Source organism: Bos indicus, chromosome 12 (assembly GCF_029378745.1).
Source record: "Bos indicus isolate NIAB-ARS_2022 breed Sahiwal x Tharparkar chromosome 12, NIAB-ARS_B.indTharparkar_mat_pri_1.0, whole genome shotgun sequence".
Taxonomy (NCBI): Eukaryota; Metazoa; Chordata; class Mammalia; order Artiodactyla; family Bovidae; genus Bos; species Bos indicus.
The window spans coordinates 82,452,585-82,596,763 of record NC_091771.1 but is presented as its reverse complement, the minus strand read 5'-3'; positions in this window follow the sequence as shown (position 1 = coordinate 82,596,763).

The window sequence follows — 144,179 nt, the reverse complement described above, 5'->3', positions numbered from 1 at the left end:
CTGTGGTATCACCCAAACACAAATGAAAATCCTCCTTCTTCAAGTAGGGATCTCTGCAAAGTCAGGTGCTAATCCAGACTGACCCTTCCAGGGTGTTCTTTAATTGTTGATGACAGCAAGTGAAATGGGACTGGACGCAGAGCAAATTGCTTCATTAGCAACATAGCCTAGCATACCTGTGGACTCACAACCTGCATTTCCAAATACATGGGCCATAAAATGTGATCATTTAACTCCCACAGTTTAGACACACATTGTCTACTCAAACTGGATTTTTTTAAGTTTTAGTAACTTGTTACAAATGAAAAATGATTCCATTTTCCTAATTTCTCTTATATTCTAAAATAGTACACAGTGCTGGTATAAACAACAAAATGGTTAACAAAAATAATGCAAAACTGCAAATAACTGAAGATAGTGTTTATTTAACAGTGTATCCCCAAAGGGGGCAGGCATTAAGTGACAAATTTGTACTCTTTCATTTCTGTGAGTGATTTATGAAAGGTACTAATTCAACCAGGACCAAATGGATGTAATCATTTTAAACCACGATTTGGTTGGCTTTAGCAGTATTTCCTAACTGCAGAAATGAGTGACAAATTAATACCATAACCAAAATGTTTTTCCATATATATGTCCTTAATCCCCAATAACTAAAAGCTCGGATGCAAACTCTGGAAGCAAGGTGAGAGAAAAGATAGTGCCCAAGTGAAAGAAACTGCACAGAACAGCCTCTCAAAAACGAAGAAGTGCGACATTTTTTAAAATGAGAGTTTTCTTCCAAAGAAAGATCCTATTCAACAAAAGACAAAAGTATTAATAACACTGCCCTTTTCATAAGTTAAGAAGTTATAAATTATACTAATGGATGACAACATAATCAAATTCATTTCAAATATTCCTCCAGACTTAGGAGAGAGAGAGAGACAAAGCAGAAAGTATCTTTTGTCATATACTACAATAATAAATCATCTTACTTTAATCACAGAGTAGCAGTAGGAAAATTCTTTTTAAAGCACTGAGTGGTCAACATATTAGGTCTGGTGATGCAAAGACACAGCTCAGCCATTTTAGCCCAAAAGCAGTCACAGAAATATATAAAGAAGGAGTGTTTCTACACAATTTTATGTTCAAAATCAGGCAACCATATTTGGTTGTAGGCCATATTTACTAGAACTGTCTATTCCAGAATAACTTTAAGAGATTATTATTTTTAACTAATTTATTTTTTAATTGAAGGATAATTACTGTAAAGAATTTTGTTGTTTTCTGTCAAACCTCAATATGAATCAGGCATAGGTGTCCATATGTCCCCTCCCTCTTCAACCTCCCTCCCCAATCCACCCCTTTAGGTTGACACAGAGCCCTTGTTTGAGTTCCCTGAGACATACAGCAAATTCTCATTGGCTTTCCATTTTACATAAGGTAATGTAAGTTTCCATGTTACTCTCTTGATACATCTCACCCTCTCCTCCCCTCTCTCCTTGTCCACAAGTCTGTTTTCTTTTAAGAGGCTCCACTACCCAACTAAGTTCTTAAACCAAATAAAATGAAGTTAGGATTGATGAGAAAGATAAAGGATATTCTAGGACATTCTATCCTAATAGCTCAGTTCAGTTCAGTCATTCAGTCATGTCCAACTCTTTGTGATATCATGGACTGAAGCACACCAGGCTTCCCTGTCCATCACTAACTCCCAGAGCTTACTTAAATGCATGTCCATCGTGTTGGTGATGCCATCCAACCATCTCATCTTCTGTCATCCCCTTCTCCTGCCTTCAATCTTGTCCAGCATCAGGGTCTTTTCCAATGAGTCAGTTCTTCGCATCAGGTGGCCAAAGGATTGGAGTTTCAGCTTCAGCATCAATCCTTCCAATGAATATTCAGGACTTATTTCCTTTAGGAGGGACTGGTTAGATCTCCTTGCAGTCCAAGGGACTCTCAAGTCACAACACCACAGTTCAAAAGCATCAATTCTTCTGCATCCAGCTTTCTATATAGTCCAACTCTCACATCCATACATGACTACTGGAAAAACCAAAGCTTTAACTAGACAGACCTTTGTTGGCAAAGTAATGTCTCTGCTTTTTAATATGCTATCTAGGGTGGTCATAGCTTTTCTTCCAAAGAGCAAGGGTCTTTTCATTTTATGGCTCCAGACACCATCTGCAGTAATTTTGGAGCCCAAGAAAATAAAGTTGGTCACTGTTTCCACTGTTTCCCCATCTACTTTCCATGAAGTGATGGGGCCAGATGTCATGATCTTCGTTTTCTGAATGTTGAGCTTTAAGCCAAAATTTTCACTCTCCTCTTTCACTTTCATCAAGAGGCTCCTTAGTTCTTCTTCCCTTTCTGCCATAAGGGTCATGTCATCTGCTATCTGAGTCTATTGATGTTTCTCCTGGCAATCTTGATTCCAGTCTGTGCTTCATCCAGGCTGGCATTCCACATGATGTACTCTGCATATAAATTAAATAAGCAGGGTGACAATATACAGCCTTGATGTATTCCTTTCCAGATATAGAACTAAGTCTGTTGTTTCATGTCTGGTTCTAACTGTTGCTTCTTGACCTGCATACAGATTTCTTAGGAGGCAAGTAAAATGGTCTGCTATTCCCATCTCTTGAAGAGTTTTCCACAGTCTGTGGTGATCCACACAATCAAAGGCTTTGGCATAGTGAATAAATCAGAATTAGATGTTTTTCTGGAACTCTCTTGTTTTGTCGATGATCCAACAGATGTTGGCAATTTGATCTTTGGTTCCTCTGCCTTTTCTAAATTCAGCTTGAACATCTGGAAGTTCATGGTTCATATACCATTGAAGCCTGGCTTGGATAATTTTGAGCATTACTTTGCTAGTGTGTGAGATGAATGCAATTGTATGATAGTTTGAACATTATTTGGCATTGCCTTTCTTTGGGATTGGAATGAAAACTAACCTTTTCCAGTCCTGTGGCCACTGCTGAGTTTTCCAAATTTGCTGGCATATTGAGTGCAGCACTTTCAGAGCATCATCTTTTAGGATTTGAAATAGCTCAACTCAAATTCCGTCACCTTCACTAGCTTTGTTCCTAGTGACGCTTCCTAAGGCCCTCTTGACTTCACATTCCAGGATGTTTGGCTCTAGGTGAGTGATCACACCATCATGGTTATCTGGGTCATGAACATTTCTTTGTATAGTTCTGTGTATTCTTTCCACCTCTTCTTAATAGCTTTTGCATCTGTTATGTCCATACCATTTCTGTCCTTTATTGTGCCCAGCTTTGCATGAAATATTCCCTTGGTAATCTAATTTTCTTGAAGAGATCTCTAGTCTTTCCCATTCTATTGTTTTCCTCTACTTCTTTGCATTAATCACTGAGGAAGTTTTTCTTGCCTCTCCTTGCTATTCTTTGGAACTCTGCATTCAAATGGATATATGTTTCCTTTTCTCCTTTGCCTTTAGCTTCTCTTCTTTTCTTAGCTATTCATAAGCCCTCCTCAGACAACCATTTTGCCTTTTTGCATTTCTTTTCCTTAGGGATGGTCTTGATCACTGCTTCCTATTCAACATCACGAACTTCTGTCCATAGTTCTTCAGGCATTCTGTCTATCAGACCTAATTCCTTTCATCTATTTGTCACTTCCAATGTGTAATCATAAGCGATTTGATTTAGGTCATACCTGAATGGTCTAGTAGTTTTCCCTACTGTATTCTACTTAAGTCTGAATTTTGCTATAAGGCGTTCTATTCTATCAAACGAGTTGAATTCCTATGTTCAAAGCAATTGATTTAGGCAGTTTAAAAGCACCGACAGTGATACAATTAAAAAGTGTTACTGGTATAATATTTCATGTTTGCAAATTATCAGTCCATCCTGAATGAAGGTACAGAGAAAGAGTGATGAACAACACTCCAAGTTACACGTTCAAGTTCACTGAAAAACGCAGATGCTTTTCTCCCTTTAAAGTAATTGGATGAATCCACACAAAATAAGCTGATTTTACAAACACTGTCTTCCTAAATAGAAATAAATATATTTTCTTTGTAGATCATTTCAAATCCAAATATTCTGTCATTACAAGCTTTCATCAGTTTGGTTGTCAAGTCTTTCATTCATTCAATTCAGTTCAGTCACTCAGTTATGTCCGACTCTTTGTGACCCCATGAATCACAGCATGCCAGGCCTCCCTGTCCATCACCAACTCCCGGAGTTCACTCAAACTCATGTCCATCAAGCCAGTGATACCATCCAGCCATCTCATCCTCTGTCGTCCCCTTCTCTTCCTGCCCCCAATCCCTCCCAGCATCAGAGTCTTTTCCAATGAGTCAACTCTTTGCATGAGGTGGCCAAAGTACTGGAGTTTCAGCTTTAGCATCATTCCTTCCCAAGAAATCCCAGGGCTGATCTCCTTTAGAATGGACTGGTTGGATCTCCTTGCAGTCCAAGGGACTCTCAAGAGTCTTCTCCAACACCACAGTTCAAAAGCATCAATTCTTCAGCACTCAGCTTTCCTCACAGTCCAACTCTCACATCCATACATGACCACTGGAAAAACCATAGCCTTGACTAGATGGACCTTTGTTGGCAAAGTAATGTCTCTGCTTTTGAATATGCTATCTAGGTTGGTCAGAACTTTTCTTCCAAGGAGTAAACGTCTTTTAATTTCATGGCTGCAGTCACCATCTTCAGTGATTTTGGAGCCCAGAAAAATAAAGTCTGACACTGTTTCCACTGTTTCCCCATCTATTGCCCATGAAGTGATGGGACCGGATGCCATGATCTTCGTTTTCTGAATGTTGAGCTTTAAGCCAACTTTTTCACTCTCCTCTTTCACCTTCATCAAGAGGCTTTTGAGTTCCTCTTGACTTTCTGCCATAAGGGTGGTGTCATCTGCATATCTGAGGTTATTGATACTTCTCCCTGCAATCTTGATTCCAGCTTGTGCTTTTTCCAGCCCAGCGTTTCTCATGATGTACTCTGCATATAAGTTAAATAAGCAGGGTGACAATATACAGCCTTGACGTACTCCTTTTCCTATTTGGAACCAGTCCGTTATTCATTAACTAATAAAAATAACACAAAACAAATCACTAACAATATGAGCTAAATACTGCACAGTATCTCACTTATCTTTCTCATAACAGTAGGAATATTTTAGAAATAAAGAACATTTAGATTTAGGAATTCAGATAACTGTCAAATATGTGACATATCCAATCAGGAATGGCATCAAGATTTAAAATATGGTCCTTTTGCAATTTTAAACTTTTCTCACTACAACATATTAAAAGCGTTGTATTTTGAATCTGGTGCATTCCATACAGAATTTTAATCTCCAATAATCTTGCAAAGTTAGTGTTGGTATATATCTTGTCTAACTGGAAAACTATATGCAAATAAACTCACCATGATCAGAGAGCTACCAGACCCTGAGCTGGAACTTTTTCTTCTGTCTCCAGACCCACACTCTCCCTGCTAAGCCAAGCTGTTGGTATGTAAACCGAGATGTGACCATATATTTCAACCAGACTAATTTAATGGTTAGATTTGCAAAAGCAAAGGCTAATTGAGATTAATAAAGAATAATACGGGATGAGATTTTGAGTCTATGAGGATAGAATTAAAAAGAAAAGAGATGTTTCAAGTAGAAAACAAAATAAGCAAAACCAAGAGGTTTACCAATATTGGCCATTGTACTGAAGAATTGATGTTTTGAACTGTGGTGTTGGAGAAGATTCTTGAGAGTCCCAATATTCATCAGTCCATTGGAAGGATTGATGCTGAAGCTGAAGCTCCAATACTTTGGCCACCTGATGCAAAGAGCTACTCATTAGAAAAGACCCTGATGCTAATAAAGATTGAAGGCAGGAGGAGAAGGGGACAACAGAGGATGAGAGGGTTGGATGGCATCACCGACTCAATGGATATTAGTTTGAGCAAGCTCCAGAGTTGGTGAAGGACAGGGAGCCCTGGCATGCTTCAGTCCATGGAGTCTCAAAGAGTCGGACATGACTGAGTGACTGAACATCAACAACCATTGTATTAACTTGAGTGAATGACTTAACAGTGAGGAGTCTATCAATTCATCTGCAAAAGAAAAGTAATGAGACAGATACAAAATGTATTGATTTGAACATTAGATGATAATCCACATAATGTGAATTGCAATAAAAAACATGCATACATCTTAGCGTAAATATATACAAGTAAATAATGACATATTCTATATATTTACTTTAATCTTTTTTAATAATTTTTGTTAAGTTTTGTCTTATATCTAATGTCCAGGAGTTGGTGATGGACAGGGAAGCCTGGCATGCTGCAGTCCATGGGGTCACAGAGTCAGACACGACTGAGCGACTGAACTGAACTGAACTGAGACCGTGCTACTTCAGTAAGCAACACAGCTTGAATCGATTCCCCCTCTCACTACTGAGTCGGTTCTCTGTTTCCACATCTACTCTGAAGCACCACTTAGCTGATCTCCATTTCTAAAATGAAACTTTACTTGTGTCCACTTACTAATGCCAGGGAAGTTTGAAAGCGTCAAATCAATCTAGTTAACTTGTCCTTTCAGAAAAGTCTGTTTAGACATACATGGTAGGGCTTCTCAGTGGCCTCCAGACATCCTAAAATGATCCTTTCCATTTTAACAAGAAGCATTAAGTTCCAATTTTGTCTAATCATTACCATGGCTGACTCAGAACTTTCCCATAGGAAGCCAAATGTAAACAGTGCTTTGTATAAATTACTTTCTTTTCCCTCTCTCAGCTGAACATCAGAGTGATGTTGAAAATAAATTTCCTTTGTATTTATTTGTTTTAATTTCCAAATGAGCTTAAACAACAAAAAGAATGATTGAGTCAATACACATAGTTAAAGCCAATCATGTTGTTTTTGTAAACACCACCAAATTTGGAATGCAAACATAAAAGAAACTACCAAGAGTTGAATACAATGTCATAACACATCTTTTGTCTGTCATTTTCACATGTCCATGCTGAAATGGATGCAGTTATAAAATCTGTCCAGGCAAGAATACTGGCATGGGTTGCCACTTCCTTCATATCCTTCTCCAGGGGATCTTCCTGACCCAGGGATCAACCCTACGTTTCCTGTGTCTCCTGCACTGACAGGTGGATTCTTTACCACTGAGCCACCTGAGAAGCAGCTGTTACAGTACTCACAGGTAGAACTAACCCTAACTAATACAGATTTTGGTACCTGGAAATTAGGGACCAAAAATAAGGAAATAAGAGGCTACATGTAATAGGACCTAAACTTGAAGCCTTTGCTTAGTGGAACTGGTCGGGTGGGACGTCTCATTAATTGAGTTATTGTCTCTTGATGACTTATTATACCCAGACTGAACACTGATAAACCTATCTCCAGTTGTTTCTTAGGCAAATCACATGTCAGTATTCTAACATTAGGGAAAACACTAAGAGATATTACGAAAACTCAGATAATTAATTTTTGCTGGCTGTTCCTTGTCACTTCTGGCAAAGCCTTGAGAAGAGAAGAAGGTTGCCTCTCCTGGCCTGTCTGCACGCCACTATGGGGGAGTGTAAGTGAAGCGTCTCTGTCTGTCCAGGTTGCCCTGTAAACAAAACAAGAATCTAGTACACGCATGCTCAGTCGCTTCAGTCATGTCCAACTCTTTGTGACCTCACAAACCATAGCCCACCAGGCTCCTCTGTTCGTGGGATTCTCCAAGTAAGAACACTGGAGTGGGTCGCCATGCTCTCTTCCAGGTGATCTTCCTGACCCAGGGATGTAACCCGGGTCTCTAACGTCTCTTTCACTGGCAGGAGGATTCTTTACCACTAGCGCCACCTGGAAAGCCCTACAAATCTAGCAAATCACAGTTTTGCAGACTGAAAATGTAGCATGCTTCCCTTCTCCAACTAGAGTAGCTACCATCCATGGCTCTTAAATAGCAACCTGGGTAGGAGATTAAGACCCAGAGCTTTAATTTCAAGTACCTTCCATTAAACGTTCTATGCCCTCTACCATTTTTCTAGACTCCACATATTTTCAGGGCAGGTACAGAAATGCAGACACAGAGAATGGATACGTGGACATTGGGGAAGTGGAACGAATTGGGAGATTAGGATTGACATGTATACACTGCCACGTGTAAAGTAGATAGCTAGTGAAAAGCTGCTATAACACTGGGAGCTAAGCTCTAAGCTCAGAGCTCTGTGATGACCTAGACGGGTGGGATGTAGGGTGGGGGGTGGGGGGGAGGTCCAAGAGGGAGGGGATATGTGCACACTTATAGCTGACTCAATTCATTGTACAGCAGAAATCAACACAACATTGTAAAGCAACTATACTTCAATAAAAAACAAAATTCTACGCCAAACAATGGGGATCAAACCAATAGCAAACTCAGATTAAAAATGTTGGCTTTCCATTCAAGCCCCTTGTTTAAGAAATCCTCAAAAGAGTGTTAAGCAGAGAAGCAGCATATTTGTGTGTGTGTGTAATATGTACACACATATGTAGGTGTATATATCTTATTTGCAGATATACAGGAATGTATCACTATAGATATGTAGGTATAGACTATTTACTTATCACAAGAAAGTATACGACCACAGGTCTGGCTGAACTAGCTCCAAGTCTCCTGGATAAGTATTCAGGAAGGCAAGATCACCATTAGGCTGGAAGCCGCAAGCTTGGGGTAAAACGTGAAGTCCACAGCACAGGCAAAGGCACAGTGACAGGTGTGGCTGCTGCTTCACACCACGGAGGTGAATCAGCAGGTCAGCAGCAGTGCGGTGGGCCCACAGGTCAGAAGTGACCGTGCAGGTCCCAGAAGGCAGAGAACCCTATGGTTTTCCTGACATTTTGTCAGGGAAGTGGGAGGAGGGGAAAGAAAGCAGTCAGTAAGATCCGTGACTTGAAAGCTACGAGCTCTGAGTACCTGCCCAGGAAAGGGCCAGGCGCAAACAGCCGAGAAGTCTATTAAATGTGTGAAACAATTATATTTTCAAGGAACCGGCGAGCCTGACAAGAACCGCAGTTTGTTCACATCTGAAACGCCCTGGGGTCTCCAAACACATCCTCAGAAAGCTGGCTAGCTCCCATGAGCAGGTTCCCCGGTTGGCAGTAGGTGTGGCTGGGCGTGGAGAATAACGGAGATGAGAGTTCTCCCAGAGGCAGAGCCAGCTGCTCACAGAGGACAGATGTGGGGGAGATCTGCCCACAGGTCAGAAACAGAAGCAGGCAGAAGGTCAACAGTAGCTGACTCCACTGCCCACAATGAAGGAGTCACTAAGGTCACAGTGGCTGACCTCACTGCCCACAATGAAAGAGTCATTAACCCATCCCTCGTGGATCTGATAACTGCTAAGGAGTAGTGACTCCTTTTCCAAGTGAGAGTTTCTCATTGCAGTTATCCTGTTTTTGCATATTAAAAAGCAGAGACATTACTTTGTCAACAAAGGTCCATCTAATCAAGGCTATGGTTTTTTCAGTGGTCATGTATGGATGTGAGAGTTGGACTGTAAAGAAAGCTAAGCACCAAAGAATTGATGCTTTTGAACTGTGGTGTTGGAGAAGACTCTTGAAAGTTCCTTGGACTGCAAGGAGATCAAACTAGTCCATCCTAAAGGAAATCTGTCGTGAATATTCATTGGAAGGACTGATGCTGAAGCTGAAACTCCAATATTCTGGCCACCTGATGCAAAGAACTGACTCATTAGAAAAGACCCTGATGCTGGGAAAGATTGAAGGTGGGAGGAGAAGGGGATGACAGAGAATGAGGAGAGTTGGTGATGGACAGGGAAGTCTGGTGTGCTGCAGTCCATGGGCTCACAAAGAGTCGGACATGACTGACTGAACTGAACTGATCCTGCTTCTATGGATGATGTGCTTGTGTGCTCAGTCACGTCCAACTCTTTGCAACCCTGTGGACTATAGTCCACCTGGTTCCTCTGTCCATGGGCTTTCCCAGGCAAGAATATTGAAGGGGGTTGCCATTTCCTCCTCCAGAGGATCTTCTCAGCCCAGGGATTGAGTCCATGTCTCCTGAGTCTCCTGCAATGCAGGCAGATTCTTTACTGATGAGCCACTAAGTGTATTTAGAAGTGGTGATAGCAGATGCCTTGTCTTTGCATTTCATATAAATGAGGTTTCCGAATAAGACAAGTTTCCATATACCATCCACCAAGAAATACGCCTTATCCAGGTATTCTAGAATCTGAGTTGGATGTGATAATTGGACAGGGGAGGTGAGTGGCCAACTGGACAGTCAAGTAGCTGAGACAGCTTCCCATCTTCCAAGAGATAACATTTTACCTGGATCATGTCTTCCCGAAGTAAAGGTTACTTCTCTGTCTAATTTGCAACTCATTGTGGGCATACAACTAAGCCCTGCCCAGGAGGATGGAAGCAAAAGCATTGCGTGTCAGCTCCTAAAAGACTTCCTCTGAAGATAAGGGCCATGTGGATATGTTCCAGTGTCTCCTAGTTTGTAGTCTATGGGAACCTGAATAGAATTTGTATCCTATTCTTGTGTGAAAACTGCATAAATCTTCATTATGTTAAATTGGTTCATAGTGCTTTTCAGGTCAACTATATCTTTCTATTTCTTTGTATATCCATTCTATTAATTTTTGAGAGTTTGATATTGAAATGCCAACTAAAAATCTTAATTTATCTACTTAAAAACTAATTGGATTATATAGTGGAACAATATGTAACCTTGTTCTGTATTTTCCAGGTCTTCCATAAGTGTGCTATCATACTTTCCTAATTTAAAAAATAAAAATAGAGGAAAAAAAGATAAGTGGCAAGCACCTTCTACATTTACCTTCAGTATCTATGCCTCCATTTCACTACTGGAAACGCATTCTGAGAGTGGCTGCCTCTGTCCACGAGTCAGGGGGCAGCAAAGTGTGGTAAGGTGGTGATCTGAAATGAGCCTGGATCCCTGAGACTTCACTGGACAACACTTTTTAATAGCACTGACCTTCCTGATCCAGACATTTATACTTGTCCAAATAACATAATTCCAAACCCTACTGAGGAACAATTTTACTACAACGTCTCTAACAATGCAATACTTGCCTTTTATCCGTGTATCACTCCTCACCAACCCGCACCCTGCTTCATTTCTTAAAGTGCTGCCCACGGTTTTACTGAACGGTGCTTCAAACCATCTTTCTCTTGTCCATCCTGTGGGTAGTTGCCGGGGACCAGCCCCGGCTGATCCAGGGTATTCGAAGGAGAGACGGCGTAGGCGAAGATCAGGAAACAACTGCTTAATTAAACGTTAATTAAGGATATAAAGAGTAATAGAATGACGATAGCTCAGTAAAATTCAGTGAAGAAAAGAGGCTGAAATAAGGATAGCTCAGTGAGGAAATTCAGTGGAGAAAAGAGGCTGAATAATTCAGCCAGAAGGTAAGAGAAAGAACGACATGGGGAGACCAAGTTTCGGTGAACAAGGCCCCGCACTTTATTTTCCAAAGTAGTTTTTATACCTTAAGTTATGCATAGAGGATAATGGGGGAAGGGGTAGAGTCAGGCAGCAAGCCAGGCTTTCTTCCTGCAAACTTATCAAATGCAAAAGCTTAGGTGATTTGCATCATCTTCTGGCCCGGAGGCCTGTTAACATTTTAAGACCTTTTCTTCAGAAAACTTATTTTTCTCTAAAGGTGATTGGTCAGGAGCCACCCTCCGAAAGCATTAGATAAAGTTGCATTCCTACAGAGCGAAGGTGTGGTGGGCTATAACAAGAAAAAGAATTAACTCAAGGGTCCCAGGTTACAAACATTAAAGCTACTACTTACACCAATTATATTAATCAATACACTGCCAGGGACATAGCAGGTAAGGGATATGGAAACTTAGCAGCAAACATTGGCCCAACAAGTGAAAATCCCTTCACCAATACAATTTCTAATCAATCTTTTAACTACTCAAAAGAATCTGTGTTTACACAGTTTAGAACATCTCCTGCCTCTCACAGTTGGGAGGCTCTGAACAATCACATGTGGCCGGAAAAACCTATTCAGGCAGGCTAGAGGATTTCCAAAGGAGTTTGTAGGTTAAACACTGTCACACCCAGGAATTATTAACCGGAGCTGTAAGCTAACTCTTTTTTCAGAGAGAGGTAGTGGGGGACAGCCCCCCGTAAAGTCAGAGGTGTAGGTGAAAGCACAAAGCAGAAAGTAGGCAGACTCTGGTTTTGGGGGTAGATTGCTTGAGAATTTCCAGGGAGACTCCTGAGGCTTGATCCCGCCTTTGCGTATGCCAAGCCTCCTTCCTCATGACCTTTGCCAGGGACGGAGCTCGCTCCCCGCAGGTAGTCACTTATAGCCCCTTCTAGGGGATTCTAAAATGAACATTTCTACCCATTCATTACAGAACTGTGTGGAGGCAAACACTGATTCAGCTCTCTCACTTGGGCTACAGAGTCTCACATCTCATTTTTGTGGACATTGTCTTGCCATTATGTTTAAGCATGGCTCATGAGTTACATTAATTAAATTGTTCATGAAACAAAATGTAGCCCAGGCATTTTGTAAAGGCTCCTGGTTGAAAGAGTGTTAAAACCAAACAGGGCTCTACAGACTTTGTTATATCTTGAGCTGGATGGCATGCTATCATTATATGGAAGTCTTACAGGCTTCCATAACCTATCTAGCTATCTTCATTCAGTTTTCCATCTTGATTACTATTGAAGAGAGCTTTGTGGGATCACCGACTACAAGATGGCAACTTCATCCACAAAGATGATCTTTACAATAATAAAACAATTGTAGAAAACAATATTGGCAACTGCACATCAGATATATCCAATTTTAAAGTGGCTTTAATACCAACATTTCCAAAATTCTGTCCTCATGGTAAAGGTTCGGCCACATATGTACAAGTTATATGTTTAAAAAAAAAAGGAATTCTGTAACAGTAAGTTTGAACAAGAGTGTTAAATAAAAGTTAACAGGTTTTAAATGTGCTAGATGCCCTCACGGTAGTGGTAGTGGTTGAGTTGCTAAGTCATGTCTGATTCTTTCGACTCCATGGACTATGGCCTGCCAGGCTCCTCTGTCCATGGAATTTTCCAGGCAAAAATACTGGAATGTGTAGCCATTTCCTTCAACAAGGGATCTTCCCTACCCAAGGATCGAACCCGAATTTCCTGCATTTCAGGCAGGTTCTTTAGCACTGAGCCACCAGGAAGTCTCCATGGTCAAGGCCATCTCTGAGCAGTGGAGGCTCAAGCTATTGGGCATAGGTGAGATGGCATTTCACAAACTCATTGGACTAAGAATCCTGCTGCCCTCAATAGCCCAGGTGCTGTGACACATAATTGGATACATGCTATGTTGCACTGTCAGGACCATTTGACCTCGGGCAATCAGGAATCAAACGTAGCTCCCTGGGACTTTGGAACCCACAGTGGTCATGGCACAGACAGCAGCAACTTACTAGTGTTTTTCTGTTCACCCAAGTCATGGAGTCAGGTTGAATAAATAGGTCTTGTATGTAAATTTATTGGAAAATGCTTAAATCATAAAAAAGTCTGGAGGCTAGTATTAAACTCCAAATCTGACCATCCAGAAACTGCTAATGTTCAGAATAGCGTCCACAGCTTTTTGGAGCCAATGACTGAGCTCAGCAAGATCAGCCCGGGGTTGTCATAAATCATGGACTGTTTGGCCAAGATGCCCAATGAGGCATACAATCTCAATAAAACTGAAAAGTCTGAGTTCAAAAATCTCACGCACCAGGGAAGGTGACAGAGGAAGACCTTCACTGGGAGAATAGATCTCATATGCGGTGTTCTGTGGACAAGACCGACCAGATCTTTCACAGAAGACCGATGTAACAGATGACCTCTAGAAGGAATTGTTGCAGCTGTTTATTCTCATGTAAGGCAGGTTTGCCAATTTGACATTTTAATGAAAATCAAAGTCATTCCAAAGTTTGTACAATAGAATAAAACCACCAGTATGAAAAATGATCTAACCTCACAGTAAATTGGACCCTGAAACACCTAATCACCTTATCGCCATCCAGTTAAAAGCCATTATTGATGTCAGGAGCAGTTTCTCATTAATGGAGACCCAGAGAAATCAGAACCCACACTTGTACAACTGTGTGTGTGTGAAGTGGGAGAATGGGGTCAACTATTTTGGTTGAAAATCAGATTTGATATTTTTCTATATTTATAATACATAACCTCTAGAGTTGTGGTGATTTCAAGATCAGCAAACCACAATTTTTCTGCCCACAATTTTCAGCTGTTCATTTCTCCTCAGCATAAAAAATTGCCTGCTTTCCATACCACTTTTCAGCAACAAGAAACTGTAGTTAAAAAAAAAAAAAAATATATATATATATATATGTATCATGGTTAAGACTGTGTCTGATTGCCATTAGCAAAAAAAGAGATAGTAGTTCTACACTGGCAAATTTTGTTACTTCCTGTCTTACTCACAGAAGAGAGGATTGTAGAGCTTCTCAGCTGTGAAGTAGATTATATATATTAAAGTAGTTTTTTTTTTTCCTCCAGGCTGAATAAACAGGTCTAATATACTTAATTTTATATAGAAAGTCTTAAAAAGTCTCTGGAAAGGATCTAAGGTGTATTTTTCTTTCTTCCTTATCCAGTTCTTCCTGGCTACAAACTTATATTACCATTCTAATCTTTTTCTCTCTCCCTCACATAGTCACAAATCCAGACTCTCAAGAAAGAAAGAAAAAAACAAGAGACAGACCCTAGAACAAATTACTTACAGACAAAATACAGAACAACTCCCCTTAACTCCACATAGCTCCATGGCTAAAACTAAGTCGGTTAAAATTACTAATATAGTGAAAACCAAAGAATCTTCACAAAACTTTTGATAAAGAAGCTTCACATTTCTCAACTATCTGGGACCGACATCCTACATCTCATTTCTAGATCATCACATCTCAAAGTTTTGTCACTAAGGCAAGATTTATCTGTCTTGGGTGGGGGCATGGCAGTGGTGGGCAAGAGGTTACCAAAAATGCCAATCTCTGATCCCAGACCTGCTGAGTCAGAAGCTCAAGGTACGTCTTTTTTGGACTGGTCCACCTACTGCTTGTAACCTGCTTCTTTAACAAAGTGGTGCTCAAATGTTGGAGGTTTGGAATTACCTGATGTACGTGTGCAAACCACCAGTGTCCTGCCCCACCATGGAAACAGGTCATTAATCAACTGGGTTCTGAGCATTAATAATATGAACAAACTTTCCAAATGACCCTGACACTCCCCCTGAGTTTCAGGATTGTGGCTTCGCATCTATGCCGTATAAGCTGAATGGCCGTAAGCAGGCAGGGAATAAAGATTCAATTACGAAAGCAGGTACCGAGGTTTTCCTCCAAGTGAATAGGCAAGACTTGAGATAGATCTCATTTCAGTCTGTATCAATACAAAAGTAATTTTGTAAAAAATACACATTTTATTAATAATAAATACCTTCTAAAAGATATGTATAGCAACACATATATATTACAACAAAATTAAAAGAAAGGGTTATTTTAACACTAAGGTGGTTTGTTGACTACTAAATGATCTACTTGGCTCTCTTTCCCAGAGTTTAGAGACAGACCCAGAACACACAGCATGGCTTGTATGCAGTGCATAAGGTCTCTCAGCTCACTTCAGTTCAGTGGCTCAGTTGTGTCCAACTCTTTACGACCCCATGAACCACAGCACGCCAGGCTTTCCTGTTCTTTGCCAGCTCCCAGAGCTTGCTCAAACTCATGTCCATCAAGTCGGTGATGCCATCCAACCATCCATCCTCTGTCGTCCCCTTCTCCTCCTGCCTTCAATCTTTCCCAGAATCAGGGTCTTTTCCAATGAGTCAGTTCTTCTCATCAGGTGGCCAAAGTATTGGAGTTTCAGCTTCAGCATCAGTCCTTCCAATGAATATTCAGGACTAATTTCCTTTCGGATGGACTGGTTGGATCTCTATACAGTCTAAAGGACTCTCAAGAGTCTTCTCAAACACGACAGTTCAAAAGCATCAATTCTTTGGCACTCAGATTTCTTTAAGGTCTGCTGCTGCTGCTGCTGCTAAGTCGCTTCAGTCGTGTCCGACTCTGTGTGATCCAACAGACGGCAGCCCACCAGGCTCCCCCATCCCTGCTTTCTCTAAACAGAGAAAGCCCTTAACTGTTACTGTTAACAGGTATGTAACAGCGTAACAGCAGGAGTGCTGGAGTGCTTGCTATCTGTCTGTCTGTCTGTCTGTCTTTCTATGTCCTCCCTCCCCACCCCCACCCAGCAAGCAGCTCATTGACCATCTCTAGTAAACAGGATTTCTCTCCCCTGACTATACTCTGCAATAGAAAGATGTAAAAACTCCAAGCGTCTCCCTCTTCTTTTCAGACAACGCACCAGGGACTTGCTAAACACTCCGCCAACAAGCTCCAAGTGCTTAAATCTCTTAAACTGTCCCCTCCTCTTTCTGCTTAAAGTCATAAAATCGTTCCCTCCATTTGGCCCTGGGTTTTGAGCCCTCCCTCTGGCCCCTGCATCCTACTGTCCACAGACTGGCCAAGCCCAAGTAACTGAGTGGCTTCCCAGCCCAGTAACCACCTGTCACACGCTGTATCTGTCCCCTTTCCTCACCAGGTATTCCGCCACAAGGGACTGGCTTCCTTCTGGCTGGCGTCTTACCAGTTAAATTGATGAAACAAAAGAGGCCATTGGACTAATGAGGTTCCAGTGATCTAGGAGCCTCCAAACAAACCAAAATCTAAGTTCCTAAATGCCTCAGGTAACAAAATCGAAACACAGTGCTGTGTGCTATACTAAGTCATTCAGTTGTGTCTGACTCTGCAACCCTACGGACTGTAGCCCGCCAGGCTCCTCTGTCCATTGGGATTCTCCAGGCAAGAACACTGGAGTGGGTTGCCATGCCCTCCTCCAGGGGATCTTCCCAACCCAGAGATCAAACCTGGGTCTCCTGCATCGCAGGTGGACTCCTTACCATCTGAGCCACCGGGGGAGCCCTAGAATACTGGAGTGGGTAGCCTATACCTTCCTCAGGGGATCTTCCAGACCCAGGAATTGAACCAGGGTCTTCTGCATTGCAGGCAGATTCTTCACCAGCTGGGCTACCCGGGAATATGTCAATGCTACTCTTCCAATCTGTTCCACCTTCTCCACCCCCTTCCCCCTACGGTGTCCACATGTCCACTCTCGGCTTTCAGGTAATTAATAATGTCCTTACTTCCTCCTGCCCGATGCTATACCCTGTCTGCCATTCTCTCCACTGGCAAGGTGCTCCTAACCACTTCCCCCATGACACTGACTGGTTCCGGTCAATTTTGCTCAAATACACTCTTACAATTTTTTATAAGCCTCATTTTCTCTTTTAACAATAGTTATAGAGGATTCATAGCCTAATGGTTAAGATTTGGGCTTTCGCTTCTGGGGCCTGGGTTTGACCCTTACTCGGGGAACTAAGATCCTGCAAGCTTGCATGGTGTGACCAAAGCAAGACTTGGGCTTCCCAGGGGGCACTAGTGGTCAAGAAACCTGCCTGCCCATGCAGGAGATGTAAGAGACATGGGTTCAGTCCCTAGGCCAGGAAGATCCGTTGGAGGGGGGCATGGCAATTCACTCCGTATTCTTGCCTGGAGAATCCCACGGACAGAGGAGCCCATAGTCCATGGGGTCACACAGAGTCAGACACGACTGAAATGACTTAGCATGCATGCATACAGGACTCACTAGATATTAAGCACTTGATAATATTCACATTAATAGTACAAAAAATACATGAGTGCACATCTGTGATATAAAATTAGTTTGATTTCCATGCCTTAAGGTCTCCACACTATCCAGGTAGAAAAATTCAATGGTTGTGCAGAACAATATAAGTACCACCATATTTTGTCGATTTTGCTCTCTTTGCTGAAGGATGGAACACACAGCATCACCTCCATTCCAGTCTTCACTCACCTGGCATATTTCAATGCCTTTAGTTTTCCCCATCTCGCCAACCCAAATGACGTGGTCTGCTAAGGAGTATGTGGGGACTTCCCCGGAGGTCCAGTGGCTAAGACTGTGCTCCCAATGCAGGGGACCTGGGTTCTATCCCTGGCTGGGGAGCGAGATTTCATATGTCACAACTAAAAGTCCACACGATGCAACTAAAGATTCTGCATGCCACAACTAAGACCCAGCACAACCTAAATCAACATATATATATATATATACATTTTTTTTTTAAAGGATGGTAATGCTCTCCTTCCAGAAGCCTACATAATTCACTGATGGAGGTGGCAGAATGGACATCATAATTTACTATTCACTGTGAGTTATTCTATGAGCACCTAAATTCAGTATGCTGATAGAGGTCAAAGTAATCAAAAAAGGTGAAAGCCCAAAGAACTTAAACCTTCGCACAACCCGAAAGGATGTCTAATGGCCAAGATCTCATTAAAAGATAAGGTCTGCGTGTAAAGGCAGACAAAGGCAGGAGAGGTGGGCCGCCTGTGACTGACGGCGCACCTGCAGCCTTTGCCCACCTGAGACCTGCACCAAGGGGTCAGAAGCCAAGGGCACCAGGCACTTCAGTTCAGTTTAGAACAAAGAGCTTTATCCTCCTTCCTTCCCTGGGCTCCAGGTGCCCGAGTTCTTCTATACAGGCCACTTCATCTCATTATCTAAAGAAGTTTAAAAATCCACTTATGTCTTCAAAAAGAAGACTTCAGTCCTTGACACTCAGTGTGAATGCTTTTAAAGCAATTAAGGTCCCTGTAGACAAGTACTGTTAAACTCAAGATTTAGGAACAACAAGTGCAATAAACAAGAAACACACACACACAATGCCCAACAGGGTCGGACTGTATTTCTACATTCCATGCCTTACTTCTAATTTACTCTGCCTCTTATTCCAATAAAGAACAAAAGGATGTTAGAAAATATACTTGATTTGCCAATGTGATTTTCCAAATCATGACTTTACTTTGTTGCTGCCATTGTCAAATTTACACCCCAAACCTCCTTCTTCAGTGCCCCATGTCTGCACTTGTTGGGTCTCATGAGAGTGTGGCTCTAGTCCCAGGGCTGCTGAACGACCAACTCTAAGCCACTGGGGTAGAGACTTCAATTCCTTAGGATTTAGTGGGATGAACGGAGTTGTAGTAAGGGCTTTTATATTATTTTGGGAGCATGTATTTAAGCATCTTCTATGTCAGAAGCTCTGCAAAATATGTGGAAAATATGACAAGTGTAATCAGTCCCTGCCCAGAAGAAGCTTAATTTAATAAGGGAATCAGAGAGAGCTGACCATTACAGTCCATCATGATCACTGCTGCAGCATCATCTTGCCTGACCCTCTATTATGTTAAATCCAATTCCACTCACTTCAATTTGATTTGATTTGATGCATCACACATACTCATATGGCCACACCAGATACCTTGTCATCTCCACAACTTCCCCATATTTATAATAAAATTCTAACTCCAACACTCTAACCTTCCCATTTTATTACTTATTCATTTGAACATGTAATTATTTGCCTTGCGGTTGTTGCTCAGTCACTAAGTCATGTCTGACTCTTTGCGACCTCACGGACGGCAGCACGCCAGGCTCCCTTGTCCTTCACTGTCTCCTGGAGTTTGCTCAGGCTCATGTCCATTGAGTCCGAATGCTGTCTAACCATCTCATCCTCTGCTGCCCCTTTTGCCTTCAATCTTTCCCAGCATCAAGGTCTTTTCAAATGAGTTGGCTCTTCTTCTCAAGTGGCCAAAGTATTGGAGCTTCACCTTCAGCATCAGTCCTCCCAAGGATTATTAAGGGTTGACTGCCTAAAGGATTGACTGGGTTGGTTTTTGTCTATCAAGATCATATTGATCCACTGGCCCCTTTAAATTTCCCTATACTAAAGTACAGTATTACTGGATGTATAAAATACTCAATAAAAGTAAGAACAGAAATCAATGAAATAGGAAACATTTAAATAGAAAAATGTTAAAAATGCAAATTATGGTTTGCTAAAACAATAATAAAGTTTATAAAATCATAATAAGATTTAAGGAAAAATAAATACAAGGAATACAAATGAAAAAGTCAGTATAGACATTAATACATAAAATATTCAATATATAAAAAAGAATAAATGAAATTTATGTCAATACATTTGCTAATTTAGACAAAATAAAATTTATTCACAAACAAAATTTATAAAAACTAAGACAAAAATAGAATTCTAATCCTACATTCATTTAAATTAATACCTTTCATTAAAAACTTTTTCTTCATTTTCTTCTCATTTTCTTCAACTACAAAATGAGGGAAATAATTACCCCTGAGTTTTCAGGTTGCTAGAGAGCTGGAATAAGGGAAATAGGTAAAAACCTTTGGTAACTGTACAAGGATATATAAACTAAAGATACTGTCAAGCCAATGTTATCATGATGACCAAGTTTCATAGGATGAGTATGATTCAAGAAAGTCCTATAATTGGTGTTTGGATATTTGGTAGCTTTGATACAAGCAGTTGGAGTGGTGGAATCGAAGACAGAGATGACAAGGAAAATGAAACAGGTTCTCTAAAATAATAGCTCCAAGAAAGTTAGCTCCTGACTGCTAAAAAACAGCACCATTACATACAGGGGTTTGGCAAACAGCAGAAGGGTGTGAGTTGGGGACCACAACACTGGTCCAAGCTGTAGGGTGAGCTCTAACTCCAGAGGTTGTACCAGGCTATACGAATAGAGGTCCACAAGGTGGCGCAGCGGTCGAGAATCCACGTGCCAACGCTGGAGAAGCAGGAGGCACGGGGTCTCCTGGGTGAGGAAGACCCTCTGGAGGAGGACACGGCAATCTGCTCCAGTACTTTTGCCTGGGAAATCCCATGGACAGAGGAGCCTGGCAGGCTACAGTCCATAGGGTCACAAAGCATGAGACATAACTGAGTGCGCGTGTGGGCACATGCACACACACACACACACACACAGAGTCAATCAGCAGTTCCTAGACAGATAACATAGCAAGGAATTATTTTCACACTCTGAGATCCTCAGTATTTCTAACTACTCTCCCTTCCTTACTCAACATACAGAGAACCTTAAAAAAAAAAGAAAAAGCTATTTAGCTTTTTAACAGAAAAGTTGCATAGTGGAGAAAAGTGAGTGGAGGTCAGGGCCACGGGCGTTGTCCCTCTGCTTGAGAACACACCAGACAGGTGTGATGTTTGTGTACAGGGTCTCAGAAGCAGCTGGCACCAAAGAGCAAATAAGGTCAAGTTGATGTCCATGCAATCAGAGCAGAGGGGGATTAAAGAGGAAGCAATGACAATGAAAACGCTGTAACACTGTATTATCTCTGGTGAGTTATCGCACAGACCAAACGGACCAAATTCACCCTGTTTCTGCCTTTGTAAATAGTTTTACTAGACTCCAACTGATTCATTTATGCATGGTTATAGACACACAGGATTCCCTGGTGGCTCAGATGGTAAAGAATTTGCCTGTAAGACAAGGGAACTGGGTTCAGTCCCTGGGTCGGGAAGATCCCCTGGATAAGGAAATGACTACCCACTCCAGTATTCTGGCCTGGAGAATCCCCATGGACAGAGGAGCCTGGCGGGCTACAGTCTACGGCATCACGAAGAGTTGGACATGACAATGACTAACAGCCACTTGGCACCACATGGCAGAGCTGGGGACCAAAACGACATAGGATGCAAAGCAAATCTATCTACTATCTTCCTTTTACAGAAAAGCTTCCTAAACTCTGTGTTAAGAGAAATGGAAGAAAAGAGATATTACAGGGAATAGAAACTCTCAACCAAAGCCCAGAGCAAGAAGTGGGATTTGATGTCTGAGAAAAGCCTGATTGCAGGAAGTGGTGATACTTGGACCAAATAAACAGAACAATTACAACATATATGCATCATGTTATTTAAAATGAATTGAGAACAGATGAATAAAATCCAGCCTTTGATGTCCTAGTTCCTGGATTTTCTCACAGATGTCATCATCTCTAAAATAAACATTTGAACTAGATGATCTCTACAGCCCATTCCGGCCTCAAGGTTCATGACTGTAAGCATTTCCAGTGTCTCCAAGAGTAAGTGCCTTGCTCTTCTTCAGGAAAAAGGCCTTATTTCATTCATTTTCTTTTAAACCAAAAGGGAAGACGCACTGATGTGGATTAGTGCATTTTTCCTCCTTAACACTTGTTGATGAAAACAGTTGATTCTTGTGGAAAAAACCTTTTGAAAGATCTCAGATCATAAGGAAAACCAAACTGGGAACTCCATTCACATTTTATATGAATAGGGAGATGATGGGTATCAAGTGGGCACATGTCTTACAAGGAGAAAATAAACATTTTTTCTGCTGTGAATTCAAGAATCTAAACTCATACCACCCTCACCTTATTCCTAAATCTCCCCATTTCCTATGCCGCCTGTCTCAGTCAATGGCAACGTTATCCACTTAGTGAGCCCAGTGGGGAGAAGTAGCTGCTAATGACCTGCTTTTTAGTCTCTGCAGAGATTTCTAGAGCATATGACGGGGTTCCAGCCACATGACGGGTTCCCAGCCCTCTTTTGTTGTTATTGTTTAGTTGCTAAGCCGTGTCCAACTCTTTTGCGACCCCATTGACTGTAGCCCGCCAGGCTCCTCTGTCCATGGAATTTCCCAAGCAAGAATATAGGAGTGGGTTGCCATTTCTTTCTCCAGGGGATCTTCGCGACCCAGGGACGGGACCCACGTCTCCTGAACTGCAGGCAGATTCTTTGCCATTGAGCCTCCATGGAAGCCTTCCATCCTTCTCTAAAGCTTCCAATATCCTCGTCTCTCTCCCTCTCCACTGCTACTCCACCAACTAGGTTTAATCCTCCATCTTCTCCCCCTGGAATCACAGCTCCCTTCCTGGTTACACCCCCCTGTACACATGTGGTATTTTGTTTGTGTGCACCACTGAGTCATCTGGAGAGCACTCAGATAATAATAAGTAATGACAGTGACTGTCTGAAACGTCTTGCTGGCACATCTCCACGCCCCACTGATCTGCAGGCCTGCCTTTATCCAGCTGAATCCAAGCCTCACCCTGCTAACTAAACTTATCTCTCGATGCCACGGGCACCTGTTTATAGTTACAGAGATGACACAGGTCCAAGGAATAGCAAAGGCACTCATCCTAAGAGATTATAAAGAAAACAATGGCACTCTATTTCCAGTTATAAACAGCCATACAAAGTTCCTGGCTTATATTTTATACGATGTGTTAGTGTAACACATAAATATAGCAATGCAGCTTACACAAATTGAGGATGAGTCTGCTTGCTCTCCTCTACATGTACTAAATACTATTTTGCCTATTTAGAATTTATTTTTTATATTGGTATCATGCACTTTGGATAAACTATACACAGGCTTGCCTAGTTGCTCAAATTAGACACACGTGAATGTAACTCAATGCATTAAAATCTATGGGGAGAGTTGATTAACCATACAGAAAAAAATAAAATTAGATCTTCATCCTACACTATACATCAAGAAACAAATTTCAGTGAATGATAGCAGTAAGTATAAAAATAAAATTAAAGATATATAAAAATAATGCATATCTACTTATCTGATGGAAAATATCAAAGTGGCATTCTGAGCAAAGGCTTTCACATAGAGAAAGTTGATAGAGTTAACAACATAAAAAATAAATATTTGCTTAAAAGTAAAAATAACATCAAATAGGGCATATCATTTTAAAAAATATTACATATATTATGTTTAAAATAAAAAAAAAGATTTGACAAACCATCCAGAAAAGGAGGATTCAGCTAAGAGAAAAACTAGCAAGGAAAAAATAGACAATTCACAATGAACTACATAAACATATTGTTGCTCATTTCTGTCTCAGGACTGTTTCATAAAGACTCAGACTTAAACTGAAGTTAATTTTTTTCTCAGAAAATATTTTTTAAACCCTAATTTTAAGTCGGCCTGAAAAAGAAAAAATATATATTTGTCAGTGTAGCTAATTTGACCACATGTACCAGTTACATTAAAATATTAACTTAATAGTCATAATTCATCTTGAGAAAATTCAGAGATGCATAAAAAGGATTATATACAAAGACATTCATCATCAAAACATAGAATAATATGACATGTTTTTGAAAGAGAAGAAAATTTGCTCACTATATATATGTAAAGAACAAGCTGAAAAAATATATATATATAAAACTATAAAAATGTAGGGGGCTTAATAAGCAGCACAGTGGTAAAGAATCTGCCTGCCAATGCAGAAGATGCAAAAGACACGAGTTTGATCTCTGGGTCGGGAATATCCCCTGGAGGCATGGCAACCAACTCCAGTATTCTTGCCTGGAGAGTTTCATGGACAGAGGAGCCTGGCGGCTACAGTCCATGGGGTCACACAGTCAGATACGACTGAGCGACTAAGCACACACACAGAGCACATAAACACGTAGGAAAAAGACGAAGAAAACGCAGGCCAGAATTTCATGTGAGACTTCTGCTCACAACCAAAATGGGGTAACAGAACAGATTTATCCTCCCACTTGAAACAACTAAATATTACAACAAAACATATGAAAAAAAAAAAAAAAAATCCCTCAAAACACTGGGTGCTGAGCAAGGCAGTGACTTTTAAGAAATGGGAAGTTGGGAGTGAACAAGATGAGCAGCGAGAAGCACTGGTAAGTGCTATTCCCACTTCCCGCTCGGAGAAAGTTTCCGGGTCACAGTACAGGGAAGAGAGGTGCAGTCAGAGCCAGGAACTGAGGGGTCAGAACTGGAGGTCCAACCACAGTCAGGTGGGATGTAGTTCTCAGCATCTCAGAGACGCGGAGAGATGCCCAGGGACGGAACTCCAGAGACCTGCAGGGGGCGCTCTCAAGAACTCTGCTGACTGCTATGAATCAGTGCGTGCCTGTGAGAAATCTACCAGAGATCTGGGGGGGAAATACCTGAAGGATTAAAGAGAACTGCTTCTGGAGTTCCCAGAGGGCAAGAAACCGTGTCTGTACCAAACAGACACAGTAATAAGCATAAGTCAGAGGGCATCAATTCTGTTCAGTTCAGTTCAGTTGCTCAGTCGTGTCCTACTCTTTGCGACCCCATGAATCGCAGCACACCAGGCCTCTCTGTCCATCACCAACTCCCGGAGTTCACTCAAACTCACATCCATCGAGTCGGTGATGCCATCCAGCCATCTCATTCTCTGTCGTCCCCTTCTCCTCCTGCCCCCAATCCCTCCCAGCATCAGAGTCTTTTCCAAGGAGTCAACTCTTTGCATGAGGTAGCCAAAGTACTGGAGTTTCAGTGCAAGTGCTAAAAAGGGGTCTTGGCTCAGGAAGACCTGTTCCCTCTAGCAAAGCCTCGAAAAAAGATCTCCAAGTGACTTAACCCTTGCCTGGTAGCAAGCTTTAAAGTCCTGGAGATATAAAGATACATACAGGACCACAGTACATCCACTGTGTCCATCAGCCAGCCAAAAATTACAAGGCAAATAAAAACATAGGAAAGTATTACCCATAATGAGGATAAAACTCCATCCATTGAAACAGATCCAGAAACAACAGAGATAATAGAATTAGTAGACAAGAATATGAAAACAGTTTCTACTACTGTATCCCATATGTTCAAGTAGATAGAGGAAAGAACAAAGATTTAAGAGTCAAGGAGATATAAAAATATCCAAATTGAATTTCCGAGCTAAGAATTATAATGTCAGGGAGGAAAAACACAGATGAGATTGATACCAGATTAAACATGGTGGAAGAAAAGATTAGTGAACCGATGAGTGATAATTCTCATTAGCTTTCCATTGCTTTTGTAACAAATTATTGCAACCTCAGTGGCTTGCTAAACACATTTGCTATCTTCAGTACTGTAGGCCTGAGGTCCAACACAGGGTTAATATCAAGGTGTTGGAAGGACTGCTTTCCTTTTAGAGGTTTTTGAGAAAAATCTGTTTCTTTGCCTTTTCCAGCTGCTAGAAACTGCCCTCATTTCTTGATTCAAGTCCCTTCCTCTATCCTCAAATCCAGAGGTGATTCATTGAGTTTATCTTGTGTTTCATGTCTGTGATCTGTTCGTCTGCCTCCTTCTTCCACTTTTAAGAGCTCATGTGATTAACACAAGCCTCCGAGATAAACCAGGATAATCACCGTATTTTAAACTCATCTCAATAGAAATATTAGTTCTATCAAGACTAAAGAACATTAGGAATGAAGAAATATCTCAGATAAATGACCTCAGCTTCCCGCTTCAGAAATAAGAAGAGAATTAAGTTAAACCCAAAGTAAGCAAAAGAAATGGAGAAGGAAATGGCAACCCACTCCAGTACTCTTCCTGGAAAATCCCATGGACAGAGGATCCTGGAGGACTGCAGTCCATACAATTGCAAAGAGTCAGACAAGACTGAGCAACCGGGCACACATGCACGCAAGCAAAAGAAAAAGAAAAAAAAGATGACAGTAGAAATCAGTTTTTTAAAAGGAAATACATGTATACATTCTATTTACAGATTTTCTCTACTCGGAATTTTGATAGAAAGAAATGGACTCCCCCGGTGCGGAATTTTGATGGAAATAGCACATTGATATTTTCAGAATTTAATAAATCCATTAAAAAATCTTTGGGCTAGTAGATGTACAACAAAGATCACTTTTAATAAAGAGTAAAGCATATTCAATACTGAGATGCAACTATAGTCGAAGTCTTCAAGAAATTAAAGCCAATTCTTAGGAGGGGAGGATATTCTTTATCAAGGCCATGTTTCAGCAGGCACACAAAGTAACAACTCCATGCATCCATTCACTAATTCCACAAACATGTTTTAAGCATCTACTTACTGTAACCTAGGCAGCATTCTGGGGCCTGGGGATACATCAGTGAAGAGCCCATAAAATTGTGCTTCTGGGTCGCAGCCTATGGACACCGTGACTAGGGACGCTGCCCACAGCGTCTGGACCACATCCCTCTTCCATCTCCACGTGAGATGCTCATTTGGTCCTTTTGACGGAGTTTTTCAGAGATGTTTCACCCGCACATGGGGCTGCTCCCTGACCACGCACCTCTCTCTTTCCACACCTTTTCCCCTTTCCAGGGCTTGGAGGCACGTTGAATGCGTGAGTACCTGCAGGTGCGTGCATGCTGAGGGGAGCGCCGGCTAGGCCCCTGCCAGATGCAACGCGTCTTCCCATTTAATATATTCGGACTTGGTTGGGATCTAGCCAACAATGCAAACCTATGCACAAGCAGTGACCTTCTTTGTACCTCACAAACCCTATAGTTTCTCCCTTCAGCTGACTCCCTTTTGGAGCCCAGAAAAACAGTAGCTTCCATTATCTTCTCCATTTCAATTCTGGTCTGAGATTTAATCTTTTGTAGCAGGGATTCTGGGCTGTATTTTTTATTTATTTATTTTATTTTATTTTTATTTTTATTTTGGGGGCTGTATTTTTTAAAAAGGACAATGTGGATATGTCTTGTCTTTGACCCTAACTCAGGTGTTTCCTGGCTCCATGGCAGTAAGTTGAAATGGAGAGTTTAGAAAACACCTAGAGAATGGTGTAGCCTAAAACCACAGGTTGGCATAATTAGCGTCAATGGCATAGCCCTCAAATCAGTATTGACTATAACTTTTTCTTTAGGTCTTTACTAAATTGTGCTTTCTTTTAGGGGCTGTGTCACCTTCATATTATATTGTTATCATCTTACAAAATCTTACATGGAAGAAGCAGCCAATAAATATTTGTTAATAATAAGGCTATCAATTTCATCTAAAAACTTTTAATTTTATTCAGATTTTGCTAAGCACACCCCAAAATAACATACTCTCACTTTCTCGCTTCAGAAATTGTTGAGACCGTGACAACCCATCATGGATCTTATTTTCAGAGATCGAGCTAGAAAAAACTACCCTTCTTTTTTCCTCTCTGTGTCCTAAATATATTTATGATATACCTACTGTGAGTTCTGGAGACGGCAACGGCACCCCACTCCAGTACTCTTGCCCGGAAAATCCCATGGACAGAGGAGCCTGGTAGGCTGCAGTCCATGGGGTAGCTAAGAGTCAGGCACAACTGAGCGATTTTACTTCACTTCACTGTGAGTTCACTCTGGGCACTTCAGAGCTCTTCTAAAAATTTACTAAGTAAAATTATATCATTTTGGTAGTGAACTTTAGAAATCACTACTTCAAATGTGAATCCTTTTAAACAAGTTTTTTGTTGTTTTGGGGGTTTTTTCCATTATGTAAAGATAAAAATAGCTCAAAGTAGGTACTATCTTGATAGTAACTGAAATTTCCTGTCTTCTACAGCAGGGAGGACTCTTTTCCTCTTTTTCTGTTAACCATCTTGTTTATTTATGGCATCCTACACACTAATACCTGTTTATGTTGTGTATTCAGTTTTTGCACCGGCTTCCCTGAAACATAAACTGGAGAGACACTCATGGTTCCCTAGGCTGTTTTTTGTTTATGCGTCGTTGTTTATATCATTTTGTTTCTACTGTTTTGTGTACGCTTGTAAACAACCAAACATCATTTTTCCTCAGAACTGCCTTATTAGAGTAAGTTCACGGTTAAGGTCGCTCACAGCACCTGTGTCCTTCAAAAGCTCCCCAGCAAAACTTTCTCAAGAACACGGAATGATGGGACATCCCTGAAGCTTTGTGAGTTGCCTTTAACGAGAATTATTTTGACCAAAGGCCCCTAGAGTCCTCCTGACATGTCACACAGTGCTTTCTGAAGGAGCTTGTGCTTGAAAACATACAGGAATTATTTACATGTAGCCCCAGGGCTGATTAACAGGAGCCTCCACACCGTCAAATAGATATGGACAGTAACCTAACAAGTTGACAGTGCCACTTGCCATTCATAAGCTTTTCCCACTATCACTGTGTGGATTCTTTGCCCATTGGTACCTCCTAGGAAGGTGGCAATGGGACAAGCTGGAAACAAGATCGCACGTCAACCTCCCACTGCTGGCAGAGGGAAGCTGCTGTGATGAACGGCTCCATGTAGTCAGTGAATTTCCGACTTGGTACATAACGCATACATGCCCTTCTCCTGTCACCCACTAAGGGTTCTTCCTTCTTTCAAGTGCTAAGTTGCTTCAGTCGTGTCCAACTCTTTGCAACCCTATGGACTGTAGCCCACCTGGCTCTTCTGTCCAGAAGATTCTCCAGGCAAGAACTGGAATGGGTTGCCATGCCCTCCTCCAGGGGATATTTCCGACCCAGGGGTCAAATCTGGGTCTCTTCTCCTGCATTGGCAGGCGGGTTTTTACCACTAGTGCCTCCTGGGAAGCCCTCCCTCTTTCAAAGAACAGATGGGAATTATGATTTGATCTTAGTAATTTGCATCATGATATCCACACCTTCACTTTGTATCTCCATGGTATTGTGGCATTAATTTCAATATGAATAGGAGGCTTTGATGCTTTGATTTGGGAAAGTTTAATAAAGAGAAGTGCCATTTCTAGGATTAAAATTTTTCTTGACAATTAAAAAATAAGATGTTAAAATTATCTTCAATTAAATTTGAAGCATAAAACAGGATAGAAATGTTAAGTGTAAATAAAATTTAAATTTTGATTCATATAGAATCATAGTCAGAAATACGTGAAATAACATGGAATAGATTTATTCAGGGTCCAGGGATCAGAAACTTGTTATGGTCATTATTCATTATCATTACTTTCAGCCTTTATGATCAGATCATATTTGAAATTTTAAGATTTAGTAAGATGTTTAACCCATCCAGAGTGTAAGTACTTTGTGGCATGGAGCTGTAAGCATAAAATAGTATATGTGCTATTAGTTTGAGAACCTACACATTTTGAAAAGAAATGGAAATAAGTTTTTAAACATTTAGATTTAGGAAATGAGAGATATTTATGACTTGCTAGTTTTCAAAAACTTTTAATTTTATTTGTTAATGTCAAGAGCAAATAAAAGCCCTATTGTTCACTGTTGTTTTTTTTTTTAAGAAAATAAACTATGATAATGCAAATGCCTTAAAATAGTTTCAAAGACAAACATTTCTCCATAATTCTAATGTGGAGACCTAAGTATTTACGTGGACATATATCACTGTCCTATAAACAGACTATTCTAAATCATAACAGTGTTAAACAGTAATTCTAAAATATCCTGTGAATAAGAAAATACCCACATTAGAAGAAAGATCATAAATATCTGACATAATAAAATACTGTTTTTCCCCCTTACAGGATTAAAAAACATCCCTATGTATCTATTTTGCATGAAGGCTGTGAGGCTATAAATTGTAAAGCACAAAAACCAGTAGAAAGCCTAACTATACTGTACAGAAATCAAACTAGTGTGCACTGAAGATGGATTGTGAATTCTACGTATGTGATAAAACGATCGCTCAGTTGTGTCCGACTCTTAGTGACCCCACGGACTGAAGCCTACCAGGCTCCTCCCTCCATGGGATTTTCTAGGCAAGAGTACTGGAGTGGGGTGCCATTGCCTTCTCTGATAAAACGATATACTCTGTGAATGATTGTGGCATGCGTGCATATGACACCCACAAACACGTATTTAATGATGTCTTAAAGCCCAGTAGAAATACTAAAGCAAACAGAGGTGGTCGGAGCTCAGAGTAACCCAGAGGAGCCAAGAGAGCAATTTGTGAAGATATCACTGTTCCCAAGACCTCCAACTTTGAAGAGAGGAATTAATAGCTCTAAAGGATGTGTGACAGCGAAATTTCTCAAACATTTGGCACATTATTTGTCCCAAACCACAACATGATGTGTAAGCACTTCAGGAAAACCTCAGGAGTAAAAGAAAATGGTTCTTACTTGCTAAAAAAAGGATCTCACAATTTGTCACCTTGGAAAGATTCCATGTCGGTTTTTGTGAAATTTGTTTTAAAATGTGAGGTGCAGAAATTTCTTTCACACTCCTCAATGCCTTACTCTTCGCCTCGTATTCACAGGATAACTCACAGGAGGATATATGCCGTATATTAAACTGCCAGTGTGTATGGCGAAAGGGTTTAAAGCATTTTCTTGTTATAGTTCTATTTATTTTATTTTTGTTGAAAATCAGAGCCTCTTTTAAACTATAATAGAAGGACGAGAGCTCTGCTGATGGTTATGACACACTTTTGCTTTTCACCACACAAAAGCCTCCTTTTACATGGTTGTCCCAGCTACATAATCACTCCTACACCTCAAATTTAATCATTATACAGCACACACTTTCTTGTATGTTAAGTTGTTTTTTGGGGGGGGTCACACCAGGCTCTGCTATGCTATTTACTTTAATCTCACATAAAAATCCATTATTTATCTTTTACCTTTGTCTTGTTCAGTCACTCGGTCGTGTCTAACTTTTTGTGACCCCATGGACTGCAGCACGCCAGGCTTCCCTGTCCTTCACCATCTCCCAGGGCTTGCTCAAACTCACATCCATCGAGTCGGTGATGCCATCCAACCGCCTCATCCTCTGTCGTCCCCTTCTCCTCCTGCCCTCAACCTTTCCCAGCATCAGGGTCTTTTCCATTGAGTTGGCTCTTCACATCAAGTGGCCAAAGGATTGGATCTTCAGCTTCAGTATCAGTCGTTCTTTTACCATGTCGTGACAAATTTATTCGTGTAAGACAATTCTGGATTTTCCCGATCTAGGGATCAAACCCACATCTCTTGTGTCTCCTGCAGTGGCAGGTGGATTCTTTACCACTGCACCACTTTATAATTATGTATAACAGAATGTTTAAAACATTAAGCAAGAAGGAAACAGGGTGATAAAAGCTAATCCAAGGGCCAAATCTTAGCATGAATGTATTTCACCCTCTCAGTCTAGCATGGTTCACGGGATGGGGAAGGAAGTTGAAAATAAAGCTATAAATATGTACAGGTAAAGATCATGGTACTTTTGAATGCTAGGCTGAAATTTTCTGATTCTCTTAGTTAATATGTTTTTGTTGTTCTGTTGCTAAGTTGTGTCTGACTCTCTGTGACCCTATGGACTGTGGTACACCAGGCTTTCCTGTCCTTCACTGTCTCCCAGGAGTTGGAGCTTGTTCAAATTCATGTCTATTGAGTCAGTGATGCTATCTAACTATCTCATCTTCTGTCACCCCCTTCTTCTGCCTCCTTCTATCCCAGCATCTGGGTCTTTTCCAGTGAGTCAGCTTTTCACATCAGGTGGCCAAAGTATTGGAGATTCAGCTTCAGCATCAGTCCTTCCAATGAATATTCAGGGTTGATTTCCTTTAGGATTGATTGGCTTGATGTCCTTGCAGTCCAAGGGACTCTTAAGAGTCTTCTCCAGGACCACACTTTGAAAGCATCAATTTGTCAGTGCTCAGCCTTCTTTATGGTCCAGCTCTCATATCTGTACATGACTACTGAAAAAACCATAGCTTTGTCTATACGGACTGTTGTCAGCAAAGTGATGTCTCTGCTTTTTAATACACTGCCAAGGTTTGTCATAGCTTTCCTTCCAAGGAGCGATATGTGGGTAAGTATTTTATACACTATTAAAAGTAGTTAAACCTTAGAAAATTTAATTCTCTTCACTAGGGGTTCCACAAGTTAGAGAAATCTATGTGATCTAAGTTTAGCAGTCAAAGGGCACAAAAATTCATCTGTATTACCTATTTTACTCTTGTATAAGAGCATCTCAACTGTGACTGCCAAAACTATAACATTCTTTCTGTTATCACATCACACAATTTAATTATTCATCTGTTTTCTATTCCCATTTAGCAGCAATAGACATGGATTAAAAGAATAAAGAACAGAAAGGATAAAATGAAAATCTGTGGTCTTTGGGAATAATTTTTCTACATATATTTTGAGAGAATGAAACTTAATTCTTCATAAGGTTGTTAAACTAATCCTGAAGACAATTTCAAAAGAATAGAAGTGGTAGACATAAAACCAGTAACCAAATCCACTTCTAAATTCTTCTTATGTTGTACTTCTCACTAAATTAGGGGCTTAACAGCAGATGCTTGCTGTCTTAGCCTCCTTTTTGCCTAAGTACACATGAGACTGATTCCAACCCAGAAAATGTAGAAGAAAATTTTCTAGGGGTGCTTCTGAGAAAACAAACAGAAAAGAATAGACAAATAAATATAAGAACCACGCACAAGAAAACAAACAAACAAAAGATAGACATAGATAAATGTAAGAATAAGAACCATACACGCATTACTTATGATGTGGTACTTGGAGTGGTAGCAGCCCATGAGGTAAATGTCACCTCAATACAGGACCGCTGGTTCTCAGAGTGTTTGGACACTGCATCAATACCAGCAAAAGCCTGAAGACCTGCTTACATGGGAAAATGAATCTCAGTTCTTTGAACCACAATAGTTAGGTGCCGTTTGCTGTTTTGTTTTTGCTGTTGGGGTTGTTGCTATTTTCGTTACTTGGACCTAAACTGATTCCTGATCAATTTAAAATTATCACTGAATAAAAGCAGGGTGTAGCATGAAGGATAACTGTAAAGCATAAACATGCTTTTGGACCTATGTGTTATACAGGCCCATGAGTATCTTATTTTTTAATTTCTGTATTAACCATCCTTATCACCAAATAAATAAAATATACAATTACCCAATGAAGGTTTTGGTCCACAATAATAACACAAAATTCAAAAGCTACTAATGACATGAAGAGCCATTGGTTTTGAAGGCTTATGATCCAATTTATTGAGATGAGTTTGAGATTATCACACATTTGAGACAAGACTACATCTGTCTAGTTTTGTTGCAAAATAAAAATATACAAGTGTATTAACATATTTTTTCTGATTAGAGATATTTCATATATTTTAAGAAGAAGAACCACTAGTATTAATGACATCTCCTAGCTACATAAAGAATTTTGGTCCGAAGGGAACAGAATGTCTAATGAAATATATCTTTTATAACTACAAGAGGACTTTTCAATAAGAAGAATATGGCAAAATGTCTCTAGATTTTTTTCAAAAGTACATTTAACAAATGCTATTTTAAAATTTTTAAAGGTCAAAAATCATTAAAAAGTAAGACATTTTAGCATACACTCTTCTATTTGCTAATGTTTTATTTTAGCAATTAATTACCATACTCGGGCTGGTATATGCCATCCTCTTTCATTTTAAATGAATTTAAATTAATGTTTATAAGCTACATCTTCTCTATCTTTGTAATGAAATTAAAAATATTGAATGCCTCTAAATGTACCTTTAGGCATTAAAGAGAATGGAGAAAGCTCTTTGGAATTTAGTAATTCATTACCATAACTAGGATAAACTTCCTGAAAAATGGAGAGAAGTGTAGCTTAATGTGGATGCAACTTTTCACATGTAATAGAAAAAAAAAAAAAATCATTTGTGACTTGCACCAAAAAGCATGATAGTCACTGAAATCCCAAAAGCTTAAGAAGTTTTGGTTAAAACCCAAAAGCTAAAGAAGTTTGTTCTGCAAGATGACATTTCTCATTGGTGTTTTCAGGGAAAGAAACCATCATTCAGTAGTACTATACTGATTAAACAAACTTTAAGAAGCAAGATGCTTTAAAAGGAATCCGTCGTTGCCACACAATTTTTATAAGCAATTCAAGCACTTAAAACTGTTTTCCAAAGTGAGGAATGTAATGAGTAGAATTTTGTGTGTCTGTACTTTGAGTCTATTCCCTTTTAACCTTTCTCTGAAAAGACATGCCAGACATTATTTTCAGACAATTGTTCTGTTCAGAGAAACATCAAGAACAAATAAGCATTTACACTTGAAGTGTGAAGAACGTTTTAATGGTGTTAAGAAATAATTTTTGCTTTGCTGGCTGCAGGTCAAACCAAAAAAAAACTAAAGAAAAACTGTCCAAAAATTTCATGAAAAGATATTTAGATTTATCACTGATCTTTGTCTGCTGTTTCTCAGACCTTTTCTTTCACCAACTGATAATAAAATGTCATGTATCCATCATAGCCAGGCCACCAAAGAGAAAGCATCTCTTCACCAAGGTGTAAGGCTCTTATCTTTTCAAAAATGACAGACTTCCAAATAAAAGATTAAAGATCTAAGATATTAATCCCTCTAAGTTGAAAAAAAAAGTTTATAAAATGTGGATGTTTTGTCACAATGACAAATGATGGTAACATAACCAAGAGATTAAAAGCTTATTCAGCAATGTTAAGTTATAAATAATCTATATTCTTTGTATATTATCCTGTAGGAAACTTTCAGGAGATGTGGGTTTGATCCCTGGGTTGGGAAGATCCCCTGGAGAAAGGAAATGGCAACCCACGTCTGTATTCTTACCTGGGCAATCCAATGGACAGAGGGACTTGGAGGGCTACAGTCCATAGGTCGCACAAAGAGTTGAACATGACTGAGCAACAACAACTATGAACCTCAGTTTTCTTATTTGTAAAACCCATTTTCTTGTCATCTGTGCCCTACCAGCCATCCTCCCAGATGTTCAAGACACATCTGAAAGCCACCCTTCGTTCTGCATAGACCTTCAAACCCTACCGTGCCCTGTACCTCTGAAATGTCTCTTGTCTCCTTACACCCAAGCCAGCTCTATCCTCACTCTCATGAGTCAGGTCTGCATAACTCCATGAGCTTCTCAGTTTAATGTCCTCCCAACCAATCTCATCGCCTGTGTTCACTCTTCTAATTCATCCCGCAGATTACCATTTGAATCATTTTCCCCTACCCCACCCCTAACTGTGACCTGTTTATGCCTCAACTTTCTCATTGCCAAAAATCTAAAACAAGTGAGAAGGTCCTTTGTTATCAGACTTCACGCTGCAGTCTCTTCCACTGCCAATCCCCCCATTGCACACCCAGTGCCTACCCCACACAACGTAAACTCTAGTCAAGTGACACTACTCCTCAGCTCTGTCTATAAACATCTAGGCGTCTTTGCTCAGGCTTGAAACACACCCTGAGTGGGGTATATTCCTAAGGTGCTTGATGACTGCATAAAGTTATTTGTTACATCATTGTGCAGTTCCACAGGACATCAATACTTAAATGCATACATACGTTTAAGCATTTTACATGACAGTTGCCTCATTAGGTTATATGCTTCATAAGAGCAAGGGTGTGTCTTTCCACATTAATATTAAGGTATCCACCTTAATATCTAGCACAGGACATAGATTTGAGTTTCATTTGAGACAACTCTCCTATTGCCCCAAGAAAAGGATTCCCATCTATCTTGAAACAACATTTTGCATGTCTGTCTCTGTCTTTACAAAATATGTTTTATCTCTGTTCAGTTTTCTCTTCCAGTATTTCTAGCAAGATGTCTCCTTTTCCTCTTTCTCCTCATCCATCTTGATAATAAAGTCCACTGGCAAAGTTCATTTAAATTATTTCATGTTCAAAGCGATGATAACAATGATGGTGATGACATTAATATTATGTTAATTATTCAGTTCAGTTCAGTTGCTCAGTCATATCTGACTCTTTGCAACCCCATGAACCACAGCACACCAGGCCTCCCTGTCCATCACCAACTCCCAGAGTCCACCCAAACCCATGTCCATTGAGTCGGTGATGCCATCCAACCATTTCATCCTCTGTCGTCCCCTTCTCCTCCTGCCCTCAATCTTTCCCAGCATCAGGGTCTTTTCCAATGAGTCAGCTCTTCATAACAGGTGGCCAAAGTATTGGAGTTTCAGCTTCAACATCAGTCCTTCCAAGGATTGATCTCCTTTAGGGTGGACCAGTTGGATCTCCTTGCAATCCAAGGGACCCTCAAGAGTCTTCTCCAACACCACAGTTCAAAAGCCTCAATTCTTCAGTGCTCAGCTTTCTTTATAGTCCACCTCTCACATCTATACATGACCACTGGAAAAAAACGTAGCCTTGACTAGATGGACCTTTGTTGACAAAGTAATGTCTCTGCTTTTTAATATGCTGTCTATATTGGTTATTCATTGTTAGCTGAATTTAAGTACTAGATGGGTTTCCCAGGTGTCAGTGGTGGTAAAGAACCCACCTGCCAAGGCAGGAGACCTAAAAAATGCAGGTTCAATCCTGGGTCAGAAAGATCCCACAGAGGAGGGCATGGCAACCCACTTTGGTCTTCTTGCCTGGAGAATCTCATGGACAGAGGAGTCTGACGGGCTACAGTCCATAAGGTCACACAGAGTCAGACATGATTGAAGTGACTTAAGACACACACACACACACACACACACACACACACACAAGTAGTAGATATATAAACAAACCCCGGGGCTGCAGGGGGAGTTTTCTTTTCCATATTGAAATCTGCTGGAGCTCTCTACCCCACCTCCCATCACTGCCCTGCCCCCAGAGCCCTTTCCAGCTATTCTGAGCCAGGAACTGATCCTCCTGCCTGAGAGAAGAAGGTTCAGAAACAATCTCTGTCCTCTTCCTGCTTTGCTCCTCTGTGCCTCCCTTTTGTTTGTGAGGGTAATTTTCTTTCTGTGCATGCTGTGTGCCAAGTCCCCTCAGTCCTGTCTGACTCCTTGCGACCCTATGGACTATAGCCGTCCAGGCTCCTCTGTCCATGGGATTCTCCAGGCAAGAATACTGGAGTGGGTAGCCATTAGCGTCTCCAGGGGAACTTCCTGACCCAGGGATCGAACCTGGGTCTCCCGCATTGTAGGCAGACACTTTACCGTTTGAGCCACAAGGGAAGCCCATGCTCCTTTATACTTCATTACAAAAGGGGTTAAGGCACCCTGAAGATACCAAGAGTCAGCACTCCACATGGGAAATACAACAACCCCAGACTGCATGAAATCCCTTCCTTGGCCTGACCCCACTCCCTCCCCTAGCATGAGTTTCTAGCCCAACTCTGGTGACTATTACTCCCAGGCATTTCTTTAAGCTTTTACAACTTGTGTTTGTACTTGTAATTATATATAAACATTATCAAATAACAGGTCTTCTGCCAACCCTTCCTTGCTGAGTATTGAGCCACCAGGGAATCCTTGTTGTTACTAAGATTCACTCATAGCCATGTGTGGAGCTCAAGTTAGTTTTCTGTCATTGTCATAGGCAATTTTAATGGATTAATATGTCATACTTTAGTCTCATTTTGATGAACCAATTTGCAGTTTTCTTTATTATTATTGTTTGTACAATGATTCTGCTTAGAAGACTCTTATATGTATCTCTTTGAGTACATCTATAGAGTTTGTCTAGGCTACAATATGTACATATAAATGGTATTTTCAGTTCAGTTCAGTTCAGTTCAGTTGCTCAGTCGTGTCCGACTCTTTGCGACCCCATGAATCGCAGCACGCCAGGCCTCCCTGTCCATCACCAACTCCCGGAGTTCACTCAGACTCACGTCCATCGAGTCAGTGGTGCCATCCAGCCATCTCATCCTCTGTCATCCCCTTCTCCTCCTGCCCCTAATCCCTCCCAGCATCAGAGTCTTTTCCAATGAGTCAACTCTTCGCATGAGGTGACCACAGTACTGGAGTTTCAGCTTTAGCATCATTCCTTCCAAAGAAATCCCAGGGCTGATCTCCTTCAGAATGGACTGGTTGGATCTCCTTGCTGTCCAAGGGACTCTCAAGAGTCTTCTCCAACACCACAGTTCAAAACCATCAATTCAGAGGTGCATATTCTTACAAGTTTTTTCCACCATACAAAATTTTTTTGCCAGGATTTTTGTTTGAATTGTATTGGTTACTTACTACCTTTAGGAAGATTGTCATCTTTATAATATTGTCTTTAACAATATGTTCCAATAAAATGCCATATTATTCTTCATGCTAACTGTATACTTTGCTTTGATCAAGTGGGTCCCAAGTACCAGATTTTTGTTTTTAAAATTAACATCTTTATATACAACTATATTTTATAAAATTTTATTTATGAGCTATAGTGATAAACATGTTTTATATCAATCATATATTTAGTAAAGCTGGTCAACTTATTGCTTATATTAACTTTATTGTTCATGGCTTCCCTGGTGGCTCAGACAGTAAATAATTTGCCTGTAATGCAGGAGACCTGAGTTTGATCCCTGAGTCGGAAAGCTCCCTGGAGAAGGGGATGGCTTCCCACTCCAGGACTCTTGCCTGGAGAATCCCATGGACAAAGGAACCTGGTGGGCTACAGTCCATAGGGCCACAAAGAGTCAGACACAACTGAGAAACTAGCACTTGATTAGTCAATTAGGTTTTGTAAGTCAAATTATGTCATCTGCAAGGAGAGACATTGTTTTCTCTTTCTTGCCAGGTTTTCTATGTTTTACTGTATTTTTCTTTTGTTCCAGTTAAGATATACAGGACCATACTGAAGATAAATGATGGTGTCAGTCATCCATGCTTTGATCCCAGTTTTAAATGATGGTGTCAGTCATCCATGTTTTGATCCCAGTTTTAATCAGAATATTTTTCTACTTTTAACTCTGTTTTAACTTTAAATATCATCTAGCTAGAATTTCTGGGTAGGCACTGGCTAGCAGTTTAAGAACTATTTCCTTAATTTCTAGTTAATTTAGACTTGTTTTGATTTTTTGAAACCACAAATATATGACAGATTTTTATAGAATCTGTTGACTTGATGTTTTTCTTCCTTTAATTTAAAAATGTGGTAGAATACATTAATGACTTCCTGATGTTAACCCATTCTTGAATCTGTGGTACAAATAAGTTATTCATGAAAGATTATGTGTTTCATATACTGCCAGATTTTAATTGTTAAAATTTATTTCCACTTTTTAATTTTTATCAGTGAATAAGAGTGTCTTGTAATTATTTTTTAAAAGACCTCATCTGATTTGGTTCATGAAATACATTTGGAATAGTTTCCCTCCTTTTACTAATTTATCAAAGTCTTAGCTAATAGATCACCAGAGAAATCTTAAGTCTAATTTACTTTTAAAATAAAGCTAATTTTAAAACAACAGTTTAAATAGTTGAATAAAGAAGCTTCCACTATATATTTCTTATAGTATATGCTTATAATGTATAATATTTTGCTATTGACAAGCATGTATTTTATGTATATTTTCAATAAAATTTTATTAACAAGTAGAAAAAGCATATTTCATAAGCATATTTCATATTTCATAATATGTATTGAAAATATATCTAATAATTTACTGTGAAAGTAATTAATCTTTCATTTTGAAGGTGACAATTTTTAAAATTTCAGTACAATAAATATAACATAAAATTTACCATTTTACAATATACAGTTCCAGGGCGTTCAGCATGCATTGTTGTGCAACCATCACAGCATCCACTTCTGAAAGCTTTTCATCTTCTCAGTCTGAGACTCTGTACCCATGGAACACTAATCATAGGTTATATTTTAAAAATATCTGTCTGTGTGCTCAGTTTCTCAGCCGTGTCCAATTCTTTGCAACCCCATGGACTGTAGCCCACCAGGCTCCTCTGTCCATAGGATTTCCCAGACAAGAATACTGGACTGGGTTGCCATTTCCTTCTCCAGAAGATCTTCCCACCCCAGGAATCGAACCCACATCTCTTGCCTCTCCTATATTGGCGGGCACATTCTTTACCACTGTGTCACCTAAAAATACTTTATATTGGTTTTAAGCAAGATAAACCTGCTGGACATGCAAAAACCAAGGGGGAAAAGAGTAGAGGACATATTATTTCTAATCATTTTGTTTCACAGTGTCAAGAAGGTCACCAGAATCCAGAAGGTTTCCTCCACAAGTAACCATTTTCCCTACCTAATATACAGAAGTCATTGTCAAATCTTGGGGAAAAGAGAGAGGGTTTCCTCAAAAGCAACAGCTCCCCAGACAGCCTCCGATAAGATATCTAACATGAGTCATTAGTGGAATAGCATGTATGAATTGGAAATTTAAGTTAAAGAAAATAAAGTAATTATTTCATGTCTACTTAATGTAGGTTGTTAAGAGTCATACCCACGACATATAAATTCTAAATGTGGATTTCTTCTGATAAGATTTCTCCCAGTGTCTGGTGCAGAACTCTCTCCCTATATGGAAATTGTTACAAGAAACCATAGCAGGAATCTTGGGCCAGGAAAGTGTCTGTTTATCCTGCATCACTCCATGATGGCAATATTTTTCTAAAGCCAGTTCACAGCCTAGTGACTTTGGTGCCCAAAACACAACCCCTTAGTGCTGGGAACTTTAATATTATAAGTACTCACATCAATCACACCAAGTCTCCAAAAGTATTATTCTTATCCACCTACTGATGTCTTCTCAGACTAGCTTAATCTTTTCTGGGGTACAATCTTGACTCTACAAATCTACTCGACTTGAAATTCCAGACAGTTCTTAAGATGGCAATTAGGGAAGGGTGCCGGGGTCCTGCCCCGGCTGATCCAGGGTATTCGAAGCGGGGACGGCGTCGGTGACCTATTTATTTAAATATTTTATCAAAGATATAAAGAGTAATAGGATGAGGATAGCTCAGTAGGAAAATTCAGTGGAGAAAAGAGGCTGAGTATCTTGGTTTACGCGGGAGACCAATAAAACTTCAAGACAAGAAGTTTGCACCACTTACGTAGGCCGCAGGCGTCCTTCCGTTCTCCCGAAGGAGAAGAGACACTGAGGCCTCCCCGGTCCGATCTTAGAAGCCCAGGCATAATTAGTAAGCATGGTGGGTTCCGCGCTCCAGATGGAGACTCAACCAGAGTGAGAGAGAGAGCGACATGGGGAGACCAGTATTTCGAGAAACTGATCCCAATTCTTTATTTTCCATGGTCTACTTTTATACACTGAGATGTTATGCAAAAGTCACATGGGGTCAGCAGTCCTGACTTTTATCAAAGTCAGGTGCTTCATACAAATGTATACAGAGGTCTTAGGAGTGTTACATCATCTTCTGGCCAGGGGGGCCTGCTGACAATTTACAACCCTCTCCTTGTGCCAGCGGTCAGTCAATCAGGACACTTATTTCTCCAGGGCTGATTATTCTCAAAACAGACGCCACCCAAATAAAGTTACATTCCTACAGGGTGAGGGTGTAGTGGGTTTTAGTTAAGGAAAGAATTCACTTAGCCTAAGGTCTAATGTGATTAATATCAAAGGTTAATTCTATATATTCATTAATGTGTGTAAGGGCAGGGGATATGGAGACTTAGCAACAAACATTGGCTCAACAAATGAAAAACCCTTCACCAACACAATTTCTAATTAGCCCACTATACTTATAGTTTTCTAACTTCTCTAAAGAACCTGTTTTTAGAGGGTTTAAAGCATCTCGTGCCTCTCACGGTTGGGAGGCTGTGAGCAATCACATGTGGCCGGACGAGGCCGGACGAGCCTGTCAGGCAGGCTAGAGAACCTTCAGAGGAGTTTGTAGGTTAAAACACTCTTGTCACACCCAAGAGTTTTTATTGACTGGAGCTCTAGGTTAACTCCTTCTCCGAAAGAGGTGGTGGGGGACAGCCCCCCGTAAAGTCAGAGGTGTAGGTAAGAGCACAAAGTAGTAAAGTAGGCAGGCTCTGGTTATGGGGGTAGACGCTCGAGGATTTCCAGGGGGACTCCTGAGGCTCGATCCCGCCTTTGGGTATGTCGAGCCTCCTTCCTCATGACCTTTGCCATGGGCGGAGTACCTCACTCCGGCCCCCAACAGAAGGGAACCAGAAACTTTCTCTGTTTATACTGATACTGATGTTGAAATGTAATCCAGTCTATTTCCAGCTTCAAGGGGACCGATTTAGCTCAGAGATGTGGGGTGGAAGTAGGGATTTACTGCAGAATTTTAGGTCTTTTCATCTTTCCTATTATATCTTCACCATGAGGCTTTAATATCTTTTTTGAAGTGAATTTGCAGAGACTTGGACATTTCTGTATCTATATATTAGTCCAGAGTACATTCTAAACACAAAATCATGTAGGCTATCACTCACTGATACTGTCATTAATGCAGATGCCTTGAAGATTTGACACTTCAATGCTTGGTTGGGAAACTGTTTTTATAAAGTTTCAGATAGTATAAATTTGGAGCTTTGCAATCTATGTGGTTCTCTTGCAACTACTCAGTTCCGCTGTTGTAGCCCCAAAAGGGCCAGAGATGATATGTAAGTGAATGAGCAAGACTCAGTTCCAATAAAACTTTATTAACAAAGTGAACAGAGGATCAGATTCAGCTCAAGAGCTACAGTTGGCCAACCTTTGTTTCAGTATGAACTTTACTGTCATACCTTTATCCACCTGGATAGAGAAGCAAATTGGGAACCCCATATATCTGTAAACTTCCAAATATTCCAGCTTCCTTTCTAGGTTTGAAATTTGAGTTTGACTTTATCATTGAGCAAAATAATGTTCAAAATAATTTTCAAAGCTATCTCCACTAAGTGACTTATTCAAAAGGGAGATTTTTATGTCTAAGTGGTTAGTCTTTGGGGGATTGATCGTTTCAGTCTTTATTCTTAGGCTATTTGTTTACTTATTTATTTGAGATTTGCCTCAAATACATCTGCAAGAGGAAATGTATTGTTGTTGAAGGCTCTTGACATCCTGGGATGTTTATTACCTTGAAGATATCCTAACATTGCTTATGTGAAGACTGGGCGTCATTGCATAGTTTCAATGTGTCTGCACTGGGTGTCATCCAATACTTATTATATAACTTTTCACAACTGGTAAAATGGCAGTGGCAGTGTTTTTTTGTCTTTAACACACGCGGACACACACACACACTCACATTCACACACACACACACACACTCACACACTCAATCTGTATATTAAATTCAGATGACTTGGCCTGCAAGCTTGTAAGGTCATGATTCTTGAACAGTGTTCCCAGTGGCCCTGGCACACTACAATAAACTCACAGGGGTACCAAGGAGTATTTACATTGTCAGAGAAAAAGAAAACAGTGATACTGAATACCTATTTATTTGTATCTCTATAAATCTATAATCCTGACATATTCTTTTGAACCCTTTCATACCAGTCTTTATTAAATTCAGTAAAACTTTTTTTTAATCAAAAGATGTGTTTTTGGTTATATATTCTTCTTTGTAATTCTAGAATTTCTATTATTCAGGCATTAAATTTTCTAAAGCCATACATACTATCTCTTAATTTTGTTCTCTCATCATTTCCATCTGTTGATCTTTTCAATATCTCAAAAGTAAGTCATTGGGTATACTTCTCAAAATATTTTAAATTATTTTTAACATAGACTAGTTGTTATTAGGTTTATTTCAAAAAGCATCTTTGACTTTGGGAACTTAAGAACAGCCTTCCCCAGAACCAGACTTTCAGTTTCTTTCTAGGGCCAGACCTTCTGTATGAAGGCTGAATTCCTTGCCAAATCAGGGAATACTCCTTGGGAAGAAAGAATTGGAAATTCTGATTGCACACCATACCATCTATCCTATACTCAACTGCTAGAACTGTCTTCATAAACCACCATTAATTCCACCAATACCCTGTCCAGAAGGTAGGTTGCAACTTATGGTGAAAACAAACAAATTAACTCTTATACATGTTTCTAACTGTGATACTTTTAAAAACACCACCTGATTAAACTTCATTTTGTCTTTCAAATCCATTTCCAAATATATTTGGTGGCAGCTGAGTCGCTAAGTTGTGTCTGACTCTTGCGACCCTATGGACTATAACCCATCAGGCTCCTCTGTCCATGGGATTCTCCAGGCAAGAATACCAGAGTAGGTTGCTGTTTCCTTCTCCAGGAGATGTTCCTGACTCAGGGATTAAACCCGGGTCTCCTGCATTGCAGACAGTCTCTTGCATTTCAGGCAGTCTCCTGCACTGCAGGCAGATTCTTTACCAACTGAGCGACCAAGGAAGCAAAACTAAACAATATTGTATCAATGAGAAAGGCTCTACAAACAAAAAATGTGAATACAAACCAAATAAAAAATGTATCCTTTCTCATCAGAATCTATTTTGTAGAAAATAACGTAACTTGCAACCTTTTCAACCTATAAATAATCTTGTTGATGTTTTTCAGTCGCAGTCCTGTCTAACTTTTTGCGACCCCATGGGCTGAAACACACCAGGCTTCCCTGTCCCTCACCATCTCCCAGGGCTTGCTTAAGCTCAAGTCCATTGAGTTTATAATGCCATCCAACCATCTCATCCTCTGTTGTCCCCTTCTCCTCCCGCCTTCAATCTTTCCCAGCATCAGGGCCTTTTCAAATGAATCAGCTCTTCATATCAGTTGGCCAAAATATTGGAGCTTCAGCTTCAGCATCAGTCCTTCCAATGAATATTCAGGACTGATTTCCTTTAGAATTGACTGCTTTGGTTTTCCTGCAGTCCAAAAGACTAGCAAGAGTCTTCTGCAATACCACAGTTCAAAAACATCAATTTTTCAACACTCAGACTTCTTCATGGTCCATCTCTCAAATCCATACATGACTACTGGAAAAACTTTTGATCCTTCTCCAGGGGGATCTTCCTAACACAAGGATCAAACCCAGGTCTCCTACATTTCAGGCTACTTTTTACTGACTGAGCTATCAGAGAAGCCAAGGGCTAGGGTTGGACACTCTGGGATCTGCCTAATTGATAAATCTTTTTACTCTTGTAGTTGGTAAACTTTAGGGATTTTCACTAACAAAATGGTTCATCTTTGAAGAAAGTATCCCTTACTAACAGTACTGAGAAAAAATGGGATGTTCTAAATTCCCAGAAAGTATGTAGAAGTGAAATAATTTTGTTAAACTTTTTAGTCTCATATCAAATGAACTGCTGTCTTGAATGCCTTCACTGTGTAACATGGTATAGATCTACTTCAGTATTCAAGAAGCATAAATTCTCCATCTGGATTATATTGTAGGTGTGAAAGTTTGTAGTTGAAAGACATGTACTTGGCAAAAACTTAAAATTACAGGAAGCTTTCTGAGTAAGTGAAAGGTGAGAAATTACTACAGTCAGAAGATCTGAATATCTGATTTCTTCATTTTGAATTTTACAGTTTTCTTTACAGCGCTTGGAAACTCAAATGAGTCTAAAATCACTATCATTTTATATTTATTTTCAAAAAAAATCTTCAGAAACAGTTTGCTCACTGATGTAGACGATTATTTCTTTATAAACATGCCATAAAATATACAGAAAAGCTTGTATTTTATAACCTGTAGCATATTGAAGGTCAAACATAAAAAAAGAGAAAGAAAAAATAAGCATAAGAAAAAGCTGTCTTTAAGTGAAATGGATGTCCTAAAAGCTACTTTGTTTAAACTTCAAAACTTTAAAGCAGAATAGCTAAGGCAACAACATGTTTAAAGCCAGAACTGAAGTGTCCACCTAAAAACAGGCTTCTCTGAGGTCCTTGTACTCTTCCATTACCACATACAATTACATTTTTTTGTCTTGTGATGAAAACTTTTCAGAGCTACTCTCTTAGCAACTTCCAAATATACATTGTAGGCTTCCCAGGTAGCTCAATGGTAAAGAATCTTCTTGCCATCACAGGTGATATGGGATCCCTGGGTTGGGAAGATCCCCTGGAGAAGGGAAAGGCTACGCACTCCAGTATTCTTGCCTGGAGAATCTCATGGACAGAGGAGCCTAGTGGGCTACAGTCCATGGCGTCACAAAGAGTCAGACACGACTGAGCAGCTGAGGACGACTGAGCACATTATCAACCATAGCCACCATACTGTGTATTATATCCCAGGACGTATTTATCTTATAATTGGAAGTTTGGTTTCCTTTATTATACCCTTAGCTGCCTCAGTGCTTTATAACAATAAAAATAAGATCTAATTATGTCAGCTCTTTTTAAAATCCCTGTGGTGGGTCCCCAATGGCCACAAGATATACAGACAAATTTATGACAAATAACCAGAAGACATTATGTGGATGACACTGGTAAACAGGTAAATATTGTAAATAAAGCCTGATTGTGTATGACAGTAATAACTTATCTGATTTGTGCATGTAACATAAAGTGTGAGAATGATGGAAGCTCAGTCGTGTCTGACTCTCTCTGACCCCATGGACTGTAGCCCGCCAGGCTCCTTTATCCTTGGGATTCTCCAGGCACGAATACTGGAGTGGGTTGGCATTCTCTTCTCCAGGGGATCTTCCTGATAGAGGGATCGAACCCAGGTTTCCTGGGTTGCAGGAGGATTCTTTACCATCTGAGCCTCCAGGGAAGCCCAACATAAAGCACAGTATAAACCAAATATGCTTGAAAAGAGTTAGTAATCAGAGAAAAAGCAAGGAGGTGTGTGGTGGGGAAACTGCCTCTTGAGAAGGGGTGTCTGGCTACCACATACTGCAGGCATCTGCTGGGAGGGACTCCCCAGAACCAAGAAGAGCAGCTCTTCTTCTTCAGGGTGCCTCCCAGCCGCCACCAGTGCCACCACCATGCCATATGCTAAGAGAAGGATGTCATAGGACCTCAAGCAGGCATGGATCGAGAACGAACAGACAATAGTTTACAACTGGCACAACCATCAACAAACCTGAACTTAGTGACCGCATGTACAAAACTACACCCAATGAAATGACTCTCACTTGGAACAGTTCTGAAAATATAGTTACAGACTTGGAAACCAAAGGAAAATATTGCTAAGACATTCATGAGTCAAAGAGGAAATTATGATGGACATTTCAAAATATTTAGAATGGACAGGAAATGGAAATGTCACACGTTGACAGTTTAGAGTGCAGTTAAAATAGTTCTTAAAAAGAGATTAATGACATGGTTTTGAAAAGAAGAAAGCCTCAAAATTAATGTTATAAGCTAAATGGAGAATAAAATAGAAAACAGAATAAGGTTCAACAAAGCCAAATGTTGGATCTTTAACACACAGGCCTTTGGTAAGTTATTAAAATACATATTTCAAAGAGTAAGAGAGATTAAGTTAGGGATGTTACTGGAGTAGGAGGAAGGGGAAAAGAAAGATTTGAAACAGAAAAGGAAGCAAAAGATGAGGAAGAGAAGGAGAAGAAAAGGATATGGAGGAGGAAGGAAAATATAGAGAAAAACAACTCTAATGGCAGAAAATGAAGAGGAATAAAAAGCTTCCTGATGAGGGTGAAAGAGGAGAGTGAAAATGCTGGCTTGAAACTCAACATTCAAAGAACTAAGACCATGACATCTGGTCCCAGCATTTCATGGCAAATAGAAGAGGAAAAAGTGAAAGTAGTTTCAGATTTTATTTTCTTGGGCTCCAAAATCACTGTGGACAGTGACCGCAGCCATGAAGTTAAGAGACACTTGCTCTTTGGAAGGAAAGCTGTGACAAACCTAGACAGTGTATTAAAAAGCAGAAGCATCACTTTGCTGACAGAGGTCAGTACACCATCAAAACTATGGTTTTCCCAGTAGTCATGTACAGATGTGAGAGTTGAACCATAAAAAAGGCTGAGCACCGAAGAGTCGATGCTTTAGAATTGCGGTGCTGGAGAATACTTGTGAGAGTCCCTTGAACTGCAAGGTCAAACCAGTCACTCCTAAAGGAAATCAACCCTGAATATGCATTGGAAGGACTGATGTTGAAGCTGAAACTCCAGTACTGTGTTCGCCTGGTGCAAAGAGACCACTCATTGGGAAAGACTGATGCTGGGAAAGACTGAAGGCAAACGAAAAGAGGGTGGCAGAGGATGAGATGTTTAGATAGCATCACTGACTCAATGCACATGAATTTGAACAAACTCTGACAGATAGTGAAGGACAGGGCAGCCTGGCTTGCTGTACTCCATGGGTTCACAAAGAGTTGGACATGACTTACCCACTGAACAACAACAACAAATAATAAAAATTTGAAACCCAAGTGCATTCAATATATAAATATGAAAGGCATTCTTATGAAGTTGGGATAGGGAATGGCTTTTTCATGCTATCTGCAGAGCACATTAAAAGTAACTTTTAATAAAAGGGATCATAAAATGATCTAAAAGATATTTAGGAAAATTTCCAACTCAAGCAACAACTACAAAAGCAAACAAACAAAAAACCTCCAACAAACAAGTAACAATAATTTAAAAATAAATCCGCTGGGGGGACAACTTCTGAAATTTCAAAATTTAGAGCTCTTTGAAAAGGTTTCCCTAATGAAACAATCATAACCGGTTACAATTATTTTAAAAATTAATTAACATTTCTGAAAATTGTCTTAAGGCCATAAAGCAAATTTTAAAATAATTCATCCAGAAAAATCTATTAAAACTTGATAAGAACCATGAGGGTCTGGGGCACTCAAGCCAGGATCAGCTTCTCATCACGACCCCAAGCTGAGCATGATGAATGATTTCCATTCTAATCAGTTTGGTCCAAAAATATATGGCTTCCCCTTATTCCAGCTTCCAGCTGAAAGTTGCAGTGTCTCCCCAGGAGAGGCTGAGTCTCAGCATTCTCATCCCCCTAAATGCCATGTGGTAAAATCATATTCCCAGAGGAGTGTGGCAAGCAACTTAGGAATTACCTCCCTCCACCCACCCTGACCCAAGGGAGGCAGGCCAAGAACACTGCAGTCTGAGCCCACGCCTCTCTGCTCCTTTGCAGGGCTGGGGCTCCACATCACAAGAGGAGAGGGGCTACCCACCCCATCCCTAAGAAGAAATCAAATCAAATAAATCTAAGCCTTTCTCTCATAGCATATAGAAAATAACTTGAAATAGATCGGAAACTTAAACGTAATTGCTATTGTTGATTATTTTGAAAAAAACAGAAGAAAATCACTGTGACCTTGAGGAAGATAAAGATTTAATATGAACCTATTACTGATTTGGGAGAATGGCATTGAAACATGTAAAATATCATATATGAAACGAGTCGCCAGTCCAGGTTCGATGCACGATACTGGACGCTTGGGACTGGTGCACTGGGATGACCCAGAGGGATGGTATGGGGAGGGAGGAGGGAGGAGGGTTCAGGATGGGGAATACATGTATACCTGTGGTGGATTCATTTTGATATATGGCAAAACCAATACAATATTGTAAAGTTAAAAAATAAAATTAAATTAAAAAAAAAGATTTAATATGCACCTATTACTGACTTTTCAAATTAATGTTGATAGTCTACTGTATAATAATTCTAGCCATATGAGAATATGTCCTGATTCTTGGAGATCTATCAGTTGAAAATGTGCCTCTGTGTGGGATGTCTGTGTGTGTAAGAGACAGAGAGGGAAAAAAGTAGCAAAAGTTTAACATGATGTGATGCTTAAGAATTAAATGTTTGTTTTACTACTCATTCTATAGTCCTGTCAGCTTAAATTTTTTTTCCAAATAAAACACTTAAATAGATAAACTATATAGGTAAAATAAAGACTATAAAATGTTATCAGAATGTTAACACTATATTTACCAATATCAATCAAGACATGAAATATTTTAAGGAACTTGAAATAATATTAACATAGTTCCATTTTTACCATGTTAATTTATAGGTGTACTAGTCAGTATACTTTATTAATGTATGCTTGTACTGGTTGCAAAATATCTCTTGAAAATTTCCTTCAGTACTTATGAGGATTTAGCCTATTTACATAAGATTTTTAAACACAAGATGGAAGAGTTTTCAGGATATTTTAAGATATTTTTGCTGTTTGTTAATCTAAGGTAACTAGAAAAATATATCGGAAAAGACATATGACAATTTATTAGTAGTATTTGAGGAAAATTACCTTAATGAGAAATACTGATATTATAGTTTGTTGGATTTTTGTAAAGATATATTATTATTAAAGAGAAAGTCTCAAATTTAATTTAAAAAATTTTAAATCTCATTTTACTTGGAAATATCTTAATTGCTATATGCAGATCTCTCCTATGAAGGTGATTAAAAAAAAGCTGATAAAAATATCTTCCAAAATTTTCTTGATAACCCTATATTTTCTATTATTATATATCAAATAATAAATTACAGAGAATTAAAATCTCTGACAAGCTGGTAACTGATGTAATACAATTTTGGGGAATTTTTGCACTCTGATGTGTAGCCTGTAGAACCACAGTCTAGGTAGATATACCAGCAGCCCTCAGAGACATTGTGGGTATGATTCCAGGTCACCCCAATAAAGCAAAGTCACTCAAAATTTTGGTTTCCCAGTGAATACAGAAGTTATGCTTACACTATACTGTAGTCTATTAAGTGTACAACAGCATTATGTCTTAAAAAAATGTAAGTACCTTATTTTAAAATACTAAAAGCTAAATTTAAAATTACTAAAAACTGCAAACCATCATCTGAGACTTCAGCCAGCATAATCTTTTGTAACATCAAAGATCACAGTCACAGATCACCACGGCAAATATAATAATAATGAAAACGACTGAAATATTGTGACAATTACCAAAATGTGACACAGAGGCAGGAAGTGAGCAAATGCTATTAGAAAATCATGCCAACACGGTTGATTCATTACAGGGTTACCACAAACTTTCAATTCGTGAGAAAGACATTTATAAAGCACAATAAAACAAAGTGCCATGAAACAAGGCACGCCTGTATACTCCTAGCAACTGCTGAATGGTAGTAAACACATGGAGACTTCCCTGCTGTCTCAGTGGTAAAGAATCTGCCTGCCAGTGCAGGAGATGGAGGTTTGATCCCTGGGTCAGGAAGATCCCTGGAGAAGGAAATGGCAACCCACTCCAGTATTCTTGCCTGGAGAATCCCATGGACGGAGGAACCTGGTGTGCTGCTGTCCATGGGGTTGCAAAGAGTCACACAGGGCTTATTGACTGAACAACAATGAACGCTTAGAAAAATTATAGTTCAGCTTCGATAATGATACCTGAAAGTGAAAAAGTGAAAGTGAAAGTCGCTCAGTCATGTCTGACTCTTTGCAACCCCATGGACTGTACAGTCCATGGAATTCTCCAGGCTAGAATACTGCAGTGGGTAGCCTTTCCCTTCTCCAGGGGATCTTCCCAATCCAGGGATCGAACCCAGGTCTCCGTCATTGCAGGCGGATTCTTTACCAACTGAGCCCCAAGGGAAGCCCCACAATGATTTCTAATAGGGGTTTTACTATTTGGGCTTTACAAGAAAGACCTATTTCCACTCTTAAAGTTGATAGATAATTCAACTGCTAAGAGTGTTGAACATATAAAATTAATAGCAAACTACAAAATAAGTAATGACTGTGCTAGAAAACAAAGAAGTGAATTCATAATTTAATTGAGCTCTGGTCATCTAGGGTTTCCCTGATAGCTCAGTTGGTAAAGAATCCACCTGCAACACAGGAGACCTCAGTTTGATTCCTGGGTCAGGAAGATCCGCTGGAGAAGGGATAGGCTACCCACTCCAGTGTTCTTGGGCTTCTCTTGTGGCTCAGCTGGAAAAGAATCTGCCTGCAATGTGGGAGACCTGGGTTCAATCCCTGGGTTGGGAAGATCCCCGGGAGAAGGGAAAGGCTACCCACTGCAGTATTCTGGCCTGGAGAATGCCATGGACTGTACAGTCCATGGGGTCTCAAATAGTCGGACACGACTGAGCGACTTTCACATGATCATCTATGTGGCCCTTTTTTATTTAATTGTATAATGTTATACTTTGATCTTCTAAATCTAAGATATATTAATTCATCCAAAGTTAGTGGACTTCATTGAAAATAATGTACATCTGATTTCACTTTAAACTTAACCTAAAGCAACCCAGGTTTATAGGTAAAAGACATCAAATTGGTATGCAAAAAGGTCTTTGAGATGAATGTAATATATCAAGCTCTGGGAACCATGGGTATTAAGCATGAAAAAAAAGTTTTTTAAAATCTCATTAAATATTTCTCACTGTGGATCTGAATTTGTTTCTTTCTTATTCTACCTTGAGGTCTTGAAAGACTGAGCAAGCTAATATATGAATGACAGGATAATAATAACATTTTGATATCTCCTATCTCCAAGGAACTCAAATTCTTTATGGGAATGATCTCATTAATCCTCTCAGCATCCCTGCAAGGTAGGTAGGTGAAAACTGTAATAACTACTTTATAAAGGAAAATAGTAAATTTCGCAGTTTCATATAAATGAAAAAGAAAAGTGGTCCCTTTTAACTTGAGCATAGTAGTTATATATGTTGGATTGATACTTTATTAACTTTGAAAATTTAGTTGCATTTCAAATTTTTTAACTGATTAAAGACAAAAAAGTTTCAACTACCTGTCACAAAGTTTATAGTCTTGAATTGTCATTATATTTAACAAAAATACTTGAATTATCATTTTAAGATTTCACTCCAGGCAAAATTATGAAAATTAATAAGACCTAAAAGGGTACAATTTTACACCATATACACAATAGATTATCAGCAATTAATATAAGTAAAAGGATAATCCAAAAATCAGGACACTAACTCATGAGAAACCAGGTATAATCACTGCATACATGATCTTTCATCTCAAAGTAAATTAGATAAGCTTTACAAGATATGACAAGATAGTAAAACATATCAGATATTTTTGGATATGCTTTTTAGTGTCAATTATTAAAATAACAAAACTCACAATGAAAAGCTTATAAAAATGTGACATTAAAAAATTTATAATTAGGTAAAGCACAAAAGTCACTGTTTATTATTCACTCTTAAAAGTCCCTTGGACTGCAAGGAGATAAAACCAATTCCTCCTAAAGGAAATCAACCTTGAATATTCATCGTAAGGACTGATGCTGAAGCTGAAACTCCAATACTTTGGCCACCTGATGTGAAGAGCCGACTCAGTGGAAAAGACCCTGATGCTAGACTGAAAGCAAGAAGAGAAGAGGGTAGCAGAGGATGAAGTTAGACAGCACCACTGTCTAAAAGTGGTTAGAAGTTAGACAGCATCACTGACTCCATAGACATGAACTTGAGCAAATTCCCGGGAGAACAGTGAAGGCCAGGGGAGCCTGGCGTGCCGCACTCCATGGTTCGCAGAGTTGTACGGGACTTAGGGACTGAACAATAACAACAACGTTTTCCACTAATGTAGAATAAACCACTGTAAAATATTTGCATATGAAATTCCATGTCCACACTCAGACACACATTTTAGCACATATATAGTAGATATTTTGCCATCATACTGAACATTTAATTTTGAAAACACATTTAACCGAACATTGCAAGTATTTTTCAACTCCTTAAAAAAATTCTTGAACACATCTTTTCTAACTCTCTATGGTAATATATCATACATGCATAATATTTATCCATTAATATTAAAAGTTTCCTTTGGCAGATAATAGGTTACATCTACTGTTTGTATTATCAGCAATGTGAGGATGAGTCTCTACAAGCACCAGTTTCTTATTTGCATTTCATGTTATTTCTGTAGATTATTTCCTAAAATGAATTACATAGATAAAAGATGTAAACTCACCGGACATTTTGGAGTTCAAATCTCCAGGCTGTCGTTGGAAATTTGGATCATTTACATTCCTGATATGCATTTGATATTGTTTTCACGGACATTTATTACTATAGTTTTTCCTTTGAAAATATTCTGAAATGAGAAAACATAGTCTCTCTCTAACTTGAAAAATTTTATTTAGTTGGTTATTAATTAGTTGTCATTGAGGTTAAACCTAATACACCCCCGCTTATTTTTCAACTCAGGTGGATTGAAAAAATCGGGTGGATTATTAAGATTTGTGATTCCACATTTCTCTGTGGTCTCTTTACTTCTTTTCTTCATCCTTCCACTAGAGTATGTTTTTAATACAATTTTAAGAGCGTGTTGATTTATAAAAATAATATGCTCTGTTAAAATATCAGGCTATAAAAAGGGAGACAAAGAAGAAAGCAGTAAGACCCTGCCAGCTAGAAATTGCCTGCTATGGATCTGGCATCCGCGCCTCCATAAACAAGCACACATGTGGGCAGGGATACATGTAACAATGAGCAAGGATGCTGAGAGTCAGGGAATGAAATAATTGCATAATTATAAGGTTACATTAAACACACTTTAGAATGCTTTACATCCATTTTAGTTGAATTTAACTCAAGGAATGTCAGAGGATGAAATGGTTGAATCACATCACCGACTCAATGGACATGAGTGAGTGAATTCCGGGAGTTGGTGATGGACAGGGAGGCCTGGCGTGCTGCGGTTCATGGGGTTGCAAAGAGTCAGACAGGACTGATCGACTGAACTGAACTGAACTCAAGGAATACAAACTCAAGTGATACTGAAGGGATTCTGGTATTTTACATAAATGTGTCTTTACTACAGGCGGTATTATTTCTTTAAAAATCTCTTTGCCAATGAAAGAAGAGATTTTGATATCTATATTGAGTTTGAAGTCATTGTGGTTTTATTTAAACCACATGATTATATTTTAAATACCATAAGGTTGATTCCATGCTCTATAAATGAGACTTTTAGTAGTCATATATGCATTTCCTTCTACCTCCCTATTCCCACTGGCCAATTTTTATTGGTTGGATTACTTTTTCCTGGTCATGTTTTATTGCCTTTATATCCTGTTCAGATGTATCATTTTTTTAGTTAGATGGGTTTAATTCTCAGCATCAGTCATTTTACCACATCTCTTTGCAAATGTCTTTCTTTTGATTCCTTTATGGATAGGCTATATTTCATGATGAGGTGGCTTATTCATGATAATTGGTAGATAAATAATCCTATGTTTGAAATGCCTTTATACTTGATACGGGCACACCAGCCTGCCTGTGTGTCAGGGTATGGACTTATTTCAGAGTTGGTTGAAATTAGGCATAAATTAGATTTGTTTTCATCTTCTAGGTTGCATATACCTGAGGATTTTTGGATTTGTGAGACTCTCTGTGTTTTGACTTTGTATTTAAAGATTGAGTACAAAATTGGGGGTTTGTCGTTTTCTCTAGAACTTTTTAGGCAAACTGTCCTACAACGGTGCTGTAGAGAATTCTAAGGGTGATTTCATATTTTCTTCTACTCGATGCATTTTCTTCCCTAAATACTGGTAGATTTTTTTTTTTTTTTCAGCCATTGAGTTTACTTTCTTTCTCTGAAGAAATTTTGAAGTTGACTTTGTCAGTTTTTCCTGGGATTTGGAGGGGTATTTCAAACTGCAATTTCAAGACTTCCCACACTTCAGGGTTTTTGTTTTTGCCTTTTTTCCCTGTTTTTTCTTTAAATGTTTCTTCTTCATTTTTTTCTTTCACATTTATAAGACATATACGCTGTTGACCTGCTGACTTTCTCAAGTCTGCATTTGCTATTCTGAATAATATGCCTGTGACTTTCCAGTCTCCTTCCCTCCAGGCTGTCCATCATGTGGATAACTGCTTTAGCTAAACTGCTTACTGTTTTCAGTTACTTCGGTGAGTTTTATGTGTCTTTTTTTTTTTTTTTTCATTTCTTTCCTGAGATCTGCCAGCGTACCTGTCATGTCATTCTGTTGTTTTATAATTCCACAGTTAAGCCCTTGTATTTATTACAATTTGATTTTTTTCTCTTTCCCTTCTCAATTACAGAGTAGTTGTTAGAAAGTTCTCAGAACGGAGAATAATTTTTGGAAATCTTATGTTTCTTTGAAAATGTATTTTCTTATATAGATTCTTTAGATTATGTCTGCTAAAGTTCTCTTCTCCTTTGGCATTTTCCCCACTATTTATACACAGGTCTATATTGCTTCTTTCACTCTTTTAGTTGTTTTTAGTGTGATTGTGAGGGACCATAAATTAAATATACCTCACTTTACTATTTTAAAATAGAAATATTTTAGTGTTTTCTTTTCTTTGGTTGAGTATTATCTGGATTTTATTTTCTCATTGTACTACATTTTGTATTTTATTGAATTGCAATCATTTTTACATGAAAAGTAAGTTTTAGGTTGTCAACTCTTCAGGAACATGAAATATTTCATAAATTTTCCAAAAGGTTTGAGAAATTTGACAGGGAAAAGAAATTCATTTTTATTATAGTCCTGAAAATGATTTTATAGTCCAATTCCCTCCAACCTTTATTTTGTTTCCTGTAGTAAGCTATCTACTAAAATTTATCTAAAATTTTTAATCTACAAATCCTTTTGATATTTTATTGTAAGTACTACAAACCAAAAAAGAACTGATTACTAATATACAAAGACCTTTATTGCATAAAAATAACATGTGATACATAACTATTTAAATTCAACAATGAAAATAAAATAGTGTGAATGAACTAACTCATATGGAAAGACTGTACTAATGATATTGGAGTACTTTTTGAATTATATACTTTACATTTATCATCAAAACAATATGCCAGCAAAGATAAGCTTTTTGCACTATTGCATTCCTTAGCTACAATGTTATGTTATAGCGTTATTAAAAATATATTTACCATAACGATTAAGTAACAATCAGATACATTTTATAATGAAAATAGTGCTATTTTTCTAAAAAAAATCAACTTTGATAAATTCTTTATATTTGTTAAAGATGTTTGTTGCAGTGGACATGTCAGATTTCTCCATAAAAATCTGCCCTATTTTTCCTGTCTGACTGAAGTTCTTCATAGAAACTGGAACTTATGTTCAACAAAATTTTCTTAAAACTGTAAAATATCCTCAGAATTTTAATTTGTAAATAAAATAACTCCAGGAGATATTGAAGGACAGAGAAGCTTGGCATGCTGCTGTCCATGGGGTTGCAAAGAGTTGGACATGGCTTAGCGAGTGAACAATAACAACAAAAATAATGCAAAAATCATGTCTAAACGTAAATTTTTAGAATTTCTACATATCCAGAGGGAAGACAAAAATTACAACAGTTCTCCTTTAACTCAGCATTATTTGGGGGATCCAAGAGCTAAGCTTCAGAAGAGAATAGTGATGTGTTCTACCCTGGGGACTCTGGTACTCCACAATGCGGTGGAAGAATATGCGTCTGTGTTAATTACAGCTTTGACATTGTTCCAGATGTACATAGTACATGATGTGTAAGCCAGACGCCCCGTGTGCTCGGGTCTCCACCTGGACACTGCTGCTCGAGGAAGTCAGACCCCTGCGGCTGCAGGTGGGATGTGGCAGACATCCAAGATCTATCTCAGGACACTTTTGCTGCCCTCTGGGGAGACGTACAAGATCACTCTACAGAAACATTTACGATTTCATTAAAGACTGAATCAGCAAGAGTCAATGGGGGCCTGCTAATTGGCATTTAGAGATATAAATTTATTTTAACTGTAAATGAAGGTTTTTCTATCTCCTTCTTCACTAACCATTTCTGAAAAGTTATCCATCCTAACAAAACTTCCTCATTATTCTTGCCACTTTTAAAGCTTTCCCAGTGGTTTTTCAACTTCAAAAGGATATATAGTTCTACTAAGGAATTTCTGAAAACATTTTTTTGAAAAATGTACATGTCCCTTCCGATCTTTCATTTTATATAGCTTCAACTCAGTCACCGAACAGCTCAATACATTTTTCATGGTCATCCCATCCTTCAAGAATTCTAGAACTCTGACATTTTGCAGTTTGCACTCTACTATGCTGATTACAGCAACACATACGCCTTTAATCCAAATATACTTTCCTAGCTTTTATGTAAGGGAGAAATAAGCATCTTGGCTTGAAGTTTATCATTTATGATAATTATTTCTATAGCTATTCCCCAAATAGCTATAACCATTTTATAAATAATTATTTATGTACAAACTATTTGAAATTATCTTCATAAATACAATTTTAGTTTGGGAAGAATGAATATTTACCTGTCAGCCTCTATAAATTAATTCTTTGTCTAGTGAAAACCCAAGAAAATATACCACTTCAACTAATCTCTCCCATGTCACTTTATAAAATTCTTAGCTTAAAACATAAAACCTTTTCTGGCTAGTTAAGATCCTATAACTCTGGTGATTCTTTTTTGCTCCAACAGAAAATATGTTCAGTAAACCACTCTATAAGTCCTACAATGAAATGTCTTCTTGAAAAACAAAGCTATGCTGGAAAAGACTATTTTTTTTTCATAAAACATATGTGCTAGAATTTTTTTCCCAATTTCCCTTTATTAACAAATCTATTTGTATTGGAATTTTAAAAATCTAGAAAAATCTTACTGATATATTTTGATATAGTACTATTGTTGTATTTATTTAAATGTAGTAAGCAAACATTAAGAAAACCACCATTTTATGCTATCAAGGACTGCAATTATTCTATGCCTTAAAGAATGCATAATGAGCCTTTTTGTTCTATAAATTTTTATTCTAAAATTGATGCAAGCCACCCTTATTTTTAGCTTGTGAAGAATTTTTAGTTTCTTGTTATTAAAATTAGTCACATACCTCCAGTCACATACCATCATGCATGCATATGCTTGGAAAAATTAACCAAAAAATGTTTTAAGCCAAAATAAGCATAGATACTACTTTCAAAGAAAAGAGTTATTGTTTATCAGATATACTCCGGGAAATAAGCTTCTGGTTTGCTATCACTGCTAAAATATAAACACTAGCACAGTTATGAAGTTAGAGAATGAACCTCAGCTAGACTCCTAGAAATGATTTAATTGCTTTGAAAATTTGCTTTTAACATGTACATTCTTTATTGTTAGACTGCAATTCACTGTTCTTACTATCTTTCTGAAATGCTTGACTCCATTTCACTATGAGCAGTAATTTTTTTTTAATCATCTCTCTCTTATTATTCTTATGAAAGAAACCCTAAATTACAGGTATATAGATTCCAATGTTTAGATTTCTATTTTTTACTTCCCATGTGTACGTTACACTCCATGGATTTATTTATAAGTTAAGTTTGCATGTTTTGACTGCCTACACCTATTTTGCCCACTTCATTATTTTCATTTATTTTGGGAATTGAATATATTGATTAATGAAAATTAACAGATAAGCCAAGCACACAATATCAGAGAATTAGAAAAATGTTAAATTATAGAATTACAATACATTTAACACCAAACCTCACATGATTCAAAAGTCATTTTGGGATTCTGAAGTCTTACAAAGACACCAGTATGAGCACCACTTACAGCTCTATAATTATAGATATCATAATTCATTGACCTAAATTTATACTGGCTGCATACATTATTTTGAACAATTTTTAAGATAAAATTTTTACGTATATACATTATGGATTTTAATTTTGAGAAAATTATAGGTCAGGAAAAAAATCTATTTTGTTGTATTTCAATTACTATGCATGAGTTAACCGAAAATAACTTCCATTCTACTTTCATCTTTCCATAAATTGGCTATAATTTTTTGAGAAAAGGAGCTTTTTGTTCTGCTTTGTAAACAGCAGGTGACAAATCAGTATGCCCCCTTCTGCTCTCCAGGGCTGGGAACAAGAAAGTGAAAGGCTGAAGGCACTTAAAAGGAAAGGTCCATCCCAAGACCTGTTTCTTCACCTTACCCACTGGGTTGAATAGAAGCAGTGGGGAAAAGGAGGTTATCAATATGTCCTCCTATTGAAGAATTTATATAATGAAAGCACCTTTATTTAAGAGAGCCTAATTTTCATGAACTGTACCTGTTAAGATATCCTGGAGGAGGAACTGGCAACCCACTCCAGTATTCTTGCATGGGAAATCCCATGGACAAAGGAGCTTGGCTTGGTTACAGTCCATGGGGTCACAAAGAGTCGGACACAACTGAGCGACTAAGCACACTCACTCACACACATACACACACACACACACACAAATAAATTACATCAACTTTATCACATCATATAATAATTCATGCTGATAGTCCTGAATTCAATATTCTTCTTCATCTATGGAAAAATCTATCCTTGTCTATCAAAGTTCAGTTTATTCCTTTCAAAAGCATGATTGTTATAAAGTAATTAGCCTCCAATTAAAATTAATTAATTAATTTAATTAAAAAATAAACTCAAGCTTTTTTTCAAATCTTAAAAAAAAAAAAAAAGCATGATTGTTACAACTTAAGTGTATTCCCATATATTTAAAGGTTCACCTCTGGAAATTCATGATCAAATCGAAATGCTGTTGCTTCACTAAAACCTCATTTCCATACATTATTTTAGAGAACTGAGTTTTGTAAAAATAGGGCAGCTTTCTATAAACTTGAACATAACCTAGGTCAGTTCTACGGCTGTTTATGCCTCTAAGTTCCTTTCCTAAAATTTCTTTTCAACAGTAAGCCTAAAGTCATCGTTTTCTCTTTGAATCTGTTACCTTTTAAAGTCAGGCTCCAGCAAGAGTGCCCAGTGTCGTTTGAGCCAACCAAAAGGGCCCCAGTTCAGCTCAGAAGCAAAGGGAAATTTCCTTCTCCGGTCAGAGAATGGAGCAGTGTCAGCTCTCGCTCTAGAGCACATGCTGTCTAGCAGCCATGATCGGGGTTGCTTTACAGAGATCAAGGCAGCAGGAGGCAGGTAGAGTTCTCCAGCAGGCACGTTGCTCACAGCTCGGGGTCTGTGTCTGCACACGGCCCACTGCCGCCATCTTGGATTGAGTGTTGGGTGCAGCTTCTGCACACAGCCCGCCAAGCTAGGGTGCTTGTGAAGTCATTTTGCGCGGGGAACTCTGTTCTGAGGTGCTCAGTGCAAGACCTCTGCGCAAGACTGCCCGTGAGCTATGAAGCTAGACTAAGCACAAAGGAAGTGAAAAAGGTTAGACTTCCTTACCCGGATTCTATTTTTATTTCCTGTGAAAAATTAATGAGCTTTGTTGGTGATAAACCCTTATTTATTAGCATCTCAGACTGTTTTAACTCTTACAAATACTTTTCTCCAAAGGAATTTTATTGTACATTTCAAAGTGTTTGAATTTCTTTCAACACTCATATCAGCTCTAAACAGTTCAAATAAGGACATTTTAAATTATCAGTGACACTGAATATGTCAGGACTTAAGTAATGTACAAAATTAGCTTTTACTAGAAGAATTCCATGTGCATATATACTTTTTTCTTTGTAAACATATCTGATTTTTAAACCCTGCACTTCATTGACTTGTGTGTATATGTAATGTTCCTTGACCATCTGGTATGTGCTTTACACGATGCTATCTATATTCTTGTATAAGTGACAATAGCTCTAAGAACTTGACCTTGAGAATTTCACCCAATCTGCTAAGGAATTCAGAAATAAATATATAAATATAATGGAATAGACAAAAAAAGAGAGAGAGAGAGATTTGACTCATTGCAGTGAACTTGTAGATGGCTTTAATGCAACAGTATCCTTTGATTTAGATTTTTAAAGTCTGAACTGGAGTTTGACTTGTAAAGAAGATGCTAGAGAAAGTCCTAGTAGAGAAAAAACAAGTGTAAGCAGGCAGAAGTACAAAGACCTTGGCCTGGTATATGAAGAGCAAGAGATGTGAATTGTCTGGCTTGCAAGAAGATAGTTGGTCAAACAGTGTGAAGGGAAATCATGCAGTTTTATGTCAGATGTAACACTAAAGAGTTCACGCTGGATTATATAGGCAATGTGGTAAAACTGAACAGATTTGATGTCAAGAAGAGAAATTTCCAGGTTTTTGTTCTGGGAAAATCAGTCTGACTATGAGAGCAAGATGCTTTGGATGGAAGGAAAGAAACTAAAAATGAATGACACAGATAATTATTGGAGTCTGCTCTTGCTGATTTAAGATCTTCAATATCCATTCATATTAGATACCTTTTCATGTCATGCCAAACTGTAAACATCTGAATTTATGTTTTAGCGAAAGTTTTTTTTTTTCTCCACAAAGAGCACTGAATCAGATATTGACCCAATCAGATCAGATCAGATCAGATCAGTTGCTCAGTCATGTCCGACTCTTTGCGACACCATGAATCACGGCACGCCAGGCCTCCCTGTCCATCACCAACTCCCAGAGTTCACTCAGACTCACGTCCATTGAGTCAGTGATGCCATCCAGCCATCTCACCCTCTGTCATCCCCTTCTCCTCTTGCCTCCAATCCCTCCCAGCATCAGAGTCTTTTCCAATGAGTCAACTCTTCGCATGAGGTGGCCAGAGTACTGGAGTTTCAGCTTTAGCATCATTCCTTCCAAAGAAATCCCAGGGCTGATCTCCTTCAGAATGGACTGGTTGGATCTCCTTGCAGTCCAAGGGACTCTCAAGAGTCTTCTCCAACACCACAGTTCAAAAGCATAAATTCTTCAGCGCTCAGCCTTCTTCACAGTCCAACTCTCACATCTATACATGACGACAGGAAAAACCATAGCCTTGACTAGACGGACCTTTGTTGGCACAGTAATGTCTCTGCTTTTGAATATGCTATCTAGGTTGGCCATAACTTTCCTTCCAAGGAGTAAGCGTCTTTTAATTTCATGGCTGCAGTCACCATCTGTAGTGATTTTGGAGCCCAGAAAAATAAAGTCTGACACTGTTTCCACTGTTTCCCCATCTATTTCCCATGAAGTGATGGGACCAGATGCCATGATCTTCATTTTCTGAATGTTGAGCTTTAAGCCAACTTTTTCACTCTCCACTTTCACTTTCATCAAGAGGCTTTTTAGTTCCTCTTCACTTTCTGCCATAAAGGTGGTATCATCTGCATATCTGAGGTTATTGATATTTCTCCTGGCAATCTTGATTCCAGCTTGTGTTTCTTCCAGTCCAGCATTTCTCGTGATGTACTCTGCATATAAGTTAAATAAACAAGGTTGACCCAATAGATACATTAAATCAACTAACCTAGAAGGTTAGAAACAGTAGTTAGCCATTCAAAGTTATGTGTCATAACTCACCTGTGATTCAGTTGCCTGTCCTAAGTGTTATCAAATGAAAGAGGGCAAATTTTTCTCCAATCTTCCACCTTCTGATAGTACTGTTATGATACAAGAGAAGCACCAAAATGGTTTGTCTGTTGTCTTTGTACTGTCTGGAGGTGGTGAGAAGCTGTTTGTAGCTGAAATTTTCTTTCTTGAGCAGCTTGAGATTAAATAGAAGATCATTGTTCTGAAAGTAACCCAGTCCATTATGGAGGTTTAGTTTGAGAAGCATAAAACACATGTACTTAAGTTCTTTTGTAGGTTATTGTGTAGATAGCTGGACAGATTTATGCATGCAGATGTATATTTTAAGATAGTTTTATATGTGTGTCTATGACTAGTCTACATAGAGGCAATTGACACTCTTGTGTGGGGCCAAGAGAGACATGCAGAATCAAGAAACAAAAATATTGAGGGTGAAATCACCCATACACAAAGACACATCTAGAAAGAAGTCTATTGTAAAGTCAGTTAAAAGAATTGAGAAGCTAGTCAGAGATGAAAGAGTAGAAGAAAAAACAAAATGCCTTAAAATGAAGAAAAGAAATTATTTTAGTAAATGTCTGTATGACCTGAGTCATATTGAAAATCAAAGATTCAGCATTACTCTTCTGAGGCAAATGTTGATGTTTCTGTTGTTAAAAAGTAGGCTTCTATATTCTTTGCTCTCATAATGAGCACATATTCATTTAATGAGATTTAGATGCAAAATTCTTGAATGGTAATAAATTGAAGGCTATACGCATCTATAATATTTTTAATTAATGAAATAACATTTTAACCAACTGGTAGCTAACAGCCTGTTTAGGATGAAAAGGTGTGTGACTGAAAATGAGTTTGTTAACTTCACCGGTAATCAAATCTGAAAGATTGTTATGGTAATAATTTTTTGTAAATCAAAAAATAGATGGAATAAGCAGGATAACCGGAACCAAGATGAGCATCTCTGTGGCATTTGATTAACTGCCAGGAAATGACTGATTTTCCAGTAATCAAAATGAAAAAGGCAATCAGATGGATTTATAATATATACCACCACAGGTTCTGTGATATGTGTTATTCATAATTTAGCCTTCTTGTGGATAATTGCATTGTGAATACTCAGCATATTAACAGTTTACAAGTATGAATTCACAAACATGCTACAGGTTCAAAGGATCTCAAAACAGCTCAAGGGACTTGCATAAAACTTGGTGAGCCTTTACAGTAGCACACCTGTTATAATCAGCTGCTGTCAAAAGCAGTGATTAAAACAGAAAGTCTTCAGACCTGTTTGTGTTTGGGTTTGGAAGACATCACCATTAGAGGAAGTTAGGGAGAGAGTTCTTAAACTCTTCTGAGTTCTTCCTCCAGACAAAAATAAAGAGAAATAAGTAAATACATGCTTGGAACAAGTAAAAATCCTGAACAAAGCAGTCCACAACCTTACAGAAAGTAAAAATGACTTAGAAGAATGACTATTAGTAGCAACAATGAGCAGACACAAGAGGGCTCCTTCAGGCAATTACCTTGTGATAATGGTGTGATATCCCCAAATTCATAATTTAGAACCTAAACAGAGTCCATATCCTGGGTTGGGAAGATCCCCTGGAGGAGGAAATGGAAACCCACTCCTGTCTTCTTGTCTATGAAATCCCATGTACAGAGGAGCCTGGCAGGCTAGAGTCGGTGGGGTTGCAGAGAGTAGGACATGACTGAGTCCTAACGCAAACATGCACGCAAGGTCTGTTGACAACATTCACTACTGTCCACTTAAACACTTTTAATGAGAAAAGTACCTGTTCACATTAAAAGTTCAAGTTCCCATAATTTGTGATATCTTCCATATGCACACCTTGAATGTGGACATATAATTTAGTTATTTCTTAAGAGATAGTTTTCCCCTTGTGTTTTAATTAACTGCACAAAATAGAATGTTTTTTTGCCATTAGAGTTATGTTTTTAATGCCATTAGAGTTATTTCTATTTAAAACATCAATAGAACCATGACATTTAAAAATCTACATTTTATTACATATACCTATATTTTGCTGGTTGCAATGCCAAAGATGGGAGAAACACAGTTTATATTCAGTTCAGGCTATTGTCCTCAGAGACCACCATCCAGCTTGCTGCCTGAATAAAATGATTTCCAGAGTTACTGGCAAATAATTCATTTGTAATTCATCATAGATAATTTTCCAGCTTTCTTGTCAATATATTATAGTTCCTTATCTTCCTCATCAAGAGTAATAATTAGAAACAACTAATCCTGAAAAAGCTCACCCACACATAGCTTTTTATTCCCCTCCATCTCAGTGGTTAGATTGCCAGGTGACCACTGGCTTTGGCATAGTCTTTGGGACATTAACATTGAGGTTTTCTCATATTGGCATGTGAATAAGCAGAATATGCTCTCTGACCCACAACTCGAGAGTATGCTTTGGAACCAACATAAGTAGCTCTCAGAAGGTCTTAGAGAGACAGAAGCTATACCAGCGGGAGTACCAGTACAAAGGGCTTAATAAACTGCTCTTTATGCTGTGGAGCCAGCTCGCCATCCCTTTTCTGTCAGAGATGGACCTTCTGTAAGATGAGGCTGTTCCCATAGGAAGTCTTCAAAAGTTAGAATGGAACAAAAGCATCATTTGTGCACAAAACACTGCCTAGATCAATATTTGTATTGGTATTTTTCATGTTTCTTAGAAGATGAATGTTGCTGTTCAGTCACTAAGTCATGTCCGACTCTTTGCAAACCCATGGACTGCACCACACCAGGCTTCTCTGTCCATCACCATCTCCCAGAGCTTGCTCTAACTCATGTCCACAGAGTCGGTGATGCCATCCAACCATCTCATCCTCTGCCACTCCCTTTTCCTCCTGCCCTCAATCTTTCCCAGCATCAAGGTCTTTTCCAATGAGTCAGGTCTTCATATCAAATGGCCACTGTATTGGAGTTTCAGCTTCAGCATCAGTCCTTCCAATGAATAGTCAGGATTGATTTCCTTTAGGATGGACTGGTTGGATCTCCTTGCAGTCCGAGGGACTCCCAGGAGTCTTCTCCAACATCACAGTCCAAAAGCATAAATTCTTAGGAGCTCAGCCTTCTTTATGGTCCAACCCTCACATCCATACATGACTATTGGAAAACCCATAGCTTTGACTATATGGATGTTTATAGTCCTTTGTTTGGTAAAGTGATGTCTCTGCTTTTTAATATGCTGTCTAGATTTGTCATAGCTTTCGTCTCTTTCTAATATGTGTGTATATATTTGTGTATGTGTATATGTGTGCAAATGTACATGTGTATATACTTGGTACATGCATATATGATTTTATACATGCTTATAAACACACACACACATTCCAAACAAACCCTAACCACCTGTTATCTAATATTTTGTATTTTAGTAATAAAAACCCTAAACACCTAATATCCCATATTTTGTTTTTTCAATACGCTAGCCCATATTTGTAATCTATTTATGGCAAATAGTTTATCCATTTGGCCATCAGAATAACTTCCATAAACTTGAGCATTTGACTGTACTATCACACACATTGTATTTGTGTTTAAACATTGTCCCCCAAGCCCTTTTTTCTTAATACCTCATTTTTAAAGAGATTCTATAATTATCTTCTTCACGCCCAAAACACCCATGACTAAAGTTTCCAGGTGAGCATAAATTTTTGAAGGAGTTTTTAAATCTTAAATAAGGAGTATCTTTTAACTTCAATATGAAATTTAGGGTTTTAACTTTCCATAGAAAACAGCTATGATCAAATCTTTGAAAATAGCATGCAATCCTAGGTCACCCTCCATCACTTTTGTGGCTTGATTCAGTGAACTATGACCATAAAACTCCAAAGACATGGGAAAATGTTGGAAACAGTTCAACAGATAGTGATAGAATCAGAGTTTTAGGGCTGGAAAAGATGTTTGGCTACAATGCAATCCTCTAACGGCACAGAGGAGAAATAGACGAAAGATGGATAATGTTTTTAAGGAAGAATCATTTCAGTTGAAAAAGAAGGAAAAAAAGAGTCCCTTGCAGTAACAAACGTATAAATAAAAATAGAACATAGACAGGTCTTTGCCACACACCACACACACATGGACACACACACAATCACACCAAAGGGCCGATGTACCCCTTCCTGTCCAATCAAAACACATAGTGGAAATATACTATCATATCCACTGAGCCACATGCAAACAGGTAGGTAAAAACCCAACAATGTGGTCTGTTGCTCAATCTATCTGCAGAAATTTTTAATGATGAAATCTTTATATTTTGGTGGCAAAAGATTATTAGCTAATATTTATTTTTGTATTTTAAAGCACTTTTTATGCCTCTCATTAAATTGACACAATAATTCTGTGAGATAGGTATTAACATCCATGTTTGCAATATGTGGAAAATAAATATCACAGAAAATACACTTTAACAAAAAAAATCCCACAGTTAGGAGAAAACTTTATTGATGGGAAGGCAAATGTAATAGCTTAAAAGGTGTGTATAGCAATAACCCCCTTTAAGATAAGTTGGATATGAGAAGGATTTTCTTACAAATTAATCATTAAAAGTTTAGGTTTTCAAACAGCAAGCTTCAGTTGTTTGGGGAATACACTGAAGCATACACAGATAATCCGCAGTAAATTAGTGCTGTCTGATGGAGGGAACAAGAGTTTGGGCACAAGCAGGCTTGTAATCAAATCCAGGCTTAACATTTTATTCTTGGGTCTCATTGCCTGTATTTATTTACCATCACTAAATTCCAGTTTTGCCATCCATAAATAGTGGGAAAATGCCTATTTCAAAGGGCTAGTGTGAGGCTCAAATGAGATTATGTGTGTAAAATGCTTGCTGCTGGCTCTTCCACGATTGCCATTCTGCTGCTTTGTGTGATTATAAGCAAATCTGCCCTTCCAGACAGACAGGGCTAAGATTTAATTTAGAGTTAGTATTAGTAACAGATTTAGCATTACAGTCAAGGGTTAGGAATTTTTTATTTTCTCTTCATAATTAGGATGTGCAAATAACATATGTCCTTTAGGAGTGACATATAAAACTTACATGCCTCAGTGACACATGAAGTTGTTCAGAGAACATCGTTTTAAATATTGCCAACTTTGCTACTGTGCAGATATTGCCTAGTGCCAAAAACTATTGTGTCATGGCTTTTCCCCAAGACTCGATCACTAAAAGGTCAGCTACAAAATACTGCTTGTGGACTGTTGTTGTAGGAGGAACATACGTGTTGGATGAGAGTTTCTTATAAATCATACATAAATGAGTGGGTAGTGATCACCCACATCCAGAAAACATTCTGGCTCTAGGGTTTCTGTGCTGCTGTTATTATATAAGCAACCATGTTTTAGAAATAAAAGATTAATAAGAATTTGATTAGGATATGTATATACCTTAAAATCTAGGCTTCCCTGATGACTCAGATGGTAAAGAATCTTCCTGCAATGCAGGAGATATGGATTCGACCCCTGGATTGGGAAGATCCCTTGAATAAGGGAATGGCTACCCACTCTAGTATTCTTGCCTGGAGAATTCCATGGACAGAGGAGCCTGGAGGGCTACAGTCCATGGGGTTGCAAAGAGTTGGACATGACTGAGCAACTAACACACACATAGCCTAGTTTAGATTATTTAAATTTTACTTCTATTATTTTAAAACTATATATTTTCAAGTACCTTATGGTCATGCCATAGAGGACAGGAAATAATACTTATTGAGCATCTACTATGAATTATTGAGGGAAAAAAAATGTTCAATAAATGGTCAGAATAACTAGGTAGACATTTGGGAAAAAAACCAAGTTGGATCCACACACTTCACTATACACCACAATAAATATCCAGTGATCAGATATTTATGTGAAATAAGTAAGCCATGAACTAATAGAGGAAAAACATGGCTGTGTACGTGTGTTCAGTTGTTCAGTTGCTTCAACTCTTTGCCACCTCATGGCCTCTAGCCCACGAGTCTCCTCTATCCATGAAATTTCCTAGGTAAGAATACTGGAGTGTGTTGCCATACCCTCCTTGCAGTGATTTTCCCAAACCAGAGACTGAACCTGCGTCTCCTGCATTACAGGTGGATTCTTTACCCATGAACCACTGAGGAAGCACCCATAATATTGAAATATGAAATGTTTTTTTAAGACTTGAAACCCAAAAATCCTAAATGAAGAGTCTGATCAATTTAACTACCTAAAAATCAAAACTATCTTAATGTACAAGGTTCATCCAAAACAAACTCATGAGGTGGCAGGAAGAAGCAGGGTCAAACTTACAGCAAGGATCAAGCCTAGATATTTCATTTAATAAGAAACCAACCCAGGAAAGAATACGAATAGAGTTCACACACAAAAAAGATATGTGAAAAGATGTTTAGCTTCACATACAATATGTGAATTACTTGCTGAAGTTTTACTGAAATAAGGCTTTTCTCCAAGCTTAAGGAAATATTTATATTCTTCTAACTTACTCATAAGTGATGAAGCTATAGATACTCTCCTACATTGCTGGAATAATTAGCATCCCTCCAGAGAACAATTTCACAGTGTCATTACTATCAAGTTGGACCTAGAATCCAATGATTACGTTCTGGGAACTTACCTACACGTATGTGAAATGCAAAGTTTTTTGCTGAAGCATCCTTTATATGAGCATAGGATTGGAAATTATTCAAAGGCTCATCAGCACGAAACAACCCAAACGATTAACTCCGAATAATAGAATCTGATACATATTAAATTTGAAAAGAGGAAATATTTCCAAGATATTGCAAGTAAAGAGCAAGAGAATAGTGTGTATGGTGTGTGTAGCACACACAGAAAATGTACACCAAAAAAAAAGAATATGCAGGTGTACATGTTGGTATGCACAAAGTGAAACTCTGGAAGGAGCCGTAAGAAACTAATGCTTTCCTTGGATTATGAAAGTGGAAGAGAAGAGTGAAAAAGCTGGCTTAAAATTCAACATTCAAAAAACGAAGATTATGGCATCGAGTCCCATCACTTCATGATAAATAGATGGGGAAACAATGGAAACAGTGACAGACTTTATTTTCTTGGGCTCCAAAATCACTGCAGATGGTGGCTGCAGCCATGAAATTAAAAGATGCTTGCTCCTTGGAAGAAAAGCTATGACCAACTTAGACAGCATATTAAAAAGCAGAGGCATTACTTTGTCATCAAATGTCTGTCTAGTCAAAGCAATGGTTTTTCCAGATATCATGTATGAATGTGAGAGTTGGACCATAAAGAAAACTGAACAGTAAAGAATTGATGCTTTTGAACTGTGGTGTTGGAGAAGACTCTTGAGAGTCCCTTGGACTGCAAGGAGACCCAACCAGTCAATCCTAAGCAAGCTCCAGGAGTTGGTGATGGACAAGGAAGCCTGATGTGCTGCAGTCCATGGGGTCGCAAAGAGTCAGATATGACTGAGCATCTGAACTGAGCTGAAGCTCCGATTATGGATATGTGGTGAAGGGACAGCTGTGCAGTGGAGGATGGTAGTGAAAGAGATTTTTCCTTCTATACATTTTATAATTTTTGATTTTGCATTCAAATTCTTTGATTATCTATTCAATTTCTTTACTCATAAGAAGAATATCAGAGCAAGCAAAGGTTAAAATATATATATATTCATTTATTCCAAAAATATTTTTTCAACAACTGCAGTGTGGCAAGAACTACAGCAGGCACTGGAGAAAAAAGGATGACGATTCTGGTACTTAGGGAGCATACAGTCAAGTGAAAGAGGCTGACAAGCAATCATGACCTAGATTTAAACTTGAGTGATTAAGGAAAGGAAACTGCACTAGTAGAAACAAAAGTCAAAAGGGAAACCACTTTCCAAAATAATGTAGTTGATGGGAGATGCTCTGCAATTTGCTGAAGCGAAGGATTTATGCAAATTGAAAGTTCCATCGGGGAGTAGATGAAAGATTGGCGATTCGAATAGATTCTAAAACCAGATTCTGAGTATTCTTTTGAGGTGGAAAGTCCAAGAGAGGAAGTACAAAAGAGAAGGGAGCCCAGAAGAAGTCCTGGACCAGGTCCACATTTACTGAGTTTCAGACATCTCCTTTTATCAGAGGTTTCCATTTAAAATTCTGTTTTTTTAAAAGTAGTCTCAATAAAGGTAAGATAGAAGTCCTTTGCAAATGTACTGATAGCTTCAAAAGGGCTTAAAACACTGTGACAGTCTCTGGCAAAACTTGTAGGTTTTTATGATAAGAATAATGAAGAAGAAAGCTCCTTAGTCAGACCAGTACAGCCCACAACCCGATATTCCTGAAGTTATCTATCTGACATGTCTGACATCTGATGAGATGTCTAGGGCCATGGTATGATTTATGAGGCAGGAAATTTGAAGGTTCTTTGGATACAATAGTACTCAGGTAAAAAAACAAAAGATACTTTGATTCAAATCCATTTTCTTTTATTTTTGATCATTCGGAGAAATCATTTCAGGTTGCATATTAATTCTTCCTAGAGCCAGCTGGTAGAACATGAGGCTAATGAGACCAAAGGCAGTGGTCCCGTCCCTTTTCTGCAAACAGGCCTCACCCAGGGAAAGCTTTTTTGTATACACCTCTAATCAAGTCCAGCTGTCTTCCCAGTTTGGCATTGGGTACAAAGGGGCCCAGGTGACAGACGGTGAATCTCTGATGAGGAATCCTCATCCACGAAAATTAGTAAAAGTTTCTAACCTAATCTTGTATCTCTGAACATGACAGACTGTGGGCTTCACTCACCTCCATTTGTCCTTGAGTTTGTTTTTTTTTTTTAACATGTAAGATAAGATTATTCAAATAAGTCTATCACAAATGATTCACTCAACTAGGATAAAGAGAAAATCCAAGGTGATGTCCGTAAGCACAGTTTGAATTCTTCCCATGTCTCCTAGGCTGTTATTGTCAACCAGACCCTTCATACTGCTCCTGTTTTAAATCTGAACATAATTTTGCCAAGCAGGGAAAGAAACCTACAAACAAAAACTGCATTTTCGGACTCCATCACAAGTTCTGCCAAGCATAGAGTTTACAAGTGTAACAATGGCAGCTGTTCCCACTGGTAAGAACAGCTGGGAAAAACAGCACTGAAGTCATTATCTCTCAGATTATGATCTATTGGAACAATGCCCAAAATATCAGCGCTGACACTGAATGACAGCATTTAGCCTCTGACCACCCCTTTAAAGTTTGTGTTTCATTTTGCCAAAAGAAATTAACATTATCACATATTCAAAAACAAACAAAATATCTCAGAATTATTTTAATAATTGGGGTGTAAACTTGCTTTCTTTCAGATATTTTGAGCTGCTCATAGTCAAGATCAAAATAAACATTAGTCACTCTGTTCTCCTGAAAAAAATAAAACCGAAAACAGATACACTTTCTAGGTGAGAAGCAGTCGAATTGATATTCTGTTCAAGTTATCCATGAAATATAGCCCAGTTGTGAAGAGTTTTTCACTTCTATTGTGAAAAATAGGTACCTCCAATGTCCAGATGACTAAGGATGGAGAAACATCTTGTCAAGTATCTTATGCTCTGTGGACATAAATTAGGATTAGATATTCATAAAGTGAGTTAGAAGGGAAATCTTAAGGAACACAGAAAAGAAAACAATAAATTGGATAAAGGAAAGATGTAACTCAAACAGAGTCAAGAAGAAAAGAGTCATAAATTCAATTACAGTAATTGAATATATATTGCCATCATGATCTAGGCTGTCAAACTTCAGTGAATAAAAGTTTACTTTTTTCTTACTCTTATGAACTTCTCAGAACAAAAAATAATCAACCCAGACATCAGGTAGCTACAGAATTTATTTTAATGCCTGGACAACTGGTATAACACACTCTAAGTTCTGCAAGAATCTGATATTGAGAGAAATAAAGTCTATCTGGAAAACAGAGTCAGGAGAAAAACAAATGCCATTTGTAATCGCTATGTACCCTTTATGCCTTTAGAATTTGATGTTTAACAAAAACACTTTCAACCAAATCTCAAGATGACTGAAGAGATTACAATAATATAGATGACATCATGACAATGAAAAAGCAAGTGTGAGTTTTAGAATCAGGCAGAACCCAAAGTTAGCAAGTAAATCATAATCCCTAAAGTTTATCAAGTGCTTTCTGGTGCTCAGTAATCTTCAGCATGCTATATGTGGATTATTTTCTCATCAACTTCTCCTAACTACCCTATTCAGTTCAGTTCAGTTCAGTTTAGTCGCTCAGTCACGTCTGACTCTTTGCAACCCCATGGACTGCAACACGCCAGGCCTCCCTGTCCATCACCAACTCCCAGAGTTCATTTAAACTCAAGTTCATTGAGTCAGTGATGCCATCCAACCATCTCATCCTCTGTTGTCTCCTTCTCTTCCTGCCCTCAATCTTTCCCAGCATCAGGGTCTTTTCAAATTAGTCAGTTCTTCGCATCAGGTGGCCAAAGTATTGAAGTTTCAGCTTCTTTTGTATTATTATTTGTTCACATTTTATAGATGAGGAAAATCAGCCACAAAGAAGTTGAATAATTTGGCAAGGGTCATGGAGACAGTAAATGGTAGAACTAAGTTATAAAAGATTTAATTTCCCCAAGGTATCACTATTTGGGTGACTCTAAGAAAATCAATATACTTCTCATCATTTCACTTTGCTTTTTATACAATATGACTAATACCTACTTATAAATGTCAGTACATGCTAGCATCAAAACCACAGGGGCTTCCCTGGTGACTCAGATGGTAAAGAATCTTCCTGCAATGCAGAAGACCCAGATTCAATTCCCGGATCTGGAAGATCCCCTGGAAAAGGGAATGGCTACCCACTCCAGTATTCTGGCCTGGAGAATTCCATGGACAGAGGAACCTGGAAGGCCACAGGCTATAGATAGGGTCGCAAAGTTGGACACAACTGAGCTACTTTCACTTTTTCTGCAGTGTAGCAGCTCAAGGGTGGTTGAAATCATTATGACCACCAGTAGAGATTTCCCGCAGAGGACTTAAGAAAGGAGAAGGGACCAATACCCTTCCCAAATACCCAAAATGTGGAAACTCCCTTGAAAGCTCTTAATTGGTAGGTGAGGTACTACTGTTTACCATAGTTTTGAAGAGTAGATACTTGTTTTAAACTTCTGGATGTAAAACTCAAGCTCTGACTTCTTTTTTCTCCACATTAGTAAAATAATCTGAGGAGTTCCACACATCAGAGGTGCTGATAAAGAAAGTAAAAGTCAGAGATAGGGAAGAGGTTGGGTGGCTGCTTTAATATTGCTATCTGCATAGACCTGAGGGTCTTAATTTTCCTTGCTAAACTGCAGAAAGGTTTCTACCTGACTATGGGCCCCCTTTTTCTCCCGGCCTCTTGTCAATTTTATAGCCCAACTACGTGTTTCTCAAGGACTTGGAAGATTTTGAAGGACTATAAAGAAAGCTGAGAGCCAAAGAATTGATGCTTTTGAACTGTGGTGCTGGAGAAGACTCTTGAGAGCCCCTTGGACTGCAAGGAAATCAAAATAGTAAATCCTAAAGGAAATCAACCCTGAATATTCACTGGAAGGACTGATGCTGAAGCTCCAATATTTGGCCACCTGATGCGAAGAGCCGACTCATTGGAAAAGATCCTGATGCTGGGAAAGACTGAAGGCAGGAGGACAAGGGGGTGACAGAGGATGAGATGGTTGGATGGCATCATCAACTCAATGGACATGAGTTTGAGCAAACTCCAGGGGATAGTGAAGAACAGGGAAGCCTGGTAGGCTGCACCAACTAGCAAACCCAGATGCCTAATCACATTGACCAAATCCCTCCCTTCTGCCCTCAGCACATTCACACTAGCTCTTGCCACCACTTAAAAACTCTCCCATTTTGTAGTTCCATAGAATTGAGTTCAATCTCTCTCTCCTACCACAATAGTCTTAAGCCCATCACAGTGGTTTTGAATAAATTCTTCCTTTCCTGATGCAATTTTCTTTTTTTTTTAATTTTTAAACTTTACAAAATTGTATTAGTTTTGCCAAATATCAAAATGAATCCACCACAGGTATACACGTGTTCCCCATCCTGAACCCTCCTCCCACCTCCCTCCCCATACCATCCCTCTGGGCCGTCCAAGTGCACTAGCCCCAAGCATCCAGTATCGTGCATTGAACCTGGACTGACAACTCGTTTCATACATGATATTTTACATGTTTCAATGCCATTCTCCCAAATCCTCCCACCCTCTCCCTCTCCCACAGAGTCCATAAGACTGTTCTATACATCAGTGTCTCTTTTGCTGTCTCGTACACAGGGTTATTGTTACCATCTTTCTAAATTCCATATATATGCGTTAGTATACTGTATTGGTGTTTTTCTTTCTGGCTTACTTCACTTTGTATAATAATAATACAATTTTCATCAAACAGCAGTGGGCTTAACAATCACCGAGGAGGGCAGACACTGAACAGGAAGAGGGAAGAAGAGTGTGCAAGTGGATCTTTCTGATGAAGAAAAAGAATCAAGGACGGTGCCAACATGCCTCCTCATGAGCTCTTTCTGTGAAAGCTTCGTGACCGGGTCACAAAAGGAGTCATTGGAAAGAATGCAGAAATCTTGGGAAGGACTGAAAAGGAAAGGGAGGAAGTATAAAAAAATAAATGACAGCTTTAAAAAAGAACAATTATAAAAATGTACATTCAAAAGGCATAATAATAGATTTTTATGCAAATTAAAATGCATTTAAATGCAAATTCAAGTGTGGTCCTCCTGCTTATTTCACACATTTGGCTGTGACCTTGCAAAGACCTTAGCAGCAATTCCTATGGAATGTTTTAGAGCAATTAGGTGCGGGAAAGGTCTATTGCAAGCTCATCTCCAAGTGGCTGGGTGAGGTTTCAGGAGGAAGAAAGATAACTTCCTAATAGTCTGAAATTCATGGCGGAGGGCAGAGTAAGAGACTCTCCAAGGACAGCTCCCAGGTCTGAGTGGCTTATATGGATCTCAGCGCTCTCAGTAGCCATGAAAACTCAGGGTGTCCCCAGCAGCATTAGTGAGTCCTGGGGCACATACCTGGCCTCCCTTGGGACTGGGGAATTTGTGGAAGTCCCTGCTTCCTAGCACCTTAGAAGAATGGCAATTGTCACTTCCGTCCCTTCAGAGGCAAGAGCTTTAAGTTAGGACTCAGAATTATGTCTGATTTTTAGCTGTGAGATCTTCAGGTCAGTTCAGTCGCTCAGTCGTGTCTGACTCTTTGCAACCCCATGAATTGCAGCCCTCCAGGCCTCCCTGTCCATCACCAACTCCCGAAGATCTTAGGTGAGTAAAAGATTTAATTTCTCTGAGCCTCACATCCTCCAGTATGACAGAAAATAAAAATCTTTAATAAAAAGGGTGTGGCGATACTTCTTTCTGCATCTAGCACAGAGAAGTCACGAAATACACAGTCATTATTGTCACTGTTATTATCATTATTGTGATTTTCCCACTTTTTATTCTCAATTACCAGTCTGAAGCTTCCCTTGTGGCTCAGCTGGTTAAGAATTCACCTGCAATGCAGGAGACCTGGGTTCGATCCCTGGGTTGGGAAGATCCTCTCGAGGAGGGCATAGCAACCCACTCCAGTATTCTGGCCTGGAGAATTCCATGGACCATATAGTCCATGGGGTCGCAAAGAGTCAGACACAACTGAGTGACTTTCACTCATGACAGTCTTAAAAGCCATTCCCCACTTGACTGTAGGTTTCTGTGTGTGTGTGTGTTCTTCAGGTACCTACCATGTATGAGATGGTTGAATGACATCACTGACTCAATGGACATGAGTTTGAGCAAATTCCAGGGGATAATGAAGGACAGGGAAGCCGGGCATATTGCACTCCATGGGGTCACAAAGAGTTGGACATGACTTAGCAATTATACTTGTAATTATACTTAAGGCCCTGGGTTTAAGACCCTGTAATTATTCTTTCCAGCTATTAATTTCACATAGCAAAGTCCTGGATAAATTATTGTCCACTGCACAACATTTACTAAGATGAAGTATACACAATATTTGATCACTAATTACTTTGAACTCACTTTTCAAGTCTTGGGTGGTATTAGTTTCTTAGGGCTGCTGTGACATAATATCACAGACCATGTGGCTTAAATCACCAGATTTCCTTTCTTACAGTTCTGGAGGCTGGAAGTTCAAACGGTTGGCAAGCTTGGTATCTCCTGAGGCTTCTCTCTGTGGCTTGCACATAGCTGTCTTCTCCTGGGTCTCACCAACATCTTCTTGTGTGTCAATGTCCTTTCTTCCTTTGGGACTTACCCTAATGACCTCATTTTAATTTAATTACTTCTGTAAAAGATCTGGTTGCCATACACAGCCATATCCTATAAATGTACTGGGTATTAAGACCTCAATATATGAATTTTATGGGCTTCCCAGGTGGTGCTAGTGATAAAGAACCCACCTGCCAGTGGAGGAAACTTAAGAGAAGTGGGTTTGATCCCTAGGTTGGGAAGATCCCTTGGAGGAATGCATGGCAACCCACTCCAATATTCTTACCTGGAGAATCCCAAGGACAGAGGAGTCAGGTGTGCGACAGTCCATAGCATTGCAAAGAGTTCAACACGACTGAAGCAACTTAGCTTGCACACACATACGAGTTTTACAAAGGACACAGTCTAGCCCATAATGGCCTTTTCTTCATAAACATTTATTTTACATAATTTTCTCACCTCATCAATTACATTTTCCATTATTTATCATTTTTAATCAGTATTTTGGAGAAGGAAGTGGCAACCCACTTTAGTATTCTTGCCTGGGAAATCCCATGGACAGAGGACCCTGGTAGGCTACAGTCCATGGGGTTGCAAAAGAGTCAGGCATGGCTTAGCAACAAAACAACAATCAGTATTTAATTATTCAGATACTTTTAAAACATAATCTGACATAGAAAGAATTTAGTCCAGTTACTTAAGTAATGCTTAATCAGTTTTTTGGAGAAGAAGATGGTAACTCATTCCATTCTAGGATCCTTGTCTGGGAAATCCCATGAACAGAAGAGCTTGGTGGATTACAGTCCATAGAGTCACAAAGAGTCGTACACAACTGAAGCGATTTAGCATGCACTTAATTAGAAGTCCATCAGTCTCTTTGGATAGAAGGGGTTGGGATTTTGTATAAAAATACATGATAGAAAAAATAAGTTTGTAGACTCCTGGAGAGTGTGGTCTAGGTATTGTATTGATATTTCTCTGTAAATCCCACAGTGCTCATGCAGTACAAGTAACTGAGAGTAAACACCTGTCGGAAGAATGAATGAATCAATGAGTGAATAAGTAGGAATCGGGTAGCAATAGCTAATATAATCCTGCTTCTTCTCAAGGCACACAAAGGAACCATGTTGTCTTAATGAAGACTCTTTAGGGCTTCCTACCTGGGAAACTGTCAGTATGAGAAACGGCCTGGGGACCTCTTTTCATCTGCAGAGTAGCCTGAACTACATCTTGAGGTTTTCCAATGTTTCCAAAATTCTCTGAACTTTCCTCCAGGGTGGGAAGATTATTTCAGAAAAGTAATTTGCCAAGGTCTTGAGCAGACTCAGAGGAGAAAAAAGACAAGAATACCACATAGCCGTCATGATTGAAAGCAAGAAATTCAATAATAAAATTTGGCAAGTCATTATATTTCTCCTTTACGAAGACCAATTTTGTTCACTTTGACCAAATAACAGGCTTAGTCCACAGTCAAGTGATCCATTTAACCCCAAAACAGTTGCATCTTCAATTAATGAAATAAATTAGCTTCTCTGATAAAGGTAATTACCAACATACTAACCACTGGGCTACATCTACAGAGAATTCAGTCTAAATGTGTAATTGCCCATTTCAAAGAGAAAGCTGCCATCTATTTTTTTTAACCTGTAGCTTTCCTAACTCCACAATTTATGCCACTTGTAATTTTCAAATCCCTGTTTATTCATTTTCCCCTTTCTTCCAGTTTTCATGTATGTTAAGTCGTTTCAGTCATGTTCGACTCTTTATGACCCTGTAGGCCATAGCCCACAAGGCTCCTCTGTTTATGGGATTCTCCAGGCAAGAATATTGGAATGGGTTGCCATGCCCTCCTCCAGGGGATCTTCCCGATCCAAGGATCGAACCCACATCTCTTATGTCCCCTCATTGGCAGGTTCTTTACCACTAGCACCACCTGGGAAGCCCACTTCTTCCACTTTAAAACTGAGTAATTAAAAAAAAATTGATGAAATAATGATTGATAAATAAAATTAGATATAGATACAGATAATATCATCGAAACCCTAATGTCTGTCTAGAAAACATTATTGTTACCAACACACGCTTTAGTTCCTTATTTGTTCCTTTCTTTTTGCTTCTAACAAAGACAAAAGGGAAAGAAGAGAGAACAAAGAGGAGACAATTGCACATTTCTAAGTGTTTTATCAGAGCACGGGTTCGGAGGTTGAGTTACAGTCCCTAGTGGAAATTTGTTGTCATCACAAGCCACCTCACAGTATGATACAATTTATCACGATTGTCACTCTAGGCTCAAGAGAGAGCAGAAATAGAATCCTAGAGGCTCCATGCAGGGAATTTGTGTACCCGAGTGCCTGGTTAAACATCCAAAAATCGTCACCATCATCGGATGCTAGCAGCTGGCTACTTATTCTCACAAATCATTAAATGGCTCTAATTTCCCAAGCTTTACTCTGAAATTGATTGGCATATGCTTCAGTCAATAAATATTTAGGGAAAAAAATTATTCAAATGCCTAAGTATGTTTCCCCACATTGAGCAACCACATACTATGCGCACTTTTAATTCTTTATAGAGACGAAGCACCTTACCGTTGTTTTTTTCTTTTTCTTTATTTTTTTTAACCTGCATTTTATGGCTCCGTGAGCATTTAAACTTCTCTCAGAAATGTTGACTTGAACCAAGATTTTATCTTTAATTCGAAGAAAGGGAAGGATGTAATGTCTTAAAAAGAAGAAGGAAATACAGTGAGTTTCTGCAATTAGCAATATTTAAGTCAGTGAGGATGCCTTCTGGAAATTTCTGATAGATGGGGGATAAGTTAGAATGACAGTAGGCAGAAGTTGAAAGAAGTGCATGACAATTTGAGAATCCTTTTTATATGCCACACTACCCAATAGGCAACGATTGTGCCTTTCTTTAAACTCAGATAACTTGTTTTTGTTTTGTCTGATTTTCATCATTAGCACAACGGCACATACAATTGTCAGTTAAATTAACTTCAGACTGAATGCATGCCTACATTCTCATTTCATTCTACTTAAGTACTTTCAGAAAGCCCATCTCTTCTTGGAGAAACACTAAAACAAAAGGATTTAGAAAGATTCCCGAACTTCTAAACTTCTCTCATCTCTGCTATTACATACCAGGCAGTGCAAGTTAAGTCCTTTGGTCTCACCACATAACTACTTATGTTTGGACCCCAGGTCTATCTCTCCAGCCCATCTCCTCCTAGAGATCAGACTCTGATATTCAAGTTTCTACTGGACAGTCCATCTGGTAAAACATAGATACATATTCACATCTCTGGGAATAAGAAAACAAAGGTCTTTCCTCAAAATATGCCTTTTTTTTTCTTAAAAAAAAAAAAAACGTATTATCTATCCATTTGTTCAGCTCATGTCCCTGGGCACTATTTCTTCCTTATTTTTTTTCACCTGCAACACTTAATCAGCCACCAAGTCTCCTGAATTCTTCCACCATGACATCTCTCGAATCTATTTTCTCCTCCTCGCCACCTCTCAAAGCAGACCCAGTCATCTCCCACCTGCAGTATTGCACCAGCTGCCAAACCTCGTCCTCAGGACCTCTCATACATATTAATCCCAGGATGCAGTCAGTTACATTTCCAAAGTGCAAATCTCTTTATTTTGCTTCTTTGGTTAAAACCCTATGCTGACACTGCATCATCCAACAATAAAATTCAAATGACGTGAGATGGTAACCAAGACTTTCATGATTTGTCCCTGGTGAACTTCTCCAGCCTCATTTCCTCTTAGAAAGCACTTGTTGCGATCAGAGCTTACTTTTAAATCCCATCTTCCTCTATCTGAATAGCTCCTGAAGAGCAGGCATTGTCTTCTTAATCATTGTTTATCACTGCATCCTGCATCCATAACACAACACCAGGACCCTTGAAAGTTAGTGCTTGCTTCATGGAGCACTGAGAATGAATGAAGAGATGGTGGAGGAAGATGACCTAGGGGTTAATGTCATAGATCAGCTATTCAAACCTGGGTCTGCTATTGCTTCAGGGCCCCTGGAGATATCCTTTACCATGACTGGATAGCTTTAGTGCCTTCACCTTTTGTAGTGAATATTTGGTAAGGAAAACCCTACTGTCTAACTGAATGAAGTTGAGGTGGCAACAAGAATTCTATCCAGAAATGTTATTTACCATTATTTAGATGTTAGGTGCATTCAATCATTTTTCAACCATAAACAGAAATACAACTGTTACAGGGAAAAAAATATTATTATAGGAAAGGACTAAATTGTAGTAGTCCTTGGAGTGCTTGCTTCTCATTTCTAAGTTCTTGAGATGAAAAATGAATTAATGATTAGATATGAGAAATTTGGAGAAGAAAATGGCAACCCACTCCAGTACTCTTACCTGGAAAATCCCATGGACGGTGAGCCTGGTGGGCTGCAGTCCATGGGATCACAAGAGTCAGACACGACTGAGTGACTTCACATTAGAAATTTAGAAATCATCCTATTTGGGTCTTAGAAACCACTGGTTTCCATGTCTTAAAAAAAAAAAAAAAAAAAGAACTTCCATGCATTTCTCACTTAGTTAAATATATTTTTAAAAATACACAAACACGTATGTTTATAGGTAAATTAGATCATTGTTAGTTATAACTCATGATATCATAGTTATTTTTCTATAATTCAATTGATGAAAAGCTTTTTTCTTTTTTGTTCAAATAGCCATTGGCTGTGAAAGTCTAGTGGGACCAAGATCAGATTTATTTTATTTTCCCAGCCAAAAAAAAAAAATTCTCCTAGCAACCAAAATTAATTTCTTAGTCTATTGTTTGGGGAATCTGATCTGTCTTGTTTATTATACTGAAAATGTTGTATTAAGAGATTGAAAAAATGCAGTTTTCTAGAGTCAGATTCCTCTGCCATTGTTCAGTCGCTAAGCCGTGTCTGACTCGTTGGGACCCCACAGACAGCAGCACGCCAGGCTTCCCTGTCCTACACTGTCTCCCAGATTTTGCTCAAACTCGCGTCTATTGAACTGATGATGCCATCCAACCATCTCATCCTCTGTCACCCCCTGCTCCACCTGCTCTCAATCTTTCTCAACATGCCAGTCTTTTCCAGTAAGTCAGTTCTTCCCATCAGGTGGCCGAAGTATTGGAGCTTCAGCTTCAGCACAAGTCTTTCCAATGAATATTCAGGGTTGATTGCCTTTAGGATTGACTAGTTTGATTTTGCTGTCCAAGGGACTCAAGATTTCTCTATTCCACCACTATTGACATTTGGGGCCAGATAATTCTTTGGGGTGGAGGCTGCCCTGTGCAGTGTAAGATGTTTAGCAGCATCCCTACCCTCCACCCATGAGAGGCCAGGAGAACCCCCTTCTTTCCCAGTTATGAGAGTCAAAATTGTTTCTAGTCATCACCAAATGCTCCCTGCTGAAGGCGTTTGTTCCTGCTTGAAGGAAGAGTTGACATTTGGACATCTCTGGTGGTCCAGTGGTTAAGAATCTGTCTGCCAATTCGGGGGACATGGGTTCAATCCCTGGTCTGAGAAGACTACACACGCTGAGGGCTCCCAGAACCCAGAACAATGAGAAACAGATTTCTTTTGATCCCTTTGTGGCTCAGATGGTAAAGAACCTGGCTGCAATGCAGGAGACCCAGGTTCCATCCCTGCGTGGGGAAGACACCCTGGAGAAGGGCATGGCTACCGACTCCAGTATTCTTGCCTGGAGAATTCCACGTACAGAGGAGCCTGGCAGGCTACAGTCCATGGGGTCACAAAGAGTTGGACACGACTGAGAGACTAACATTCCTAAGTAGTAAATAAGCCAATTAGTAACATTTCAAGGCACTCGATACTACAGACTTTAGGAAAAGAAAGGGAAAGGAATTTTCATAATGTTTTGCATGATCGTCCAACAAAAATATTATATTTCTAGAGGTGGATTTTTAATCAATCAAGAAAATGAGCCCAAACTAAACCTAGGTTAATCCTAGAAGTTCCGCTGCCTGTAAGCTCTCTGGCTAGATCTTTAACTTTTTTATCCCTCATTTCCTTCCATAAAGTATGAATAATAATAATTCTCTCCTAAGGTTGATATGCAGATCAAAGGAGCTGAAACATGAAAAAGGCCAGGGAAGAAACTAGCACTTAGTGAACATTCAATAAATGGTAGTTTGTGTTATTCATCAAGCAAAGCATTTTTCCAAAAATAGTTCAAAATGATTTATTTTGCTATGTGGTTTACATGCAAAATCTATCTATCATGAATCAAATGCCATTAAACATAGTGGAAATCTCCTATGTCCAGGGTGCAAAACAGCCCTTATAATTTCAGGTATTTAGAATTAGCACAGTGATCTTCTTAGCCTCAGGTTTTAAGAGGTGGTACAAACTAGTAGTTGAGACCAGGAACTTTAGAATCAGACAAATCCCCAAAAATAAACTTTTCATCCTGTGTGATTTCCTATGCCTCAGGTATGAACTAAATGAAGCAAATTGGAAATTGTAATCTCACTTTTGAATTTACTTTCTACTAATGGGATTTAGAGGCAGCTCCATGACCAGATAAAAAGAAACTGGTGCTTAGGAAACTATTAATGAGGTTTCCTGGGACTTTGGAAATAGTAGGAAAGGAAAATAAGAGGTTGTGGTAGTTAATTGCATGCCACCTTGACTAGCTGTTGAGTGCCCAGATTCAATATTATTTCTGGATGTGTCCATAAGGGTGCTTGGGCTTCCCAAGTGGGGCTAGTGGTAAAGAATCCACCTGCCAATGCAGGAGACGTAAGAGACTCAGATTCAATCCCTGGGTCTGGAAGACCCCCTGGAAAAGGGCATGGCAATCCACTCCAGTGTTCTTGCCTGGAGAACCCCATGGACAGAGGAGCCTGCCGGACTACAGTCCACAGGCTGCAAAAGAGTTGGACATGACTGAGGCCACACAAGAAAGATTAAGAAGGATGAGCATTACAGTCAAGAATTTCTTGAAAAGAATAAAAATTTCTAATACAAAAATCAGAGGAAGAGTTATTTCTACAGAGTCATGGTGTGAAAGTAACAAAGTGATGAATTTGTTATCTGTGTGTGGGCGGTGGGGGGGCTGACTTCTTAATAGGTTTTATTGCACTCTGAACAAACGTATGACACCACGGAGTATACAAGAGATGTACCCGTTCTGTAAGATACTCCATTAATCAAAAAGTTACCTGAATTCACAATCCAGGTGAAATGTGCTAATGTAGTTGGAAAATAGTTGAAAATGCCATTTATAATCTCTGTTTCTGTCCTCTGAGCATTGTATTTCACAGGTGCTCAGCATACTTTTTGAAATGAGCCACGCTTTCCCCAAAAATGACATTTGCTTTGTTATAGTAAAACAATTCCAGAAACACACAGCAGCTCCTGAGACAAGTTTCTTGGGAAAGAATAGAGTGAGTTTTAGTATTTGTGCACAGATATATATGCACTTAATGATATTTATTACCTAGACTTAACTAACAAAAAAAGTTGAAAAATTTAGAACCAACAGAGGCTTTGTAATTTGACTAAAAGCATGTCATTAGACGTGGTTGGTAGAATGAACTGCTTTCAGGTTGATGCCCTTTAACGCTCACATTTGTTTGAAAAATTTGCCAGCAGAATCTCTCAGTGAATCTCCCGAAAGTACGTTAAATAAATAAAAGTGATTCGAGGTACAAGTTACTGACAAAATATCCTGTTCATCAGTTTAAGAGGATGTCCCTAACTGACCAGGAATATATCACTTCACAGCTCTGAAATCTTTAACAGACTAGTACTATATATCATAACCAAGTCCACCCAGAGGGGGTATGACTTTTTAAAAACCCATCCAATGAGTTTTATTTTTATTTCTTCAAATGTGCTTTAGCACTCAATAGGAGTAAAGATTGTTTTTTGAGGTGTAAATAAATTTCAATAACAGTATCTGTAATATGCCTGCTTCCCAGGTGGTTCAGTGGTAAAGAATCCAGCTGCCAATATAGGAGACTTGGGCTTGATCCCTGAGTTGGAAAAATCCCTTGGAGTAGTGAAGAAGAACTAAAGAGCCTCTTGATGAAGGTAAAAGAGGAGAGTGAAAAAGTTGACTTAAAGCTCAACATTCAGAAAACTAAGATCATGGCATCTGGTCCCATCACTTTATGGCAAATAGATGGGGAAACAATGGAAACAGTGGCTGACTTTATTTTCTGGGGCTCCAAAATCACTGCAGATGGTAACTGCAGCCATGAAATTAAAAGACACTTACTCCTTGGAAGGAAAGTTATGACAAACCTAGACAGCATATTAAAAAGCAGAGACATTACTTTGTCAACAAAGGTCCATCTAGTCAAGGCTATGGTTTTTCCAGTAGTCATGTATAGATGTCAGAGTTGGACTATAAAGAAAGCTGAGAGCCAAAGAATTGATGCTTTTGAACTGTGGTGTTGGAGAAGACTCTTGAGAGTCCCTTGGACTGCAAGGAGATCCAAACAGTCTATCCTAAAGGAGATCAGTCCTGGGTGTTCATTGGAAGGACTGATGTTGAAGCTGAAACTCCAATCCTTTGGCCACCTGATGCAAAGAGCTGACTTGTTTGAAAAGGCCCTGATGGTGAGAAAGATTGAGGGCAGGAGGAGAAGGACACGACAGAAGATGAGATGGTTGGATGGTATCACCGACTCAATGGACATGGGTTTGGGTAGACTCTGGGAGTTGGTGATGGACAGGGAGGCCTGGTGTGCTACGGTTCATGGGGTTGCAGAGAGTCAGACACGACTGAGCAACTGAACTGAACTTGGAGTAGAAAAATGGCAAACCACTCCAGTAGTTTTGCCTGGAGAAGTCCATGGACAGAAGACCCTACAGTCCATAGCGTTGCAAAGAGTCGGACACAACTGAGTGACGGATCATGCATACAGGCATCTTGTCGTGAATCTGGCTTTATTTGTGCATGCTAAAAATTCATGTATGAGATGAAATGTTTTCTAAAACACACTCAGATTTGTTTCATGTGAACGCATTGGGAAATTTTACAAACAAGGATTCTGTTTGATATGGCATTTTAAAATATGGTCCCAAATTTCTTTGAAGTTTTCCCACCTAGAAGCGGGTGTTTGTTCCCTCCTCTTGCACCTGGGTTTGGGGACAGCTTGAGCCACAGGAGACTGCAGAAGGGGTGCTGTGCTGACTTCTGTGGCCAGGTCTCAAGACATTGACTTGAACACACAACCACTGTGTGTGAGAAGCAGCTTCGGGGGAAACCTCTCCTGGAGGGGACCTGAGAGCAGCCTTAACCCACAAACCATGTGAAGGAGCCCATAACGGGTGTGGAACACGAGTGAGCAATCCCCATCACGGCCTCGCCAAGAGGCAGATTCAGGAGCAAACTAAATTAATGATGCTGCTTTAAAGAGGAGTTTTGAGATAATTTGTTACCCAGCAATAGATCAGCAGAACACTCATAAAGACCAACAGGAGACCAACAGGTGCTCTGAGCAATTATTTTTGAGAGAGAGGGGCAATAAACTCAGAATGTCATGGCCAAAGCTGAGGGAATTTCTTACTTTTGTCTCACATATTCTTCCTCCATAAGTATCCACAGTCCTGGGGGGAAACTAAAAACCCTTGACCCTGAAACACATCTCTTGATGATGCCTTTGGGATGTATACGCTAATGAACATGCACAAGGATGACTCGGGAGGGACAGATAGTAAGCTTCAGAAAAATTGCTACACTTCCTTTTCTGCTTAAAAACAGTAAATGCAGGCAATCTGTGACATAGATTAGGTAATCTAGCCAGGTGGGGGGACCTGAATCACACTGGGAAAACAGCAGCAAGTCACCTACCTGGAAGAGAATGTGGTATGTCACCACCAACCCACCCCCCGGCGCCATGACCTGAGAAACTGACTGTCTGAGTCCTTAAGCAGAAACGGGAAGGAAAAATGGACTTCACAAAATAGAATCCTCAATACCAGCTGCACAGGAGAAATAAAGGGGAAAAAAAGTATGGCTTTAAACCCAGAACAATTAAATTAGTTAGCATATGTGAGTGTGGTCAGATATCAGTACCAAAACATGGCTAAAGAAACCCCAAAAGCCTAGCAATTCTATCAATAACATCCCAGGTAGCACTAGTAGTAAAGAATCAGCCTGCAATGCAGGAGACCAGGGTTTGAGCCCTGGGTCGGGAAGATCCCCTGCAGAAAAGAGTGGCTACCCACTCCAGTATTTATGCCTGGGGAAGCCCACGGACAGGGGAGCCTGGCAGGCTACAGTCCATGGGGTCTCAAAGAGCTGGACACAACTGAGGTGACTTAGCACACAGGCACACACAGCCAAAGCTAGTGATCCAGTGTCTCTACTCACAAGTTCTTTCTTCCATTTCCTCAACATGCCTTGAGGTGAAGGCAAGTAGAATTAGCTGGAGGATGCACCGAGTCTCTTCTCTCTCCCACACTTCTCCCTAAGGCTGAAGGACCCTTTGTCTTAGAGAAAACAGAAAGACAAATGGAAGAAAAAACAAGGAAAAATGTAAAGTGGAAAAAAAGATGTTAAATAGTAAAGAAAAAACACTGTGCCTACTAATAAGCATACAGAAAAGAAGCCCCATAAACTCATCACAGATTTGAGGAATAAGCCAAAAGTAACCAGAAGTTGTGTCTTTCTACATATCAGACTGGGACATTTTAAAAGAACCAATTATATTAGTATTGGTGAGAGAATGGGTGGAAAAAACTCAAACACTATCGGTGGGAACATAAATTGGTAAAAGTTTTGTAGAAATAGAAGTCAGCCACCCTGCTTCTGAAGAGTCTGTTCTACAGAAATGCTGGCACCCATGCATGAAGTGTTTAAGTTTTATATTAAAACTTAATATAATAAGAGTAACTGAGCTGAGAGTTACTCAGGTATATATCAAGAGAGTAGTGTGTGCGTGCTCAGTCACGTCCAGCTCTTTGCAACCCCACGGACTATAACCCTCCAGGCTCTTCTGTCCATGGGGTTCTCCAGGCAAGAATACTGGAGTGGGTTGCCATTTCCTTCTTCAGGGGATCCTCACGACCCAGGCATCGAAACTGCATGTCATGTCTCCTGCATTAACAGGTTGATTCTTTATCACTGCGCCACCTGGGAAGCCCCATATACCAAGATAGGAATAATCACATAAACTGCTATTCTATACTTCTTAGGAGTATTATATAACCACTATAAAGAATGAGATGGATTTATAAGTAACGACAAATAAAGATCTCCAAAACACAGAATTAGATAAAATAATAAAATACAAGTTTATACGTATATTATGGTGTACTTGCCTACATGTAAGACCAGTGTATTGTGTGTTTGTATATATTTATGTATACTTTACATGTAACTATACAGAAAATCAATTGGAAGTTAATTTATATAACAAAACTGGCTATCTCTGGATATGGAGAAGGATCGGAATGGAAGGTAAGGAAAGATTATTCATGTACTGCCTGAGTACTAGTTTAAATATTTTTTTTTTCAATGAAAGAAATAAAGCCTTCAAAACTGAACTCCAACAGCATCTGTTTCTATTCATTTTCCCTGGGGTTAACAAATTGTGTGCCTGCCCTGTTCAGCTTCCACATCTAACAATGTCTCCCTCAGCCCACCTCACGAGAGGTGCCATCAGTTAGTTAGCAAGGCTTGTGTACAGTCTCCATGCCCCAGTTACCTCTTTCATTGCTGCTGCTGCTGCTGCTAAGTCGCTTCAGTCGTGTCCAACTCTGTGCGACCCCATAGATGGCAGCCCACCAGGTCCGCCGTCCCTGGGATTCTCCAGGCAAGAACACTGGAGTGGGTTGCCATTTCCTTCTCCAATGCATGAAAGTGAAAAGTGAAAGTGAAGCCGCTCAGTCGTGTCTGACTCTTAGCGACCCAATGAACTGCAGCCCACCAGGCTCCTCCGTCCATGGGCAGGCAAGAGTACTTTCATTGCTAGGATTTTGCAAATTTGACAGAACCGTGACCCTTTCTCTATGATTTTCTAAGAAGTATTGCTTTTTGTGTCTTCAGTGTCTTCATTTTCACCACTTGCTTATGAAAGTAATTTGGTTACTGCTGCCTACCCTGAGAAAGTCGTCAAATAATTCTCTGGAAAATGTTTACAATGTCAAGCTTTTTGCACCATTGTTTCTGTCTACCAGTCGTACATATGGTCACGGTGACATTTCCATTGTTCTAATTGCTAGTGAAAGAAACAGAGACATCACATTATCCAAGATCACTGTGCCATGTGTAAGTCTATTTCATTAGTATTCAATGTTCTCAAAGGGTGTATTTATAGACTAACTCCACACTGAAATGAGCTTTGAAAAGATTATATTTGTAAACACACATCATCTGGGAAGCATTTCTTCAGCCCCCTCTGTATGTATAAATATGCTCTAATTGTTCCACAAGGATTATGAGCAAAGTATAATCCCTGACCTCAGGTAAGTTTGAATTCACAGAAAAACATAAGATTACTGATACCTCAGAGGTAACTCTTTATTGAAATTTAACTGTTGTTATTTTTAAAAGTATTTACTGCACTCTTATTATGAGCTGGGAACGAGTCTAGGCTCTTGGAATACATCAGGGAATAAAACAGAAAAAAAATTAAAGACTCATTCTTCCTGGAGTTCATATTGTCCTGGGGGAATCAGACAAGGAGAAATAAAAAAGTATAATACCACTTAGATTATATAATGTATTAGGAGATTGTTAGTGCTACAAAACGGAGAAGGCAATGGCACCCCACTCCAGTACTCTTGCCTGGAAAATCCAATGGACGGAGGAGCCTGGTAGGCTGCAGTCCATGGGGTCGCTAGGAGTTGGACACGACTGAGCGGCTTCACTTTCACTTTTCACTTTCATGCATTGGAGAAGGAAATGGCAACCCACTCCAGTGTTCTTGCCTGGAGAATCCCAGGGATGGGGGAGCCTGATGGGCTGCCATCTATGGGGCCACACAGAGTCAGACACGACTGAAGCGACTTAGCAGCAGCAGCGCTACAAAAATGGGTGGCAACAGGAGCTGGGCATGGGCAGCTGGGGTGTGAAGTGTAGTTTTAAACGGGGGGGGTGGGGCAAACAAGGGGCTTCCTAGGTGGCTCAGTGGTAAAGAATCCACCTGCCAATGCAGGAGACACAGGTTCTATCCCTGGGTTGGGAAGATCCCCTGGAGTAGGGAATGGCAACTCACTCCAGGACTCTTGCCTCGAGAATCCCATGGATAGGGGAGCCTGTGAGCTACAGTCCGTGGGGTCACAGAGTCAGACACGACTGAGCTATTGAGCACACACTCCCACGTTCAGAGTGACTCTTAGCTTAACAATATTCAACTCCACATGTTTCTAAGTCTGTGAATCTTATGAAGCCTCTCCTGTGCAGTTGTTTTTAGAGTCTGCAACACAATCTTTTGTGTATGCAAAGTTGACAAATCTTCCACTTTTTAAAACTGATTTTGTTTCGGAAACAGCAAAAGTCTTTTGGAGCCAAATCTAGTGAATGAAGTGAGGGATCATGCTATGTAATTCTATTTGGGGTCTCAAACGAGGTGTGATTACAAAGTAATGAGACTTATTTCCTTGAATGACTCATAAACTGGCTCTGAAGAAAATGCCAGAGGAGGAGTTACACAACTTGGAATTAAGGTCAGCTTAATCAGGAAGGGCTTCTGGAGAGAGTTTGAAACTGAGCTACAGAGGGGATGGAAAAGCAATGTACTTCATATTTCAACAGATATTTTAGCTTTAAAATGTTGATATTATTTGCATGCACTTCCATTCATCCTTGAAATAAATGGGTAAAGTAGGTAGGTAGTTGCATTGTTAAGAAACAGGATTCTTTATTCCCTCACTACTCTTTTCATAAATGAGGAAACGAGAGTCTTCAGTATGTAAGAAATTTGTCCAAAATTAAAGAATGGTAAGAAAGAAAAAGGAAAAAAAAGCACTAAAACCAACTCAGAGCACTGTCTCCCAAATTGTCATAGTTCTCAAACTCTGGCCACCTGATGGGAAGAATTGACTCACTAGTAAAGACCCTGATGCTGGGAAAGATTGAAGGCGGGAGGAGAAGGGGACAACAGAGGATGAGATGGTTGGATGGCATCATCGACTCCATGGGCATGAGTTTGAGCAAGCTCCAGGAGTTGGTGATGGACAGGAAGTCTGGTGCGCTGCAGTCCGTGGGGTCACAAAGAGTCAGACATGACTGAGTGACTGAACCGAACTCAGACTTTGAGAAGGAGGATCAGAATTCTTGCTTCATGATTTTCTGCTCCCACTGTTGGAATATATGTACAGAGAGAGGAAAGTAAGATCATTTCCTCAATAAAGGCTCTAGATCAGTGGTTCTTAACTGGGATGATCTTGAACCCCAGGGGAACATTTAGAGACAAGAGTCCTGGGGCTGGCAGAGAGCAGGATTGCTCCTAGTATCTGGTTTGCAGAAGAAAGGGATAAAATCCTAGAATGATAAAGACCCTACAATGCGCACGCATGCTCAATTGTTCAGTCCGGTCCGACTCTGTGACACCATGGACGGTAGCCTGCCAGGCTCCTCTGTCCATTGAATTTTTCAAGCAAGGGTGCTGGGGTGGGTTGCCATTTCCTTCTCCAGGCGATCTCCCCAACCCAGGGATCAAACCTCCGTTTCCTGGATTGTCAGGTGGATTCTTTACCACCGAGCCATCTGGGAAACCCCTGCAAAGCACAGGACAACACCATAGCAACACCCAAATCTCCATAGTGCTGAGGTTAAGAAATCCTGCTCTGGATTTAGACCTAGATCTAGAAGTCATGGTTATAATATTTGCTAACATGAAGATGTCTTAATAATTTCTGTGAATTATAGTCCTTATATGGAACATATTGAAACTAAGAGCACTACTAGAAACTGGTTCCCAGGGTCCTAGGTTACCAAGAGGTATTTGAACATTAATACATTTGTAAACTTATCACTGAATAAATAATCCATCACTTATACTTATTTTTCAAACTTTGAACTTTGCAGTTAGACCCCTGCCTATTTAGACTCCAAGACAGCTGAGCCACAGTGTAAAAAATGTTGATGGAAAATGGCATTGGTAGAATGATCTACAGCAACAGAAGCAAGAAAAGATAAAGGCAGACAGGTCAATAAGGAGAAAAACACAGGTCTTCACTAAAAGTCTAAAGATGTTTATAAAGAAGAAAATCTCACTTGAAAAAGTCAAGGGCCCTTGACTGTATCAAGTATCTATTTGAGAATTTGAAAAATATATAAAAATCCCAAACTTGGAAGCTTAAGATTATGAATATTATTGGACGGTTTTCTGACCAAATTGTTCTTCTATGTATGTTTAGAAGTATTTTCTACAAAACTTAAACAAACATGATAAAAACATAAACGATTTCCATAAGACTTTTGAGATATTATTGTCTATTCATTAAGAAAAAGGGTTTTGCCCCTTTCTAGATATATTGGAATTAGTTTTCAGTTTATGTATCCTATTACTATGGATGTTTCTGGCCCGATATTATATAAGTGAAATATATTTATTTATAAATGCTACAGCAAGAGAATTTGTTTCCCAAAGCTGCATTCAGCCACCAGATCATGTGGCTGTTGAGAATCGATTTTCCCTCACTTTGTGGTCTGTGCCTGCAGTTTTCATTTTCCAAGGGGAAACACCTGCAATCAATTGATGAACTGCTGTTTGTGGATCCAACTGTCACCGGGCCACGTGGTGGCAAAAGCCTCATTACCAGGACGGGAATGTGTCTGCAAATGTATCATTGAGGTGCGAACTGTGAGCACACATATTAACTGTCTTTGCAGATTCTCTTTTCAAAACCAAGCCCAGCATTTAGAACTAGCAACCCTGAGCCCTGTGGAATGAATATTACCATTTGGTAGTAAGTTAATGTGGCTTCCCTGGTGGCTCAGTGGTTAAAGAACCCGCCTGCCATTGCAGGACTCATGAGCTTGATCCCTGGGTAGGGAAGATCCACTGGAGAAGGAGATGGACCCACTCCAGGATTCTTGCCTCGAAAATCCCACGGACAGAGGAGACTGGCAGGATACAGTCCAAGGGGTCTCAAAAGAATAAGACATGATGTAGTGACTAAGCAGAGAAGGCAATGGCACCCCACTCTTGCCTGGAAAATCCCATGGACAGAGGACCCTGGTGGGCTGCAGTCCATGGGGTCGCTAAGAGTTGGACACGACTGAGCGACTTCACTTTCACTTTTCACTTTCATGCATTGGAGAAGGAAATGGCAACCCACTCCAGTGTTCTTGCCTGGAGAATCCCAGGGATGGCGGACCTGGTGGGCTGCCATCTATGGGGTTGCACAGAGTCGGACATGACTAAAGTGACTTAGCAGCAGCAGCAGCAGTGACTAAGCAGCAAGAAGTACGTTAATGTCTAAGACACACTGGTATTCCTCCTTTGTCAGATCACAGCTATTTCTCAATTTCTTTTCCCCAGAATAACAGCAAAAAACTTCCCTTGATCTCCCACATGGAGTTGGGTCTGAGCATCTGTTCAATTTAGATATTGCTTTCAATAATATTCTGCCTTGTCACAGTTGATATGTGCTCTTTACAGCAATTTCTTTAAAAAAAAAAAACATTAAGAGAAAGAGAAGGGGGAACATCTTTCAGAGTTATGGCAAGCTCTGCAGTTCTTTACGTTCGCTGTTTGCGCAAACTTGGTTGCTGTGATTTTATATTAAAATATTCACACTTCTTATATTGTCTCATAGTATTGTTGCACATGAAAGAGTGTAATTTTGGTAATTTAAGTGAATTAAGACATTATCCTGTGTACTTCACTCATTTTCAGAAAAGAATATGAGGCCCATACCTTACCCAGATTACTAAAGCTCACCTAGCCAATTAGTGACAATCCCAACTTGAATCTGGGACTTTATTATATTCCTTAGGCCCCAGGATAGTTTGTCTTATTCAATGGCAAAACTGAAGAGTTGATTGGATGTCAAGAATTTCCTAATCTGGTCAGTTTGGGAAATGATATAACTTCGCATATACCAACTCCATGTGTATTAAATATTCAGTAATCTCCGAATGAACTTAAGTGGTTGCATGATCTTCAAAGAGCTTTTTTCAATGGATGAGCTTTTATTAAGTACTGCCATATCTGGTGTCTCACTCAACACTGAGTATACCGTGGGGAATAAAGGAGAGCCCCTACCCTCAAGGAATTTGAAGACTGGAGTGGGAAACATAAGAAAATATTTGTAGACAAACCTCGTTTTATCGTCCTTTGCTTTATGGTCCTTCCCAGAAATTGTGCTCTGGTTTTTTGTTGTCGTTGTTGTTTTTTTTTAACAAATTGAGGTTTGTGGCAACCCTGCACAGAGCAAGTCTATTGGCGCCATTTACTCAACAGCATTTGTTCATTTCCTATCTCTGTGTCATATTTTGATGATTCTCACATTTCAAACTTTTCCATTATTATTGCAGTTGTTTTGGTGATCTGTGGCCGGTGATCATTGATGTTCCTACTGAAACGTGCTGAAGATGCTGATGGTGGTTCACATTTTTCAGCCATTAAGTATTTTTTATTTAAAGCACATACATCACCTTTTTAGACACATACTGTTGCACACTTAATAGACTACAGTATAGTGTTAACATACCTTTTACATGCACTGGAAAACAAAAACTTTTATGTTACTCGCTCTATTGCCATATTTGCTTTGCTGGCATGGTCTGGATCTGAACCCACAGCATCTCCCAACTATGCATGTGATTGAAAGATAATGTGATAAGATGTTAAAACACAATAGATGTGATGGGTGCAGTGGCCACAGACAAGAAAGGATGTTCAATCTCATCTATGGGGTCAGAGATGTTCTCACATCAGTGATGTCCTGCGTTAGAATGACCTTTCTAAGAAATGTGTTTTGTTTTATTGTTTTTGTTTTTTTCTGATTTACCATACTGTCTCTAGGAATATTACATATTTTCATGCTAGGTTATCTCTAAAAAATGATGTGAATAATATTTTAATAGGGTAATGTGGTACTTTTGTTATTTATATTTATCATGCAAATCAAATAAGAATTAAAGAAATACAAATATAAATGCTTCCTCCCACTTGCCATTCTCCAAATTCCTGGTAGCACTTGCAGAAAAAAGCTTCCCTATTATTCAGGAAAAACGAACGCTTACTGACTTTGTTGAAGTTGTGGATCACAAAGGCCTGTTATGAAAGAATATACAGAGAAGAAGGAGATGAAGGAAGGAAGTGCCTCTGGGGAGCGGGTGGGGGAGATGAGGGACTGTAAGGATTTGAGGGAATGTGGAGCAGGAACTGGGAAATGAATTGGAGGACTTTACTTTAAATGCAAAAGAGTGATGTGAGACCCAGGAAGACCACTGAATGCCCAGAGGCCCCATGGGAACTGGTTCCCTTCTTCATCCTATGAGCCTCCCTGCTGTAGCTCTGAGGGCCCAGGGGACTGTTATTATCCTTCTCTTGTAATTAGGGAAGCTTTTCCTTTGTCAGTTTCTAGCATCTTGCTTATAATTATCCACTGGGAGGGATGCTAGTCCACACCCTATGACTTTGCTCCAAGACAGTATGAATTACTGGTGTGGGTGTTTCTCATTCTTCAGCTTGAGCATCACACTTTACACATTCCCAGGACACTATATTTCTGAGGGTGTTGCTGTTGTTCAATTGCTAAGTCATGCCCAACTCTTTGCGATCCAGACTATAGCTTGTCAGACTCCTCTGTCCTTCATTATCTCCCAGAGTTTGCTCAGATTCATGTCCATTGAGTCGGTGATGCTATCCAACATCTCATTCTCTGTTGCTCCCTTTTCCTCCTGCCCTCAATCTTTCCCATCATCAGGGTCTTTTCCAATGAGTCAGCTCTTCACATCAGGTGGCCAAAGTATTGCAACTTAAGCGTCCACGTTAGTCCTTCCAGTGAATCAGGGTTGATTTCCTTTAGGATTGGCTGAGGATGGTGAACTAAACTGTGTCCCTCCCAAGTTTGTTATGTTGACGCCATAACCCCTAATATGATGGCATTAGAGAATGATGCCTTTGGGAGGTGGCAATAGATGAAATTATGAGGGTGGGGCCCTCATGATGGTGTGAGCTGGCTTAATAAGAAGAGAAAGAGATCACTTTCTCCTTATGAGGACACAGTGAGAAGCCATCCACCTGCAAGCCAACAAGGGAGCCCTCACCAGGGAAACTGAGTCAGCACCTTGACCTTGGACTTCTCAGCCTGCAGAACATGAGAAAAAAAAAAATCCCTGTTGTATAAACCACCGAGTCTGTGATATTTAGCTATGGTAGCCCTGAGTTGACTGAGACACTAAGTAAGTGGGGTGACTGGTAGCTCGGTGACTCCTCACCCACATTTGCACTTTGACCAAAGCAGTGAGAATCAGAAGCTGGGTTGACCCAGACTGAGGCACCCTGAGAGGAGCTGGTGGTCTACAGATACAGAAGAACCTGTGTTCTCTGGAAGTTGGGAAAATGGAAAGATTTCTGATGCACTACCCTACCCTCCCTTCCTTCTCCCTCAAGTGAGTGGTTTCTCAAATCTCATACCCGAGAGTACATACCTTTAATATGTAAAACCCAGAAAACTCTTGCAGAGTTAGGCTGAAGCTCCCCTTGGTTTCTATTCTTATCCATGAAAATATTTTTTCAAGGTGTCAGATTCACAGCTACTGAGAAATTCATGGCAGAATACAAGATCTGCCGCCTTGAAACTCTAAAATGTGATTTCAGAATTGTTGAAAGTTGATGGTCTAAGACCCAAATGCTCTGAAAGGGAATTATTAACATGGAAACATTTGTTACCTAGGCAGTTGCTCTGTGGCACAGAGGAGTTCTTCACTGTGCCAAGAGAGATTAGCTCTTGGAAAGGAATTAAGACTTCACTGTGTTACTGTAGTGACCTAGGATACATGAAAGAATCTGAGCGCAGAAAGCAAAAAGCAAGGAGCTCCCTTAACTAAAGAAAGTCTGAAAGAACAACAGCCGTGCTTCTTTTCCACACACTCAATTAAAGCAGGGCTTCTCAGGTGGCTCAAGTGGTAAAGAATCTGCCTGCCCACACAAGAGAAGCTGGCAGGAGATACGAGTTTGATCTCTGGGTCGGGAAGATTCCCTAGAGAAGGCAATGGCAACCCACTCCAGTATTCTTGCCTGGGAAAGCCTAAGGACAGAGGAGCCTGGCGGTCTACAGTCCATAACGTTGCAAAGAGTCGGACATGACTTAGTGGCTGAGTGTGCACCGTGCACACACACACACACACACACAGACACATACGGTATATTGCCAAGAACTAGCCACTCTGTCTCCTTTCCAAGGCCATGTTTACAGAAACGATGTTCACTTTGGAGTCAAAACTGTGTGGATTCAGAGTAACTTTGGATAGCTTTTAGAATTTCTAAATTTTAATCTAATTTGCTGTACACTGGCAATGTTAATATCTTTAGGATACTAGTGAGGGAAAATGAGAAAATGCATTTATATATGCATATATTTATTATATGTGTATATACAGTATATGTGAATTATATATACACAAATGTGTGTATATCTGTGTATATTAGTATGTACATGTATATAAGTGAAGGTCGCTCAGTCGTGTCCTACTCTTTGTGACCCCATGGACTATACAGTCCATGGACTTCTCCAGGCCAGAATACTGAAGTGGGTGGCCTTTCCCTTCTCCAGGGGCTCTTTCCAACCCAGGAATCGAACCCAGGTCTCCCGCATTGCAGCTGGATTCTTTACCAGCTGAGCCAAAAGGGAAGCCCGTATATGTATATATATATGTGTATATATGTATATTCGTGTGTGCATATCAATGTGTACATGTGCATTGTTGTCATTGTTTAATCACTAAATTGTGTCTGACTCTTTGCGATCCCATGGACTGCAGTCCACCAGGCTCCTCTGTCCATAGGGATTTCCCAGGCAAGAATCCTGAAGTGGGTTGTCATTGCCTTCTCCAGGGGATCTTCCCGACCCAGGGACCAAACCTGTGGCTCCTGTCACATCTCATGCATTGAAGGCAGATTCTTTACTGCTGAGCCATCAAGGAAGCCTTTATGTGTGTGTATATATTTTCAAAAGTATGATAGACAGATATGCTTACCCATTATTCGTCACTTTTCTCCCCTGTTACGGAATTTGCTGATGTCTCCAGAGATTGCCAAGGCCTTCAAAGGACTGCTAACAAATGCAGGGTCTGGAGCCAGACTCCCATTCTCCATCACTGGGTCTGTTCCTTGTCAGCATGCATCCCATCAGATTGTGTTCATCTGTTGATCCACCCTCCTCTGGGTGAAGAGCTCTTGGTAGGTGAGGATGGTACATATTCTCCCATGACTCCTACAGTGGCCAGCACTTGGTAGGTGCTATGTAAGGCTTGCTGGCTAAAGTCAATAACTGAATAACTGAGTGAGCAAAGGAATAAACGAGTCAACCAATCCACAGCCATGCATTCCATAGATTTGGTTCATAATCATGGTGGTCAGATGTTCAAGACCAAGTCAACGTGCAGTTTGGCTGGGAGCCTGTGAGTCTCTAGTCTGAAAGCCAGGTCAGCACTTGGAAGAGTCGAGTCCTCAGTAGTCCAAACCTCCTATGCCTGCAGGGCTTAAGGTGCTCACAAAAATAACAGAGGAGGGAGTGCTGGAGGCTGGAGCAAAGGACAGAACACACACACATTCTAGCACATTCTAAAGACTCTCTTTAATTGTTTTCTAATGGTGCATGCACTTCTGACTCTCCGAGCGTTGGGCAGGAAAGCCTATTCCCTCCTTAGGGCCTGCCTCCCAGCCCTTGGAGGAAAGTGATTTGACAAAGACTTTCCACAATGTCAAAAGGGAATTGATTCATTTCCAGATCCCTAACAAAGCAAGCACTTCCACAGGTAAAGTTCCACTTCTCACTCCACTCCTCCCCAGTTTATGGCTACATTCTTCTAAGAAAAAACCAGAAATGGCCACTTTCAAAGTTCAGACTGACATCATCAGATGAGACAGCCATGTCATTGTCCCTACAGGCTCACAGGCCACTCAGCTGGGTCCTCTGGCCTCACGATAGCTGACTTTGTCCACGTCCTCTATTGTATTTCTACACGACAGCTCTGTGAACAATACTAATTGATCTTGAGCTAGCCACAACAGAAATACGGAACAGCTTGTATCTGCTCTGTCACCAGGGATTCCTAGGGGAAGGGAAGGGGTGAGGTGATTAACGACACCAGCAAGAAAGGTTGTATCTCAGATGAGATGCTTATGTAAGACAATCTGGCTTTTGCAATTTTCCTTTTCTGCTGTGTTTTATTAGAGGTCAGAAGAAACGTGCATTCATAGGTGAACCTTCCCCCTGGTGCTCTGACTCATTTTATGGCTCTGTTCTCTGGCTAAGTGCTAGGAGAGAGAATTAGACTTGGAGTCACAAGGTCTTCATTTGGGCCTCAGCTTTGCGAGCCTGGGAAAAATCACGAGACATCTCAGAGCCTCAATGTCTCTGTCTGAAAAATGAGATAACAGTCTACGCCTTGCCTTTTCCTGTGCACTGTAGTCCTGTCTAATCCTATCTTTTTGCCCTTTTAACATACCCCTCTATTTGAAAAAAATTAAGCATCTTCTCAAACAAATATGTCTATATACATGAGTGTGTCTTATACATATGTAACTTTTAATATGTCATACATGGTAAATAAAAATAGACATTTTCAGAAGCTGATAGGAAAATCTAAGAAGCTATAATAGTCCCTTCTCATTCTCATCTTGTGTGTCCCTAGGACACATGACCACCACTTTGGAGGCAATGCTCTGGATATAGATTAACCTAAATGTGGCCTTCTCCCCTCCATGGTCTAAATACTCAAAATACAGTCCATGGACCATTAGCATCAGCTTCACCCAGCATAGGTTAGAAATGAAAATTTTTGGTTCCCACCCCAAACTTGCTGAATCAGAATCTGGATTTTGATAAAATCACCAGGTTGACCGGATATATACACTGATGTGAAGAGTTTTCTTGGAACAAGCTCCCTCCATTTGGGTGGCTACAAAATGTTTGCTCACCTTCAGGAGTGCGCAGGTGTTAACCCATCCTTCTCTGGCCACCCTCAGGGCCCCACAGAGCAAGATGCATTCACATCCTTGGTCCTTCGTACCTTTACGTGCTCTAGCCCAGCGCCAGCTCTTAGATGTTAGAGACATTAACTTGCATTTGTCAGTCTTCTTGGTGCTCAATATTCATTGAAATGAAAATTCAGAGGAGTCTGTTGCCAGATCCAATGAGACAGTGCATGTGGAGAGACAACCCTTTATTTATTCATGCCTTCAAGACCCGTATTTTGAGCAGCCACCAGCTGCTAGGAAAATCCCCAGGGGTGAAATAGAGAGAAGGCAGGAGTATCGCCTCACTTCGGGGACCTCACGGTTTGAAGCATAAAAACATCATGATTTTCATCCTCTCTCCTTGGTCATTACTGTTGCTGCTTTGGCCCCAGTCATTGCAGAAGGCAATCACATTCTAAGAGAACTCAGGTGTTCACTCTTGGGATGGCTGTTGGGCCAGAATGTCCAGGTATCTTGTCCAGGAAAACCCACCTCTGACCCCAGCAGACCTTGCCATGCCCCAAGGGCTCATCCTTCCCTTGGGGTTGATGGAGGTTTTGTTCTTGGCTGAACTATTTCCAGCTGTGAAACAAATAGAAATATATGTACATTTTCAGTGGCGAACCCAATAAATAAACCTAGAGTGTGTGTTACTTGCTCAGTCATGTCCAACTCTTTGTGACCCCACGGACTGTAGCCCACCAGCTCCTGTGTCCAGGAATTTTCCAGTCAAGAACACTGGAGTGGGTTGCCATGTCCTCTTCCAGGGGATCTTCCCAACCCAGTAATCAAACCAGGGGCTCCTGCAGGCAGATTTTTACTGTCTGAGTCACCATGGAAGCCCTAATAAACTGGAAAGGATGGCTAAGAATTTGAAACAATGCAGTACAGAAGCAGGGGGCTATGTGATGCGTTACCATTCTTTCAAATGACCTTTTTACCATAGTTCAGGGAAACTGCCTCCAACTACAAAAACAAACAAACCGAACCGAACCAAACAAACAAAAAAACGCTTGCAATGTATCCTATATGCTACTACTACACTGTAAATTGCAGAGTACCTGATATCATGGCCTAAATAAAAACTAGAAGCCCAGAAAGGATGCTCTGAAAAAACAAGCTACACCATATTTGATGGACCATCTGTCACGATAAAAGAATTGATCTCTAAAGAAACATATTGAGCTCATTCCAACAGCTCAGAGCAATGGACGCACCTTACCAGCTGCCTAGCCCCCGCTAAACAAGGGTTTTCAGCTCCCTGGTTACAAGTATTGGAACCAAAGCACAGGGGGAGCAACTTCTCTTGTAAACTCTAATCCCCATAGGATGAAGTGTGAACTTGCCTTAATCACCTTCAGAAGCTACTATTCTGACTGTATCTCTCACACTTAGGAAGTAGCATCTTAGATACAATTTCTTTAAGACTTTGCCAACTAACTATAATTTTAATGCAATATTTCTCAAGGACTTATTAGAGATGAACTTTTAGCTTAATACAACTGTCGTTTTTTTCCCTCCACTACTTAAGTTGCTCATAATTTGGAACTCAGAAGGGTTGATGCACACCTCTATGTGAATGGCACTCCCTGGAATTGTTCAGTGCACAACTTGTACCTCATTACACGGCAGCCTGCTTTTACTTTTTCTCCATTTTGCCCTCAAGATTACAATTTCAGAGTTATTGGTTTAATAGATAATTTTTGCCTAATTTAAATGAGTAGGCTGTTTGCACAGGCAAAGTATTAATCTCAGAAGAAAGACTGGTTTTCTAATGGAAATGCTTAACCATAGCAGCATGAATGGTGTCACTATAATTACCCTTTAAAGAGGGGAGCAGAGGATGCAGCAGAGTGGTAGACTCATTAATTTCCCTGTCTCTAACCAGCAAGATTCAGATGCAGCTTGGAGAGTGAGGGCAAAAGCCATATCAATCTGTGCTCTGACTGTTTAGCAGTGAAAAGGAATGTCACACGGAAAAGGAAGCAACAGGCTTCTCCCGCACTGTGTTGACCTTGAAGCAACAAAATAGAAATGTTAATTACCATTTGGATTATCATTCTGTAATGATGTCTTTATTATGGTAATCATTAAATTTTAAGTAGAATTAAACACATTAAATCAGATTCTTAGCAGATTCTACTGTTTGAGTTTATAAAGATACCTGATTTAAATGCGTCACTGAGGGTAAAGGCATATAATAATTTAGTTTGAATTTGCTTATGAGTAACATTGTACATAAAGAAGCCTAAAATATAATATACAGAAGCTATAGCCAGGGCTTTTGTAATAAACATATTTTAAATCTCATGCCACATAATACAGCTTTAATGAATGTAATTTACAGCAATCTTTACATGGAGAATAAAAAGAAATAAATATGGAATGTATGGGGAATTACTACATTTTAAATAGGGAAAATTCAATGTATTTGTTATTTCCACTAAGTGGCATGTACAAGTTCTTAGGACATGGAAACTATAAGTGATTGAGTAAAATATTTCAACAATTTTTATCAAAGACTTGAATAAGGTTGTAATAAAATACATGCCAATATTTTAACAACATCTGATGACAGAAATGGGGCCCAATTAGCTATTATTCCTGGAATTTTATTATGTTAATTTTATAGACAAATGAAATAAACAACAAAATTTTATTCTTTGGCCACTGTGTCTTACATATTGTGTATTTTTCCTTGCATACATGCATGTATCAAAATTTATACACGTGCAAGCACCCACAAACACAGAAGATACAGTTTAAGGTTATGAGATTTGTAATAAAAATATTATGATTTGAATATGTATTCTGCAGATTCTCAGATGTATGCTCTTGGACAAAATTTTTAATTTCACTTTCCTTATTTGTAAAACGTAAATATGAACCCTACCTCTTGAGAGAGGGGTTGCTGTTATTTTTCAGGTGTTCGATTGTGTTCTTTTTGTGACCCCATGGACTGTAGCCCACCAGGCTCCTCTGTCCATGGGAATTCCCAGGCAAGAATCCTGGAGCAGGTTGCCAGTTCCTTCTCCAGGGGATCTTCCTGGCCCAAGGATTGAACCCAGGTCTCCTGCATCTCCTGCATTGCAGGCAGATTCTTTATCACAGAGACCCTGGGGAAGCCCTTTTTTAAGTGTACAGTTTAGTACAATTAGTGCTAAGTACATTAATTATTACTGTGCAGTCAACCTTCAGAACTCTTTATATCTTGCAACTTTGAAACCCTATACCCATTAACGAACAATACTGACAGCCTTTTAATTATTTCTGAGTATATAATGGTATAAAACAAACCTGATTTGACTTACACTAGGTGACAAAGAAAACTCAAAGTACATGTAGCCCATTCCACATTAACACTGAATGCCAACCACACACATGTGTAAATTGCATTTAGTGCTCAGAAATGACTGATACTACTATCCATTAGTAACATTAACAAATACCAATACTTGGGTATCATTACCCTAGTTTTTATAAAATATTACCAAAGAAGTAAATCGTATTTCGCTAGCCACAAAGTTGGTGACTTATAGCCAGGATTTGCTCCCAGCTCTAGATACTGTGCTGGTCACTGTCTTTCCATCTCACTGCTTTCTGCACAGTTCACACCTCATCATTTCTTGTTATGAGTCAACACTCAAATTCCCCAGTGGCTAGTATATTTCAATTCTTCTCCTCTTTGTGTCCAAGCAGAGCTACATCAGATGCAAATCTGACCAAGCAACTTTCTGTCTATAATCCTACAAGCAGCTCCTGTGACCTTAAACACCAAAGTAGGATTTCTTCCCATTATTTTTCCATTCTTAATGAGATACAACTGACATACAATAAGCAACACAAATACAAAGCATGCATGTGTACACACCTTTAAAACTATCCGTAGAACCCAGATGCTAAACATGTCCATCACCCCCAAAAGTTCTGACCCCCATTTCCAGGAAGTTATTAATAAAGTTACACTATGGTTGGTTTGTATTTCCTAGAATTTTATATAAATAAAAATCATAAAGTATATATAGTTTTTCTGGATTCTTCCACCAAACATAATAATTTGGAGTTTCATTCATATTCATCAGGAGAAGGAAATGGCAACCCACTCCAGGATACTTGCCTGGAAAATCTCACGGTCGGAGGAGCCTGATACATTAAAGTCTATGGCGTCGCAAAGAGTCCGACACAACTAATTGACTTCACTTCACTTCATACGGTTGGATCTATCAAGAGCTGTTTCTTTTTGTTGCTGAATGGGGTCTCACTGAATAGATAAGCTCCAATCTGTTTATCCATTCAATTGTTGATACACATTTTGGTTTTAGTTTGTGGCTATTATTTTAAAAGTGCTATGAAAATCATGTAAAAGCCTTTGTATGAAGGTATGCTTTTATTTCACTGGACTTCCCTGGTGGCTCAGACAGTAAAAACTCTGCCTGCAGTGCTGGAGACCCAGGTTCAGTCCTTGCGTTGGGAAGATGCCCTGGAGAAGGGAATGGCAAGCCAGTCCAGGATTCTTACCTGGGAAATTTCATAGTCAGAGGAGCCTGGCTGGGCTACAGTCCATGCGGGTCACAGAGGCAGACACGACTGAACGACTAACACACTATGCTTTCATTTCTCTTGAGTAAATATCTAGGAGTAGAATGACTAGTACTTATGGCAGACGTATATTTCATTTTTAAGAGAGAATCAAACAGTTTCAAAAATCGTTTGTACCATTTTTCACTTCTCCCGGCAGCGTATTAGAGTTTCAGTTGTTGCACATCCTCAACCACATATGGTAAAATTGGCCTCTTTTTTTTCAGCCATTCTAGAGGGTATGTAGTGTACTGAGTGTATCCCAGTGGTTTTCACTGGCTTTTCTTTAATGACCAATGACATCGGGCATCACTTCATGGATTACATGCCACCTGCATATCTTCCTCAGCAAAGGGCTGCCTCAAAACTGTTGCCCATTTTTACAATTAAGTTGTTTGCCTCTGTAGCTCAGTTGTAACTTTACATTGTACACATCTTTCATTTAACGTATTTTTTGCAAATATTTTCTCATCTGTATCTTTTCATTTCTTGTAACTCTCTCTTGAAGAGTAAAAGACTTTAATGGTGAAAATTTCAACTATTGCATTTTCTTTCTTATACTTTGTGGGTTTTGCTTCTGAGAGACTTTTCCCAAACTGAAAGTCACTAAGATTTTTCTCATGAATTTCTATAGTTTTAGCTTTTCAATGGCACCCCACTCCAGTACTCTTGCCTGGAAAATCCCATGGGCAGAGGAGCCTGGTGGGCTGCGGTCCTTGGGGTCGCTAAGAGTCGGACACGACTGAGCGACTTCACTTCCACTTTTCACTTTCTTGCATTGGAGAAGGAAATGGCAACCCACTCCAGTGTTCTTGCCTGGAGAATCCCAGGGATGGGGGAGCCTGGTGGGCTGCCGTCTATGGGATCGCACAGAGTCGGACACAACTGAAGTGACTTTAGTAGTAGTAGTAGTAGTAGTATGATCCATTTTGGGCCTTCCCATGTGGCTCAGCAGTAAAGAATCTGCCTACCAATACAGGAGACATAAGAGACGCAGGTTCAGTTCTGTGTTGTGAAGATCCCCTGGAGAAGCAAATGGCAACCCACTTCAGCATTCTTGCCTGAGAAATCCCATAGACAGAGGAGCCTGGTAGGCTACAGTCCATGGGGTCGCAATGTCGGATACAACTTAGCAACTGAGAACACACACATGCATGATCCATTTCCACTAAAGTTTTGAATGTATTTCAGTTTAAGGTCAAACTTACTGTTTATTTTTTGCTTATGGCTATCATTACACCACTATTGACTAAAAAGACTATTATTTCCAGATTGAATTACCTTGGCATGTGTCAAAAACCAGTTGACCATGTATGTATCTGTGGGTCTACCTGGACTCTGTTCTCTTCCACTGATTTATTTGTTAACATCTAATCCAGCATACTCACATCTTAGTTACACCTTGACATAGAGGATATAAGACTTCCAACTCTAACTGTTTTGTTCAAATATATTTTGGCTATTCTAGGTCCTTTGTATTTCTATCTGAATTGCAGAATGAGCTTACAAGTTTCTACAAAAATGTCTACTACAATTTTGACCGAGTTTGTACCAAATCTATAGACCATCTCGGGAGCAGAGATTTCTTCATCATATTGTGGCCTGTGATCCATGAACAAGATTCTGTAAAATATTCAACGTAGACAATAACATCCTCTGTGAATAATGACAGCTGGATTTTTCTTTACGCTCTCAATACATGTTACTCCTTCTCCTTGCCTTCCTTGACCAATTATAACCACTGCCACACTATTGATAGAGCTGGTGGGGATGGCTGTCCCTATCTAATTCTTGAACTGAGGAACGGAAGGCAGTCTTTCACCATGAAACATGATGGTAGCTGTACATTTTCCACAGATGACCTCTATCATTCTCTTCCTGACATCCTGAGAACTTTGGTTTGCAACAGATGTTGGATTTTTTTTCAAATATTTTTTCTTGTATTTTGTTATATGTGCTAAGTTGACCACGTTGGCCTTGCTGGACTCCCAGACCCGTCTTCTCAGCTTGATAATGCCTAAGGGTTCCCCTGACCCCCCTTCTGTGCTATGGCCTGGAGATACTTCTAGAAGCAGAACCATCATAGGGCTCACCCGCCTTGTGTCCCCCTTCCCGGATTCACCGTCACTTGCTGCCTCATGGGCATCATCTAGATATGGCTCCTTCATAAGCTGTTTCTTATTGTTTAGCTCTTTCATGAAGGAGAACAAATCTAGATGCTTTTCCTCCATCAAAGTCAAAGACTGATGTCACCCCGTCCATCTGCACAACCTTCTCAGTTTCCAGTCTCCAGCTTGCAACTTTGTCCGACGCTCCGTATCTTTTTATACTGTTTGCTCTGCCAACGGTGCCCTTATCGTCACCTCTATAAACCCGTTGTCCTGCAAGATAAAGTATAGCTGCTACATCCTCCCAGAAAAGCTCCCCGTCCTTCCATAAAAATCCAGGTTGCTCCGGTGTGTGCCCCGTTGCCTTGCGCTTGTCAGTGTCACATCAGTGCCTGTGGGTGGTGGCTATTTGAGATCAGGACACCTGCCACAGTCTTCCTTGCTTTCCCCAAATCAAGCTCATGATAGGAATTAAAAAGTTGAAAGAAGGAAGGGATGAGAATATACAATCCATTTCTTTCCCTGCTTTGGCATAGATGTGCCTATATTTTCACTGGAGTTCCTTGATACGATAGCTTTTAATATTTTAATCACAGGGAAGTCTGGCGTGCTGCAGTCCATGGGGCCACAAAGAGTTGGACACGACGTAGTGACTGAACAACAACTTCCCCGGTGGTGCAGGGGTCAAGACTTCACCTTCCAATACAGGGGTACATGTTCAATCCCTTGTCAGGGAGCTAGATCCCACGTGTCTCCAGGCCAAAGACCAAAACAAAGAACAGAAACAATATTATAACAAATTCGATAAAGACTTTAAAGATGGTCCACATCAAAAGAAAATCTTAAAAAAAAAAAAAAGAAATTAACATTATTCAAGGGTGAGAGCCCACGTCTGTTGACTCCAAAGTCCTTTCTCTGTGCCATGATCCAGCTGTGATGCCCCCTAAAATAACTGGGAATCTTAAATGAGGCTGGGGTGAAGAAAGACATAGATAAAGACAGACCAGAAAGAGAACAAGTGATCTTTATCATGGTGTTTAGCTCATTAATTTTTGAAGTATTTCTTCTAGTGTCAGTCCTTCACATCCAGCTAAGTGTCCAAAGGAAAACATTGTTTTCTGCAACCTCATATTTTTGTTGAGCCTCATGAGACCTGGCAAATAATATCCAATATTTGTTATTGTTGCTGTTTAGTTGCTAAATTGTGTCCGACTCTTTTGTGACCCCATGGACTGTAGCCCACAAGACTCCCCTATCCACGGGATTCTCCAGGCAAGAACACTGGAGTGGGTTGCCATTTCCTTCTCCAGGGGATTTCCTGACCCGGAAATCAAATACACCTTTCCTGCATTGGCAGGAGGGTTCTTTACCACTGGGCCACCAGGGAAGCCCAATATTCAATATACGTTCATGCAATTAACAAAATAAGTGTAAAAATGTGTGATCAGAATTTCTACACATTTTTGACTTGGAATTAAAAATTGTATCACTAAAACAAGGCAATATCCTACACTTTGTATAGAGACCTGAAGAAATAAATTCCTTGATGATCATATTCATGTATTTCTGCTTTCTAGCACAAAAACCTGAGATAAATGAGTATTTAGAAAAATTTCATAACACATCACCTTTTCACTGGCTGATGGTTTTTTCCCAAAGCAAACCTCCCTCCTTGGTTCAGGGTCACAGACCCCTGCTTTTTGTCCTGCAGACACCAGCTAATACCAATCACCTTCCCCTGCTCCATTCTTCAAACAGATCGATGACAGTCTCCTTCAGTACATCTCCCTGTTTTTTGTGGTCCAAAGCTTACTTTCCAGTACCCATGCCCCCAACCTCCTACTTATTGTGTAACTAAGATGTATTTTAAATTGCAAACCTAATTATGTTTTCACAGTCTAGTGTTCTCATTGCAGAATCCTAGCTAAACATTTTCCTTTGTGACGTGTGACTGCTTCAGGAATATGCACACATCTGTGGCCAGCCAGCCACCCATTTGTCTGCTTAACAATATATTTGGCAGTAAATGTAAATGTGGCTCTGCAGGGGCAGTGTGTCAGTCAAGGGTAGCGCTGGTACGCAGCAGCGACCTTCACTCTAAAGCTGTATTGATCACTCAAGGCTTTGTGTGTCCAGGGTTGGACCACTGACTTGAATGTGTATCCAAACAGCTCAGAGAGGACTTAGCAATTTTAAAGGTTCCTTCTCTTTCCCTGAAATTGACTCACACATGATTCTTTAAATGCTTTTCTCATCCAGTTTGAAACGGAGAGCCTGTTCGGGGTCAAGTTCAGTGTGGTATTTCATGGTCCTGAAAAAGAAAATGAACTTTTGAAAAAAGAATCAGATTCTCGTCTCCGTTAATGGCAGGCAAAGCACCGGCATGCACGGGTTTTGCATCAAATCTAAAAGATAAATTTAACTGATGTGTTTTCCAGTTCAACATTAGCTTTAACATGAACCGTGAGACTCTAACGTTTCACGAAGGCAAGTTTGAAATCGAGACGCACGCTATTTAAAACAGGTGGAGACCACGCACAGCTTCCCTTGGAAGCGTACTGTCATAGTAAATAACAAAATAGAATTTATTGGGCAAATAAGGAAAGCTGCTCCAAATTAAGTCTCACAATGATTACTGTATAAGGCACGTATGGAGTACTTCTTACGTTCCTAATAATTGCGGTCACCGTTATGCTGTTTCACAGATATCTTTTCCTCTAGTGTTAACAGTCTTATTTTATTGAAATACATCCAAGATTGGACAGTAAATCTGGATGTCAAGCATACAAGGGGGCATGCAGGAGACGCTTTAAAACTGGGTTTCAGTCCAAACCAAAGTTTCATATGTAGAGTAAAATCTATTCCTTAAGAGACTTGTATCCGCGACAATGAACATCATACTTTCCGGTATTTACTTTCTTCAGCAGAGAAACTGAAGAAGTGCATCCTAGGAATCTGAATGAGCCTTGGTCATCAGGAACACATGATAACAGTCTGAAGGTCACGAAATCAAGTTGTAGTAAAGCCAACATGCCCAGAACACAGCCCAGCCATGATGACTCCGTTTCCCCAAGTCTGCGTTCCATGATTCTTAACTCAGTTTTCAATAATGGAATTGTCATCCATCACTGATTGCATCACAATGAGTGTGTTCAGTCACTTGGTTTGTCTGACTCTTTGCAACCCCATGGAGGCTCCTCTGTCCGTGGGATTCTCCAGGCAAGAGTACTGGAGTGGGTTGCCATTTCCTTCTCCAGGGATCTTCCCGACCCAGGGGTGGAACCCAGGTCTCTTGCATCTCCTGCATTGGCAGGTGGATTCCGTACTGCTAGAGCCACCTGGGAACCCTGATGATGTCACAACCCAGTCCCACATTCAGAAATGTCATGGTTTCAAAGGAGGGAGAGTCAAAATGAACATTTACTCAACAGGAAACTTGTGTTACCCTTTCCCTGTGTGTTAGGACCTTTGTAAAGTTGTGTTAAAAGGAAGTGTGAATCAAAGACTGTAGAAATCCTGTTAGAAAGTTGAAGATCAGGGAGAGCTTTCTGCAGATGAGGAGAGGGCAAGTGAATGGTGGCCAGGACCGCCGGGACCGCCGCCAGGCCATCCTCCATTCTAGAGGCTGGATTCATGTCTCCGGCATGTACACCTATAGGAAAAAGGGCAATTCAAGAGTCTGCCGTGTGCAGCATACAGGAGAAAGTAATGGAATGATGTTGAACTTGTTCAGTTTAGTTCAGTCGCTCAGTCATGTCCGACTCTTTGCGACCCCATGGACTGCAGCATGCCAGGCTTCCCTGTCTATCACCAACTCCTAGAGCTTACTCAAACTCATGTCCATCAAGTCAGTGATGCCATCCAACCATCTCATCCTCTGTCATCCCCTTCTTCTCCCACCTTCAATCTTTCCCAGCATCAAGGTCTTTTCCAAGGAGTCAGCTCTTCCCATCAGGTGGCCAAAGTACTGGAGCTTCAGCTTCAGCATCAGTCCTTCCAATGAATATTGTGGGGTATGATATTGACCTGGTGGGGTATTATATCTACTTATCTATGTAAGAAGTCCTTCACGCCCAGCAGGAGGAAGCTGGGGCTGGAAGGAAAGAGTGTTGGTGCAGGATGGGGCCAACCTATGTGCAATCTGACCACTAGACTGGAGAGTGAAGATTACTTGTAAATGGGCCATAAAATGGCTAGATCATGTGTTCTCATCTGTCCTGTGAAAGTGAGGAAAAGTCCTAGTATGGGACTTCCCTGGCAGCCCAGTGGTTAAGAATCAGTGCTTTGATTGCCGGGGACATGGGTTCAACCCGTGGCTGGGGAGCCAGGATCCCACATGCCGTGTGGCGCAGCCACCAAGTAAATAAATGTGAAAAAGAAAAGTCCTAGGAATACATCTTTCATTCCCTCATGCACAACTTTTCACAGAAGGGAAAGAAGCTGAAAAATCAAATAGGGGCCGATCATTCAGACTTAAAATCTGGACCAGGATAAAGCAGTGTTAACTGAAAGGAGACGTGGTGGGTAGGTTTTCAGGACAATAAGAATAAGAACGCTGGTCTCAGCAAATGCTTCAGCGCAATCAACACAATGTACACCCCATGTTCAGGTAACTCACGGTGCTGCTTGCTGAGTCATAAGGTACAATTTTACTGGGTGCTTTCTCATTACACGTTATATTCCTTAAGTTAATCTAGTGGCTGGACCCTATATTAACTCTCAGCTCTATAGATGGCTTGGAGGCCAATAAACAATTACACACGTTGAGTCCTCTAACACTGCATATATGGATTAATGTTTCAGCAAACTAATTAAGGTAGAGGAGTTTTGAGCCGAATGCTACCCAAGAGGTTTGTAAAGTAAAAGTCAGAAAAACTCATCACAATCTTTGCTTATACACTTATAGTTAAAAGTAGTCCAGGGGTATAAAACAGAGAGCAAGTTAACATCCCCAGAGTAAATTGATCACTGCTGATAAGCATCATTACTCAGAAGATGGGGACTCTGAGGGTCCAGGCTACGCTAAGGCTATCCATTTGCTATACTAGAATGTGTGTTCAGCCACTCAGTTCTGCCCAGCTCTTTGCTATCCCATGGACTGTACCCCGCCAGGCTCCTCTGTCCATGGGATTTTCCAGGTGTGGGTTGCCATTTCCTACTTGAGGGGATCTTCCTGACCCAAGAATTGAACCGACATCTTTTGCATCTCCCACATTGGGAAGTGGACTCTTTATCACTGAGCCAGCTGGAAAGTCCATCCTAGGACAATGGGCCACAAAAGCTTTGAATCACCAGATGCCTACCTAGTTGCCTGGAAGAGAGTTGCCATCTTCAGAGTTACATTCAGAGAAATAGCAGCAAAAACACAGAAAAGATCTTGATAAAAATATGAAACCCGAGATGACAGCAGACTTCTCATTATTAAAAACCTCCATCAATTCAAGTTTACACTGCATAAAAAAATTCTCTACTCCAAACACATTTCAAGGGGGTCCAAGGCTTTTAAAAAGGAAAATCTCAGATTGTAGAAGAAAATCACCCTGTCAAGAGCTAAAAACAATGAAGCTAATAACAATTAGAAGTGCTGCTGTTTGAGAAAGGTTGCCAAGGGTTATTCTATCAAAGCAATGCAAAACAGCACTTAGAACATCAAAATGACTTGTGGTAATTATGTTCATGCCTTTGCTGTTGCATGTAGGTGAATATGCCTTGTGGAAAATAGCTGCACTGCTATCATATGTGTACGATTTTTAAACAGTGTCCTCTTTCTGCAAGGAATATGACAAGTTTCACTCAAGCATTAAATTTGGATTTAGGAATACCACTTCCCCCATGGCTCAGATGGTAAAGAATCTACCTGCAATGCAGGAAACCTGGGTTTGATCCCCAAGTCAGGAAGATTCCCTGGAAAAGGGAATGGCAATCCACTCCGGTGTTCTTACCTGGAGAATTCCATGGACAGACAGGCCTGCAAGCTACAGTCCATGGGGTCGCAAAGAGTCAGATACAACTGAGCTACTAATACTTTCACTCCCAGCCCCTCTGATGGGGTCTCTCGAGGATCCACCTACATATGTTCCAACTGTCACTTTCTCCTGAGCTGATCTATCTTCAGGCCTATAGTGACCAATGGCAATGCTTCTGTATCTTTGATCACGTTTCATTACCGTGGAGACCCACCATGACTGATGACTTCAATCAATTTTAGCATTAAAATATTCCAGAGTAAAGCTATGGTCATGTGTAGGCAGACGTCATGAATGAGTTTGCGGGGAGTAGTGTGTAATATTTCATCTTATCTAAGGAACTCAAACAGCCTAACTAAATGATGTCCCAGAAGAACCTGTGACCCTTGTCCCTCTGTGGGTGGCGGCCTCCTGTTCTCTTACTGGACTCCAGTGCTGTGCAGTTCTTGCCACCGTCCACCTGTCATCTGAACTACAGCAGCTGTGGTCCTAATCTCTTCCATGTGGAGGGAAATAGCATTCATAAGTATACTGGGGATGTGTGCATCTTATGCAACAGCAGCTGGAAATTGTCATTTTCTCCACCCAAAATACATGCAACATGGGTGTGAAATTACACAAAGTTGTATGAAGTCTCCAATTCTGGCACCTATTAAAAAAAAGGAACAGACCACATACATGAACTTGGATGCACACACACACGATCCTGAAATATTCTGATTGGCAAAAAATTCCTATTAAGTTCCTCCTAATGTCAGTCATTTCAGTCAGAGACCACATTGTGTGTGTTAGTCATGGAGTCTCGTCCGGTTCTCTGTGACCCCATGGACTCTAGCTTGCAAGGCTCCTCTGGCCATAGGACTCTTCAGGCAAAAATACTGGAGTGGGTAGCCAGTTCCTTTTCCAGGGGATCTTCCCAACCCAGGAATCAAACCCGGGTCTCCCACACTGCAGGCAGATTCTTTACCACTGTATTAGACAAAAGAAAAAATGAATTTTGGGGTTAGGATGAAAGATTTTAGAGTGCAATAAACATCCCTAATACCAAATGTCTTAGAATGATGCCACTTGTTTGCAATCTTGAATTTCAAAAGTGACTTCTTGTTCTGAAAAAAGTCATCATTTTTCTTTAAAAATGCATGTTCTCAACTTGTAGAGAGGCCAGCTCAACACATTTTTAACAAAATAGAGATGAGCCAAATATATTGTCAAACTGATGTGTGTTTCTTCTTAATGGAGCTAAGACTGTGAAAACAGCACAACAGAGTTAGAGCAAATGTGTTCTGACCTCGTGCTTGATCAGAGAGCAAGAATGAATGGAAATCCTGCCACCCCTCTGGTGAGTGAGTGCCTGTCTGGAGTGAAGGCGAGAAGGGAGATCAAACCTGTTGATCCTTCCTCTGCCTCTTCAGTTATGATCGACTTGCCACCATAAAGTCCCTAAACACAAGTCAATCACTCAAGTGAAGAACAAGGATTTGATGCTTTACAGGTAGCGCTATGGTAAAGAACTCATCTGCCAAGGCAGAAGACAGAAGAGAGGCAGGTTCGATCCCTGGGTCAGGAAGATGCCCTGGAGGAGGAAATGGCCACCCCACTCCAGTATTCTTGTCTGGAGAATCCCATGGACAGAGGAGCCTGATGGGCTTTAGCCCATAGCGTCGCAAGAGTCAGACACAACTAAAGCAACTTAGCACGTGAGCGCAGAGGAAAAACTGGTAAGACCTTTGCTTAAGCGGCACCTTTCTGAGACATCTTTAGTGGTAATCTCGTCTGTATGCAGTTTTTCCTTGAAGTATTGATTTTAAAGCGTAGTCCTCATGGACAATGAGACCACTGGGTAAAAACCCAGTCCTGCAGTGTACCTGGTTTACTATGATTTGGGCTGAAATAGAATTCCCAGCACAAGAAGAAAAAACATTGACTGTTCAGTTCCTTAAAGTTCCCACATATTTTCTGAATGATCTAAATGGACTGGTGATATGGCTTTTGTACTTTCATTAAAATTTTAAATCACATAAGTAACACCTGCTCATCTTTGAAAACAGAAATCACAAAAAAAGTTACAGACACAGAATCAAAACAATGAGTGTTTTTGTACCTATGTTTCCAATACACATATTATTTAATATGTTGACATTTTTCAAACAACAATCTAACTTGAAATTTCTCCATTGGGAATATTTACATTCAATGTGATTTTAACAATTCTCAATTAGTACGTCTTAAGGACACACATGAATGAAGAGTTCTAAAGAAGAGCAAGGAGAGATAAGAAAGCCTTCCTCAGCAAGCAATCCAAAAAAATAGAGGAAAACAACGGAATGGGAAAGATTAGAGATCTCTTCAAGAAAATTAGAGATACCAAGGGAACATTTCATGCAAAGATGGGCTCAATAAAGGACAGAAATGGTATGGACCTAACAGAAGCAGAAGATATTAAGAAGAGGTGGTGAGAATACACGGAAGAACTGTACAAAAAAGATGTTCACGACCAAGATAATCACGATGGTATGATCACTCACCTAGAGCCAGACATCCTGGAATGTGAAGTTGAATGGGCCTTAGGAAGCATCAGTATGAATAAAGCTAGTGGAGGTGATGGAATTCCAGTTGAGCTATTTCAAATCCTGAAAGATGATGCTGTGAAAGTGCTGCGCTTAATATGCCAGCAAATTTGGAAAACTCAACAGTGGCTGTAAAAGGACTGGAAAAGGTCAGTTTTCATTCCAATACAAAGAAAGGCAATGCCAAAGATGCTCAAACTACCGCACAATTGCACTCATCTCACATGCTAGTAAACTAATGCTTAAATTTCTCCAAGCCAGGCTTCAGCAATACAGGAACCGTGAACTTCCAAATGTTCAAGCTGGTTTTAGAAAAGGCAGAGGAACCAGAGATCAAAGTGCCAACATGTGCTGGATCATCGAAAAAGCAAGAGAGTTCCAGAAAAACATCTATTTCTGCTTTACTGACTATGCCAAAGCCTTTGACTGTGTGGATCACAATAAACTGTAGAAAATTCTGAAAGAGATGGGAATACCAGACCACTTGACCTGCCTCTTGAGAAACCTGTACACAGGTCAGGAAGCAACAGTTAGAACTGGACATGGAACAACAGACTGGTTCCAAATAGGACAAGGAGTACATCAAGGCTGCATATTGTCACCCTGATTGTTTAACTTATATGCAGAGCACATCGTGAGAAACACTGGGCTGGAAGAAGCACAAGCTGGAATCAAGATTGCCGGGAGAAATATCAATAACCTCAGATATGCAGATAACACCACCCTTATGGCAGAAAGTGAAGAACTAAAGAACCTCTTGATGAAGGTGAAAGAGAAGAGTGAAAAGTTGGCTTAGAGCTCAACATTCAGAAAACTAAGACCATGGCATCTGGCCCCATCACTTCATGGCAAATAGATAGGTAATCAGGGGAAACCGTGGCTGACTTTATTTTTCTGGGCTTCAAAATCACTGCAAATGGTGATTGCAGCCATGAAATTAAAAGATGCTTACTCCTTTTAAGGAAAGTTACTACAACCTAGACAGCATATTCAAAAGCAGAGACATTACTTTGCCAACAAAGGTCCGTCTAGTCAAGGTTATGGTTTTTCCAGTGGTCATGTATGGATGTGAGAGTTGGACTATAAAGAATGCTGAGCACCGAAGAATTGATGCTTTTGAACTGTGGTGTTGGAGAAGATTCTTGAGAGTCCCTTGGACTGCAAGGAGATCCAACCAGTCCATCCTAAAGGAGATCAGTCCTGGGTATTCATTGGAAGGATTGAAGTTGAAGCTGAAACTCCAGTACTTTGGCCACCTGATGAGAAGAGCTGACTCATTTGAAAAGACCCTGATGCTGGGAAAGATTGAGGGCAGGAGGAAAAGGGGACAACAGAGGATGAGACGGTTGGATGGTATCACCGACTCGATGGACATGGGTTTGGGTGGACTCTGGGAGTTGCTGATGGACAGGGAGGCCTGGAGTACTGTGATTCATGGGGTCACAAAGAGTCAGACATGACTGAGCAACTGAACAGAGCTGAACTGAAGGACACAGCAATTTATTTAACCAGTCTCCTCTTGTACTCCTGTTAACATTTCCATCATTTTATTAAAGAAAAACAACTCTTGGTATTTCTTTAGGACAAATTCCTAGAAGTCATATTTCTGGGTCACAGGAAACAGACATCACTTTATCTGTTGATGTATGCCAATACCTTCCAAAAAGATTGTACAATTTACTCACCACAGCAGTTTAATTACAGTATCTTTTTTCCACCATTCCCCACAAGCCATGGACATCCTAACTCATTTTTTCCTGCTTCACACTCAGTTTTTAAATATTTAATCCTTTCTGGGGGTAACTTTTTTTTTTTGGAGTATGATTGTTATACAATGTTACATTAGTTTCTGCTGTAGGAAGAAATGAATCAGTTATATATATGTGTGTGTATATATACATATATATACATGTGATATACACACACATATATCCCCTCCTTCTTGGGCCTCCCTCCCATCCAACCCACACCCCACCCCTCTGGGTCATCACAGAGCACAGAGCTGAGCTCCCTGTGTTATACAACAGCTTCCCACTAGATACCTATTTTACACATGGTAGGAGAAGGCAGTGGCACCCCACTCCACTACTCTTGCCTGGAAAATCCCATGGACGGAGGAGCCTGGAGGGCTGCAGTCCATGGGGTCGCTGAGGGTTGGACACGACTGAGCAACTTCACTTTCACTTTTCACTGTCATGCATTGGAGAAGGAAATGGCAACCCACTCCAGTGTTCTTGCCTGGAGAATCCCAGGGATGGGGTAGCCCAATGGGCTGCCATCTATGGGGTCACACAGAGTCGAACACGACTGAAGTGACTTAGCAGCAGCAGCATAGCATATTGGAGAAGGAAATGGCAACCCAGTCCAGTATTCTTGCCTAGAGAACCCCATGGACAGAGGAGCCTGGCAGGCTGCTGTCCATGGGGTTGCACAGAGACGGACATGACTGAAGTAACTTAGCAGCAGCAGCAGCATAGCGTGTATATGTCAATCCTAAGCTCCCAGTCTGTCCCACCCTCCTCTCCCCCACCGCGTGCTCACAGGTCTGTTCTCTGCATCTATGTTCCTATTCCTACCCTGCAAATTGGTTCCACTGTATCATTTTTCTAGGTTCCATGTATACACATTAGTATGCAGTATTGGTTTTTCTCTTTTGAACTTACTTCACTCTATATGATAGACTCTAGATCATTGCCAGTAGGCTAGCCTGCCATAGCCATGTGGTCCTGAACCACATGATTTCAGAAAGACAATCCAATAGTCTGAGTTAAATGGGTTAACAGTTGAGACAAAAGTACCAAAATCTCAGTGACTTCACATAACAAAAAGTTCATCTCTTGCCAACACGCCAGTTCAGTGCAGTGTTTGGATGGGCAGCTAGCCACACAGCTGTTCAGGGACCTGAGCTTTGTCCATCTTCATCCTTCTTGTAATTCCATCACCCCAGAGGGCCCTCACTGCCTTGGCTGGATCCGCGGTCTGTGGTCAGCGCTTGTGGGAAGAGAGCGAATCTTACCTGGGAGAGTCTTATCGTCACAGCCAGGAAACAGCCGGACACACTTTGCTCAATATTCCATCAGGCAGAACCTCATCTCAGGAGCACACTTAGCTTCAGGGACGATCCAGACACAGTCCAGCTGTACGGCCGGGAAGAAACGCAACAGATATGGCCAATTATCTAACCATTTCTGCCACAAATACTAATATTCGCTTTTGTTGTAATCTACTTGGGGAGTTTCTACCTTTAAAAAAAAAAAAGAGAGAGAGAGAGAAGTTAGTCCCTTCACTGTGACTTGGAGTGGCCACTGATACATATGTGCCTATATGGCTGCAATTCTATGTATTTGAGCCATTCATTACCTTCTAGTGTGATTTTCCATTTTACGTCTGCGAGTTGGATGAAACTAATATCATTCCACTTTTCCCCCCTAATAATCTGAAACTAGAACTATACTTTTCTATTCTTGTAATGGTTGCTGCAGCATGAATAGATGGATTCATGAAAAGATGGATTATGAATGTATAGCATGTATTTCCCCACAAGGGCTTTTGAAATATCCATTTCAGCATGACTCCTCCCCGATATCACACATCTTACATGATGAGAATTTTCACTTCATCTGTCTCTGTTCCCTCTCCCTTCAGACTGTATCTCCTCCTTATCACTACTTCCTCCGATCCCTAGATTTTGATAAAACTTGAGAGAAATTTGGGAGAAGAGAATGTTCCATGTAGGAAACCTGCCCCAATTTAAATGACTGTACGATAAATTAAACACAAAGAAAGTGAGACAGAATTAGTTGCCAAATGATGCAAATTATTTTAAAATTCCACAGAAATCAATCAATAGTGATATTTAAGCCAGGATGAAAACAATAAAGATTTTAATATTAGATAAAAGATCTCTCTCTAGTATTGAACATTCTTACACACACACACACACACACACACACACACAGACACTGTTTACCATGCAAGAGTTCACTGACACTGTTTACCATGAAAAAAGAATAATTATTGAATTAGAGATAAAGAGTATGTGCCATTACAAAATAGAATAAGAACTTAAATAAAGAACCCCAAGGAACCACCAGCACAGAAAAGTCTGCTCCTAAGGAGTGATTTTCTAGGGTGATAGGTTAAATACATTCAAATAGGTACTAAATGAAAGCAGAACGGCTTTATAAGACAGAGTACAAGTACAAAGAACAGAATCTCTCATTTATCAGTGCCAAAGCAAATCGAAAGCCTGACCTAGTCTTATCAGCTGTGTTCCTAGCAGAGTCAACAAGCAGCCAACTACAAATATCAAAAGCAGGAACAACAATGAGAAAAGTTTGGTGCTTTTGTTTGACTGATAATCAGTTCAACCTCCCAAGATTTTCTTTTAGTGATTTCATTTCAAAGAGATTTCATAAGTTAACACTCTTTGGCATGTTCTTATTCTCTTAGCAATCATTGTTGAGGGGTTTCATATGAACAAGAAATATCTGCCTCAAAACTCAAACTAGTTTTTTTTTTTTTTTGAATGGCTTTTGCAGCCATTCCTACCTTCAAATAGCAAAGAAATAAGCTGTCGATGTAGAACTTGAACAACAGCAGAAAGGAACAATGGGACATCAACTCTCGCAGGCAGATGTGACTGCTTGAAGGGATTAGGATAGGAAACATTTACAAAGAGAAAATGCCATCTTTTGGTCTCCTCTGGAAAGGGAATCTGACTGCAGAACCGTTAGAACCCACACACAAAGTCCAGTTCAGACTAAAAATGAAACAAGTGAATTTCCATGCAAGTCATCTGTCTACCAACTGCTGTCTATGAACAGGTGAGCTCCCTCCACTGGCCATTCAGAACCTTAAGTAAGTTGTGGGTCTCAAGTGAGAGAGAGGAACCCACTAGGAATCTCATTAAAAGGCAGCCCTGGGGCTCCTGGAATTTCTGCTAGAGTAGGTCTAAGAAACGGCCCTGGAATCTGCATTCTGAAATTTATCTTCGGTGATTCTAGCACAAGCAGTCCCTAGATGTCTTCAGGAAGCACCAATAAAATTGCAGAGACTCAGAAAACCTGGAGCTACCTTAACTATGTTCTCAGATTTAGGAAATGGATTCCTTCTCTGTTGCATTTCCTTTGGTCTGCCCCCAAATAAGTTCCAAGATGACACAGTTCTCTTGGATATAAATCTTAGAATACTGCTGATTCTCTGAGCTGTGCCACAGGACCAGATGAAAACCTGGACTGTGAGAATCATCCCCACATCCTTTCCTTATGGAGAAGAAAGGCATAAAATGCAAAATGGAATTATTTACTCAATAGTACTGGATAAGGGTCATAGCAGGGGAGAAGCAAATCACCAAGGAAGAATCCAAAAACCTGGCCATGACCTTTCCTCTCTCCAGACAATTTTGTACTCCCTTTGCTCTAACACCTTAAGCCAAAGTCTGTGCATGGTGCTAATTAATGTGCAATTATGTCATCAGTTATACACATCAGTGAAGGTAGATAAGCTGTACAGCAGTCCTGAAGTCTTGCCCCCAAAATTACTGTCTCTGTCTATCATGTGTAAATAGCAATATTATCCCACATGTGATTCTGAGATATGAGAAGATACAATAAAATGCCTATCATAGCAGTCAACAGCTTTTGTAATGGTCACTGCTTTTGTTTTTGTGACTACATTATTACTGTCAAAAATAACTTCACTGTAGGAATCACAAAACTAGGACGCTGACTGATCCCCCTTGACTCATCACCAGTAGGTGTTAGAGCATTAAATCAGGTGACTGTTCTCAATTCCCACACCTCTAATACTCTGCCCATAACCCCACATACACTGAAAGTGGTAAAATACTTTTTAAACATCTATGAACTTTAGTCAGTATTCAGAGTCCATGACATATAGCAGGAGTAATATGTATATTACAAGGAGATGGATGCTATAATAGAACACCATAGACTGAGTGGCTTAAGTGACATGTTTTGAAGTCTCATTGAATTTATTACAATATTGCTTCTGTTTTATTTTTTTGTTTTTTTTGGCCATGAGGCATGTGGGATCTTAACGCCCCGAGCAGGGATAAAACCCATACTCCCTGCACTGGAAGAGGAAGTCTTAACCACTGGACCACCAGGGAAGTCCCCTTTAAGTGATATTTATTCAGCACAGTTTTAGAGGCTGGGAAGTCCAAGCTGAAGGCACCATGCCTGGTGAGGACCTGCTTCCTGGTTTGCAGATGGCTGTCCTCTTGCTAATCTCTCGTGTGGCTGAGAGAGCCAGCTACTTCCTTGACCTCTTCTTATTGGGGCGCTAATCCCATTCATGAGGACCCCACCCTTGTGACCTAACTACATCACCAACATCCCACCTCCAAAAACTGTCACATCGAGGTTAGGGTTTCAATATATGAACTCTGCAAAGACACAAATGTTCAGTCCATTGTAGAGAGTTCAGCAGTCAAAAAATGTGGCCACTTGGGGTGTTTTACAGGAGACAGAAGGTGTGGAAACACAGAATACTGCCTTTGTGGTTTGACATAAAGAACAAGCATGAATCTGAGCTTCATGGGTACACATCAATCACCAGTTATTTTGCAGTTCCTTATTTACTTCTGCTGCCCAAACGTGACCTATTTCATCTTCGAGTTTTCCATTGTATAGGGTAATCCTCTGTGCAGCAGCTAGAATTTCCTGGTAGACAAAAATACAATAACATTACACCTAGAAAATGCATGATTTGGTCAGAAAGAAGCAAAAGATAAAGGAGTTAGTTATCGACCCTGTTTCCAACACTCTCCAGCCTCATAAAAGTGCTCTGTGGTTGATAGGGCTCCAGGAAATCCAATTCCCATTAGTCAATGAAATAAGCTTGCCAGCTGGGCTGACCTCCCTTCAGATATGCACAATAGGGACATTACTGGTGGCACAAAAAGAGAAAAACAGGACTTTTCCTCAACAGCAGATCATTTTCTCTTAAGAATATTCTCAGAGAAGGGCATCTGAGCATTCCCTGCCATTTTTCTTTCTTTTTTTTTTTTTTAATCACCTGAGGCTTTACTTCACACAAATGAATCAGAACCATCAATTAAAAAGGGGTGGAGTGAGAGGGTCCCAGGGAAAATCTATTGCACAATCAGAGACACAAAACTGCAGAAATCATGAAGATGAGCAATCTTAAAATGTATTCAGCACTTTTACACAGCCCACAAGTATTCTTCAAATTATGCAAATGAATTAATAAAGTCAGAATTCATTTAAAATGTATATCCTTCCACCACCCCATCTCTCCAGACACAGAGCTCTCTGGGCCTACATTCACTCATTTTTCTGTTAATCAGTGAAGGTAACTTTTTAACCTCCCAGGGTTTGGAAAACAGAGAGCTTTAAACCAAAGCAAAAGATGTCTTCGACTGAGCTATGCCAAGAAATCAAAATGAGCTGCCCTTCCATTTGAAAGCTAATATTTAAAGAAATAAGTAAAGGTATTTTCCCTGAATCAAACAGAAATCTGTTCATGAAGATATTCATCCAATTGTCCTACCATATAATTTCAAAGCTTTGCAAAATGAGACCATCTAACAGTTAAGACATTATCTTAAGTATCTTATTATCTGAGATATTAAGGTATGCATCTTATTTATCTTAATATATAATATACTAAGTTACATATAGTTGGTAATGACTTTTATAAGAAATAAAGAAAGGAAAAAAACAAAATGATATAAAGCAAAGAAAGAAATAATATGTTCTCACTAAATCATAGCAAAATGATTTTAAATTAATGCTTTCATAACAAGTACTTAATAGATTTTAAGTACTTTCATATATTGTAAGTACTGTGACTCTACAATTTTAATTCAAAGTGAAATTTTCTGTGTTTTAAAATATATATCTAGTTATTAGCATGAGTTTACAGCAGTCTAATCCACTTCTATAAAACTGCACAAAGAAGTAAAACATGACTCAATGACTTTGTTTATATTATCAATTTCTTGGCTATAAATGTCCTCATTTCCCACAGAGCACGGAGGTAAATGTTATTCTGCTCTGCCTAATTATCACGAAACCCCAATTAGGAGAGTTCAAATCCATCACCTAGGATTGTATGATATATTCCCAGTATTGTCAATATAGACCATGAGTTGTGTATGTTCTAGGTATGATTTATATCAGTGGTCAAAACCTTCATTACAGTGGCCCATAAAATATTAGCTTATAGTCACTGGAATGCAGCTTTCATCATTCTCTCTCTATGATTGTTGAGCAGTTCTGTGAGCACAGCATCACACTGGAGAAAATAAAATGCAGTTAAGTCAAAATGGCACAGCTAATGCCCTTTGGGAGCTCACATTTAAAATGGAAATATAAGCTTACCCCTGAGAAAGGACAGGAGGAAATGGGCTTAGATTTATAGAAAAAGGGGCTAGGCATTTTTCCTCTGGCTCTTCCCTCCCCTGGCCTATCCAGGAGGTTGCTAACTGCCAGGTGAACAGGAGAAGAGGGTGAAGAAGATGAAGGCATTATTCGTGGACGACCATCATCTTATCCTGATGTGGGGAAAAAAAGGACTGCACATCTTCCGCATCATTTCTTCTTCATTTAGACTCTTTAAAATTTTGATCTATTTCTTTTTGACGGGGCTGGGTCTTTGTTGCTGCGCACGGGCCTTCTCTAGTTGCGGTGAGTGGGGGCTCCTCACTAGCTGCAGGGCATGGTCTTCTCATGGCAGTGGGTTCTCTTGCTGCAGAGCACGGGCCCGAGGGCTCTAGCGCTTCAGCAGTTACATCTCACAGACTCTAGAGCGCAGGCTTAGTTGGGGCACACACCGGTTTAGTTGCTCCACATCATTAAACTTTTTAAAAGTCTTATTGGGGCTGTACCCAGCAAAGTTGAAATGACAAGATCCATTATCCATTACTTTTAAACAAAGTTAGGGAAGTAATTGTTAATAACGGTTGGAAATCTCTGCTGGAAGTCATAACAAGAGCTCCCAAGATACAGTAAAAATTAAGACAGGGGCTTATTTGTTTGGAATAGCACTCCAGAAGTTTTGTAATCTCCTCATTACTGGCTTCAGGGACCTACTCTCATCCTTCACCTCTTCTTATGAAATCATTGAACTAAACCAAACCAAATTGCCTCCAATAAAACTGGCTTGAAATACTCACAAAGTGTCAGAAATCTAAATTATTTAGTATAGAAAAACTTAAAAAAAAACTAGGTGGTGATGTGGAAACATCACCATCTAGATTGAATCTCGGCTCCAAGAATTTTAACTGAAGCTATGGGAACTTAAAGAAGTTTCTCAATTATTTTTTTAAAGTTTCTCCTCACCTAAAAAGAGAGGCCTTATTGGTGAAGACTAAGGATAAGATATGTGAACCTCTTAAGACTAGTGACATAATAAAGAAATTAATGAGAAAGAAGAGAAAATTTCTCAGAACAAAGATTTGGGAGAATCAAATAGAACAAAGAAGAAAAAGCAGCCAAGAAGAATAATCAGGGGAGTATCAGGGGAGGATTGGAGGCAGAGAAGTAAAGAAGGGGAAGGTTGAAGGAAAGCCATAATGAAGAAACATCGAGAATTTCTGGAGAAGTGAAAATCAAGAAAATACCTTTATTATAGATGAGATGTAAATTTCCCAAACATCTTACAGCAAATACTCCTTTTATGTATTTAGTTTATATTTAATGTGAAAGTTTTGTCTCCCCAACCAGGGATCAAGAATAGTATTTAGCATTTATTTATATTTCCATCCACACTCAAGACTGTATTATCACAAAAAAAGGTCTATAATAATTACGCAACAAAACCAGTAGTTGAAGAGGACTTGGAAACACACATGAAATGATGCAGCCTTAGGTGAAGTGCCTATACAGAACAGAAAGGAGACCATGAACACAGATCACTGAGGTTTCTCCAGACAAAGAAAATGGGATGGAGAATTCAAGTACAGGTTGGAAATCCAGAGTGTATGCGTAGAGTTTAAGGAAGAGTTTGCAGCTGGGAAATGAAGTATTAACAGTACAGCACTGAGCTGAGTGTGTGAGCCTGGAGTAGACACAGCCATCGGCTCTGACTTCAGCTGCCTGGGCAAGTTTGGAAGAACATTCTTCTAAGTCTCAGTTCCCTTAACTTGAAATCAAGTCTAATCATATCAACCCTAGTGGGAGATGGTGAAGTTAAAAGACTTCTCTGAATGTCAATAACTCCTCCCAGCAACTGGAACACAGTATGAGCTCTATAGATAACCATCACTGTCATAATTACTGTTAGCATCACCACAATCATTCATCCTCAGTCAAGGATGCAGGAAAGAAATAGAAAAATGGATGTGTGATTGGAAAGGGAGCCATAGAGACAACTCTGTGCCTTAGGAGAAGAGTATAGAGTCGTTGAGCTTCCCTGGTGGCTCAGGTGGTAAAGAATCTGCCAGTAATGTGGGAGACCCAGGTTCTATGAGGTTGCAACACTTGGCCACCTAATGCAAAGAGATGACTCATTGGAAGAGACCCTGATGCTGGGAAAGATTGAAGGCAGGAGGAAAAGGAGGTGACAGAGGATGAGATGGTTGGATGGCAGTGCTGATTCAATGGACATGGACTTGGGCAAACTCCAGGAGATGGTAAAGGGCAGGGAGGCCTGGCGCTGCAGTCCATGCGGTCACAAAGAGTGGGACGTGACTCGGTGACTGAACAACAATAATAAAGTCATTGCTGCAGAGAAGAGAGTAAGTATGGAGGAAGATTTGGGAGCAGAAGAGAGGACAGATGGCTGCTCACCAAGCCTTCTCCCGTGTCCTGTGATGGAAATGGCAACCCACTCCAGTATTCTTGCCTGGAGAATCCCATGGACAGAGGAGCCTGGTGGGCTACAGTCCACGGGGTCACAAACTCAGACACGACTGAGCGACTACCACTATCACCTTCACTTTTTCACTGTGACTCAGAGGAGCGAGAAGGTACAAGTGCAGGCATCACAGGGCCCTCAACTGAACGAAGTCAGAAACGCTGGGTGATGAGCAACTCGGTAAGACTAGTTCAAGGTACAGAGCCAAGGAGGGCAAGTGCTAATGGCGATCTGTGAGTTCTGAGCATCAGAGGCAAGAGTATGACGCGGTGGACGCTCAAGATGCAGAGAAGGTGGGAAATGTGGTTTTCACTCTGGCTTCATTTGCCCACCCTTTTATAAAACTTGCGCTAAGTGGGGGGTTTTCTATCCGACGTAGAACATTAGTACAGAAAGCAGTCTTAATGTGAACTCAATTTTTTATGGATTAGAAACTTGAATTGTCAAAGTACAAATAATAATAGTGTAATAATAAATATTTGTATTTCAAGGTGAAATTGAAGATAACTAAGAAATCTAATTTGGGGGCAAAGGGAAGGGAAAAAAATGAAGAGAGGATAGAATTAGATAATTTCCTTATGTTTAATTTATAAGACCTCTCCCATACTCTGCTAAGTGAATGTGCAAATATAATAAATGCACTGTTTTGAATATAATTTCTTTAGACTCTCATGTTTTTCTTATTTTTTTCTATGTGCATTAAAATTTTTATTCACAAAGTTTAAACACTGCATAATAACAGTTTAAATCAAGTTTTAAAAAATCCCTAATTTTCTATTTGTTGCTATAAATTCAAAGATGCAGAGAGCCACGGGAAGTAGTTTGAAAATGGCAAGTTGTTGTGTCACTGTATATTTAGTATCTTTTTGCACTAATTGAATTATCTGAAAGTATATACATTATTCATTTTCTGGAGACGTGAGCTGATCTATCAACACAGCCTCTTCTGCTGTGACTTTTTAGTGTAAATAAAAGAACCTAGATGCCCACAAACCTGAGCCCCATTGGCATGGAATTTCACATTCACACACATCTCATTATCTCGGGAAAAGGCTTTATCTGAACTCAGCTGCCTTTGTGCCCACATCCCAATTACAATTTTCTACTTGTAATTTCCAATATGCTACTATTATGGTCAAACAAAAGAGAACACTTTAGGCATTTCCAAGAGTTTATAAGCAGCCTCAGATGCACACTACAACCTAGAGACTTTATAATAAAACACGAAAGGTCTTATGAAAAGAATAAATGCTTTTTTTCCCCCTTAATTTTGATACACAACTTGTCTTAAACAAGAAGTAGCTTTGAACTCTCAAGTCTATCCCAGCTCAGGGAGCGTGGTGGTGCTCAGCCAAGAATTTTGAGGAAGGCAAGGGAAAAGGGTATTTTTCTTTCTTGAAAGAATCATTCCCACCATGGAAACCTTCATGCCAGGGAGATTTGGATAGGGACAAACTGTAGACATAAATAAGAAGTGTCTTTTTTACAGAGTATCTTTTTGTTTACTCTTACTTCCCTTAATGTTATCCTCCTAGTAGAGACCAAAGAGAGGAAGGGTTTAAGAGAATCTTATGCCCCAGGCGGTTGGGAGTTACTGGTCTGGACTGTGTGGTCCTTGAGGATAGAAGCCTCTTCAGCTCCTCACTCTACTCTCAGTATTGAGTCCAGAGACAGGCATCCAGGAAGTACCCAACACACGTTTTGTCTCTAAAAGATGGCAGTACACACATCTAGAGAGTGTAACACTCAGGTCTGAGTACCTTTACTGTAAAGGGCCAAGTAGTAAATATTTTAGACTTCATGGCTCAGGTGGTCTCTCTCCTTCCTGTTTAGTGGCCAAGTTGCATCTGACTCTTTGCGACCCTGTGGACTGTAGCCTGCCAGGCTCTTCTGTCCCTGGGATTTCCCAGGCAAGAATACTGAAGCAGGTTGACATTTCCTCCAGCACATCTTCCAGACTCAGGGATCAAACCTGAGTCTATTGCATCTCCTGCACTGATAGGTAGATTATTTTCCACTGAGCCAATAGGGAAGTCCTCTTGTACAATATGCAAATAAATGGGTGTGGCAATAAAGCTTTATTTACATAAACCAGGTGAGAGCCAAATTTGGCCTGTGGGCTGTAATTGGAGGACCTCTAGTTCAGCAGGCACAAATGATGGTCAGTTAGACCCAGTTCAGTCTAAATGCAGGAGCCAGTTCATAGGTGGTTTAGGATAGAAAGCTTCAAGGTCAGGGGCAGGACTGAAGTCAGAGGGCTAATGCAACAGAGTCCCTTGGAACCTGAAGAGTAGCTCCCAAAGGTTTCTCTGATATTTTCTCTAAAACTCTAGACTCATGGCTGCTAGAGTCTCCTGTCAGGGTGTGGCAAGGGTTATCAGTAGGACTCCCACCCTAGGCAAGTTTCACTGAATCTTTTCCCAAACCTTCCTCAGTGACCTGCATGGTTGACTTACCAATTAATTTTTAGATGATAAGAATTTGGAGACTTGAACAAATCCACGATATTGCCACAATCTCCATGACACTAACAAGTTATACTCAACAGTTCTCCCAGGAAAATGAAAAAAAGAAATAAGCATGAGGGTGATGGAAAAGGAATTCCATTTTATAGCAATGATTATTAATATGTGCTAGAATATGAGCCATGTTAAATGTTGTTGACATTTGTGCTCACATACTTCTCAATACAACTACGAAATAATCATTTCCCTCTTTGGGGGTGAAAACAAAGATTCAGAAATGGACAGAGAAGCCTGTGTCCATGGGATTCTCCAGGCAAGAATACTGGAGTGGATTGACATTTCCTTCTCCAGGGGATCTTCCCAACCCAGGGATCTAACCCCTGTTTCCTGCATTTCAGGAGCGACCAGGAGAGACCCTCAGAAATGTTAATTCAAGTAAAACATGGCAGAGCCTTCAATGGTCGCCAGTGACCCCTGCCTCCTAGGTCTTCTTGTCTCTCCGATTGGACCTTATTAGGCTCTGGAGCTGTGCTTCCATCTGGCCACCCTGAAGTGTCATTGTCCCCTGTGAGGCCATCTTTGGCTTTCTTCTAACTCCTGTGCTCCCCCTTAGGGATCTTAAACACGTCCAAAGCCATGAGGACCGCAGGTATGCCGATGGTGACCAAACCTCGACCACAGCCCGGTTCTTGCCCCAGGCTCCAAGCTCACATTTCACTTTGTCTCCTCCATCAGCGCTGTGGCATTTCGGATGGAATATTTCCAAAGCCAGTCTCATTGTTTTCCACCCACAGCCTACCCCACCTCTAACATTCCCTCCATTAGCCAATGCTATCCCCTTCTACCCGGGAAACGGTGCTAGAAATCTGAGAGCTATCTTCAAATTTTCAATTTCCCCTCCCACCCACATCCAATCTGAGCCCAGGCCCTGTCAATTATACTCCTGCCACTCTCAAATCTATCCTTTCCTCCCTGTTCCCCATGCGGCTGCAAAATTCTTCATCATCTTTCACCTAGGCTGTTTAAAGTTTTCTAACTCTTCACAGAGTGAGCATTTCAGAGGGAAATTCATCCACATTTCTCCCTTGCTTGAAACTCTTCAGTGGCCTCTTCATTGTCTCAGCCAGTACTTTTCGAAGATATTTCCACGGCCTTGAACTTGGGGGTCCTAGAATTCTTTATGAGTTTACCTGTTGTATACTTTTTAATAATAAGCCAAAACCTAAATACCAGCATACATATAGGTATATAGTCCAGATAAGAAACGTATATATTCCAAAGAAGCATAAATACAAGTATATATTCTTGTGACACAATGTCACAAGATATCAGCACCTTCTTTGCAGTCAGTGCCAACAATCTTATTAGGAATGGGCAACACCACGTTCATTGCTCTAAGAAAGAAAAAAAAAGACATAGAAGAGCTTAATGTCTTAAATCCAAACGGCATTCCTCATAGCATATAAATGCACAAAGACCTCCCTGTGGCTTAAAGAGGGAGATGTGGTGAGCACATCGGTCCTGGTGTGGCACAGGACAGTGTTGATGGAATCATGACAAAGTCAAAACTCCCACACCCAAGCCGTCAAGACTACATCCACCTCAGAGCAGTGTTTTAACCAAGAAAGAAAGCAGTGTCCCTCCAACTTTAAATCACAATCGTTTTACAACTCTGTGTATTTTTAACTTACAATTTTGTTTTGGTTATATAAGAGCTTTGTACATAAGGAGCTTGTTCTTGGTTTTACACGTATGCATATGTAAGTAAGACTATGGTTAAAAATAATTGAAGTGAACAGTGGAAGTCACAAAAGCTATTTTCCTTTAAAAAGCAGCCATGTGTTACTCAGGTTTAAGAAATCCTAGTGCGATGAGCTCAAGTTCAAATGCCGCGTGTTGACAAGTTCCTCCAGGATCCAGCCACCGGTCACCTCCCCGCTGCTCAACACACCCTATCGTTCAGCCATTGCAAACAATCTGCTTTTCCTACCTTATCCTTGCTTTTGTATGCTTGGTGTTTTCAGTTTAGATTCCTCTGCCCAATCCAAATTCTATCCAGTATATCAGTGATATTTTTGTTCTTTTTCATTTGTTCCATCTTCAACACCAGTCAGCCAGGTAAATGTAAGTATTGTTTCCAATGTCTTTCTTAAGTACAGAATATGCCTATTATGACACTTACCACATGTGCTGTAATTCTTGATTTGGATGTCTGCTGTTTTTCTGAGGTTCTAAGCAACCTGAAATTAAGAGTGTTAGTTTATTCATCTTTGCCTTGAGTGTGTGCATGCTCAGTCCCTCTTTGGGATGCCACGGACTGTAGCCTGCTAGGCTCCTCTGTCCATGGGATTCTCCAGGCAAGAATACCGGAGTGGGTTGTCGTTTCCTCCTCCAGGAGATCTTCATGACCCAGGGATCAACCGGCATCTCCTGCACTTCCTGCACTGGCAGGAAGATTCTTGGCTGCTGAGTGCCTCCTGGGAAGCCCCACCTTTGCCCTACCAGCCCCTGGTTCATTTCCCAATGTATGGTAGCCACTTAATTGATCATTGTTACATAGACGGATGGAAGAATGAAAATATGAATGGGTGGATGGATGGATGAGTGGCTGGGTGGGTAGGTAGTTTAGTGAAGGGGTGGATGATGAAGTTGATACATGGAAGGATGCTGTCACTTCAGAGTACAGTTTATTTTAAAGGGAGAAATCACTGTCCTTCCTAATAATAGTCATATTTTCTTCAGACTTCAGATCATGTTGTACAGTATTCTTGTTGCCACAAATGGTTCCTTATGTAGAAGATGAGGTGAAATCTTCCTTGAAGGTACTCACATTGATTGTAGATGGTGAATCTTTTTATATCCTTTAGTGTTTCAGGCATTTAGATGGGGTTATTTAAATTAAAAAAAATATGTCACAAGTCATGATATACTTGTGAGAAAAACAACCAATGGGTGGGAAAGGGGGCATGAATAAGGGTGGGCACGGAAAGGGACAAGCAGCTTTCCAGGTCAGCCTCTGTAATACCTTTCTTTAGTTTTCTGTCATTATATTTTCCACTTGTGCTTGTATCCAAGATCATTGCTGTCTTAATTGGGATAGATTGCCTCCATATAAAAATTAGCCACAGTTTGGCTCTTACATGCCACAGTAAAGACTGGCAAAAAGTATCAGAGGCTTGCCAGGAATGTTAAGCTTCATAAGATTCACCCTATGGGGCCATGGTGGTCTTTATATATGTACATACGTCTACACAACTAGAAAGTTATGATATTTTAACCCGAGTGGATTGCTCAGTGGACACAGGAAACTTTTGGTGGTCAATTTAAATCTTCAAGTGTGTGTTGTTAAGTTTCATAGTGCCTTCAGGTCAAAATACTATTAACCCTTTATGTTGCATTGTCTGTTATTTTTCTTTCTGATGAAACTATTAGAGGAAGAACTGGCGATATGCTTGCTGTCCCACTTCAAATAGAATTTACGAAAGCTAATGTGTAAAAAATGACACTCCGAAGGGGCAGTGTAGTTCAGCTGGAACAAGGGATCCTGGCTTCAACTGGCGTTCCCTCCTCAGGCTCATAAACACACAAAGATGAGCAGGTAAGTACCGGTGGAGGCCAAATGAATGTGAATTGTTCTTTGTTTAATTTGTGCTTTAAAACTGCTCATGGGTTTTGCAACTTTTTAAATGGTTTGAGCATCTTATTTGTGTTTGTTTTCTGAGGAATTTGAGCCTGTAGGCAATAAGTTTACACTTGAGTGTGTTTCCAGCCATAAATTTGTAACAGTTCTTCTTCTTTCGCATTCTACCCATAACAGCAAGGATACATATACATGACACATGATATATAAGATAGTGTCAGTTTAAATATATATATTTTATATTAGTTTGGTATTACCCTTTATTTAATATAAGCTCCTCCCTTGACATGTTATTCAGAGAACCGTAAGTATAGAAAGCAGGGTCCCTGGTGATCCAGTGGCTAGGACTTCACCTTGTAATTCCAGGGGTGTGGGTTTAATCCCTGGTCAGGGAGCTGGGATTTTTAATGCCTCTGAGGCAAAGGATCAAGTTATAAAAGCAGAAGCAATGTTGTAACAAATTCAATGAAGACTTTAAAAATATTCCACATCAAAAAAATAATAATAATAGTTTTTTAAGTATAGAAAACAAATAAAAATGGGAAAGAATAAGTATTGCAGCTAAACAGTAAAATTTCTCTAAGCACAAAAATGATGTAATGAAGAATATGAATGTTACTAACTTGTGATATTGTAAACAATATGAGATTGTTCTAAAGGGGAAATTATATATAAATACAAAGTTTCCTTTTTTCTCCCTTTTACCCAGTGGTAGACACTGCTTCCTTGAGGAAATAAACAATGACTGAGTTCTAGGAGCAATACAATGGATTCAGGAATAATCCTGGTTAATTCCTTTGGGTCTTCTGATAAATGGTGAAACTGACCTCGTAGACCTTACCTGTACATTTATTCTGAACAGTAACTGAATTAATTCACTGACAGGAATTTTTCAGGGCAAGAAGTCTATATAAACACTGGCTGAAATAAGTTGAAGGAGAGGGCAATCTAGTGTCATACGGAAGGAAATCGTGCTGCTACTCTTTGTTTGCCAAGTGAAAATAGAATGGAAGTGGCACAAATATGTCTATTACGGCAATTTGTGAAGGTCACACAATTAGTAACTTACTGAACTTAGATTTGAACCAAGATATGCCTGATTCTCTTATTCAAGCAATTTCCACTGTATTGTACTGTGAATTCCACTCTCATTAACCCGCAACACATGTGTATAACTCTTGTCTAAAATTGCTCGTCATGAAGAATTCTGGGTACTTTAATTTGTGGGAGGGCTGACAAGGAACCATGTAAGAATCTTGTTTCTCTTTGCCTGGATCCCAACTAAGAATTCTTGAGCCAGTTTATTTTCCTGGGTCATCCCTTAGCTATTCTCTTAGGAAAAAAAAAATATGAATATTTTAATAAAAAGTTTAATGATTGGAAAATGATCAGAAAGTCTGTGATGTCCAATATAACATTTGAAGGCAGAGCATCATGATATCATGTGTCCTACAGATCATACACCAGTGATTAGGAAAAAAACAAGAGGCAGGGAATCCACCAATTCCTAAGCTGACTTTGCCTCTGAATCCACCATGGCCAAGCTCTTCTTGACAATGTTCTCAGACTCACTATCTTTTTATACTGTTTCCAGAGCTGTCCCTCCTTCATCATTTACCAGCTGTTCTGTTCTTAGCTTCTCTACATCTTTTCCCTTGAGAAACCTCTGGTCTTTCAAGCTTATCCATTTCCTCCCAGATATATTCCAACCGTTAGAAACTGTTTTCCCTTTCCATAAAACTGGAGGAAAAACTGAGTCACCACCCTTCTTAGATTTGTTGGTTGAGCTTCTTTTCTGATTTAGGTACAATCAACAGCCCTGGATTAAGTTGCTGTTAAGCAGAGTTTATAAGGGCTTTCCTGGTGGCTCAGTGGTGAAAATCTACCTGCTAATTCAGGGGACATGGGTTTGATCCCTGGTTCGGGAAGATGCCCTGGAGAAGGAAATGGCAACCCACTCCAGTATTCCTGCCTGGGAAAGCTCATGGACCAGGGAAACTGGCAAGCTGCAGTCCATGGGGTTGCAAAGAGTTGGACATGACAGGGATTGAGTGCGAACATGAGACTTTATAAACACAAATGCCTTATTTGGGAAACGAAGGTAGAGAAAAGCTTGCCACATCTTTTCACATGGATATGACTTTCCTGTCAAAAAAAAAAAAAACTGGGTATTTTTCAAATCAAGGAAAGGCCATGTGGAAACAGAGGTCCTAACGGTCTTCAGGGATTATTTGTGCACAGGATTTTTCTTTAGGGTGGACGTTCTGTATGTGTATCCTAAAGGCAACTTAAACTTAATTTAATTAGTTACAATAATGAGTTTTGAAATAATAAATCCAGTAGTAGTTTGCTTCCTTAGTAAAAAAAAACCTGTTTGAACATGGATTTGCTGTCTTATTCATAATTAAAATAATTAAAAATAATTAAAATAATTAAAAAGTTCCTGGGATAGAGGAGGTAGGTACAAAAATAAAATATGAATTAAATGAAACTTTGGCTCATACATGGTTAATACATCTTTTGTTGTTCAGTCACTAAGTGGTGTCCAATTCTGTGATGCCATGGGCTGCAGCATGCCAGGCTTCCCTGTCCTTCACCATCTCCTGGAGCTTGCTCAAACTCATGTCCATTGAGTCAGTGATGCCATCCAACCATCTCTTACTCTGTGGTCACCTTCTCTTGCCTTCAAACTTTCCCAGCATCAGGGTCTTTTCCAATGTGTTGGCTCTTCACATCAGGTGGCCAAAGTATTGGAGCTCATCTAAATGATATTTTAACTGTGAAGGAGGAAAAGATTTCTACAGGTTTCAAATGAAAAGGTAGAAAATCGGTGTTGATGCTTTGGTGGGCAGATAGAGCCCTTTTTTTCTTATGCCACTTTATCTTTCACTGTCCCTTCTTCTTTCTTAAGTCATTTAAACTGAAATTTCTACCACTGACACAGAGTAATCTAATGCGTAAATCAGGGGCCCCTAGCCTTGGGGATCTAATGCCTGATGATCTCAGGTGCAACTGATGTAATAATAATAGAAATAAATTGTACAATAAATTTAATGCACTTGAATCATCCTTAAACCACCCCCACCTCCCAGTCTGTTGAAAAATTGTCTTCCATTAAACTGGACCCTGGTGCCAAAAATCTTAGGGACCACTGGTGTAAATGAAGAAAAGTGTCTATAATTTGAAAAAGGAGAACAAGACCTATTTGATGCCAGGTTCCAACTACTCCCTACTGAACCATTTTTGTGTTAGGCTCCATTCCTTGCTGTTGTTCAGTCGCTCAGTCATGTCCAACTCTGCGACCCCATGTACCATAGCACACCAGACTTCCCTGTCCTAAACCGTCTCCCAGAGCTTGCTCAAACTCATGTCCATTGAGTTGGTGATGCCATCCAACCATGTCATCTTCTGTCATCCCCTCCTCCTCCCTCCCTCAATCTTTCCCAGCATCAGGGCCTTTTCTAATGAGTTGGCCCTTCGCATCAAATGGCCAAAGCATTGGAGCTTCAGCATCAGTCCTTCCAATGAATACTCAGGACTGATTTCCTTTAAGATTGACTGGTTGGATATCCTTGCAGTCCAAGGAACTCTCAAGAGTCTTCTCCAACACCACAGTTCAAAGCATCAGTTTTTCAGTACTCAGTCTTCTTTATGGTATAACTCATTCATCTACAAATGACTACTAGAAAAAACACAGCTTTGACTATACAGACCTTTGTTGGCAAAGTAATATCTCTGCTTTTAAATATGCTGTCTAGGTTGGTTATAGCTTTTCTTCCAAGGAGCAAGAGTCTTTTAATTTCATGGCTGCAGTCGCCATCTGCAGTGACTTTGGAGCCCAAGAAAATAAAGTCTGTCACTGTTTCCATTGTCTCCCCATCTATTTGCCACGAAGTGATGGGACCCAATAGAGTTTTTTTTATTAATCAGAAATGCTTCCAGGAGGTGAAAGAAATGTTGGGCTCTAAAAAAGGAGGCAGTGTTCTGACTTCCTCTGATGGTTAACACATCAGAGAGTGCTCACCCACCAACCCAAAGCTGGGAAGCTAAAAAGTAGATGAGTGTTAGTTTCCACAAGGTTCTTGAGGAAGACAATGGGAGGGACTGAATAAACAAGCATCAAGGTAAGCCTAACTGCTCTTGTCTGAGGCTACAGTTATCAGCTCAGGTAATGGGTAAAACCAGAAGGTTAGAAGGATGACAGAAAAAGGCAGAGACAGACGACAGAGAGCAGAGACAAGGGAGACTCCGGCCCTGCTGACAAGGGTTTGTAAGTGCAGCCACCCTGCCTGAGATGTATATTCAGAAACCAAAAGTTAAGTTACTATGTCTAGTTTTTAGTGATGTCTTCTGAAAGGGAACAGGATCAGTTAGGAAAAAAGTCCAGGGACAAGTTCACAGTCTCTCAAATTTCACAGTGTATGTATTAAACCTTGGTAGAGATTTGTTCAATCCTTAAAACTAGAAGTCTGGCCTTCCCTGGTGGCTCAGTGGTGAAGAAGTCACCTACCCAAACAGGAGACACAGGGTGGTTCCCTGATCCGGGAAGATCCCATACGGCATGCAGCCGCTAAGCGCAAGAGCCACCACTATTGAGCCTGTGCTCTGGAGCCCAGAAGCTGAAATTCCTGACATTCAAGAGCCCGAGGGCCCTCACTCTGCAACAGAGAAGCCCCCACAATGTGACCGAGCACCGCAACGAGAGAGTAGCCCCCCTGGCTGCAGTTAGAGAAACACCTGAGCAGCAGCCAAGACCGAGCACAGAAAAAAGTAAATAAATAGTAAAAGCCAGAAGACCTCTATGAAGAGTTTTTCAATACACCTAGCAGCAAGCCTGCCCCTTCCCTAGAACAGAACTTTGTTCTTCAGCCCAGAGCAAATAGCTGAGCTGAATTACGTTTCGGGACTTTATAAGGTGTTGACACAACGTCGACTTTCACGTCGTAAATGTGCCACCCTAATAATCCCCCTTTAATTACTGTTTATTATAAATGAACGCTCTCAGCATTCCAGTGTGGCACTTTTCATTTTTCTGTCAGTGACGTTTCCTCTGGGGGAACTATCGCCCCCAGCTACCAATGATCTGATCCCAGACATGCACGGATCCGGAGACCTTGGGGAATGGCACCTGGGATGCTGGAGGCAACATCCTTGTGGATACTCAAAAAATATAAAAACTAAACAGGCCCGTAAAAATGATAGAAGAAAGCACTGTGCCTTCAAAGCAACTGTCCTCTAAAGACTGGATTGCCTATTCACAAGTTAGCATCAGTTCCATCCTGGTCAAATTTCTCCTCTGTGGAAGACTGACAGCTAATGAAAATTAATAGGAATAATAACTTCCTCTATCCAGTGGCTCACACGTAATGCACACTAGATTGACAACCCAGAAATGTAAGAAAAAGATAGGAGACAGTCTGTGTGTGCCTTCTGAGTGGCAAAGAGCCTAGGGGTCAAGCCAAAACTGAACTAATATTTACAACTGTTCTGTAAAAGAAGAGCTGGCCTTAAATGGAATCTCAAAGGCTGGATGTTACGCTAACACAATATACAAGAATTAGAAAAAAAAAAAAAAATCAGGTCAATTAATAATGTTTTCCCTGCAAGGATCACACAGACCAAATTCTGTGAAATAAATATTTGTGATAAGCAAAGCTCATGGTAAGAGAATGGGGCTATTCATTATCACCAGAGAAGGACGTTACCGCCAACAGATGAAGCTGAGATTTTTAAAACTTCGGGTAATTAATTTCAATCAGAGCTGGATTCAAGGTCAGTTGTGTAATACCAGCCATTATTTTCCCTTGGCTACCTTTGGCAGGCATTCTCCATGGCTCATCCATAAATAGTTAAGACCAGAGGATCTGCTATATCAGCTTAACTACTGAAGGGAAATGCAAGATTTTATTTCATTTGTAACTTCTGAGAGAAAGGGAAACAACCTTCTCTGTGTATTAAGAGATGAGGCTTGCTTCCTGCATAACCAATACAAACGTTTCTTTTTAAGTGCTCAGCATGTTCATTTCCATCTGGACCTTTCTAAACTGTTTGAGTAAATTGAGAAAAATTATAAAAGCAAAAGCCTTATGCACATAATGCCAGCATGAAATCATTTAAATCTGAGGTAACCTCCAACTGACAATAGTGAGTCATCAGGATAATGTAATATTTTGTAAGACACATGATGAAATAACAACTTGAAATTTAGCAACATGAATCACACGTCCAAAGCATGAGATGGGTGTCCAAAGGAACTCCTGAGATTTCTTCATTTAGGACTAGTTTGGGAAAGACACAATCTCCAGAGTGCCCATAAAATGAAAAGTAGACTTCACAGAGCTAAGGTTATTTGATGAGCAGGTCAAAACGTTCAGTTGGTAATATTTTAATTTCTTCAGTGGAAATGATTTTGATTTGTCCTCCTTCTTATAAATGTTTCATTTAATTTACAAACAGATGCACCTTTGAAATATGTATATGAAAGTGAAGAGACTGTTAAAATCAAAAACACTACATCTTGATTCAATAAGTGTTCGTGAGCATATATGCAAAACTCAACTAGTATCACTGTGCAGGAGAAAGAACAACAAATTAGATATTAAAGATTTTAAGGTAGCACCTAATCCAGATTTTTTAAAACTGTGCAATTTACTCAATTCTAAGCTGAGGAGTCTGCTATGGTAAAATGGAAAGAACTGTGGGTTTGAATCACAATTTGAGGTAGAACTGTAAAATCATAAGGGATTATATATGCTAATGGAGAAGGAAATGGCAACCCACTCCAGTATTCTTGCCTGGAGAATGCCATAGACAGAGGAACCTGGTGGGCTACAGTCCACGGTGTCACAAAGAGTCGGACACAACTAAGCGACTAACAACAATAATATGTGCTATAGTTAGTTGAAAATCACAGTACAAATTTAGGGAAACAAAGGACAGAGGAAAGAAAAGCAACGATATGAAGAAAACATGAGGGACTAGATAGTCACACTTACATGACCTTGTATGTTTTAAAAGAACAACATGCTTGGCGAGAGTCACCACTGATCCTGGTTCATTCCACCAATGCTGCCAGGGAGGGCGCACAGATGAACCTACTCACATAACTTGAGTAGGTTTCCTTTCCTGCATCTTATGAGCAGCCCCAAGACCCAAACCAGTGACCTGGGGTCCACAGTGAAGTTAAAGTACCTTTATATCCATTGCCATCAAACTCATTCATCCTTCCCTACCCCTGCCTTCATCTACTAGCTATGATACTATATTAATATGCATTTTCATATTAAATTAAGAGCATTCGTCATAGTGACAAAATGGAGGTTAACCACTAAATGTCAATAGTTAAGAAGAGCAAAGAAAAAGCCCTCACGAAATGATGGTTCTTAATTGTTGTCGGTCAGATACTGTGATCCCTTTAAAGAGTATGTTATTAGCCCTTAATACTAGTTGCCAGCTACAGGAAATAAAGTTCCACCACTTCCTCTGCTGAATATTCCAAGATCTCCTCTTTCTACCTAAGTATTTGGAAGTCCTTCCCATCCTGCTGAATAAAGGCAGTTCTCAGAAGGACAGTATTCTCAACTCGAGTGTAGGAAATGCCATAATTTCAAGACTAGATGTGTGTGTAAAAGAAAGCCTACACTGTCAATATATTCAGAACGTTGGTATGATTGTCTCTCTGTCACCTTCCTTACTTTTGGTTGTAAAGTTCTTGGTTGACAATGATTCCTTTTTTCAAAACAGTGTTATTGAGATATAACTGAGATAGAAAAAAAACTACAAATATTTAACTTGTACAACTTCTGATTTAATGAGTATGGATATCCACAGATACCCCTGAAATCATCATTACAATCAAGGTAATCAAATATCTATCATTTCAGGTGGCACTGGTAGTAAATAATCCACCTGCCAATGCAGGAGACTCAAGAAATATGTGTTTGATTCCTGGGGAGGGAAGATCCCCTGGAGAAGGAAATGGCAACCCACTCCAGCCTTTCTGCCAGGGAAAACTCTATGGACAGAGAAGCCTAGCAATCTACAGTCCATGGGACTGCAAAGAGTTGGACATGACTGAGTGACTGAGCACACATCTCTTCTAAAAGTTGGCCCCTGCCCTGCCCCTTTGTTTTTTTGGTGTTTTTGTTTGCTTATTTGTTTTAAAGGCATTAAACACAAGATTTCAGTTCAGTAGCTCAGTCATGTCCGACTCTTTGTGACCCTGTGGAGTCAGCACACCAGGCCTCCCTGTCCATCATCAACTCCTGGAGTTCACCCAAACTCATGTCCATTGAGTTGGTGATGCCATCCAACCATCTCATCCTCTGTCATCCCCTCCTCCTCCTGCCGTCAATCTTTCCCAGCATCAGGGTCTTTTCAAATGAGTAAGCTCTTCACATCAAATGGCCAAAGTATTGGAGTTTCAGCTTCAACTTCAGTCCTTCCAATGAACACCCAGGACTGATCTTCAGAATGGACTGGTTGGATCTCCTTGCAGTCCAAGGGACTCTCAAGAATCTTCTCCAACACTACAGTTCAAAAGCATCAATTCTTCGGTGCTCAGCTTTCTTCACAGTCCAACTCTCACATCCACACAGGACCACTGGAAAAACCAGAGCCTTGACTAGATGGACCTTTCTTGGCAAAGTAATGTCTCTGCTTTTTAATGTGCTGTCTAGGTTGGTCATAACTTTCCTTCCAATGAGCAAGCATCTTTTAATTTCATGGCTGCAATCACCATCTGCAAACACAAGACTTACCTCCAACATAACTTGTAAATGCACAGTACAGTAATGTTAGCCATAAGGCACGACGCCATCCAGCTGATTTCTAGGACTTCATCTTGCATGACTAAAACTTTACCCTCATTGAACAAAAACTCCCAGTGTTTCCCTCCCATCAATCCCTGGCTGCCATCTTTCTACTTTCTGCTTCTGTGAGTTTGACTGTTTTAGATGCTTCATAAAAGTGGGATCTTGTAATGTTTGTCCTTCTGTGACTGGCTTATTTCACTAGGCATCGTGTCTTTCAGGATCATCCACGTTGTCATATACAACAGATTTCCTTCTTTTGAAAGTTGAGTTATAGTTGTGTGTGTGTGTGACATGTTTTTTACCCACTCATCCATCCCTGAACATTTAGGCTATTTCCACATCTCGACTATTATGAATAACGCTGCAATGAACATGGGAACATGCATACCTCTTCAATATCCTGACTTCAACTTTTTTCAGTGTATTACTAGACGTGGAATATATACCCAGATAAGAGTAGTTCTTTTTTTAGCTTTTTGAGACCTTTTCTTACTGTTTTCTATAGCAGATAAACAAATTTGCACTCCTGATCAGCAGTGTACAATGATTCCAATCTCTCCACAACCTAAGCAGCATATATTATCTGTTTGTTTGTTTCTTAATAATAGCCATCCTAATGGGTGTGGGGTGATACTTCACTGTAGGTCAGATTTTCATTTCCCTAGTGATTAGTGACGTTGAGCATCCTTTCATATGGATGTTAACCATTTGTCTGTTTTCTTAGAGAAATGTCCTTTCAAATCCCTTGTCTTTTTTAAATCAGGTAACTTTTTTTTTACTGTTGAGTTGTAAAAATTCTTTTTTTATTTTGAATATCAACGCTCTAACAGATATATATTGTTTGCAAATATTTTCTCCCATTTCATAAGTTGTCTTATCATTCTGTTGATAGTTTCCTTTATTATGCAAAAGCATTTTAGTTTAACAAAGTCCCACTTGTCTATTTTTGTTGTTGTTGCCTGAATTTTTGGTGTCATGTCCAAGAAATCATTGCCAAGACCAATGGCTTCAAGCTCCTCACTCCAATATCTCTTTTTTTCTTTTTAACTTTACAATATTGTATTGGTTTTGCCGTATATCAACATGAATCCGCCACAGGTATACACGTGTTCCCCATCCTGAACCCTCCTCCCTCCCTGTACCATCCCTCTGGGCCATCCCAGTGCACCAGCCCCAAGCATCCAGTATCGTGCATCGAACCTGGACTGGCGACTCATTTCATATATGATATTATAGACATTTCTCCAAAGAAGACATACAGATGGCTAACAAACACATGAAAAGATGCTCAACATCACTCATTATCAGAGAAATGCAAATCAAAACCACTATGAGGTACCATTTCACGCCAGTCAGAATGGCTGCGATCCAAAAGTCTATAAGCAGTAAATGCTGGAGAAGGTGTGGAGGAAAGGGAACCCTCTTACACTGTTGGTGGGAATACAAACTAGTACAGCCACTATGGAGAACAGTGTGGAGATTCCTTAAAAAACTGGAAATAGAACTGCCTTATGATCCAGCAATCCCACTGCTGGGCATACACACTGAGGAAACCAGAAGGGAAAGAGACACGTGTACCCCAATGTTCATCGCAGCACTGTCTATAATAGCCAGGACATGGAAGCAACCTAGATGTCCATCAGCAGATGAATGGATAAGAAAGCTGTGGTACATATATACAATGGAGTATTACTCAGCCATTAAAAAGAATACATTTGAATCAGTTCTAATGAGGTGGATGAAACTGGAGCCTATTATACAGAGTGAAGTAAGCCAGAAAGAAAAACACCAATACAGTATACTAACACATATATATGGAATTTAGAAAGATGGTAACAATAACCCTGTATACAAGACAGCAAAAGAGACACTGATGTATAGAACAGTCTTTTGACTCTGTGGGAGAGGGAGAGGGTGGGATGAATTGGGAGAATGGCATTGAAACATGTATAATATCCAATATTTCTTTTAAGAATCTTAAAGTTTCACATCTTATGCTTGCCCTTACTCCATTTTGAGTTGATTTTTTTGTATACTATGAATAAGGTTAAAATAAATTCTAATTGCACATTCTGATTCTGTTTTAATTTCCTAAAACAATAATAAAAAATAATACTCAAATTATCCTGAAGAGAAGAAATACATAGAGCACTAAGATATATTTACACAAAAGTCTACAAATTCACTTATATTTTTATGTCAATTTTTGTTTTGATCTACTCTGAGCATTTAGAGTTGCTTAAGCATAAAGGAATCTTGTGATATATGTGTGGCTTAAGGA